Source organism: Camellia sinensis, chromosome 11, assembly GCF_055761805.1.
Source record: "Camellia sinensis isolate YWXY chromosome 11, ASM5576180v1, whole genome shotgun sequence".
In the NCBI taxonomy this organism is placed as follows: domain Eukaryota; kingdom Viridiplantae; phylum Streptophyta; class Magnoliopsida; order Ericales; family Theaceae; genus Camellia; species Camellia sinensis.
This window is the reverse complement of record NC_138971.1, coordinates 67,599,397-67,743,575: the sequence shown is the minus strand read 5'-3', so window position 1 is coordinate 67,743,575 and position 144,179 is coordinate 67,599,397. Positions and strand designations below refer to the sequence as shown.

General features: G+C 38.6%; 1 protein-coding gene, 2 long non-coding RNA genes and 1 pseudogene across 5 annotated transcripts; 2 read left to right on the top strand and 2 right to left on the bottom strand.

Moving 5' to 3' along the window:
• The first annotated feature begins 60,936 nt into the window (after window positions 1-60,936).
• LOC114311496 (uncharacterized) lies at window positions 60,937-65,029 on the top strand. The gene is made up of 5 exons (XM_028257646.2): window positions 60,937-61,146; window positions 61,447-61,613; window positions 61,988-62,069; window positions 62,239-62,355; window positions 64,723-65,029. The coding sequence occupies exons 2-5, from the start codon at window positions 61,495-61,497 to the stop codon at window positions 64,771-64,773; spliced, it is 369 nt and encodes a 122-aa protein (XP_028113447.1). The 5' UTR covers window positions 60,937-61,146; window positions 61,447-61,494; the 3' UTR covers window positions 64,774-65,029.
• Window positions 65,030-69,226: 4,197 nt separating this feature from the next.
• On the bottom strand, window positions 69,227-94,112 carry LOC114311493 (mitogen-activated protein kinase 9-like; annotated as a pseudogene). Its single transcript, XR_014343977.1, has 11 exons — window positions 93,556-94,112; window positions 89,413-89,821; window positions 89,196-89,323; window positions 88,960-89,019; window positions 85,495-85,644; window positions 85,195-85,350; window positions 84,795-84,932; window positions 84,629-84,702; window positions 70,006-70,107; window positions 69,641-69,891; window positions 69,227-69,573 (listed from the first exon to the last, which is right to left on the bottom strand). The product of XR_014343977.1 is annotated as a mitogen-activated protein kinase 9-like (transcript).
• Window positions 71,824-79,872, top strand: LOC145801995 (uncharacterized). The gene is made up of 2 exons (XR_014343978.1): window positions 71,824-76,486; window positions 77,625-79,872. It is a non-coding gene; the product is annotated as an uncharacterized LOC145801995 (long non-coding RNA).
• Window positions 94,113-124,687: 30,575 nt separating the features above from the next.
• Window positions 124,688-127,305, bottom strand: LOC114261256 (uncharacterized). 2 transcript variants are annotated; one of them, XR_014345266.1, is made up of 3 exons: window positions 127,054-127,300; window positions 125,761-125,796; window positions 124,688-124,930 (listed from the first exon to the last, which is right to left on the bottom strand). It is a non-coding gene; the product is annotated as an uncharacterized LOC114261256 (long non-coding RNA). The 2 variants fall into 2 exon arrangements; XR_003628881.2 differs by lacking the exon at window positions 125,761-125,796 and having other exon boundaries at window positions 127,054-127,305.
• Between the last annotated feature and the right edge of the window lie 16,874 nt (window positions 127,306-144,179).

Below are 144,179 nucleotides of genomic sequence, written 5' to 3'. Positions count from 1 at the left end.
AATAACTCCCCTCCACAAATATTGTTAAACCACCCAAAAACACCATTCTAACTAGAATTTCAAACTTTCAAATTGAGAATTGAGAAAACACTTCCATAAGCTTGAGGGTAATCGAAAGGAAGTTTGGAAATCAAATCCCTTCCTTAGAATGTAAATTTTGCAAACGTTTCTATTTCTTCTATTTCTTCCATTTTCTTTCTTGTATTGCTTTTCTTACTTCAATTTTATGTTATAAAGCTGTTGTAAGCTAATTGGAATTGGTTAGTTGAGCCACTTGCATATTTCCCATTTGTTTTTTTGGTCTCTGGAACAAAACAAGGTTTCTGCCTGGCGTTATTGACCGACCGGCCGATTTATTGGCTAGCCGGCCAATTAATTGGTCGGCCAGCCAGCCAGCCAGCCAGTTTCCTCCTTGACAGAACCTAACAGCCTCCGTTGATGAACATAACAATCTCTGATGGTCTCTGAGACTCCCTTGCAGCTTCTATTTTCATTGTTTTTATTTTAATTAGTGAGTGTTTGTGAGAATACATTTTGTCATAATATTTTTCCTCTTCTCCCAATTCGAATTTGTAATATTTCAAAGCGATGTAATAATTTCCTGCCCCACATCTTTCTATCTCGTTCTTTATTTTGCTTTCCCTATCTATAAATACATAGTATCTCATGCTTGTCATCACATCCATGCCTTTCATCCATGCTTTATGCCTTAAGATCTGGTTAAATTTGCATATGTGAATTTAATCAATTATTATGTGATTTTGTGTGCTACCTCATGTTCTTGAGATGATGCACACGTCATATATTAGAAGTCAGATCTGTAGTTGCATTTCATGAGTGAATTGTATTAGGATCTTGTATATAGTATTATGCATGTTTAACAATTTTGTTTTTGTGCCTATTTGTGGGACGCTAGTACATATATAAGTTTTTATACTTTAGCGTCCTGCCTATGTGTGATTTTCTTACTATGTCTAGCATCCTACCATGTAGCTATGTGCTTATTTGATATAACTCTATGCATGCCAGTGGGTTAGGGTTGTGTTATTTAATTTGGAACAAAATTGATTTTCAAGATTACACTATTCAAAATACATTCAAAACAATGAAATCAAATTGCTCCACATTAAATGACACAGTCTATATATGTTTTGCTTCACATAGTAATTGTAGGATTTATTAATAACTGAAATATGAACATATAAAGCTAATAAAATTCCTATCATGATTTACTAAAGTACAATCTTTTGATTGGGTGAGCAGAGGTTCTCAATTAATGACCTTCTCCTTTCATACCTAAGGTTCTGAGCCAAGCATCATTGGTTACAACGAATAGTGGCCTTGGCACGAGTCACAAGTTTCCTAATTCTCTCAAAATAAATATTAGGTGGCGACTCTGAGATCTGATGACACAGTTCATTTCTGGAAAATATTTTTGGAATAAAATGGATATTCCAAAAGTTGCCAAATCTAGATTGTCATCTATGTTTCACATTACACTCGTGAGACTGGATCGAAGATAATCGAGGGTCCAAACTGTTTAACGCGCACAGGTACCCCCTAGGGGGTGTTACAATTTCTAGCAACTCCGTTGGGGATAGTAGAATCCTTGACTCAAACTCCATGATAGGTTTTTTTATTTTTAATTATATGTTCATTACATTGCATACATTGGTGCACTTAAGTCCTGTGATCGTCACCTATTATCTTGGATGACTATTCGGCTTCTGGTAGATAGACGGACATGGGCTCCAATATGGTGGGAGCACAAGCATTGGAATGAAAAATACCACGTACCAGTTGATCATCGGGTTGGGCAGGTATATCGGTATCTTGTTGAGGTAACCTTTTCACCAAGACTAACCTAGTGGATATAGTAACCTCTAGTGACTTCCAAACTTAGGGCAGGATGCTAACCCACACTAGGATGAATGATGCGTGAAAATAGTGAAACCCTAGATCATTTCAAAGCAACAGGATAACCTTACCCCACATAGGAGGTTCTCTTTCATGCTATGTGCAATGTATGCGATCTAGGGTTCTCAAATCTAATCAATGGGTCAGGCATATCATTTTGATGGGTAGAGTTTAGTGTTCACAATAATCAATTCAGTCAAAGTGCTGCCGAAATTTTGGTTAGGGTTATTGTTTTGATTTTGCTAAGTTGTTATAGCACCATAGCTTTAGAAAAGTCTGATATCCTACAAAGTCTACCAGTGCAAACAAATAGAACTTGTGGGATATCTGACCATTTATGTAATTAAGGAGTGCCCATCTATTGATTGCACGAACTTTATTTTGAATGCGGTGGATGGCCCACACTTTAACTATCAATTTGAGAATGGTTTTATTCTGAGTTTTGAATTGAGTGTTGAGTCTAAGTTCGATTCCATAATTTTGTAGAGTTGGGATAAGGCTCAAGTCATTCTGGCATGTCTGAGTCTAGTGATTTTAGGCGTGATAACCCAGACACCACTATCCTATCTATGTTTGTCTTTCCATTCTTTCTTTTGAGTCTGTTTCGACCATTGAGCTAGCAGTTTTGATTCAAAATGCTATAAGTTTCACTTAATTCTCTGTGCCTGTAAACTTTTTTTTTCTCCAAAATTTTGATAAAAATAAAGAGGAAGGAATTCCTTGGGCTTTATAAAATTTGATCGACTGGAGGAAGGGAGGTGTGCTAATCCCTTGATGGATTAGATCATTTAAGTTAATGTGAGTATTGAGAAGGATTTTGCCTTGATCCAAAATGGTTCCACACTGTCTTCTGAAGAACACGAGTGGCTAGTCGTTTAATTAAGAGATTTCAAAAAATATTTTTGCGTGGTCCTAAGAAGACATGCCTAGAAATTAGAATTGATCTCGAGATTGCACAACATAGGATCACTCTCGACTTTGGGACCCGACTCCCCCTCACTTTCAAACCTCGATTTCGAATGTTTAATAATCAACTAGAGTGTGAGGCTTGCATAGCCGGATTGGAAGCACACCTTGAACTAGGGGCAATATGATCGGATATAATCGAAGAAGGCTTGTATAGCCTAATTAGAAGCAGTCCTTGAACTATCGGGCAAAAGGTCAGATGTGATCGAAGATTCAAACTGGATCGTTTCTCAAGCCAATGGATATCAGAAAGAGAGTCAAATCCTGAAATCTAAAAGAAGGAGATTTAGCGTTGAAGGAAAAATCTAACTCATATCCACAACTCTAGGGGCAAATTCAAACCCAATTAGCTGGGTGTCTACGTCTTCAAGTCTGTCTAGTCAAAAGGGCCAGCCATTCTCGTGGATTTAGATGGCCTAGAGTTCTCGTAACCAATCAATATGGACAAGCTAAAAAGTACTATCCTTGAGAGGCTTGGTGGGCTAAAAACCTAAAAGGGTGACCTAGGCAAAACTTAGAGCAGAAAAATTTTAAAAAAAAATAGAAAAAAAAAAAGGAAAAATGACAATATGAAGAAAAATGAAAACTGAAAAAAAATTGAAAAAGAAAATTGAAAAAATGAAAAAAAAAAAAAAAAAAAAAGCTTGCAAGGTTGAAAACCCGGAAAGCACGCCTTTGTCAAAAATTAGAGCACAAAAGGAGAGTGTTAATACTCGAGTGAGCCTTACCCGTGAACTGTGTAAGGCCTGATTCCTATACTTATTCAGCTCGGTTGTCCTATCCATGTTCCATTAATTCATCTCCGTTCAATTCGGTTGTCATATCTCTTTTTTACAGCAGATTCAACTGCAAGACAAATCAGGTTCAAATTTGAGATTGTGCATCTCAAAGGGTTGATTCCATGTTGGTCAGATAGTGGCCATTTGTGAAAATGGATTTTGAGGACTTTTTAGCGAAGTTGACTAATTTTCTTGAAAATTATTCCATTTTCCGAAAACTAGACCATTTCTTGGACCTAAAAAATGAAAATTTTCAGTGCTCACGACTTGACTTAAATGATTTCAAAACAGAGAGTGGAACAAGCATGTTAATCTAACTCTCATGTTGGTCAACATCTTTTTAGCAGGTAGTCAAAGCAATGAACTAGGAGTACAGTCAAGTCAGGTTTTCTGTCTTCTCCCCGTATTCTTGAAAGTCTCCATTGTCTACTCACTCACCAGAAAGTGCAAAATAGTTGTCTTTGGCACTATATCATGCTAGTGATATTCTAAACTGCACCTTCATTCATTGCGCTTGTGATGTTCTAAACTGCACCTACGATCGTCGCGCCCACAGTGTTCCTAATTGCGCTCGCGTTGAAGTTTTGTGTCTTTCATTCCGACAAGTGTCAATTCGTTTTTTTGTATTTCTTTTTCTTTCATTGAGTCATTTTTATTTTCGATCAATTTTTTAGCCAACCGACCAAATTTCCAGCTAGTTCATCAGTTGATTTAGCTAGGCGATTCATAAGCCCGTCATTTTTTCAACTAGTCAGACAACAAATCAACCGGCAGGTTAATCAATTCACTAGCAAGTCAATTTGTGAATCAAAAAAAAAAAAAATAATCCTGCAAAAGTTATGTAAGCTTAATGGTTTGTTTTTTAGAGTCTTGTTTTAAATGCCTTTCATTCCAACAAGTGTAAATAGGTGTGTTCGATTTGTTTTTTCTTTGTTGAGTCATTGTTTGATTTCTAGTCAGTTGAGGGTTCAATGTTCAATTCAAAATTGATTAAGATTCAACCATTCTCAAATTCAAGTCCAAAATAAAATGTTTTCAAGTTCAAATGTTGTTCCATTCACACCGTGATGTGCAAAAATAGAAACTCATTGTATTTAAAATTCAGGGTGAAGCCCCGATCAACATTACCAATCCGAAAATAAAAAGGGAGGAGAAATTTCAAAAACAAGGAAAATCTAAAGCATTGGTGCTCCTTCCTAAGCAAAAACAGAAAATGGGAAAAAAAATAAGAAAAAAATTGAAAACACAAAAAAACAGAGAGAGGGATCATTTTCTCAATTTCTGGTAGTAGCCCGGCATCGAAGACTACAAACCAGCTTCATTTGTAGACAGTTTCATTGCTCAACTCTACCATTAGTTGCCTCACTTCATCATCACTCTCGGGAAGCCTTTGAAGACTCTGCCTTGGCATTAGCAAAGCTTCCAAAAGATATTACTTACCATCGACCATCAAATGCGAAGTACGAAGGACCTTTGAATCGGGTCGTAGAGGTCGCCTGCCGTTTTAGTTCCTTGTTCTACTTCTTCAATGCACTAATCTCTGCTCAAGCATCCTTGTACATACTCTAGAGCAAAGAGAGTTGGGCGTTTAATCAGTGCACTTCACTTGTCCTGTTCTGCAGTCAGTGGGACAAACTGGAGACCGCAGTCACCGTCTTTACACAGGACTTCAAGGTAAAGTGGTTCACATCAATATTAGACTGCATCGCTATTGTTTGTTTGATTGACAGTGGAGGAAAATTGAGAACAGAGGTAGAGGTAGGGGCACTTTGCCGAGGCTTAGAGGAGCTGGCCTCAGCATTTTCAATTGGGGGAGTGTTAAGGTCAGGGAAGAGAGTGAGAGGACGACAAAAAGAAGCCATGTCATGGGGAGTATAACGCCAAGGGAAAATGTTGTAATGTAATGGCAGGGGGGTTTTGTAGCTTGTTGTTCTATGTCTCACGTGCTATGTTTACGAAGAAGAATGAAGGAAAAGAAGATGCCAAAAAAGAGCAGATTGTTGAGGCAATCTTTAATAAACGAGAGCATGCCCAACTGCTATTGGTCAGGCGCGCCGTAATTATTTAAATCGCGCGCTAGACACGGCACTTTACACAGATAAATGGGCAGAAAAGGAGACAAAAATAAAAGAGAGAGAGAGAGAGAGAGAGAGAGAGAGAGAAAGAGAGGTCTGTATATGTATTTGTATATATTTGTATGTATTCTGTATATTATATATATGTATTTGTACATCATATTTGTATATATATGTATATAATTTGTCTGTGTATCCGTATGTTTGTGTCCATATATGTGTATGTATATATTATCTCGGTATATATAGCTCGTATGTGTGTATGTATCTGTATATATGTATGTATCCATATATGTATATATTTTGTATATATGTATATGTATGTAATACGTATTTTATATTTTGTGTCCGTATATGCATGTATGGTATGTATAGAAAATTTTCAAAAAAACAAGAAAAAAAAATATTCAAAAAGAATTTGTCAAAAAATAAAAATAAAAAAAAAAGAAAAGGAAAAAATAAATTTGGGAAGAAAATCAAGCAACTCAAAAAGACAAAAAAACAAAAAAAAAACAAAGAAGAAAATTTTGAAAAAAAAATTTGTGTTCACTTGTAGTGCATCCCCTATTTTATATCATGGGGTCTAGGTCTATCTTGTTTGTTAAGACTCCTTTCTCCTTTACCCAGTTGAAAACCATTCCCTATTTCGTATTGCGGTACGGTCTAGGTCTCGCTTGTTGGTTAAAACTCATTTCTCTTCTACCCATTTGAAATCAATTGCATCAACATATCATTTGCATGGTTACAATTACCACTATTGTATCACTAGGCTACAATTCATTCCCATCAACATTTGATTACAACCTTTTTCATCAGCTGTTGCTGGCCCCTTTTTTGGGTTATAGGTTAAAACCACTCGTTTGTATTAGCCCTTTTCAGGATGAAGAAACTATCCCTTTCTTGGGTTGGCAGTCCAAACCACCTTTGATTAATACCTCACTTTTCTTGGGTTGTTAGTTGAGACTATCCATCGGTTAATACCTCCCATGTTTTGGGTTCTAGGTTAAAACTATTCATCGATTACATTTCGTTCTCTTATGTGAATGTGTTTGGGTTGTATCCCTTATTATGCTTCATATTACCTATTGCATTGCATTGTAGATCATGAACTTTCAAAACCTCTGGCCTTACGAAGCGAGCAAGTCCAGCTTTCAAATTATATTTCAATTGCATATCATTTGCATTCTATCCCTGAACTATTCTGGTTTGATTCTTTTCAAGGGGATACGTAGGCAAGCCTCGGGTTCAACCAACTTGCATTGCATTTTGTTTGTTTGCCCAAGTCTTACAGCCTTGTCAAAAGGGTCATCTTTGGGCTTTGACATTCACTCACATCAAGAAAATGACTTCGAGTTTTGTTAAAGAGGGGCAATACACCCCCATTTTGACCAACCCTAAGACTTGGGCGTTTTCTTTTGATTACCTAGTGATGAAAACCATAATGTGTTTCTTGTATAATTCTCAAAAAGAAATATGGAATTTGTACTTCGTTTCCAAACCCAACCTGTTTTGGCCAAATGCTTGAATCCCGTACAAATCTCTCTTTCGAAACTTTATATCCATGCTTTGTTCTGTATATTTTCGTAGTGTTCTAAAGCTCACTTTTAAACTTCAAAATGAAACTTTTTTTTTGAGGAAATTGAGCAAAGAACAGTGTGGAAATAGGAGGAAAGGACAAGAATTATTTTGAAAAATGTTGTTTCATGCAAAACAGTCAGGCCTTGGCCAATGTTTTTCTCGGCCGGCCGAGTGATTGGCCGGGCATCCAAGGTTTTGGCCAGCCAAACCAAGATTTTGGCTAGCCACCCAAGAAATTGGTCGGCTGGCTAATTTGCCTAGTAACAAGGCAGTTTCAGTAGAATTCTTGATGAAAACATGTGGCTCATGCCCATTTCAAATATTTCTTGTCAGATTCATGCATGAGAAACACACCCACACCCTCCATTATCCTCCATTAGCCCCTTTTGTCAAAAAAGAGATTGTCTTCTTCTCAAAAAGTGGCACCATTTTTAATCCTCCTTGTCACCCATGGTCTCCCGTCACCCACCTTCTCTCTCACCTCCTTGATTGACCATTCCATTCATAATCTATATGGAGAGATAGATAGGATCAAGATGAGAGAAAATAGAATTAAATTAAGAGAGAAAAATGTGAGTTGCAGAGAAAGAGAGAGAAAAAGCTACGTTTTTTAGCAAAAACCTCAAGCACACACTAATTCTCCACCTTTCAATTCAAACAAAGCCCATAAATTTGATATAGCAATAATCAAGTAGCCTTAATCCAAAAGAGAGTGAGTGTTCTTGAAAAGACAGAAAAACAGAGAGTTAGAATAACTCCCCCATAAACACTATTAAACCACCTAAAAACACCATTCTAACTAGAATTTCGAACTTTCAAATTGAGAATTAAGAACACACTTCCATAAGCTTGAGGGTAATTAAAAGGAAGTTTCGAAATCAAATCCTTTCCTTGGAAGGTAAATTTTGCACACTTTTTTATTTCTTGTATTTCTTTCATTTTCTTTCTTATATTGTTTTTCTTGCTTCAATTTTATGTTATAAACCTGTTGTAAGCTAATTGGAAATGGTTAGTTGAGCCACTTGCATATTTCCCATTTGTTTCTTCTTTTTTTTTGTTTTTAGAATAAAACAAAGTTTTGGCCTAACCTTATTGGCCGACCAACCAATTAATTGGCTGGCTAGCCATATTTTTGGCCAGCCAGCTCATTTTTTGGCCAACCAGCCATTTTTCTCTTGGATAGAACCTAATAGCCTCTGGTGATAAGCAAAATAGTCTTTGACGGTCTCCAGGACCTCCTTGCAGCTTCTGTTTTCATTATTTTTATTTTTATTTGTAAGTGTTTATGAGGATACATTCTGTTGTAATATTTTTCCTTTTCCCTCTATTCGAATTTGTAGTATTTCAAAGTGATATAATAATTCCCCACCCCGCTTCTTTTTATCTCGTTCTTTATTTTGCTCTGTCTATCTATAAATATGTTGTATCTCATGCTTGTCATCATATCCATGCCTTGTATCCATGCTTTATGTCTTAAGATCTGGTTAAATTTGCATCTGTGGATTTAATCGATTATTATGTGATTTTGTGCGCTACCTCATGTTCTTGAGATGATTCACATGTCATACATTAGAAGCTGGATCTATAGTTTCATTTCATGAGTGAATTGCATTAGGATCTTGTATATAGGATCATGCATGTTTACTAATTTTGTTTTTGTGCCTATTTGCGGGATGCCAATATGCAAGTTTTTGTGCTTTAGCATCTCGCATGTGTGTGATTTTCTTACTATGTTTAGCATCCTACTATGTGGCTATGTGCTTATTTGATATAACTCTATGCATGCTAGTGGGTGAAAGTTGGGGTATTTAATTTGGAATAAAATTGATTTTCATAAGTGCACTATTCAAAACACTTTCAAAACAATAAAATCAAATTATTCCAAATTGAACGACATAGTCTATATGTGTTTTGCTTCACATTGTAATTTTAAGATTGATTAATAATCGGAGTATGAACATATAAGGCTAATAAAATTCATAACATGGTTTAGTAAAGGCCGATCTTTTAATCGAGTGAGCAGGGGTGCTCAATTAATGACCTTTCCCCTTCATACCTAAGGTTCTGAGCCAAGCATCTTTGGTTACAATAAACAATGTCCTTGGTATGAGTCTTGGGCTTCCTAATTTTCTCAAAATAAATACAAGGTAGCGACTGTGAGATCTGATGACTTGGTCCATTTCTGAAATATGTTTTTGCAATAAAATGGGTTTTGTAAAAATTGTCAAATTTGAACTCTTATCTACATTTCACATTATATTTGTGACACTAGATCCAAGATAGTTGAGAGTCCAAACTATTTAACGCGCACGGGTATCCCTCGGGCAGTGTTACAGTTTTTGGCGACTCCACTGGGGATATTAGAAACCCTGAGTTAAACTCCATGATATGTTTTTTTATTTTCAACTATATGGTCATTACATTGCATACATTGGTGCGCCTAAGTTTCGTGCTTGTCACCTGCTATCCTGGACAGCTATTTGGGTTTGGGTGGATAGACAGACATGGGCTATAATATAGTGGGAGCACAAGCCTTGGAATGAGGAATACCACGTAACACTTGATCCACTAGGTTAGACAGGTATATCGGTATCCTGCTGAGGTACCCTTTTAACCAAGATTGACCTAGTGCACTCAATAAGCACAAGTGACTTCCAAACTTAGGGCAGGATGCCATCCCATGCTAGGATGAATGATGCCACCTGTGTGAATAGTTAAACCCTAGATCATTTCAAAGCTAGGACAGTATAGCGATCCGGAGTTAGACCCGACCCATTTGTTGCCTTTGAATTTGGAACCATATCCGTAGCGGTCGTCCTTTCCTCTTCTTTTGTTGGATGTTGGATTGAGGGTCGACATCATCCTTGGTGGTGTCAAAACTGTCTTCTTTCTTGTGTTTTGTTTTGCTTCTGGGGTCGACACTAACCTTGGTGGCGTCGACACCACCTTGTTGCTCTGCTCTTAGAGTGGCTACTAAAATTTGTGATTGACACCAGGCTTAGAGGTGTCAACACTTATCCTATTATTGGCCTCTGGGGTCGACACCAATCTTGATGGGGTAGACCCCTCCATCGTTACTTTGTCTTGGGTTACATACTGAAATATAGGGTCGACACCTCAAGTTCCTAGGGTCAACCCTCTCCTTCCTGTTTTGTTCTAGGTTGCATTCCGAAAAATAGGTTGACACCACTGTCTTCTAGGGTCGACCATCGTTTTCTGCAAAACACGTGTGTCTTAGCTTTTCTTCCTAAGGGTCAACACCACTGTTGTGAGGATCGATCCCTGTGAGTCTTTTTTCTAGATTTTGGTTCGGTTTTAGGCCCTATTTTTTGGGGGTTTGACTTATTCTTTCCCATGACTTTACGGCTATTATTCTACCCCTATAAATAAACCCCAAACACAATTGTCTCTCTCTCTCTCTCTCTCTTCTCTCTTTAGGCCGTAACTTATCTCCCTTCGCTCCAAACCCAACTTTTCTCACCTAGGTCTTCAGATTTACTCACCTAGAGGTACTTTCTCATATTGGTCCTTTGAAATAGAGTGTAGATCGCGTCAGGAGCTTTCTTTTGATCCAAGTGGTTCGTGATTTCATTGACTTTGAGTGTCTCCGAGTTCTTTTCTCCCACTTTCTAAGATTGAGGTAGGGATTCTCCGTACTCCTTTATGAGTTTTAACTTAGTTATTTAATTTTTTTTTATGAAACATCATTGCAAAAAAGTGGATTTTTGAGCAAATCTTGGGTGTTGGTTAGAAATCAAAGAGTAGGGTTTTCAAATGGCTTATTGGGAATGATTGTGGGTGGATATTTACTTACAAGATATGTTGAAATGATGGGTTTTACCTTGAAAAAAAAATGATTTAAAAAGGAAAGAGGGTTTTGCCCAACAAAAAAAAATAATAATAATAATCTTAAATGTTGATTTTGTAGTAATAAATGGAATGGATATTGAAATGGTGAAATTGAGTTGTTTTGGATGAGGATGCGGGAGTTAGATATGTATTATCACTCCCATCTTTGAATTTGGAAAGTTTATCTTTATTGAAATTATCTATTTGTTTAGAGATACTTGTTTTGAGCTATCGGTGGAGGATATCTATGATTGTTGTAGAAATTGCATGAGAACTAGGAGAATTAAAAACTAATTTCTCATCCATTTGCATAGAACATTGTTGTATATTTATTTCATTGGAAATATATCTTGTACTGAGAACAGAGGTGAATCTAGGAAGGAGTTGTTGTTACATCAAATACGTTGGCCTCCAGGGTGAAAGTTCTAAAAATCTCGCATATACATGGGTGCCAATCCTGTGGACAAAATATCCGTAAAATGGCAAAAGTAGTGCTTGTATAGCCTACATTTATATGGGTGCCGATTTACGTTTCCCGCAGATAAAATTTCCGTGAAATGTTATACTTGTTCTAGAGATTTCCAAAGATATGATTCACTGCCCAATTTTCCATTGGAAAGAGAATGTTTTATGAACTGTGATATAAACATGTCTTTGCAAGGTTAGAAAGAGACATAAAATGTTTTGTCACTAGCATTGCATATGCATCTCACCTTTATATCTTTGTTAACATTCATATGTTGTGTTGAATTATTTATACTGGGCTTTGGCTCACCCTATCTGAGAAAAATCATTTTTAGGTGTTGATGATATGCCTCCACCAATGCAATAGCTTGGGAGGACTTGGAAGCAAAGACTTTATTTTGTTTATTTTGTTGTATTTAATTGTACAAGCGTAGGGCTTTAACTATATTGGATATTAAATCCATTTTGTTATAACCAAGCACTGTCTTGGAGAACTGTAAGCCCTTAGGTTCTTATTTGTTTAATGTTCATTTTTATTATGTAACATATGCTATAGATTCAAGGATAGGCTTATGAATGTATACCTGCATATGTTACTCTTTTGTAAACTTAATTGGGAACTAATGGAAGATAATTACTTAATCATTGTTGTCATTTATCAACGTTGTGGATGGGTCAATGTATTTATTTCGGGGCGTTACAGACAGGATAACCCTAACCCCTATAGGGGTGTTTGTTTACTTTCCTGCTATGTGCAATGTATGGGATTTGGGGTTCTCCAATCTAATCAGTGGGTCGGGCATAACATTTTTAGGGGTAGAGTTTAGTGTGCATAATGATCAACTGAGTCGAAGTGCTGTCGAAATTCTGGTTGGGGGTATTGTTTTGTTTTTGCTAAGTTGTTGTAGCACCATAGCTTCAGAAAAGTCTAACATCCCACAAAGTTTACTAGTGTAAATAAATAGAACTTGTGGGATATCCGACCATATTTGTGATTGGAGAGTGGCCACCTGCTAATTGCATGAACTTTATTTTGAATGCGGTGGATGGCCCACACTTTAACTACCAACTTGAAAATGGTTTTATTCTGAGTTGTAAATTGGGTGCTGAGTCTAAGTTTGATTCCACCAAGTTTGTAGAGCTGGGATTAGGCTCGAGTCATTCTGGTATGTCTGAGTCTAGTGATTTTGGGGTTGATAACACAAACACAACTATCCTATAGGTGTCTGTCTTTTCATTTTTTCTTTCGAGTCTGTTTCGACCATTGAGTTAGAAGTTCTGAATGAAAATGCAATAAGTTTTACCTACTTCTATATGCTTGTAATCTTTTTTTTTTTCCAAAATTTTGATAAAAACAAAGAGAAGGAAATTCGTTGGGATTTGTAAAATTTGATCGAATGGGAGGAAAAGAAGTGTGCTAAGTCCTTGATAGATGAGGTCATTTCAGTTAATATGAGTATTGAGAAGGATCCTAACTCAATCCAGATTGGATCCACACTATCTTCAAAAGAACATGAGCGACTAGTTACTTTATTAAAAGATTTCAAAAAAATGTTTTTGCATGGTCCTACGAAGATATAATTGGAACAGCATAGGCTCACTCTTGACTTTGGGACCTAACCCCCCCTCACTTTCAAACCTTGATTCAGAATGTTCAATAATCAGCCAGAGTGTGAGGATTGCATAGCCAGATTGGAAGCAACCCTTGAACTAGGGGCAATAAGGTCGGTTGTGATCGAAGAAGGCTTGCATAGCCAGATTGGAAACAGCCCTCGAACTAGGAGCAAAAAGGTCGGATGCAATCAAAGATCAAACCCAGTCGTTTCTGAAGCCAGTGGGTACCAAAATGAAAGTCAAATCCCAGAATCTAAGAGAAGGAGATTTGGCGCTGAAGGACAAATCAAACTCCTATCTATGACCCTAGAGGTAAATTCAAACCCAATTAGCTGGGTCTCTATGTCTTCAAGTCTATCTGGTCAAAAAGGGCAGCCATTCTCATGGATTTAGATGGCCTAGAGTTCTCGCAACCAATCAATATGGACAAGCTAAAAAGCACTATCCTTGAGAGGCTCATTGGATTGAAAATCCGAAAGGGTGACCCAGGCAAAAGTTAAAGCAAAAAAACAAAAAAAAAAATAGAAAATAAAAAATGAAGAAAAATGAAAAATGAAAAATGAAAAAAAAAATAAAAAAAGGGAAATGAAAAAATAAATAAAAAAAGAAAAATAAAAAAAGCTTGCAAAGTTAAAAACCCTGAAAGGGCGGTTTTGGCAAAAATTAGAGCACAAAAGGAGAGTGTTAATACTTGAGTGAGCCTTACCCGTGAACTACGTAAGGCTATTTTTGGGATATGTAGGCAACTTCATCCTGAAGTTCGGCCCTAACCATTTTCAACTTAGTCCATGTTTGATTGCCCTATCCTTATTTAGCTCGGCTATTCTATCCATGTTCAATTGACTCATCTCCATTCAATTCGGTTATCTTATCTCTTTTTTACAGTAGATTTAGCTACAAGACAAATCAAGTTCGGATTTGAGATTGTGCATCTCCAAGGGTTGATTCCATGTTGGTCGGGTAGTGGCCGTTTGTAAAAACAAATTTTGAGGACTTTTTAGAGAAGTTGACTAATTTTCGGGAAAATTATCCCATTTTTCCAAAACTAGACCATTTCTTTGACCCAAAAAAGGAAAATTTTTAGTATTCATGACTTGACTTAAATGATTTCAAAACAAAGAGTGGAACGAGCATGTTAATCTAACTCTCATGTTGGTCAAAATCTTTTTAGCAGAAAACCAAAAAATAGTCAAAGTGATGAACTAAGGGCACAATCAAGTCAGGTTTTCTGTCTTCTCCCCGTATTTTCGAAAGTCTCCATTATCAACTCACTCGTTGGAAAGTGCATAATAGTTGTCTCTGACACTATATCATGCCAGCGATATTCTAAACTGTGCCCACATTCGTCGCGCTAGTGATGTTCTAAACTGCGTCTACGACCATCACGCCTACGGTGTTCCCAATTGCGCTTTGCGTTGAAGTTTTGTGTCTTTCATTCCGGCAAGTATCAATATGTTTTTTTGTATTTTTTTTCTTTCATTGAGTCATTTTTTATTTTCAGCCACTTGTTTAGCCAGCCAGCCAAATTTCTAGCTAGTTCATCAGTTCGTTTAGCTGGGTGATTTATAAATTAGTAAGCCATCATTTGTACAGCTAGTTGGACAACAAATCAGCCGCCCGATTAATCAATTAGCTTGCTGGTCAATTTTTGAACCAAAAAAAAAACTGTAGAAGTTGTGTAAGCTTAATGATTTGTTTTTTAGAGTCTTGTTATGAATGTCTGTCATTCCAGCAAGTGTAAATAGGTGTGTTCGATTTTTTCTTGCTTTGTTGAGTCATTATTTGATTTCTGGTCGGTTGAGAGCTCAATGTTCAATTCAAAATTCATTAATATTCAACCACGCTTGTAGATACCCTATTTTTGACCGCCCTTAAGACTTGGGCGCTACTGATGGTTTACTTGGTGATGAAAGATGTGCAGGGAAAAGGTTCGATTTCTTCGGCAAGAGGAGAGTCAAACCCTAACCTCACATCCCATTTTGGACCAAAGCTATTTTGGATCCCATTTTCGTTAAATGTTGCGCTTTTCGGTAAACTGAGCGAGGACAAAGTGGAAATGAATGAAAGAGAGATGAAATCTTGGAAAATCTTTCAAAACACCTTGTTCGAGGGTTTGGAGTTGAGGAAAACTGGAGAAGAGGGAAGAAACCCAGTTGGGGAAAGAGTTGGGCATGAACCGTTCAGAGAGAGTCGAGCGACCCTCGCTAAATCAGGCCTATCCACTTGCATACTTGGATTTAAGCTATGAGGCCACCAGAGTTGGAAAGAAGACTTCTGGGGCTTCATTTTACACTCAATAATCTCCTAAAACCGAGTCCAGATGGGGGAGATATGATTGGTTGAAGTTGCGCATCATTCCAATTGGACCAAAACTGTGCAGCCTTCACTAAAAGAGTCATATCTCTTAGCACACATGGAATTTTTATGTGAGGCTTCCATAATTGGAAATAAGACTTTCGGGGCTACATTTTAGGCTCAAGAATGACCTAAAAAGGAGTCCAGATGATGGAGTTAGGCTTGCTTCAAGTCAGGGACCAGGACTGATTTTTGCCGTCGGCCTCTATGGAAGTGCATCGGCCACAATTGGAGCTCATCGGCCATAGGTCGGCCAAAAGTGAACCTTATCGGCCACAAATGGTGGCCAGTCAGCACCAAAGATGGCCGTCTGGCCAGAAGTGTCCAAAACTCAAATTTTTTGCAGATATTTCTCCTCCAGCTGTTTCCAGCTTGCTCCAGCTGTCCCAAATCAGATATTTTCGACCCAAGTTGATATTTTGCTATATATGAGAGCCTTATGTCTCATATTCAAAGGGGTTAGAACTTCTTAAGCAAGTTTGAGAGCTTCTCTCACTAAACTCCCTCTCTCTCTGCAATTTTCAGAGGAACATCTTTGCGTCTCTCTCTTGCCATTTGGTGCATAGAAGTGCATAGAAGTAGAGCAATACTTCTAGTTGGCCTAGGCATCCTTCATCAAAGTTGGATATCTATGGGCTGAAGTCCCTTGGAGCTTATTTTTGGACTGTTAGAAGGTCATTTGAGCCAACAAAGAGGCCATTTTGCTGCTGTGCATCAAGAGGTATAACTCTCATCTTTTGTATTTGTTTTGCACACTTGCTTCATCATCTTTTTTCCATTGTTTTGGGGCTGTTTTGGGGGTGGTGTTGAACTACAAAAACCTCTATTTTTCCTCTATTTTTTAGTCCTAAAAGTGTTAGTTTGTGCCTTGTTTAGCTAGGGGGTGTTTCCTCCCTTTTGCTCCTTGGCTTGTATGGCCTTTTGAGCTAACTTTCAAGCTTTTCAAACAACTTCTTTTTTGCCCTAAAGCCATTGAATTCCAGAAGAATTTCAGTGGTAGAGAGCTTGTTTTGAGGCTCAAACTAGGAGGGGGTGGTCCCCCCTTCTCTTGTCTTGTTAGCATGTGTTGATGGCCAAACCAAATGAACATGTGTTCTTACTTCTTTGTGGCTTTGTTTAGGCTCATTTTTGTGACTTTTCAGACCTGCCATAACTCTTTTTTTGGCTGTCTTGGTTACCTCTTGCATGCTTCATGCACTTGTAGTGTAAATCCTCTTTACTAGCCTTGTTAACCTTACAAAGTAGCATGCTCTTGTGGCTTGAATTAGCTTAGTTCAAGCATGTTTTGGTGTTATTTTGGCATGTTATAACTCTGATTTTGATTGGTGGACTCACCTCTTGCATGCTTTATACACTTGTAGTGTAATCTTGCAATCTAGCCTAACATGCATCATGCTTTAGACTATCTTTCTAGCATGCTTTTGGCTCAACTCCAAGAAGCTTTTGGCCATGTTTTACCATGCTTAAGGTCTGATTTGTGTTGTTTTGGTTATACATGCATTGCTTTGTATAGCCATGGTTCATTCTAACTCATTAGCCTTGAGTTTCCAAGCCACTAGCATGCATGGCTTAGACTATTTGCATGATTTGGAATCATTTGTTATGGGATTTTAGTGCATGCTTCATGGTCATCCACTCACATTTTTCACTCTTTCAATGCTTTGAAGAGTTGGTTCTTTATGCCTTAAGAATGAGCCATTGCGTATGTCATTTTGCCTAAGCTTGTAAGCTGCCATATCAGTGTGTATTTGGTCTCATTTTGCCATGATATAACTCTGATTTTTTTTTTTTTTTTTTGTTGAAGTCATCTCATGCTTGGTTTTGATAGGTGTAGTGTAATACTCCTTATTAGCCTTACAAGTTCATGCTTCATGCCCTTCATGCTAGCATGTTTTAGCTTTGGTCCATGCATGTTTTAGTCTCATTTTTGACATGTTCTAGGACTGTTTTGGGTTGACTTGGCCATATGCTTCATGTTTTGCATAGTTGTAGTGCAATTGGCCTTGTTAGCTTTGAGTTTTGAGCACCATAGCATGCTTAATTTGTGACATGTATATGATTTGGCATCATTTACCATGACATTTCAGAGCATATAGACTTTCCATGCTCCCAGTTCTTTCATCCTTTGACTGCCTCTAAGGGTTATGCGTTGTTGCCTAGCTTATGGACCAATATGTGTGCATACATGTTTTGCCTTTTGGTGCCTTAGTTTTGGTGTTTAATGGCCAGTATTTTGGACATGATTGAGGTCTATCCATATCCGGTTTAAGTCCATCTAGCATGTTGTTGCATGCTTGTTGCATTGCATGACATTTGCATGCTTGAGTTGCATTGCATTTGGCATGCTTATGTTGAGTTGCATTGCATTTCCATGTTGTGTGCTTTGCATTGTGTTTGGATAGGGAGTTAGTCCAAACACGGGAAACAAAGGATGTTTCGTACTTAAAGTGATGAAACGTGCCTCATTTCTCGGTCGCCGACCCTCTTGATCATGCATGATAGAGGTTAAGGCATTTTTGTGTCTTTTATGCATTCATGTGATATTGATTTGTGCAACTCGGCCTCTTTGGCCATCATGCATTGAAATACGTGATTGATGGCTCAAGAGTCGAGCACTACACTCCTTTGAGCTTTAAACAGGATAAGGAGTGTGGTTGCACACACATTTTCTTGCAAATACACTGACATGCCTCTGTTAGTGCTCTGTTGCAGTAAAAGGAGAAGTTTGCAGGAAGAAGTGGCCGATCAGCTATCAAGTGTGCCGATCGGCTATCAATAATTGGCCAATAGCCTCAAAATTGGTCGATGACCATTATTCTTTGGCCGATGGCCATACCTTTTGGCCGACTACCCCTCAGATGGTTCCTAAGGTAGGTCAGAAGCATCACAGAAGTTGGCATAATTTTCAGAGGTGCAGAAGTGTGCAAACAGAGGCAACATGAGGCATGGTAACGGATTTCCGAGCGACGCGATCGAGCATGCATCTTCGAACTCTTAGAACTGAGCTGAGGCTTTGTAATTTGTAATTAGCTTTACTTGCTAGTTAGCTTTTGAATTTGTAATTAAACTGGATAATTTTTTAATTAGTTAACGTGTTGTAATAATTAGCTTAGTGTTAGTTAGTTATTCAATTTGATTATTTAATAATTAGTCTAATTAGATTATTAGATTAGTTAGAATAGCTTAGCATAGCTAGCTTAGCGTACTCATTCGGACCCTCCGTCGAGAGGGCCAATGCATGTCTTCCAACCCCTATTTCTTTCTCCCTTTTACTTAACCGCTTACGATAGTTAGTTTTAGGGCATATTTCGATTAGCATCCTTATGTTTCTCATGCGTGCATTCATTCATCTGTTTTGCATGCACCGGGCTCGGCGCATCATACAAACTGCATTGTATTTCAATACATTTACTTGAATACGTGTTCAATAGCATGTTATCAAGTTGCATTCACATGACATCTTAGAATAGCCGAGCCTATCTTAGTTGCATTTTTGCATGTGTTGCATTAGTCATCTTAACATGAACTAGGATCATGCATGATTTCTATCTAGTTCCTGTTTTGGCTCGGAGTACACTGTGAATGTTTACGCTTTAGTATACTGCACGAGATGTGTATGTTGCCATGTCTAGCATGCATGCCATGAGGCTAACTGCTTAAGTGATTAACTGCATGAATGCCTGTGGATGAAGGTTGGATTGCTTGAATTGAAACAATTCATCGAAATGCGAGTTTTAAGCCCACTTGAGAGTGGCAAATCATGTTTTCTAAGCCCACTAGAGGGTGGCAAAATCCACGACTTAGCCTACTTGCGAGTAGCAAACTTTAAACCATTTTCAAACAAGCAAGCATGAAATGTTTTGTTCCAACTTAGGCGATCCAGTCTATACTTGTATGCTGTGTGCATCGCATAGTAATTCTAGCTAATAATCGGAATAAGAACGCATGTGTCTTCAAAAAAAATATCATGTTAGTAAAGGTCGATCCTTTGATCGGGCAAGCGGGGGCGCTCATTGCATGACCTTCCCCTCTCGTACCCAAGTTCCCGAGCCGAGGCAACTTTGGTGATGACAGACACGTGGCCTTAGGCACAAGTCGGGGTTTCCTAAATTTTCCAAAATAAAACATTTAGGTTGCGACTCTGTATATGGAAAAGCAGTCCATGTTTGGCACTTCTTTATTAAAAATCAGTTTTCCAAAAACGATTTTCCGGATTTGGACTCTTTGGTGATTTATCAGTCTTACATTGCATTTTACGAGATTAAATTCAGAACCGTGACATGAATCCGAACTGTAGTAGCTAAGAACAAAACGATTGGCGCCCTCGCGCGCATGACACGAGTCCAAACTGTAGTAGCTAAGAACAAAATGATTCGCACCCTCGCGCGCGGATCGCCAGGAACTCAACTCTCCGCACACGAGGGAGCGAATCGTTTTGTTCTTAGCTACTACAGTTCGGACTCATGTCATGGTTCTGAATCTAATCTCGTAAAGTGCTATGCAAGACTAATAAATCACCAAAGAGTCCAAATCCGGCAAATCATTTTTGGAAAACTGATTTTTAATAAAAAAAAAGTGCCAAACATGAACTGTTTTGCTAGATACAGAGTCACCACCTAAATGTTTTATTTTAAGAAATTTAGGAAACCCTGACTCGTGCCTAAGGCCACGTGTCCGTCATCACCAAAGTTGCCTCGGCTCGGGAACTTGGGTACGAGAGGGGAAGGTCATGCAATGAGCACCCCCGCTCGCCCGATCAAAGGATCAGCCTTTACTAACATGATATTTTGTTTTTGAAGACACATGCGTTCTTATTCCAGTTATTAGCTAGAATTACTATGCGATGCACACATCATACAAGTATAGACTAGATCGCCTAAGTTGGAACAAAACATTTCATGCTTGCTTGTGTGAAAATGGTTTGAAGTTTGCTACTCGCAAGTAGGCTAAGTCGTGGATTTTGCCACTCTCAAGTGGGCTTAAAACTCGCATTTCGATGAATTGTTCCAATTCAAGCAATCCAACCTTCATCCACAGGCATTCATGCAGTTATATCAGTTAAGCAAATAACCTCATGGCAAGCATGCTAATCATGGCAACACTTACACGCATACAAGGATGCTAAAGCATAAACACTCACAGTGTACTCCGAGCCAAAGAAAGAAGCTAGCTAGTAATCAATGCATGATCCTAGCTATGTCAAGAATGCCTAATGCAACACATGCAAAAATGCAACTAAGATAGGCTCGGCTATTCTAGGATGTCATGTAAATGCAACAGTTGATACATGTATTCGAGCAGGAATTGAAATACAATGCAATTTATATGATGTACCGAGCCCAGTGCATGCAAGACAAATGAATGATGCAAACATGTAAGCATAAGGATGCTAATTAAAATATGTCCTAAAACTAACCACTGATAGCGGATAAGTAAAAGGGAGAAAGAAATGGGGGTTAGAAGACATGCATCACACACACGCACGCTTATTACAACAATGCGCCCTCTCGACGGAGGGTCCGAATAAGTATGCTAAGCTAGCTACGCTAAGCTATTCTAACTAATCTAATAATCTAATTAGACTAATTATTACATAATCAAATTGAATAACTAGCTAACACTAAGCTAATTATTACAACATGTTAACTAATTAACAAATTAGCTAGTTTAATTACAAATTCAAAAGCTAACAAACAAGTAAAGCTAATTACAAATTACAAAGCCTCAGCTCAGTTCTAAGAGTTTGAAGATGCATGCTCGATCGCCTCGCTCGGAAATCCATTACCATGCCTCATGTTGCCTCTGTTTGTGCACTTCTGCACCTCTGAAAATTATGCCAACTTCTATGATGCTTCTAACCTACCTTATGAACATACTGAGGGGTGGTCAGCCAAGAGGAATGGCCATCGGCCAAAGTTTATGTCTATCGGCCAATTTTGATAGCCGATCGGCAGCCTTTGATGGCCAGTCGGCCACTGATTCCTGCAATTTCTCCTTTTTGCTGCAACAGAGCACAAACAAGGACATGGCAGTGTATTTGCAAGGTATGTGTGCACAACCACCCTCCCTATCATTTCTCAAGCTCAAGGGAGTGTGGTACTCGACTCTTGAGCCATCAATCACGCATCTCAATGCATGATGGCCAAAGAGTCAAGCTTGCACAAACTCAATAAATGCATGACAAACAAGACACTTGGACCATCACCTTATCATGGATAATCAAAGGCAATGGAGACAAAGGGGATTGGCCCATTTTCATCACTTTAAGTATGAAATGGACCAATTCACTTTGTGTTCAACATAACGTCCGGTTGAACACAATGCAACGCACACATGCAACATGCTTATCTTGGCACATTTTACTTTATTGATTTTGTTTTCACATTTTAACATTACCAATCCATTCATTAATAACTTGTCCAAATATGAGAGTCCTCTAATGAGAGAGAGGTCTATCAAAGAGAATGGTTTAAGGCATGGGAGAGACCAATGCCTTTGACTAGGAGTAACCCTCTAAAGAGGGTTGAAGCCATTTAAGCATAGGCCTCAATCCCAAGCATTAAACACAACCTCAAGACTAACCAATCCTCAAAACAAATCAAAAATGAAGAAATGAGGAAGATGGCAGATTTTTTTGTGCTAAAATGGCATGATAAACAAGACTCTAACATGCAAACACTTCAAGTGCAACATGCTAGTAGGCTTAAACATTGAAACTAGTGAAGAACACAACACTAGAACCATGCAATACAAGGCTCAATGGACTAAACCAGCTTTGGACAAAGCTTAATCACATCAAAATAATGGCCTAAATATGCTGGAATTGAAGCTCAAAAGGCTAGACAAACATGCACACAAATTGGCTCACAAGCAAGATATAAGGCATAACTCCCAAAAGCACTTAAAGAGTGATTTAAGTGGAAGCATGGCAAAGATATAAGCTCTAAAATTTCATACCAAATGATGCCATATCATGCATACATAACAAATATAGCATGCTAGTGGTCTCAAAACTCAAGACTAGTCAAGGCATTTGCACTATAGCTATACAAAACATGAGTCATACGACTAAGGCAGCCCAAAACCGTCCTAAAGCATGTCGAAATAATGTTAAAACATGTATGGAGTAGAGCCAAAACATGCTAGAATTATAGGCAAAAATAGCAAGCATACAAAGCTAGTGAGCAAGGTTTACACTACAAGTGTAAGGAGCATGCAAGAGGTGACCAAACCAGGCCAAAACAGAGTTATGCCATGCTAAAATAAGCTAAGAATGAGCCAACCCATGCTAGAAAAACATGCTCAACAATTAGGCTAACAAGGCATGCAACCAAGAAGCAAGGACGGGAGGCCACCCCCTCCTATTTTGGGCCTCAAACTATGGTTTCCAACACTGAAATACCTCTGATTTTCAGTGGTGAAAAGGCCAAAAAATTGGGTTTGAAGGTGGTGAGAAGTTGCACAAAAGGCCTCACAAGCCAAGGAACAAAAAGAGAGAACAACCCCCAAACTCACCAAGCCTTAAACTACCATTTTTCACCTTTAAAACAAAGTTTTTGACAGTCCAAAACCAGCCTCAAAATAGTCCAAAACAATGGAAAAAGGAGGGTAAAGCAAATGTGCAAAAACAAGCTTGAAAATGAGAAATCCTTACCCTTGAAGCACCTTGAAGCACAGCAGCGAAACCAGCCAAAATTTGAGCCAAAATCAGCCTTTTGGAGCTCAAACAAAGTCCCAAGCTACCTCAACCCAAAGGTGATCAACTTTGTTTAAGGGTCTCTTTGCAAAAGTGTAGTAAATTCTCACTTCTAAGCCTAAAATAAGAGGAGAATGAGAGAGTTCTAGGGAGGGAGAGAGTTTTGCTCACAAAACTTCTAGAGAGAGAGGATTCTAGAGTGAGAAGCTCTCAAATTTCTAATCCTTTTTAGAAATGTTCTAACCCCTTGAGTATGAGATATAAGGCTCTCATATATAGCAAAATATCAAGTTTGGTCGAAATATCTGATTTGGGACAGGTGACACAAGCTAGAAACAGTTGGAGGTGAAATATCTGCCAATTCTGGGCTTTTTGGACATTTCTGGCTGATTGGCCAACATTTGTGGCCGATAAGGTTCACTTTTGGCCGACCTATGGCTGATGAGGTCCAATTGTGGCCGATGTACTTCCACAGAGGCCAATGGAAAAAATCAGTTCTGGTCCCTGAATTGAAGCAAGCCTAATTCCGTCATCTGGACTCCTTTTCAGGTCATTCTTGAGCCAAAATTGTAGCCTTGGAAGTCTTCTTTCCAAATTTGAAAGCCTCACCTAAAAATTCCAAGTGTGCTGAGAGATATCTCTCTTTAAGTGAAGACTGCTCAATTTCGGTCCAACCAGAATGATGCCCAACTTTAACCAATCATATCTCCCCCATCCGGACTCAGCTTTAGGAGCTTCTTAAGTGAAAAATGAACCCCCGGAAGTACGCTTTCCAACGGTGGTGGCCTCATATCTGAAATCTAAGTATTCAAAAGGATAGGCCTGATTTAGCGAGGGTTGCTCGACTTTCTCTTAACAATTCATGCACAACTCCTTCCCCAACAGGGTTTCTTCCCTCTCCTCTTATTTTCTTCAACTTCAAACCCCTAACCAAGGTGTTTTGAAAGATTTTTCAAAGATTTCACCTCTCTTTCATTCATTTCCACTTTGTCCTTGCCCGGTTTACCGAAAAGCGCATCATTTAACAAAATGCGAGCCTCAGAGCATCGTAGAAACTTTATTTCAAAAATATTTTGAAAGAGAGGGTTTTAAGGTCTAAAAACCATTCAAAATAGCTTTGGTCCAAAATGGGGTATGAGGTTGGGATTTGACTCCCCTCTTGCCGAAGAAATCGAACTTTTGCTCTGCACATCTCTCACCACCATGTAAACCATCAATAGCGCCCAAGTCTTAAGGGCGGTCAAAAATGGGGTGTCTACAATGCTCAGATTCAAGTTCAAAATAAAATGTTTTCAAGTTCAAATGTTGTGCCATTCACACCATGATGTGTAAAAATAGAAACTCATTGTATTTAAAATTCAGGGGAAAGACCCGATCACCATTACAAAACCAAGAAAAAAAAAATGCCAAGAAATTTTGAAAACAAGGAAAATATAAAGCATTGGTGCCCCTTCTTAAGCAAAAACAAAGAGTGGAAAAAAAAAAGAACAAAAAAAAATTGAAAATACAACAAAACAAAGGGAGGGATCATTTTCTCAATTTTCAACAGTAGCCCGGGGTCGAAGACTACAAACCGACTTCATTTGCAAGCAGCTTCATCACTCGGCTCTACCATTAGTTTCCTCACCTCATCATCACTCTCGGGAAGCCTTTGAAGACTCTACCTTGACATTAGCAGAGCTTCGGAAAGAAATTACTATTTGCTGGCCATCAAAGGCGGAGTACGAAGGACCTCCGAATCGAGCCATAGAGGTCGCCTGCCATTTTAGTTCCTTGTTCTGCTTCTTCAATGCACTAATCTCTACTCGAGCATCCTTGTACACAGTCTAGAGCAAAGAAAATTAGGCATTTAATTGGTGCACTTCACTTGTCCTGTTCTACAGTCGGTGGAACAAATTGTAGACCACATTCATCGCCTCTACACAGGACTTTAAGGTGAAGTGGTTGGCATTAATATCAGGCTGGACTGCCATTGTTTGTTCGATTAACAACGCAGGAAAATTGAGAACAGAGGCAGGGGCAGAGGCACTCTATCGATTAGAAGAGTTGGCCTCGACATTTTCAATCAGGGGAGTGTTAAGATCAGGGAAAAGAGTGAGGAGACGGCGAGAAGAAGCCATGTTAGGGGGAGTATAATGCCAAAGGGAAATGTTGCATAGTAATGGCAGGGGGATTTTTGCAGCTTGCTACTCTGTCTCTCACAGACTGTGTTTAAGAAAAAGAATGATGGAAAAGAGGAAGCCAAACAAGAGCAGATTGCCGAGGCAATCTTTACAAATGAGGGCCCATCCAACTACTGTAGGTCAGGCACACCGTGATTGTTGAAATCACACGCTAGACACAACGCTCAATGAAGATGAATGGGGCAGTGAATGAGACAAAAAGAAGGGAGAGAGAGAGAGGTCAATATATGTATTTGTCTATATTCTGTATATATATGTATACGTGTACCGTATTAGTATATATATGTGTATAATTTGTATATATTTTGTTCGTGTATCCATTTCCGTATGTTTGTGTCCATATACGTGTATGAATATATTATGTCCAGATATATAGCTCGTATGTGTATATGTAACTGTATATATGTATGTGTCCATATATGTATATATTTTGTATATTTGTATATGTATGTAACATGTATTTTGTATTTTTGTGTCCATTTATGTATATATGATATGTATAGAAAATCTTCAAAAAAAAACCAAAAAAAAATTCAAAAAGAATTTGTCAAAAAAAAAAGGAAAAAGAAAAAATTCAAAAGGAAATTTTGGAAGAAAATCAAGAAAATAAAAAAAAAAAAAAAAAAAAAAACTTGTGTTCACCTGTTGTGCATCTATTATATAGTTTTACATCAATTGTGTTATTGTTGTGCATTCATCATTGCATATTGTATGTCTCACATTGCCCTTCATGGTTTTGCATTCACTGTCACACTTGCACTGTCTATTGTATTTGTTCTGCATAGTTACAATCCATTCACATCACTTCAGTTGTTCTAATTTTTGGCTACAACTTTTGTCCTTTACTTGGTTGAAAACCTTTCCCTATTTCATATCATAGTACGGTCTAGGTGTTGCTTGTTGGTTAACACCCATCGTATTTCTTTTTTACCCAGTTGAAAACCATCTCCTATTTCGTACCGTGATACAGTCTAGGTCTCGCTTGTAGGTTAAGGCTCCTTTCTCCTTTACCCAGTTAAAAAACATTCCCTATTTCGTATTGCGGTACGATCTAAGTCTCGCTTGTTGGTTAAGACCCATTTCTCTTTTACCTGGTTGAAATTAATCACCTATTTCGCATTAAGGTACGGTCTAGGTCTCACTGTTTGATTAAAACCCTCTTTTCACCTCCCATATGAGTGTGTTTGGATTTTACCCCCCATTCAGATTTATAATATTTCAAAACGATGTAATAATTTCCACCCCGTTTCTTTCTATCCCGTTGTTTATTTTTCTCTCCCTATCTGTAAATATGTGGTATCTCATGCTTGTCATCAGATCCATGCCTTGCATCCATGCTTTATGCCTTAAGATCTAGTTAAATTTGAATTTGTGGATTTAATCGATTATTATGTGATTTTGTGCACTACCTCATGTTCTTGGGATGATTCACATGTCATATATTTGAAGTCGGATCTGTAGTTGCATTTCATGAGTGAATTGCATTAGGATCTTGTATATAGGATCATGCATGTTTACTAATTTTGTTTTTATGCCTATTTGCGGGACGCCAATAAATATGTAAGTTTTTGTGCTTTAGTATCCTGTCTATTTGTGATTTTCTTACTATGTTTAGCAGGCTACCATATGGCTATGTGTTTATTTGATATAACTATATGCATGCTGTAGACACTCCATTTTTGACCGACCTTAAGACTCAGACGTCATCGATTGAGCGCTCGATGATTGTGCATGTTTGTGCTCGTTTTGAGGTTCTAGAGCCTTCGGCTGAGCGCCTTGTCTCGGGACCTCTTAACTTTCTCCTCTTGGCTTGGTTTTTGGACCATGCCTTGTTGCCTTTGCCTAGAGGGAGACAGAGGCCTGTAGGCCACTTTTTGTAGTCATAGACTACCTTTCCCTCTCGTAGGCCACCTTTTGTGCCCGTAGACTAGTTTTCGGGGCTTCCGACTAAGTGCCTCGCCTTGCGGACTCTTGTCTTGCTTCCTTTTTAGTTTGTTTTTGAACCAAACCTTGTTATCCTTTGCCAGGAGGGTGGAACAGGGGTGTAGACCAGTTTTTCCCCCTGTAGACCACTTTTTGTCCCTGTAGACCACTTTTGGTGGTCAGCCAGCTAGAGTGGGTGGTCTGTGGACCACCTAAGGTGGTCGGCAACCTGATACCACCTTCTAATCTCTGTGCAGACCCTTCTTCTCCCTTGCCAACCAGTTTTTGTCCTTGTAGACCACTTTTTCTGGTTGGTCGACTAGAAGAGGTAGTCGGCCGACCACTTTAACTGGTCAACGGCCATCCTGCATTTTCTGCAGATATTTTTCTTGCTAGCTGTGCCAGCTATTGGGCACAGAAAGCATCCTCCATACACGTGTATGGAGGGATTGCACCAAGCTTCTAGTTTGTTCAACAAGCTTGAAGCTTTGAATTCTATAAGAGGGAGGCTCTCTCTCCATTTCCAGGGTTCAAAAAATTTGCATAGAGCTATACATCCCTCTCTCTCTATATCTGCACTTGTTTGTGCTCAAAAGTGTGTTTTCTCTTCACTTTGCACTACAACACCTAGTAGAGCACCATCACTTTGTTGCTAAGGTACTAGAGGACCTTGTTTGGACTCTCAAAGTTGGTTTTTTGGCTCAGAAGTGCTGGTTTTGCTGTGGTTCTTCAAGGGTGACTTGTTACCCCCTTTAAGCCTTGTTTTGCTTGAGTACTTAGCCACCTTTGCATGCTTCTTTTGGCTTAGCTTTCAACTGATAAAATCTTTTTTTTGAAGTGTTTGAAAAGGTTGTTTGAGGCCTTGTACGAGTTAGGGGTGTCTCTCACTCTTTTGTGCCTTATTTGCTTCGCTTAGTGCTATCTTTTAAAGCCTTTGAAACCATCTCTTTTTGGCCTTCCTACCACTAAATTTCAGGGGAATTTCAGTGGTGGAAATGTGGTTTTGAGGACCCAAGTGGGTGGGGGTTGTCCCCCCTCCTCTACTCTTGTTGGCTTGTGTTGATGACCCATCAAAAGAGCATGTATTTCTATCTTCTTGAGGCTTTTTTTGAGCACTTTTTTGTGAATTCTTAGACTTGTCTTGGTTACCTCTTGCATGCTTCTAGTACTTGTAGTGTAATCCTACTTGTAGCCTTGCAAAGTAGCATGTCTCTCTAGCTTGTTTTGGTCCTATCTCAGCATGTTTTTGGTGTAATTTTAGCATGCCTTAGCTCTGTTTTGGGTCAGTTTGATTGCCTCTTGCATGCTTCATACCCTTGTAGTGCAATCCCCCATATAGCCTTAACATGCATCATGCTTTGGACCATCATTTTAGCATGTGTTTTGGGTCCACTCCAGCTAGCTTTACTCATGTTTTTCCATGCTCAAGCTCTATTTTAAGTGTTTTTGGTTGTGCATGCCTTGCTTTGTATAGACATAATGCATTTTTGCTCACTAGCTTTGAGTTTCATAATCTCTAGCATGGATTACTTGAGTTGTTTGCATGCTTTGGCTTCATTTCTAACATGATTTCAGTGTGTGCAGTATAGTCATACTCCCTCATGTTTCACACATTCAATGCTTTTGAAGGGTTGTGCTTTATGCCTTAATCATGAGCCAATTTGTATGCTAGCTTGCCTAAGCCTTTGGGCTACCATCTCAGTGTGTTTTTGGTGTTATTTTACCATGTTACAACTCTAATTTTTGTTGGTAAAGTCATCTCATGCTTGGTTTTGGTAGGTGTAGTGTAATCCTCCTCATTGGCCTTGCATGCATCATGCTTTATGCCTCACATTCTAGCATGTGTTAGCTCTATTCCATGCATGTTTTGGCATTGTTTTGACCTGCCTTAGGACTATTTTGAGTCACCTTGGTCCTTTGGGACTTGCTTGATATGGCTATAGTGCAAGTACCTTTGCTAGCCTTAAGCTTTGAGCCTCCTAGCATGCCTTATTTGTGATATGTGCATGATTTGGCATCATTTGGAATGTAATTTCAGAGCTTATGTCTTTGCTATGCTCCCATGTTTATCACTCTTTCATTGCTCTTGAGGGTTATGCTTCATGCCTTGTTTGTGAGCCAATGTGTATGCATGCTTCTATATGCTTTTGGACTTCATTTTCAGCATGTTTTGGCCATTGTCTTGGCATGCATGAGGCTTGTTTGAGGTTGGTTTGGTCCATTGAGTATTACATTACATAGCCCTTGTGTTGTGTCCTTCAATGCTTAAAGACTCTAACTTGTCATGCTCATGTTGTTTGCATGTTGTTGCATTGCATTGTATTTGCATGTTGTCGCATTCCATTGTGTTCGCATGTTGTTGCATTGCATTGTGTTTGGAATGTTGTTGCATTGCATTGTGTTTGGATCGGATGTTGATCCAAATACGAGAAACGAGGGGGGTTTCATACTTGAAGTGATGAAACGCGCCTCATTTCTCGGTCGTCGACCCTCTTGATCATGTATGATAGAGGCGGAGGCTCTTATTTGTTATTCGTGCATTCCTTGATATTGACTTGTCCAAACTCGGCTTCTCGGCCATCGTGCATTGCGATGCTCAGTTGGTGACCCAAGAGTCGAGTGCCACACTCCCTTGAGCTTGAAAAATGATAGGGAGGATGGTTGTACACACATATCTTGCAAATACACTACTATGCCCCTTCTTGTTCTCTGTTGCAACAAAACTGGAGCCTGGCAGATTTTCTGGTCGGCAGACTAGTAAAGGTGGTCGGCCGACCACTTTTTCTGGTCTACAACCAGTTTTTCTGGTCTATAGGTGGTCTATGCCACCATTTTCTGGTCGGCAACCCACCAGGAGGTCCCCATGTTGGAGAAGAAGCATTCTGGAGGTTTGTGCAGTGTTCTGAGATCAAATGCAAACAGGGGCAATTGGGGGCATGGTAATGGATTTCCGAGCGAAGTCGACCGAGCATGCATCATTCATTATTCCGAGGCAGAGCTGTGGCAGCCTAATTTAGCCTCCTTTTCTTACTTAGTTGGTTTTGTAACTTAATTAATTTGATTAATTAGTTAAAGTGATGTAATAATTAGTTGTAGTTAGTTATTCAATTTGTGTTGTGTAATAATTAGTCTAATTAGATTATTAGATTAGTTTAGCTTAGAATAGCTTAGAATAGCTTAGCTTTCATTCGAACCCTCCTTCGAGAGGGCACATTGTTGTAATAAGTGTGCGTGCATGTGTGCATGTCTTCCAACCCCATTTCTTTCTCCCTTTTATTTACCCGCTTTCAGCGGTTAGTTTAGGGCATATTTCAATTAGCATACTTATGCTTGCATGTTTGCATTCATTCATTTGTCTTGCATGCACCAGGCTCGGCGCATCATTCAAACTGCATCGTATTTCAATACTTACTTGAATACGTGTTCCAAAGCATGTTATCAAGTGTTGCATTCATATGCCATCTTAGAATAGCCAAGCCTACTTAGTTGCATTTTGCATGTGTTGCATTAGGCATTGTTAACATAGCTAGGATCATGCATTGATTACTAACTAGCTTCTTTTTTTGCTCGGAGTACACTGTGAGTGTTTATGCTTTAGTATCCTTGCATGTGTGTAAGTGACTTCCATGATAGCATGCTTGCCATGAGACTATGTGCTTAAGTGATTAATTGCATGAATGCCTGTGAATGAAGGCTTCATTGCTTGAATTGGAACAATTCATCAAAATGTGCATTTTAAGCCCACTTGTTTGTGGCAAATCATGTTTTAAGCCCACTTAAGGGTGGCAAATCCGCGTCTTAGCCTACTTGCGAGTAGCAACTTCAAACCATTTTCAAAAAAACAAACATGAGATGTTTTGTTCCAATCCGCGTGATTGAGTCTATACTTGTATACTGTGCGCATCAGATAGTAAAGGTTAGCTAATAAACCGGAACAAGAACACATGTGTTTTCAAAAACAACATATGCCGATCCTTTGATCGGGCGAGCGGGGGTGCTCATTTCATGACCTCCCCCCTCGTACCCAAGTTCCCGAGCCGAGGCAACTTTGGTGATGACAAACACGTGGCCTTAGGCACAAGTCAGGGTTTTCTAAATTTCCCAAAATAAAACATTTAGGTGGCGATTCTGAAATCTGGCAAAGCAGTCCATGTTTGGCACTTCTTGATTAAAATCGATTGTCCAAAATAATTTGTCGGATTTGGACTCTTTGGTGATTTATCAGTCTTACATTGCACTTTGTGAGATTAGATTCAGAACCGTGACAGGAGTCCGAACTGTAGTAGCTAGAACTACAATTCGCGCCCTCGCATGCGGAGCGGAGTTCGGGCGGTCTACACATGCCAGTGGGTAAAGGTTGTGTTATTTAATTTGGAATAAAATTGATTTTCATGATTACACTATTGAAAACACTTTCAAAACAATGAAATCAAATTGTTCCAAATTGAACGACACAGTCTATATGTGTTTTGCTTTACATAGTAAATTTAGGATTTATTAATAATCGGAATATGAACATATAAAGTTAATAAAATTCATATCATGATTTAGTAAAGGCCAATCTTTTGATCGGGTGAGCGGAGGTGCTCAATTAATGACCTTCTCCCTTTGTACCTAAGGTTTTAATCCAAGCATTCTTTGTATGATGAACAGTGGCCTTGGTACAAGTCACGGGTTTCCTAATTCTTCCAAAATAAATATTATGTGGCAACTCTGAAATCTAATGACACAATCCATTTCTAGTAAATGTTTTTGCAATAAAATGGATTTTCTAAAAGTTGCCAAATTTGGACTCTCATTTATGTTTCACATTGCACCTGTGAGACTAGATCGAAGATAATTGAGGGTCTGAAATGTTTAATGCGTGTGGGTACCCCCCGGGTGGTGTTATAGGTAATATGGTTTTCCATACCAAATCAGCTTCATCAAAACTTTTATGATGTACCCTCTTATTGTAGCACTTTGTTGCCTTTTACTTTTGGATTAACATTTTGTGTAAGGCCAAAATTATGGCTTCATCGATGTCTTCTAATTCCATACACATGCTTTGATTATATTGATCTATAGCACAATGATCTTGTGATTTGAACCTCAGAGACTTAATGATGATCAACTGGAAGTACAACATCGTGTCCATATACAAAGGCAAATGGTATGACTCTAGTACTTTATCTTTCTGAAGTTCTAGAAGCCTAAAAACTTCTGAGAGTATATTATGCCTATTCTTGGGATTATCTTCAACAATTTTCTGAATCCCTTTTTTAATGGTTTTATTGGATGACTTTGTTTGTCCATTAGCCTAAGCATAATAAGGAGTGAATTTATCTATTTTTATGCCAAAATTCCCACCAAAAACTTTCACTAGACCACCTCGAATACTATTCCATTATCAATAGTGATAGTTTGGGGAATGTCAAACCTATGAATTAAATCTTTAATGAAGCTAATTACCTCACCTTGGTCTATAGATTTATAAGGTTTTGCATCAACTCACTTTGTAAAGTAATCTATGCCCACTAGAATGAAACAATGATGCTTCGAAGTTGGAAGGTGAACCTTTCTAATCATGTCCATCGCCCATCCCCTAAAGGGCCAAGGTTTGATTATTTAATGTAATTCATCTACTGGCACATGCCTAATCATTCCATGTTTTGGTATGCTTGACAACCCTTTTCATACTCAATATAGTCCTTAACCATACTTGGTCAACAATATAAATGTCTCCTCAATAACTATCTTATTTTAACCCTAGCTGATGAGCAATACAAATGCCCAGAGCCATGGTTGTTTTAGCCTCTTTGGGACCTAAACATTCTAATAAGAGCCCATCTGCTCCTCTCTTGTAAAGGTTGCCATTGTATAAAATATAATTTATATATTATGTAGCTAATTTATAATTTTAGCTTTCGCGTCTGGACTAGATAAATATTGAATAATTAGGTGTCTCCAATATTTTATGACATATCCAATGCATAAGCTTCCATTAATAATCCTCTTTCCTCTAAAGGTAGAAGTCTCTTCATAAAAAAAGCATGAGCTGAGTTTTCCTCATATTCACCGCTTCTCTTGTAATTCAAAGCTATTTGTGCTACTTCACTAGCCTGTTCATTTATAAATCTAGGGATATGTGATATTACCAAATCGTTGAGCTGAGAACTTAAATATAAATTAGCCACATAATATGGTAGCAAACCATGATTCTAGCACTAAAAATACCATTTAGCTAGTTTACCACCAACTGGGAATCCCCAAAAACTTCTACAACTTCTACCTTTAAACCTAACTGCAGTTCCTGTCCTATGATCAAGGCTTCATACACAATTTGGTTGTTAGAGCAATCTGGTTTATCATTTCTGAAACCATTTGCACACCAGTTGGAGATTAAATTACGATTCCTAGTCCAACCAAACCATTGACTTTCGAACCATCAAACCATAATTTCCAAGGCACAATATTGACCAGGTCTACATCATTTTGGTCTCCTTGCCCTTTCTTACATGGATGATTAACAAGGAAATATGCCAAAGCCTACCCCTTAACAGATTTCTAAGGAACATATTCGAGGCAAAATTCTGATAAAGCTAAAACCCATTTACCAATCCTACCACTCGAGATAGGTCTTGTCAATACGTACTTGATTAGATCAGTCGAAGTAATTACATGTACAATTCTAGGCAAAAGGTAATATCTTAATTTGATTGTAGCAAAATACAAGGTCAAAATAATTTCTCAATAGCTGAGTATTTACATTCACAATAATTTAAAAACCTACTATGGTAATAAATTGCTTACTACTTGCCTTTTTCATTGTCTTGAGCCAGTAAGACCCCAATGGACTCTTCTTTCGCTGCTATGTACAACTTCAACTACTTGTTTTCTCTTGGAAACATCAACACAGGGGGCTTAGCCAAATAGCTTTTAATAGCTTCAAATGCTACCTGATATTCTGCTTCCCACCTAAACTCTTATGGTCTGTAAACTTCAACAAAGAAGAAAAGACTTTGGTTTTACCAGCAGTATTATCAGTAAATCTTTTAAGGAAATTAACTTGCCTAAGAAATATTTGTAACTCTTTCTTACTGGTGGATGGTTTAGCTTCGATGATGGCTTTGGCCTTATTTCTGTCAATGTAGTTCCTCTTTTGTGGACCATATATCCCAGAAAATTATTAGTAGACACACCAACAACACATTTTAGAGGGTTGAGCTTAAGATTATAGTGTCTCATCCATATGAATGAAGCTTCCAAATAAGCCAAATGATCTTCGGAGGATTGAGACTTGACTATAATGTCATCAATATAACACTCTAGAAATCCCCAAATTAGATCATGAAAAATGGTATTCATGACTATTTGAAAGGTCGCCCCAGCATTCTTTAACCCAAAATTCATTTTCACCCATTCAAAGGTTCCCAAATTACCTGGGCACCTAAAAGTTTTCTTGTGAACATCTTCCTCAGCTATGCATATTTGATTATACCTAGAATGCCTCTCCATCATAGACAAAATGGCATGTCCTGCAAATATAACTATAAGTAGATCCACCACAGGCATTAGATATCAATCCTTGGGAGTTAACAAATTTAGATTTTGAAGGTCAATACTGACTCTCATTTTTTCATTCTTTTTAACAACTGGTACCACACTGGAAAGCCATTTAACATATCTGACCGTTCTAATGAGCCCAGCTTTTAATAATTTGAAAATTTCTTCCTTGACTTTAAGAGTTACCTCTGGACTCATCCTTCGAGGCTTTTCTTGTGTGGTTTGTAATTAGGCTTGATAAGAAGCCTATGTTCCACTGGCTACCTATCCAATCCCGGTAGCTCACTATAGTCCCAAGCAAAGCAGTGTTTATATTCTTTCAATAAAGCCAACAATCTAGCCTTAGAAATCAGATCCATCAAAGCACTAATGAAGTTTGGATTCGGAGCTACTTTTTCTCTCCAATTCACTTCTTCTAAAGGGTCTTAAACCTTAACTGTCAAGCTTTCTAGAACTTCAGACTCTTTTATTTCTTCAAAGGATTCCACTTCTTGTTGTTTCCCTTCACCAGAAAATTTCATCTTCATACGCAAAGTTTGCCCAGAAAATTTCATCTTTCTGAATTCTAGCTTCAATATCTTAAGCCAATAAGTTATTTGAAGCCAATAATAAGGCTTGTCGTATTGTTTTTAACTCAGAGCCAATCATTTGAGTCATCTTTGTTGCATACTGGCTCATCCAAACCATCTTGGATCCTCTATTGTAGATAAGCCACTTTTTCGTCTGTACCATGTTTCGGATCCTCACCCTGAGTTTTCAACACACTTAGAGGTATCACTCCATGTTCATACAGCTTTGCCTCTGTGAAAGCTGCATGAGCCATGAATGGTTAAGGGTCTGTTTGTATTTCCTCTGTTTCTCCATCTCCCAGGTCTATGATGATCTTCTAGTGCAATGATGATGGCACACAATTATTAGTATCTATCCAATCTCTTCTTAGCAAGGCATTATACTTGGCCTTGCTATCCACCACAAAGAAAACTGCAACATAGCTTCTAGACCCCACATTGAGCTTGACTGGTAGGATCCCTTGGCCTATTTGTTTGTCTCTTGTGAACCTGCTATGAAGGTGCTAGTTGGGATATGTTTTGGGTTTCTCAAACCCAACTTCTTCAGAGAGGCTTTGGGCAACAAGTTAACTATTGTCCCATTATCCACTAGCACCTTACTCATTAATACTCCATCAAATGGGCCTTAATGTACAAGGGATTAGCATGTTGAGTCATGCTTAAAGTTGGGTATTCAAAAGGATAGCAAGGCATAGCCTCCTAAACCTCCATCTCCACTGTTTCTTCGAAGTCTGTCTCCTCCACCATCTCAATCTCTAGGGTAGAAGCCTCATTATTGTAGACGCGTCCGTGGGCCTCATGCTACAGTTCGGACTCGATTTGTGTCACGGTTCTAAGTCTGAACCAAAGAGTCCAAATCCGGCAAATCGTTTTGAGAAAAAACAGATTTTTGAAAAAGTAGTACCAAACATGGACTGCTTTGCCAGATACAGAGTCGCCACCTAAATATTTTAAAATGGGGGAATTTAGGAAACCCTGACTCGGTGCCGAAGGCCACGTGTCCGTCATCACCGGAGTTGTCTCGGCTCGGGAGCTTGGGTACGATCGGGGAAGGTCAGCTATGAGCACCCCCTTTCGCCCGGTCCGAAGACCGGCCTCTACTAACCGTGATATCCTTTTTTGAAAACTTTACGTGTTCTTATTCCGATTATCAGCCTAGAATTACTATGTTATGCGCACAGCAAACAAGTATAGACTAGATTGCCTAATTTGGAAATAAACATTGCATATCCGTTCGGTTTGAAAATGCTTTGGAATTTGCTACTCGCAAGTAGGCTAAAATGCGGATTTCAACGAGTCTTTCCAACTCAAACAATCCAACCTTCACCCACAGGCATTCAAAACAGTTTAACACATAAGCATCTAGCCACATGTTAAGCATGCTGTCATGGCAACATTCACACTCATGCGATATGCTAAAGCGGAAATACTTACATAGTACTCCATGCCAAAACAAAGAACTTGTTAGCAAACATGCATGATCCAAGTCCATGTTAAAAATGGCTAATGCAACACATGCAAAGATGCAATCTAAACAGGCTCGGCTAACCCTAAAATGGCATATGAAATGCTACAGGTAACATGTATTCAATTTGGAATTGAAAAGTACGATGTAGTTTGTATGATGTACCGAGCCCGGTGCATGTCAACAAATGCATGAATGCACGCATGCATAGCATAAGGTATGCTAAAATAAATGTGCCCTAATCTACCATCATAAGCAGGTAAATAAAAGGGAAGAAAGAAGTGGAGGTTGGAAGACATGCACACCACGCACACACACTTATTACAGACACGCCCTCACTCGGAGGAACCAAATAAATATTACAAATTAATTAACTACGCAAGCTAATTAAATGTTACAAATTGCCTAATTTAATTAACAAATTAAAATAGACTAAGAAAAGCAGTAAACGCCTCGGGAAACGCGCCGCCATGCATAGGCTGCCTCTGTTTTCCTTCCTTCACTCCTCTGGAGGCTGTCAAAACCTCAGGACTGCATCCTTGGACAGAGGGGATCACCACCGGCTAGATGAAATTTCCACCGGTAGTGTTGTATGATCATCGGCACCAAATGAAGTTGTCGGCAGAGAAGTTGTTGCCGGCCGGCACCTTACACTGCCGGTAGGCAGAGTATTCCTGCAGAACCTGCAACCCACAGCAACAGAGGACAAGGCAAAGCATGGCAGCACATTTCAAGGCATATATGCACCAACCATGTCTCTTATCATTGTAATGACTCAAAGGGACATGTGCCTCGGTTCTCGGACCACCAATCACGCATTTCCATGCATGATGGCCCAAAGAAGCAAGTATGCAACTTTGATTTCAAATGCATGCAAACCAAATCAAACCAAACAAGGCCCAATTCCTATCATTAAGTCAAGGAACAAGGCATGCATGTAAGATGCAATGCAACCTAAGCATGCAAGCTAAGGATGCAACATGGCATGGTGACAAGCTTATGCAAGCATACAAGCATACATATGGCAATGTAAACTAATGTTAAGGTGGTCTTATACATGAATTAGGCAGCTCCAATAAGGCCCAAAACAGTGGCCATAATGCTAAGTGCATGGAGGCAAATGACATGCAAATATGCATAGATACATGGTCCAAGACTTAAGCGTAATGAAGCAACTTTTCGACGCATTTGAAAGGCACAAACATGGACAATTTTCATGCAACTTTCAGAGGCGATAGGTGATGCAAAACAGCCCCGAAACATAACGAAACAACACTCAACGCATGGAATGAATCCCGAAATGCAAAATTAGGCACATGAAATGGCTTACAGCTATACAAAGCATGCATAATATGGACATGGAGCATGAAGACAGAAGCAAGGCAGCCCTGAGATAAGCCTTTTTACAGTTTATGGCATGGCCAAACAGCAAGCAAAGATGGGGCTAAAATGGCATACAAAAACGGCCCTAAACATGCGATTATGAAGCAACTCACAGCTGCTAACTCCAAATAGGTTAGGGCCCTTCAACAACATTGAAGAGGGACCCAAAATATGCACATTTACAGAACTGTAAAAGCCCCAAAAACAAACATGGGTAGGGCTAAGCTCTTATGCAAGAAATGGGCCAAAAGGTGGCCAAAGAAGCAAGTACGCAAAACATTCATCAAACAGCCAAAGACCCTTAATAAAACATGACAAGGGGGTCAAAATATGGCTGTTTTTAGTTCGGACCAAAGTCCAAAAACAGCAACATCAGGGGCTGCCAAGGCATGCAAAAATGGGACCAAAAAGAGAATATAAAGGCAAGTATAACATGAAGGTCCGAAACAGTGTTGAGCCCTTCTTCGATGTTGAAGAAGGGCTCAAAATAAGCCTATATACAGTTTACTACATGCCCAAGAACAGATTACACATAGGCCAAAAATAACATGCAAGATTAGGGCCTAAAGGAGAGATAAAGAAGGAAGTGCTAGCTACTATCCTCAAACAGCAAGAGGTCCTCAATCAAACATGAAGAGGACCTCAAAATATGATGATTTGAAGTTTGGGTCAGAGCCCAAAGATGTAACCACAAGGGGTTAAGCTATAGGCCAAGAAAATGCACAAAAGAGGGAAAGTGGGACGCACCCTTGTAGAACCAATCTTTAGCAACCTTTGGACTGAGTTTGGGAGCTTTTAACCTCTGGAGGACAGCCTCAAGCTGCTGGAATGGGCGTTGGATGCCTTGTGCTATGAGTTGATGAAGAAATGGCCCAAGAACAAAGGTGTTTGATGGTTGAATGAGAGAGATATGGAGAGAGATGGAGGTTTGTATGTATGTATATCAGATATATGTGGTATATCTCTGGTTTTTCTTGCCTCAAGTCTCTAACCTCAACAAAGGAGGAGGAGAGGTGCTTATATAAGCAATGCTAAGCTTCTAAGACAAGCTTCAAAGGGGCCAAGGGGTTCAAGGGGGGTGCAAGGCTTCTAGAGGAAGCTAAAACAGCTGGCCAAGCTTCTCCAAGAAGCTTGGCCAAAAGGTTCAAGCTTCTAGAAGGTTAAGGGGTTCAAAGGCTCACAAGGTGCAAAACAAACACACATGCACGTGGGGGATCGATTCTGTGCATTCCAGCTGGCACAGCTGGAATCCACTCAATCTACAGAATACTCCGGAAGGTCGTCGGCTAGCAAAAATTGCCGGTCAGCAAAATAAAGTGCCGGTCGGCACAATAAATTGCCGGCCGGATAAATATAGTGCCGGTGGATGGTCGGTAAGGTCAAAAAACTGCCGATTGGTGTCCAAATTGAAGCCCCGGAAGTTAGCTTTCTAATGGCGCAAACCTTGCATCAAAATTCCTCCTGTGCAAAACGTTATGCCCTTTTCCGTGAAGCCGCGCAGATTCGATCCAACCGGGATGATGCCTGACTTCAACTAATCATATCTCCCCCACCCGGACTTGGCTCTGGGAGATTCTTGAGTGCAAAGTGAAGCCCCGGAAGTAAGCTTTCCGACGGTGGTGGCCCCATAGCTAAACTCCAAGTGTACGGATAGATAAGCCCGATTCAGCGAGGGCTGCTCGACTCGCTTCTACCCGGATTCATGCCGAACTTCTCCCAAACTAGTTTTCTCCTCTCCTTTCCTCTTTTCTTCAACTCCAAAAACCTAAACAAAGTGTTTTGAAAGATTTGCCTCTCTTCTAGCCGAAGAAACTGATTCTTTGCCCTTCACATCTCTCAACACTGAGCAAACCGTCAGTAGTGCCCAAGTCTTAAGGGCGGTCAAAAATGGGGTGTCTACAGTTGCCCCTCTTTGACAGAACTCGAAAGTCATAACAATGACGGGAGTGAATGTCAAAGCCCAGAGACGACCCATTTTTGACATGGCCGAAGACTTGGACAAACAAACAAAATACCGATAAATAAATGGTTGTGCCCACAGGCTGCCTACGTATCCCTTTGCAAGGAATCAAACCAGCGTAGTTCAGGGGCAGGATGCAAATGATATGCAGGAAGACTTTGATAATTGGACTTATACGCCACGCGAAGCCGGTTTTGAAAGTTGGACTTATACGCTACGCGAAGCCGATTTTGAAAGTTGGACTTATACGCTACGCGAAGCCGGTTTTGAAAGTTGGACTTATACGCTACGCGAAGCCGATTTTGAAAGTTGGACTTATACGCTACGCGAAGCCGGTTATCACTCATGATCATGTAAAGAGAGCTGTAATGAAGCAATTATGTGAAATAAATGCAACATTTTAAGCGAATGCTAGGCAAGCAAGTAAGCTCGAGCCAAACTACACCTCGTGCAGAAAGGATGTAAGAGAATTATGCAATTCTCACGAACATGTGCGTTAGATACACAAAAGTGAACAAAGTGTGATAGATACACTAAGTGGAGAGAGTGTGATGGACACACAAAGCGAACGTGTGTGATTGATACACTGAGCAAATATGTGATAGATACACTAAGCAACCGTGTGTGGTGGATGCACAAAGGGAGCGTGTGATGGATACACAAAGTGAACGTGTGATAGATACACAAAGTGAGCATAGTGTGATAGATACATAAAAGGTGAAGCGAGTGTGATGGATACACTATATGAAGCAAAGTGTGAGCGTGTGATAGATACACTAAGCGAGTATGGTGAGCATAGTGTGATAGATACACAAAGTGTGAACACAAAGTGTGATAGATGCACTAAGTGAACAAAGTATGATTGATATACTAAATGTGAACACCAAGTGTGATAGATGCATTTAATGAACAAGTATGATAGATATACTGAAAATGAACACGAAGTGTGATAGATGCACTTAGTGAGCAAGTATGATAGATATACTAAAAGGGAACACAAAGTGTGATAGATGCACTATGTGAACAGAGTGTGATTGATACACTAAAAGCGAACACAAAGTGTGATAGATGCACTATGTGAACAAAGTATGATTGATATACTGAAAATGGACACAAAGTGTGATAGATGCACTATGTGAACAGAGTGTGATTGATACACTAAAAGTGAACACGAAGTGTGATAGATGCACTTAGTGAACAAGTATGATAGATATACTGAAAGCGAACACGAAGTGTGATAGATGCACTTAGTGAGCAAGTATGATAGATATACTAAAAGGGAACACAAAGTGTGATAGATGCACTGTGTGAACAGAGTGTGATTGATACACTAAAAGCGAACACAAAGTGTGATAGATGCACTATGTGAACAAAGTATGATTGATATACTGAAAATGGACACAAAGTGTGATAGATGCACTATGTGAACAGAGTGTGATTGATACACTAAAAGTGAACACGAAGTGTGATAGATGCACAGTGTGAACGAAGTATGATTGATATACTGAAAATGAACACAAAGTGTGATAGATGCACTATGTGAACAGAGTGTGATTGATACACTAAAAGTGAACACAAAGTGTGATAGATGCACTTATGTGAACAGAGTATGATTGATATACTGAAAACGAACACAAAGTGTGATAGATGCACTATGTGAACAGAGTGTGATTGATACACTAAATGAGAATGTGGGTGATAGATACACAAAATGAAAGAAGTGTGATTGATACACTAAATGAAGAGAGTGTGATTGATACAATAAATGAGAATGTGGGTGATAGATACTCAAAGCGAGTGAAGTGTGATTGATACACTAAGGCAAATGAAGTGTGATTGATACACTATATGAATGAGAGCATAACTGAAGCGTGATTGATACACTAAGCGAATGAAGTGTGATTGATACACTAAAGCAAGTGTGTGTGATTGATACACAAAAGTGAATGACCTTAAAACGGAGCTTCTTCGAATGAACCATGCATACAATATCGTGCATGACTGAGGAAGAAACTTGATAGGTATAATGCATTACAATGCAAGTGACGTGGATGCATAACAATGTAAGTGGAAGAGTGCATAACCTTGAAGCAGGATTGATCTTGCGCTTGAGGTAGAGGTACACTCATATTTCGGAGCATTGACAAGGCCCTGAAGAGGTACGTCCGGAGTACAATCACGGAATTTTCTGAAGTTGACACAAACTCAGATACCTCGATTTTCGCTCTTTTGCTTTTGCTTTGCAGTCTGGAACCATCATAGCTTCAGATAGGTCCTGGTTTCACCGTTCACACTTATCGGGGGTGGACCCTGCAGTTTTATGAAAAAAAAAGAATCTTGTTTTGCACAAACGTGAAGGATGGCACAGCACTCTGAGCACAAAACGATTTATTTTTGAAATTGAGAGATGAGTTTTCGACCAGGTATTGAGCCTACGACTGAACACAGCGAGAAAGACTCAACAACGGAAAACAAAAGGTACACAACCTAAACACGTCGAGACACGCTCGGGACGACTCAAAGCAAGAATCGAGACAAACAAAACAAAAGACACGACACACAGATGTGCACAGGGAGCCTGTTTCACCGGGTATTATTCCCACCCTTTCTTATTTGTGATTCTCACATCACTCGGCTCTCAAGCTCGGTTTTTCTCTCAAAACCCTTTTCTCGCTTTTTCTCTCAGCGCACATCTCTCTATCCTTTAATCTCTCGTTTTTCATCCCTCCCCTGGGTGGTTGATGGACAAGCTGGAAATTGTGGGCTCTTGCCCCTGGTATTTTACCAGACTCTTGTTCACAACAGTAAGTTTCTCCCATAGAGGGGTTATGCTACAACTGGGTGTGTAGCAAATCTGCAGCTAACATCGGTTGATGATGCCCTGCTGGGGAGTTTGGACGTGGTTAGATCTGTCCAGATGAGGGAGTGGAACATCTCACCCCATTCCAGTTCGTGCTTCGCACTTGGCTTGATACCTCGTTGCTTGGAGGATGAGAGAGCTTTTAGCCCTTTGTTGTTGACTTCAGTTGTGCCCTTTTCTGGCAGGTAGAGTGCCCTTCTTGGCAAGTATGTTGAAAATGGGGAAAAGACAGGAAGCCTGACTCAACTGTGCCCCTAGTTCATCATTTTGACCATTTTTTGTTTTGGTTTTCTACTAAAACAATTTCGACCAATATGAGAGTTAGATTAACATACTTGTTCGATTTTTGATTTGAAATCATGCAAGTCAGGCTATGAGCACTGAAAATTTTCCTTTTTTGGGTCCAAGAAATGGTCCAGTTTTTGGAAAAGATGGAACAATTTTCGAGAAAAGTAGTCAGCTTCAGTAAAAATTCTCAAAAACTATTTTTGCAAACGGCCAATGCTTAACAAGCATGGAACCCACTCTTGAGACGCACAACCTCGAATTTGGAGGAAAATTGCGCCCTTGCTCGAAGAGAGCTACATGGCAACGAAAAGTTGCCCCTTGTTTGCACGGCACCGCAGCGCATTGAATGGCAACGGAAAGTTGCCCCTTGTCTGAATGGCACCGTAGCGCATTGTAATCAGTCCTCAGAGCGATGATTGCAACCGAGCTCTCGGATACAGAAAAGACAAAGATGACTAGAACCATCACATGGACACAAGTTGAATTTGAAGTATTTTAGGGCTGGACTTCAGAATGAAGTTGCCTACGTATCCCAAACATGGGAATCAAGCCTTACGTAGTTCGGGGTTAAGGTACACTCGGGTATTTAACCTCTCCTTTTTAGGCTCTAACTTTTGCCAAGGCGCCCGATGCGGGTTTTCGACCTTGCGAGCTTTGTTTTTCTTTTCTTTTCAATTCTTTTCATTTCTTTTCTTTTCATTGATTTTCTTTTTTTGTTCTTTTCTTTCTCTTTTTTTTCTTTTTTGTATTTTTCTCTTGCTCTAACTTTTGCCTGGGTCGCCCTTCCGGGTTTTCGGCCCAGCGAGCCTCTCAAAGGGTAAAAGTGTCGCAAATCCATGCCAAATGGTTTTAGGGTTTTGAAGCCATCCGTATCCAGGAGAGTGGCTGTTGATTTGCAAGAGGACTCATCTTCGGCTCTTCGAGCACGTCTGACATCTTTGCCCCTAGTTTGAGGGGGGGCTTCTGATCTAGCTTTACAAGCTTTCTTTGATCTGATCTTCTTGATCTGACTTTGGTGCCTCTTGTCCGAGGGCTGCTTCGAATCTGGCCACACAGGCCTCATATGGCGGTTGACCATTGAACATTCTGAATTTAAGTCCGAGGTTTGAAAACAAATGGACAGAATCTTGAGGCTGAGAGCGATCCTCGGCTGCACAATCTCAAGAGCGATTCCACACAAGTCTTCACAGGACTGCGCAAAACATTTTTCGAAAGTTTTTAAGAAAGCGACAAATCGCTCGCGCTGAAGACAGTGTGGGACCAATCTGGATCAAGCCAGGATCCTTCTCAGTATTAACAAACATGATCTCATTCATTAAGGGCTTAGCACGCCTCTCTTTCCCTCAGTTTGATCAAAATTTTGCAAATCCCGAGGAATTCCTTCCTTTTCATTTTTATCACCGCAGTGTTCAAAAAGGTTTTGAAAAGCTTAGGTCATTACAATGACTTCAAGGCACAGAAAAGGCACAGCTTCTAGTCAAATATTGCCATCTCGTTTAGAATTTCTGGCACAACTGGCACACGGCAGAAGCAAACACAAGAGTGTGAAAATCACTGATGTTCATTCAAATCTGTTGGCACAACTAGCTCCCTGGCAGAAACAGACTCAAAAGGACAAACACAAAGCAAAATAGTGATATCCGAAGTAACACCCCCGGAATCACCCGACTTCAACAAAACAGGACTGACTCGATACAACAAGACAGACCCGACTGACTCAGTATGAAAAGACTGACTCAATACAAATTGAGAAGACTGACCCAATACCCAAGTCAGAAAACACAACAACTAGCATTCGTAAAATGCTCGAAACAGTGCGTGCCAAACGCCACATCCGGAGTAAACTGAGCGCCGCCCACAGGTGGTTCATCCCCTGATCACATCACATTATCCCCCACAAGTTCACTGATCCAATAACGATAGACTTTTCTGAGTTGGTGCGACGATGACCTCATTGTCAATCAGATCTTGTATTTCGTGGCGAAGACGGAAACACCTATCAGTGACATGGCCAACTTGCTGATGAAAGGCACAGTACTTGGCCGGATCATGGGAGGAAGGAAGTCTATCTGGCAGTGATCGCGGCTCCAGGGGTTTCAGATCCCCCTCTTTAATCAGGACCCTCAAGGCCGCTGATAGAGACATGTACAGTGGTGCGAACACCCTCTGGCCTCGAGGTGGGTGTTTTGAGGTTTGTGGAGTTTTGCTGGATGCACCAGCAAAGGGATTAGCAGGCGTTGACTGGGTTTGCTGATCGTTTCCGAGCACGGGATTAGGGCTGAAGGGAACATTCCTGGTACAAAGGCCCTTCTCCCGGCTTGCCCCTTGATTCAGAGTGCTCTCATTCTGAGTGGCGAAAGTGTCATCCACAGTTTTTGTGACAACCGCAAGGACTTGCTCTTTGTTCAGTCCCTCAGCTTTCAAAGCCTCAATATCCCACTGAAGGTGTTCATGGGGACCAATGCCTGCTCCTACCTTGTTCTTACCAGTCGCTTCCACTTTGTCAAGAGATTGGCCTTCTTCCAATGCAACCCGTCCCAAAGTTGGGGAGCCTTTAGACATGAACTCCCTGGTACATGATGTGGTTGATGATGGAGCCAAAACCCCAAAGGCCAGATCTGCCACAGTTCTCTGAAGATCTTCGATCATCCTCATTAGTTCAAATGTAGTAGGCTCGCGAGCCTGGTATAGCTGGGAGGTCCAGACCGGGTGCGCAACAGGCAACCTGGGCGAATGTGGTGCACCACCATCGATCTCGCCCTGCAAACTGATTCCTTGACCTAATGTGGCTGTCATAACCACAGTCTCTTCTGAATTCTGCGCCATCATAAGTCCTGCCTCGGCAAAGGGGAGACACTGGCTATTCTGTATCAACTTTGCGACTCTCTGAACCTTGAAAGGAAAAACAGGTAGCATTTCAGCCCAAAACGGATCAAACACGGGTGTAGCCGAACAACTATACCCTACTGCTGATCACTGTTCCCAAAAATCACTGTTCCCAAAATACTGAATCTGATACCCGCAGATAACTGATTCTCAATTACTGATCCCCAACAATACTGATTCTGGTGCCCTCGGGCCTGATACTCAAATGTGCAAACTGGTATATGCATTCCTGTAGAGATACACTCTAAAAGCACATAGCAAGTAAGAGAGAGCCAAAACACCCCTATGTTGGGGTAGGGTTTCCCTGTCCTATTTTGTCAGGAGCTAGGGTTTCACTACGCACGCAGCGGTTTCAAACAACCTAACATCGGGTGAGCAACCTGTCCTAGTTTGGAATGGTCACTATGGATTTCGATATGCACTAGGTCGAATGGTCAAAAAGGGTGCCCCGGTAAACCGGGGTTTGTGTTCCCATGCTGTCAGAGCCCATAACCGGTCAGCCTTATGGTCATGCCTTGACAAGACAAGCCTCCAGCAAACCGTTCAGGAATGGCAGATGGCAAACACTGTGTTCCTAGGCGCACCAATGCACATGCAATGCAAAGAGACACATAAATGAAATCAAAATAGGATATCACGAGTTCGAGTCAAGCTCTCTAAAATCCCCAGCAGAGTCGCCAGAAACTGTAGACGCGCCCGTGGGCCTCATGCTACAGTTCGGACTCGATTTGTGTCACGGTTCTAAGTCTGAACCAAAGAGTCCAAATCCGGCAAATCGTTTTGAGAAAAAACAGATTTTTGAAAAAGTAGTACCAAACATGGACTGCTTTGCCAGATACAGAGTCGCCACCTAAATATTTTAAAATGGGGGAATTTAGGAAACCCTGACTCGGTGCCGAAGGCCACGTGTCCGTCATCACCGGAGTTGTCTCGGCTCGGGAGCTTGGGTACGATCGGGGAAGGTCAGCTATGAGCACCCCCTTTCGCCCGGTCCGAAGACCGGCCTCTACTAACCGTGATATCCTTTTTTGAAAACTTTACGTGTTCTTATTCCGATTATCAGCCTAGAATTACTATGTTATGCGCACAGCAAACAAGTATAGACTAGATTGCCTAATTTGGAAATAAACATTGCATATCCGTTCGGTTTGAAAATGCTTTGGAATTTGCTACTCGCAAGTAGGCTAAAATGCGGATTTCAACGAGTCTTTCCAACTCAAACAATCCAACCTTCACCCACAGGCATTCAAAACAGTTTAACACATAAGCATCTAGCCACATGTTAAGCATGCTGTCATGGCAACATTCACACTCATGCGATATGCTAAAGCGGAAATACTTACATAGTACTCCATGCCAAAACAAAGAACTTGTTAGCAAACATGCATGATCCAAGTCCATGTTAAAAATGGCTAATGCAACACATGCAAAGATGCAATCTAAACAGGCTCGGCTAACCCTAAAATGGCATATGAAATGCTACAGGTAACATGTATTCAATTTGGAATTGAAAAGTACGATGTAGTTTGTATGATGTACCGAGCCCGGTGCATGTCAACAAATGCATGAATGCACGCATGCATAGCATAAGGTATGCTAAAATAAATGTGCCCTAATCTACCATCATAAGCAGGTAAATAAAAGGGAAGAAAGAAGTGGAGGTTGGAAGACATGCACACCACGCACACACACTTATTACAGACACGCCCTCACTCGGAGGAACCAAATAAATATTACAAATTAATTAACTACGCAAGCTAATTAAATGTTACAAATTGCCTAATTTAATTAACAAATTAAAATAGACTAAGAAAAGCAGTAAACGCCTCGGGAAACGCGCCGCCATGCATAGGCTGCCTCTGTTTTCCTTCCTTCACTCCTCTGGAGGCTGTCAAAACCTCAGGACTGCATCCTTGGACAGAGGGGATCACCACCGGCTAGATGAAATTTCCACCGGTAGTGTTGTATGATCATCGGCACCAAATGAAGTTGTCGGCAGAGAAGTTGTTGCCGGCCGGCACCTTACACTGCCGGTAGGCAGAGTATTCCTGCAGAACCTGCAACCCACAGCAACAGAGGACAAGGCAAAGCATGGCAGCACATTTCAAGGCATATATGCACCAACCATGTCTCTTATCATTGTAATGACTCAAAGGGACATGTGCCTCGGTTCTCGGACCACCAATCACGCATTTCCATGCATGATGGCCCAAAGAAGCAAGTATGCAACTTTGATTTCAAATGCATGCAAACCAAATCAAACCAAACAAGGCCCAATTCCTATCATTAAGTCAAGGAACAAGGCATGCATGTAAGATGCAATGCAACCTAAGCATGCAAGCTAAGGATGCAACATGGCATGGTGACAAGCTTATGCAAGCATACAAGCATACATATGGCAATGTAAACTAATGTTAAGGTGGTCTTATACATGAATTAGGCAGCTCCAATAAGGCCCAAAACAGTGGCCATAATGCTAAGTGCATGGAGGCAAATGACATGCAAATATGCATAGATACATGGTCCAAGACTTAAGCGTAATGAAGCAACTTTTCGACGCATTTGAAAGGCACAAACATGGACAATTTTCATGCAACTTTCAGAGGCGATAGGTGATGCAAAACAGCCCCGAAACATAACGAAACAACACTCAACGCATGGAATGAATCCCGAAATGCAAAATTAGGCACATGAAATGGCTTACAGCTATACAAAGCATGCATAATATGGACATGGAGCATGAAGACAGAAGCAAGGCAGCCCTGAGATAAGCCTTTTTACAGTTTATGGCATGGCCAAACAGCAAGCAAAGATGGGGCTAAAATGGCATACAAAAACGGCCCTAAACATGCGATTATGAAGCAACTCACAGCTGCTAACTCCAAATAGGTTAGGGCCCTTCAACAACATTGAAGAGGGACCCAAAATATGCACATTTACAGAACTGTAAAAGCCCCAAAAACAAACATGGGTAGGGCTAAGCTCTTATGCAAGAAATGGGCCAAAAGGTGGCCAAAGAAGCAAGTACGCAAAACATTCATCAAACAGCCAAAGACCCTTAATAAAACATGACAAGGGGGTCAAAATATGGCTGTTTTTAGTTCGGACCAAAGTCCAAAAACAGCAACATCAGGGGCTGCCAAGGCATGCAAAAATGGGACCAAAAAGAGAATATAAAGGCAAGTATAACATGGAGATCCGAAACAGTGTTGAGCCCTTCTTCGATGTTGAAGAAGGGCTCAAAATAAGCCTATATACAGTTTACTACATGCCCAAGAACAGATTACACATAGGCCAAAAATAACATGCAAGATTAGGGCCTAAAGGAGAGATAAAGAAGGAAGTGCTAGCTACTATCCTCAAACAGCAAGAGGTCCTCAATCAAACATGAAGAGGACCTCAAAATATGATGATTTGAAGTTTGGGTCAGAGCCCAAAGATGTAACCACAAGGGGTTAAGCTATAGGCCAAGAAAATGCACAAAAGAGGGAAAGTGGGACTCACCCTTGTAGAACCAATCTTTAGCAACCTTTGGACTGAGTTTGGGAGCTTTTAACCTCTGGAGGACAGCCTCAAGCTGCTGGAATGGGCGTTGGATGCCTTGTGCTATGAGTTGATGAAGAAATGGCCCAAGAACAAAGGTGTTTGATGGTTGAATGAGAGAGATATGGAGAGAGATGGAGGTTTGTATGTATGTATATCAGATATATGTGGTATATCTCTGGTTTTTCTTGCCTCAAGTCTCTAACCTCAACAAAGGAGGAGGAGAGGTGCTTATATAAGCAATGCTAAGCTTCTAAGACAAGCTTCAAAGGGGCCAAGGGGTTCAAGGGGGGTGCAAGGCTTCTAGAGGAAGCTAAAACAGCTGGCCAAGCTTCTCCAAGAAGCTTGGCCAAAAGGTTCAAGCTTCTAGAAGGTTAAGGGGTTCAAAGGCTCACAAGGTGCAAAACAAACACACATGCACGTGGGGGATCGATTCTGTGCATTCCAGCTGGCACAGCTGGAATCCACTCAATCTACAGAATACTCCGGAAGGTCGTCGGCTAGCAAAAATTGCCGGTCAGCAAAATAAAGTGCCGGTCGGCACAATAAATTGCCGGCCGGATAAATATAGTGCCGATGGATGGCTGGTAAGGTCAAAAAACTGCCGATTGGTGTCTAAATTGAAGCCCCGGAAGTTAGCTTTCCAATGGCGCAAACCTTGCATCAAAATTCCTCCTGTGCAAAAAGTTATGCCCTTTTCCGTGAAGCCGCGCAGATTCGATCCAACCGGGATGATGCCCGACTTCAACTGATCATATCTCCCCCACCCGGACTTGGCTCTGGGAGATTCTTGAGTGCAAAGTGAAGCCCCGGAAGTAAGCTTTCCGACGGTGGTGGCCCCATAGCTAAACTCCAAGTGTACGGATAGATAAGCCCGATTCAGCGAGGGCTGCTCGACTCGCTTCTACCCGGATTCATGCCGAACTTCTCCCAAACTAGTTTTCTCCTCTCCTTTCCTCTTTTCTTCAACTCCAAAAACCTAAACAAAGTGTTTTGAAAGATTTGCCTCTCTTCTAGCCGAAGAAACTGATTCTTTGCCCTGCACATCTCTCAACACTGAGCAAACCGTCAGTAGTGCCCAAGTCTTAAGGGCGGTCAAAAATGGGGTGTCTACAATTATCCTATTCGACCCATTCTTCAATGGACAGGCTTCTCCTTTGCTTAGGATCTGCCTTAAACCTACGAGGCAGAACATACACCATATTTATGTTAACAATAGGTAATGAGCTAAATTGGATCTAGACTAGCTCGCTTTGTGCCTCTGACCCCTTCGATGGTTTTGAACTGTTTTTAGATTTTTGGTCTCCCTTATCCATGGCAAAAACCAAAATTTAAATCTACGGGTTTGGTCTGTTCAGCCATCATAGCTTCGAACAAACCATTTTCCATTTCCTTTAAGCCATCTGGCTGGCTTTCTGGATCTTCAAACTCAGATTCACTTTCCATCAAGACGTTAGACAAGCCTACTAGACTGGCATTTTCCTTAGTTGTTAATTTAGCATTAATTCAAACCAATTATTCTCTCTTTTCTTGAGCACGATTGTATCTCACATACTCTTTCTCAACCCCTTTATCTCTACCCTTACCCTCTTTTGGGATTATTTTAATAGAGTCTTGGAGATCCTTCTGGTACCTAGTGAATTTCCTTTGGATCTTTCTTTTTTGTAATTTGGAGAGAATGGGCACCAAATCTAGCTGCCTACTCTTTGGATCCTTTAACATGAACCACTAGTTAGGCACTACAAGAGGTGGCTTAACCATTTTCAATTTCTAATCCTATTCAGTGTATTTGGTTTGAGTTTTCTGAATTAAGTTTTTTGAAAATTGAGTTTTTTGGTTTTCGTATTCTTTTGTTGTTAGTGAATATTTTTTAAATTTTAAACATTTTTTTTACTTTTTTAGATGCACCTTAGTTAGATGTATCTAAAAAGTAAAAAATTTCTGAAAAAGTATTTTAAAAAATTAATAAATACATAGAAATACAAAAAATGTACTGAATTCTTGTATTTTTTTTTTTGTATTTTTGGTATTTAGTGAATTTTTAAAAGATGTTTTTTACAATTTTTTAATTTTTAGGTGTATTTATGTTAGGTGTGTCTAAAAAGTAAAAAAAAAAATTGCTTAAAATATTAAAAAAAATTAGTAAAAACAAAAAAACACGAAAAATAAGAAAGTAAAATTTTCTGAAAAGTGTTTTCTGAAAAATGAAAACAAGCAAGCTGATTGAGGTTTAGTCTGACTTACCTTAAGCCTAGTTTGCAAAACAAACCAATCAGAGACTCTTCGTACCCAGGAATACACCTGCATTTTGCCTATGTAAGGAGTGCTTGGCCTCGAAGGTCCAACTTCTAGACTTCTCTCAAGTTTTCTCTCCTTATAAGATTGGTAGAAGGAATCCGTTCTTGAATTCCCATGGGTTCTACCACTAAATGTTCCTCTCATTCCTCTTCATCTGCTCATTATCCTTTGAGAAGGAGCCAGTGGTTCATATGGGGCATATGTTTGGTGCAGCCTGCTTCTAGGTCTCCTAGTTACAAAGCCCGGAGTATGGTCTCTAAGACTGACCTTCTCAGGTGTTCTTTTGACCCACTTGTATCCTTTCCTGCACCTGGGCAAACCCTTTAAACAACCGAAGTCTCCACAGTACATACGTTCACTGAGTGATTAGTCTATTTTTGGCCATGGGCAGAGCCAGTTTCTTCAATCTTCTGAGATTAGTTCATTTCTTTCGAAGTAAGTTCTTGCCTCATTTCATTCATCTGGACATCTAAAACATCCAATTCTCTGAGATTCAAGCCTCTTTCCAAAGTTTAAATAATTGAGTCTGGAACTCCAACATTGGCTTCCATTTCATTTACCTCTGGAAAAGGATCTTTATCAATTCCCATTGCCTTGTCAGCCTTGGTTAGAAACTGAAGCCTACCCTTCTTGATCTGCTCCTAAATCCAGTCTAAAATAATAATGCATTTTTTAATAGAATAAGACCAAGTATTATGCCATTTACAGTATATTTTACCAGTTAACTCATTCGAAGTTGGCATAACCACTCCTTTAGGAAGCTTTAGAAACTGTGCTACCAGTAAATTATCAAATATTTTATCAACTTTAGAAATATCAAAAGAGTTTTTTTCGATGAAATTCTTTCTTTTTAAACTAATGAACTATTGTAGTTTCTTTCTTAAATAAGGCATCACATATGTATGGTTCTTTGTCTACAATTTCAGCAACATCTGTTTCCATGTCAAGGTCCCTATAATAGGTCCTATATGGTGAATTGTTTCTATTATGTTCTTCTTCTAGTAACGACTCATACCTAGACACTTTATAAGTCAAATCGGCTAAGTCTCTAAAATTCGTTGCATCAAACTCCTTTCGAAGCCTAAGCTCTAAGCCATTTTGAGCCAATCTAACAAATTCAGGCTCTAGAAGAACCACTCAACACTTACTTTTGGCCCTCTTCAATGTGGCTATAAATTGAGTGGTCTTTTCTTCTGGTTGTTGGCTAAACCTTGCTAAGTCAACCATTGTGACTTTTGGCTCAATTTGGAAGAATTGTGCATGAAACATTTCCTCCATTTGTGGCCAAGTTTGAACCATACCAAGTAATAGATTGACATACCAAGCAAATGCTAGGCCAGTCATTGAACTAGGGAACAATCGAAGCTTCATATAATCATGATTCGTGTATTCCCGACACTGCCCTGTGAACTTAGCAATATGTTCTATGGTTAATTGGTTTCCATCTTCCCTAAACACGATAAAATATGGGACCTTATATCTCCTTGGAAACTCATGTAGCCTATCTACGCAACTAGGCTATGGCTTTCTATAAACTGGTGTTTGCACCCCCCGAACCATAAGACCACACACTTCTTGCACCATGTTAAGCAATTGGTCCCTAGGAATAACATTAGGGACACCTTGTGGGGCTTGATGTGGTACATATCCTTGATGGATTTGTTGTCTATGGGCTTAAGGCTGCACATTTGGTATGGCTTGCACAAAGGATGCATCCATTCAATCCAAAGGATTTATTATAGGATTTGGTGTCTGCTCATATCCTATGATGTCTTCTTCCCTAAGGTAACACATAAGGCTCTACATACACAGCCTGTGTTTCTTGAGTATTAGACACTCTTCAGTAATGCCCTGGACCAATTAGAGGTGCAGGGCTAACCGGTTTGTAGAATGATTGTGCGTTTCTTGCTCTGTTTTCGCCACTATTCTGAGTGCTACTAGGAACTGCTCTAGACTGGGTTGACATTTGAACAAGACTCCTATTACTTAAAATATGACCTATATTTTGACTCATATTTTTCAACATATTATCAATTCCTTGAACAAGTGAATCACTAAATGAATATGACCAATTTTTTAGCTTTGTTGCCATTATTTGACTTATTATGGACATCATTCCACTCAATTGTTCATTTGACAAGCTAAAAGTGTATATTGGTGGTTCACTCCTGCTCCGTCTACTCTGACCAAGTGTTTGGCCTCGAGAGGGTGCATGCTCATAAGTTTGGCCTTAAATTGCCAATATGTTAAGTAGACATATCCATTCTCGGGTGAGGATCTTCTTCTCCTTGTTGATGGCCATCTAAAGGTCAGCCAAAAGTAAAAAAAGGGGTCAGTTATGGCTTCTATTTGAAGGAAAAAAAAAAAAAAAAACCCTCTTCTTGTATTTCAATATCTTCGTCATCTAGATGTTCTTCACCTTGGCGCCATGTTCGAACTATATTTTCAACACAAAATTGGTCCCACTAGGCGTGCCAAAAAATATATGTTGGCTGTTAGAAATGTAATTCAAGCGTGCCAACAAGGATCTGAAAAGTCCTTACAGATAATAAAATGGCAATTTTTATCAAATGATTGTGTTAAGGTTCTCTTAGTCTTAATGAAGGGGATTTTACTGTGATGTGTTGAAATACGAATGAGAGGGAGGGACTAGGCGGAAATTGCAATTGATTAATTGAATAAATAATTACAAAATCTTACCTTTAGTAATGGCAACTTCGAAGCTTTAAACCAACCAAGTTCTAGAATTACAAGGCTAATCTACTCCTACGAAATGTAAGTGTAGTGCATAAAAGTAAAGTGTAGAAATTTAAAGATAAATGTAATTGACTAAGAAGTAGAGTCTAGATTTGGTCAGAGATCTCTTCAATCTTTGCTTTTATCCATTTATAGACTTCTCTTGGCGTCTTTGAAGCAGTTAGACTGTTGTCTTTCACCATGATCTCCTTCATTCTCGCTACTTCTTAGGATCATGATCTTCCTTTCGTGCATGTGTAACTACTAGTAACTGCTTCTTGTTAACTCCTTCTTCACGTGCCTCTCACATGTTGTTCATTATATTTGTCGGTTGAAGACTTGCATTCGCAGCTCACGTGGGCACCTTCAAAGGTAAGACTCTTCAGTATCTGAATACCCTTTGCTTGCCATATGTCATCTTCGCACTGGATGGTTTAAATGTAAGGCCAACAATCTCCAACTTAATATCACCACACTAATAATCTTTTCACTCAATCTCACAATACTATTAACCCCTCCATCTTATAGAGCTAAACAAACGTGACCTTAAGGTTTTTAAGAGTAAGTTCACTAATTGTAATTCTCAATGTTGGAGAATTTTAATAAAAATAAAATTATACATTAAATATATTCAATTAGAAGTTATTACAAATTAATATTTTACATAAATAGTATCAATTATATGATTTAATTCTTTATTGCTACAAAATTAATTTAGTTTTAAATGTTTCTTTTATAATCAACCATTATACAAATTTAAGTGGTTTTTTATTTAGCTCTCTAAAAAATATTTTTTATTAGTTTAAGGACATCTAGTATATGTTTGTTAGTTTAACGACGCTAAGTTTTGTGAACAAAACTATCCTTAGTCTAGTTTCATTATTCTACCATCTCCAACCGATATTGCATGCTACTGATACTACTATTTTCGGTTGCCACCTCCGATTGCCGATGATTACCTTCAGTCGCTAGCGATAATTTTTGCGTGACCATCGCCAGGCCATTTTTCAATAACTCTCAAAAGAAGTGAAATTTCACTAACGTAGAGCAATAAAATTCTCTGGTCACTCTTCAATTACTTTACTAAGTTAGTCAAATTTATTTATTTTCAAAACATAAAAATTTTAAATTAATAGCTAAAAGTGCAATAAAATTTCACTTACTAAAAGAGGTGACAAAAGTAACAGTACAGTAGAATACGATTAAATTTTAATCAAAAAAATTATTGTAAGTGATATTTCGTTGTGCGTTGTTACTATAATTTTGCATTGACAATTTCTCACGATGAAATTTCATGAAGTCGATTTTTTTTTGTCATGATGAAATTTCACTGTCCAACAATGAAATTGAACTATTTTGAACAAAAAGTTAAAAAAAAAAAAAGAATATATATATATATAGAGAGAGAGAGAGAATAGAAATCAAACTGTGCAACAAGTTGTACTATTATTAGTTTTTACGCTAATAAACTAAGTAGAGTCAATGACAATGAGGTAATGGAGGTACGAACGATGGTTACGAACAATGACTCGGTTTAGATCAAGACTATAGTTGCGAATGGTGATGACTCTTTTTAGATTTGGATGGTAGTTGTGAACGACAATAATAACGACTGCAGTGATTGCAAATCTAGAAAAAGTGACGATGAGAAGGTGCAATTGAGGCATCGACGAATGTATGATGTTGAAGCATCGGTGCTTGAGAGAGAGACGTAAAAGGAGAAAAATATGGAATTGTTGTAAGACTTTTAGGGTTTTAGGATATTTTTGACCATTTCGCTCAAAAATTTTTCCTATCCTTTAAAATTTTAAAAACTTAGGGACCTTAACTAGCATGCAAACTTTTAATGTTCTCAATCTCTTACAGAAATGTGTAAAGGGATCTATTCCTAATTTTTCCTAGTTTAATTTACAAAATGAATAAATATTTATTGAGAGTTAATTCTTTTTATTAGAGAGGCTCCTTTATAAACTTATCTTCCACGAACTACATGAAACAAGTGTTTTTTGGTAAGAATAAAATAAGGAGACTTGAGATTTTAAAAAAACAAAAAATAAAAAACTCTTTCTATATTTGTATATATATTCTTGATTTTGTAAACAACTTTGATTCATAACTTGTCCATATCCTCTTGGTACACATAAACACTAGACAAGAAAAGTTGAGTGCTTGGGTTGTATCTTAGAGTCGTTGCATTCTAGTTGTGCCTCAACATGAAGAGAAACAACAATTTTAAAACAATCACTACATGCCTCTCAATTTCACAGGTCAATTATTCCTTACTTTCTATTTTTTATTTTGCATCAAAATTTTGTATGTTATTGTGTGGAGAAAAACTTACCACACTCCGCAATGATGTTGAATTGCTTGGACCGTGAAGGTTGGTTTGTTTGAAACATATACACATACACACACAAAAGAAAGGACTTAGCCAATATAAAAATAAGCACAAAAAAGTATAAGTTATTGTGTACCTCGTTGGGTTGGATTGCCTTGCTTATATAAGCTTAATTTCTTATTGTTTTAGGCAGTTTAGAAATTTTTGCCACTCATTAATGTTTCGTTTCGTATGGAATCGTGTCTTACGTCTATAAATTTCTAGAATTAGATAATTCCACGTTTAATGGAATGTGGGTTGATCTATTTTTAAAATATTTGTGTAACCTAAACAATTTCTTTTTTTTTTTTTTTTTTCTTTGCAAAAAACAAGAAACTTAATTCTTATTTATGTAATAGAAAATAAAAAGAGTAAAAGTTAGCCTATTAGATGTAATGAATGAGTTTAGAGTCTTATCTATTGTGCAACACACTTTCTCTTCCCTTAAGGCATTTCAAATTTTCACATTTTTTCATCAAATTTAAATTTAATAAAATAAATGTTCAAAAATTATCTTCAATTCTTTCATCGATTTATCAAAGCAATGAAGAAATTTTTTTTTTTCATCAAATTAAAAATTTATCAAATCTTCAATCAAGTTTGAATCTGATGTATGTTTTAAAATAAAGCATTGGTTATGATTTTTTTTTTTGTCAAATTTAATAACTAAATAAATAAATAAGGGATTGGGATAAGAGAAAAAAATTAATAAAATATTTCATATCAAATCAATTTTTTATTTGAATTCAAAATCAAATTAAATATAAAAAAAATATTCATAAAAGGTTAAAAATTCTCCTACACCTCTCATCTCACACAGGGTAAAAAGGGGCAATATCATCTAAAATTCTTTAAAAAATTAATAAGGACAAATTACCTACAAGCCCTTTTTGAAAAGTGTATGTTCTATTTAATTTCAAAACTTTTTGGATACACTCAAAAGTCTTGTGCGCATTTTTCTTCTCCTCTTTCTTTGCACCTTACTTCTTCTTTTTATCTCTCTTTCTCTGATATCCGATGACAACTACGATCACGTCTTCCTTCTTTTCTTTCTCTTTCAAATCTACAGTCACCAGCGACCATTGATTGGGGTTCACCGGCAACCACTGGGCACCGACTCTTTACTTCGCGTTCACCGATAACAAAGGAGATGAGTTTCCAATGACGAAGATGAGTAGATCTACTCAAATCTGATGTAGATTTACATCAGATCTGAATAGATTTACATCAGATCCGGCTAAATTTAAACCAAAACTAGTTGTTAGAGTATAAGCCTCTCTCTATATTTGTCTCTTTCCTTTGATCCTTCAGTTTTCTTACTTTTTCTATAATACACTTCTATTTTCTTGTTTTAACAGAGAAAATTTTCAAATTTTGAAAAAGTTATTTTCGAGTTTTAGTTACAAGTGATGAAAATTGTAAAATTTTACAGTTTTAGTTTTTTAAGTGCTGAAATGAATCCCACTTTCAAATTATAAAATTTTACATTTTCATGACATTTTTTAGAACTGTAAAATTTTACAATTTTGTAACATTATTTAGAACTGTAAAATTTTGCAGTTTCATAACATGTTTTCAGTTTGATTAATAAGGATAAATACTTACTAGAATCATGCTCTGAAACTGTAATATTTTACAGTTTCAAAGTTTACTTTTCAGTTTGATCAATATTGAAAATTATTTGCTTAAACCCCATAAAAATTGAAAATAACATGTTTTTTTTCCCATTATTGTTGTTTGTTGTTGTTACGCTTTTTTCTTCTTTTAGTTTATCAATATTTAGTACATTTTGATATGTTTTTTTCGCTCTAATTTCTCCATTTATTCTTTTTTTTTTTGTAATATTCTGAACATTCTGGTGAGTCTCTGGCGATGTTCTTGACATCCAGCTAACGTTCTAGACATTCTGATGACTTTCGCTAACATTCAAAACACTCCAACGATACTGCGGCGACTTCCCAATGATGTTAAACATTCTGACGAGTTTTAGGTAACCGTCTAATAGGAGTCCAGCAGTGATGGAATGTATTAGCGTCTTTAAATTATTATTTTTTTTTAAAAAAAAAGGATTTTTTGATAACAATTAAAAATTTATAAAACTAATTGGTGCAAGTATTTTGTTTTAAAACTAAATGAGTTTTGAACTTTATGTATGACACATACTGCTAAGTTCCCAAAATAATAATAAAAATAAAATGGGATAATTATAAATAAAAAATATATAGCAAAATAAAAAAAAAATAAAAAAAAAAATAAAAAAAACTCAAGATTTGAGTCTTATAACAAAATAAGTCTTGAATTTTTTATTTTATCAATTTAAATATCAATTTTTTGATTCGTTTTCAATGTAAACCATTTGCTTATTTTTTATAAGTAAAATTGACAAAAAAATATACTTTAGTCATTAAACCCAATGAAAATGAGCATTTTTGACATTTTTCATATACTTGATATTGAATTTAATGACTAATTTTTTTTTGTTAATTTTACTTAACGTTAAAGTTGAATAATGGTTTAGATTGAAAATATATCAAAATATTAGAATTTAAATTGATAAAATTAAATATTAAAAATTGAAAAATCTAAAAACCCCAAGATATTGATTTGTGCTGTTGTTTTAATTTTAAATAACGAATGACAATCGCAATCAAACAATCAAAGACAAACCGACACAACGATTTAACATAGAAAAATCATAATTAGAGCGCCTTCAATTGCGATAAAAAAATCACAACCAAAGCCACAAAACAATCCACTAAAAGATAAAAAAGAATTACACAAGTGTACTCTCAATTACCTAGCGAATCTACACCCGAATTGAACCGACCCTTATGCACTTCTTCCACCACCGTCTTTACCTCGGAATTGTCTTGCCCAATGTTGAATCTATAATGCTGATGTCGAACCCATGATGATGAGCCACCACGGAATCTACCAAAGCTTCAGGCCCAAATTCTCGGAATCCAACGAAATACAACTCTCACTTTTGTGAATAAACGAAAACAAATCCTTGATGATGTTGATATGAAGTTCACGGATTCATTGATCACTCTTAAATCATCAAGGAAACACTCATAAAGCACCTTCCAATGTAAAACACTTTGTTTTTTTCTTCCTTTTTACTGGACGGCTCAAACCTTAAAAACAGCAAACTGCACACTTTATGGTAAATTGAATCACAAAGACCGCTCAAGCGGTGTGAGAAAAAACGGTACAAAATATATAGGTTAACCGCTCAAGCGACCACTTCATCACTCAAGCAAACTCATTAAAACGCATGTCCATCGCTCGAGCCAAGACTCCACCGCTCGAGCGCATATAAGATGCTTTCAAAAGTTTGGACGCTCTGCAAAAGTACTGGATGATCATTTTCTTCGCTTGAGCGCACAAATAACCGCTCAAGCGGCCAAATAGCTCAACTCCAGTACATAGTCAGTGAAGTGACAAACATAAAAAAATCAGGATCACAAACTCATCTGCATAAGCACAATTCAAGTTAGATTCGTATTTAAATACTCATAATCTCACTGAAATAAAAGAACAAATAAAATTACAACTGAAATGAGTTTTGTCAAACGAGATTAATTTTTTTTTAATTGAGACTCAAATCTTGAAGTTTTATTTATTTTTATTTTTTTTAATTTTCCCTAATAAAAGATAAAGATAGTCGAAATTTGTGGCTAAGTACGTCGTTTTATTATTTCAAGTTTCAAACCACCAGCCATTGAAGTTTGGATGATTATTTTGTCCTTCCCAACTGAAACCCATTGACAGACCTTCTTCTTCTTCCTCTCCATGGCAAGAGGAGGCCAAACTTAATTGAGATTTTTCCCACTGTAAGCTCTCGCTCTCTCTCTCTCTCTCTCTACATACAATATACTTATGTCTCTCACATGTATATATATACAATGTGTATATTTGTTTCAACATTTGTATATGTATGTTTATACAATTGTAAAATCGAAACAACTTTCTATACTTTGCAAAGAATAAATATATATATATATATATTGAAAAAAAAAAACAACTGTGGCAATTTTTGTTTTTCTTGGAAGGCAGGTGTTAGTAGTTAATGAAACTTAATGCACACAAGGTGTTTGGTTTAATGTCTAAACGAGTTTGTATTTGTTTCTCAGGAATATATATATATATATATATATATGTACTTGTTGTGATAATCAATCATGAATCTCTATGATGGGTGCAAGGAGATACTGAAGATCCAAAAGTTTAGGAGAATTGTATCCTATGCTGGGTTTTATTGCTTTGTCACCGTCTTAAGCTATGCTTACAACAGTAATACGTAAGTGGAATCCTTATATCTGGAAGTTATTTACCAAACCTGACTTCTTTCAATCAATTATTTCCCAAATGCATGTTGTTTTCAACATATTTTTCCCAAATCGAAGTTGTCGTGTCATGGAGTTATGTTTTCAAAACATGAAAACACAACTTCGGGCTTGAAGCAAAGTCTTGTTTTCGCAACACGGAATCAATTAAATTAAATTATTTTACAACTCCCTAAAGTTGTGTTTTCACAACTTCACAAAATAACGTGGGTTAAGAAAATAATTCAAAATGCTTGAGTTTGGGAAATATGTTATCAAAACATGTGAGTTTGATACAAAGAAGTCCATGTTTGGGTTTTAATCATTTCTATTTAATTGGGTTCTGCAGGACTAGAGCTGGGTTCTCTAGAGATGACCAATTCTATGCATCTTACCCAGCTGGAACTGAGCTCCTAACTGACTCTGCTAAGGTCAGCTATACACATTTTGTATATAGGTTACATGTTTTTTCTTGATCTTCTTTTGTGTTGTGTTTGAATCCCAGATTTGTGGAACAAAAAGAAATGGGAATTTCTCTTCCCATTTCTTTTCCTTGCACAAATTCCTCCACAAATCTATGATCTTTTTATTTGTCACTAGTTATATAAAGCTGCACTTGGCAATTGCTTTGAAGAGGAAGAATGGGGACCTGTTCAATGGTGCATCATGGCTAAACACTTCGAACGCCAAGGAAAATCACCATATGCATATCATGCAGTAAGTTCAATGAAAGTAATTATTGGTTACTATTCCCTCCAATCTTGCCAGATGTATTTTATAATTTATATGCTTTTACTTGCAAAAGTCATAGCATGTGAATTTATACAAAAACTGAGTGGTTTCATTGTGTTCTGCATTTACATGATCTAAGATTTCCTGTTATAACCAAGTCTGAGAAATGAGACATAGTATCACATTTACGTTGTGTTTGGATCATGGATTTGGATAGGGATTTGGATAGGAAACGAAAACGGAAACGAGAAAAAATTTAGCTTATATTGGCATTTGCCTTACCTTTTCCCTTTCCCTTTCCCTTGGTAGTATAAACAAGTCTAAGAAATGAGACATAGTATCACATTTACACCGTGTTTGGATCAACACAGCCTTAGTAGTATAAAACAGTTCCATTGGAATCCTAAGGTGACGGTAACTTATCAGTCTTTTGATTACTCCCATTTCTATAATGACCCTATTCTGGACAATCAATGCACACTATTGGGTGCCAGAGTGGATGTAATTGAACTGCTTAACTTCTGCTGGTAATTCGAAGAGGCTAAAATATATGAATTCTTAGGTAAGAAAGGGGTTAATTTTTATGAGTGATATCTGGTTGACACTAAAAAAAGTAATCCTTTTAATAAGAAGACGCAGAAAGTGCCTATGTAAAAATAAATTTGTCTTCAATGCATCATAGTTTGTATTGTAGTTCTAAAACTATACCTAGTTGTTTGTTGTAAGATTCTGTTTGTGGCCTTTAAAAGTGCAGTACTTTAGTTTTTGGCATATTATTGGGCAATAGAACTATGGATATTTATAAAATGGTGGGAGTACTTAGTTGCACAAAGTGGGGGCAGGGGAGCAGAGACACATAGGAGAGTCAAAAGTTGGGAGCATCTAGCGGAGCATTTTATGTATTTCATATATAAATTTATTGTCAGAAATATTTTGTTACTTAATTGAAATATTTATGTTAAATGTCTACATTATACTTGCACTTAAATTGTTAAACATAATTATAGTAAATTTCTCGTTACAAAAATAACAATTCATTATCAAAAGCATATATTTTTACTCCTCAATCCTCATGAATCCAAATTGAAAGTTTGTCAAAAAATGCTCATCCTTTTAATTCCTAAGGAAAAAGTCAAAATTTAGGATAAATATATGTTCTCTATAGATTTCCTTGTGCCTTGGTAGCTTTTCTTTTTTTTCTTGGGAATTCATATGTTTGAGTAGTGCCATCCCAATTGGTACCGCAATTCTATCTCAATGGGAATGAGGTTACTGACAAGATTTAACTTTTAATTGTAGAATCGCAGTTCTAGAGTAGAAACGTCATTCCTAAAAGGAGTTTCGTGCAACTAAGGGTCGTCCCCCAATGGATAGGCTTAAAAAAAAACAATAGTTGTTTTAGGATGCTTAAATCTCTGAGAATCACCAATTTTTGGAAGGAAGTAGATTATGTCACCCTGAATGCAAGTTCCTCCGGCCAATTATAAGTTTCCAGGTTGAAAGCATTTGATTACGGAGTTTTTTTTCTTGAGATGCAACATTGGATTTTCGGAGCAAGTTCTTGTGTTTCTGATCCTATGTTTAACTTGAGTAATTTGCCTGAAATTCTGAATTCCTAAAATAGTGGCCATAAATTGGATAGTTCAGAGAGGAAAGCACGACATGACTGAAAATTTTCTCAACCTGCCATGTCAAAATTTGAGCTTGAAGGAAATATGGGGATTGGAAAGATGTATGTTCAGTATTATTGTCGTACAAAATGAATGTTAGTCATTCATCAAACACTGTAAGCATCATGTCTTTATATGTTGAAGTCTGTATATATGTCATATGATCGTTATACTCAAATCGAATTGTTTACCATTAGAAAAACTTCGTTGTGAAAATTGAAATCCTTTCAGGCGAACTTTAGTAATTCTCTATTTTAAGAGGTAGTCTCTCTCTCTCTCTCTCTCTCTCACACACACACACACACACACACACACACACATATAAATGAACAACTGCCACCTTCACCTTCCCTAAGGAAAGCATTGAAAAGCTAATTTGGATCATGGTGGGAGACACAGAAACTCAGCAGCCTAACTTCAGAGCAGAACATAATCCTTTCAATCAAATATGAGGATTGATCTAAACATTGACCATATGGTTACTGAATTGGCTCTTGTGCCAATTTACATAGTTTATACCAGTGATATTAAATCATCCATGCGGTTCACATATTATGAAAAAAATCACAAAATCAATTGGTAGTAATTTACTGTAAATATGCTCAGAACTCAGATTTGTACAGAATAAAAGGTTTACAGTGCTTAACCTTTTTCTTTCTTTTTTCCCCTTCCCGTGCTGCAGCAATACATGGCGCACCTTGCCTCTCTTGGGCAAGTTGATGGAAGTGGCTAGTGGAAGTATACGATACAATTCCCTCACAAGAAGTCTCACCCGTATTTGTCGTGAGTCGTGGCAATTGGAAGTTATTAATGCCTAAAGCGAAAGCATTTATCAGGGCATGGTCTTGTAATGCTAACATTTTCTGAAGGACTTCTTTTCTTGATATCTAGAAGTTGCATTAAACCACATTTGTTCATCTAGCTCGAATGGCATTCTTTGAAAGTCCTTTTGGTGACAATGTTAAGCTGCATTTTTTCATTGCTTGCAACTACTTCTCAGAAAATCATTTTTAAACTCTTTCAATTAAAACCTAAATTTAAAGTGTCTTAGAAGTGAATAGGAAGGGAATGTAGCACTTTGAATTGGTTTTTCTTGTAGGCAGATTTTTTATTTATTTATTTATTTTTATTTTTTTTATGCAGAGGTTTCATCCGATAAAAGGTTGATATATCTTTACAAAAGCAAAATATGAGAAGTTGTAGCTTTATTATTTTATTTTGGGTGAATTTCACTTTACTCTCTTAAGATTTACTTCATGTGCAGTTTCTGTCCTTATAATTTGAAAATAAACACATAATCGCCTATAATTCTTTATAATTTAGAAATAAACACATAACCTCCTATGATTTGTGTACAAAAGTACATCATGAGATATTCCATCCAAATTGATAATAAGTGTGAAACTGTATCTGGATATAAGAGAGTTATATACTAATAACTCGATATCATTAGATACATTGCACGTGGCATTTTGAGTCCCAATAAAATGATGAAAACGGTAGTGGTCTATATAATGATTTTGGAAAATTTTATTCATGCAAAAAATTCATATAAAAAATTTTACAATAATGATGTGACAATATCATTATTATAAATAAATAAATATATATATATATATATATATATTTATTTAAGTGAATGATCCATAATGAGTTATATCATTATGTATAAAAATTATGTATGAATTTTTTGTTTTTATAGTATTACTCAATGATTTTACTTATTTATAAGGGTTTTTGGAGATAAGCTCCTCTCAATACTTTCATCTCTTCATATCTCTCTCGTAGGCCCCAATTCAGATTCGCACCAATAATCCAAACCGTCTATCTTATAAGTTTCGTAATAAAGGTCATCTATGTAAAAAATAAGTTTTATTGAAAAATTATAAATACAGGAACAAAAAATATTTCATTTTATAAAATGAATATTTTAAGTTCACAATCACATTTGTCATCCATATTATCAAAGAAAATGCAATTTTTTCTTAATTTTATAGGGTATGTTTGGTTTGGATTTGTAGAGTGATTTTTTCTAAAAAATTTGTTTGATTTGTAAATTTTTCAAAATAATTTCGAAAATCATTCTCTCTTACCTATCAAACAATTACTTTTTCTCTCTCCTCTCTCATTCTCAATCACTTTTTCTTTCACACACATCTACTCAATTATAACAAAATATCAAATCATTCTATAACTCCAAACTCCAAAACTACTTTCAAAATACACAACCAAACAAACTAAAAAAAATTCTAAACTCTCTCCTTAAAATTTTTAAAAACTACTCTCCCAATTTTTAAACTCTCTATCATTTTTCGATGAAACTCATTTTTTTGATAATTTTTATTACAAAACTTACAAGATAGACGGTTTGGATCATCGGTACGGATTTGAATTGGAGTCTATAATGGTATGGAGAGATAAAGATATGAAGGAAAATTTATCCCAAGTCTTTTTGCTTAGTTGGTTAACGGTATAAATGATGTATTTTAATTTATAAATCACATAGAATTGTGTATTTATTTCTAAATATTAGGGGGAAAGGTGCACAAGGAGTAACAAGTAGTTGAAATTTGCCCATCTATTTTTATAGTTGGATAAATTATACTTTGTTCATTTTATGTTGGTCTTTTTCTTACTTTAGCCTTTAAATTTTATTTTCTTTTCTTTTTTATATTTTGACCTTCCATGTTTCAAGTTTTTCACTTTACTCCTAGAGATAACTTTTGTTCCAAAATTAAACAAAAAAAAAGTTACAATAATTGTTATATAACATAAAAAATATATTATTGTATTAGATTTTAAGTTTATGTCGGAGGTATGAATTATATATAATAAAATATTTTTATACCACGTAATTGTTAATATATTATTTTTTGTCTAATTTTAAACAGAAATTAACTTCAAGAGTAAAATGAAAAGAAAAAAAAATTAAAATATAAAAGGTCAAAGTGAAAAAAAAAAATTAAAAACTAAAATAAAAAAGTGGCGGACAAACCTAAAAAGGGTAAAGTGTAATTTACCTTTCTAATCTTTTGGTAAAAGGAAAGGGCAAAAAAAGTATGAAGTAACTCCACCGCTAGTGTGGATGTAAACTTTGTTAATTATCTCTACAGAAGTTAAGATGGTATTTCATTTTTTGTGACGCGTTTTGTATCGCCACTTGCGAGGATATTCATAAGAAATAATCATTAATAAAAGGGTAAATTACAAATATATCCTATGAGGTTTGCTTAAAATACGAATTGTCTCTTGTGATTTAAAAAATTATAAATATTTTTCTGTCAGAATTTTTTATTTAACAAAATTAATTAAGAAAATGAAATTTCTAACTGTTCACTTATACAATAATAAAATTATCTGAATTATTAATTGAAACAAAATTTTAACATTATTAAAATTTGTTAATTAACTTGATAATTTAATAATAAAAAAACTTATTTGTAATGAAATTAAAAACCTTGAGGATATAATATAATTTCTAGAATCACATAGGGTAATTTGTAATTTAAGTAAATTTCGAAAGATGTGTTTGTAATTATCCTCAATAAAATAATAACGACAAATAATAAGGAACCAATGATAATAAAGACAAATAATAATAAATAAAAAAAAAAAAAAAAAAAAAAGATATGATAAGATAATATACAACAGTCCTAATTTTTCAAAGAGGAAAGTAATTTTTATATTGGTAAATGCTAAAGCAATTACCAACAGTTCTAATTTTTATACAACAGTTCTAATTTTTCAAAGAGGAAAGTAATTTTTATATTGGTAAATGCTAAAGTAATTTTACAACAGTTCTCGCATATTGATAATTTTTACAAATGGTTTAACACGAAGTATGTTTTGACAAAATTTGGAATTGGGAAAATTAGTGGGAGGTGGCCGAGAAAATTATCAATATGCGAGAATATTTTGGAAGTGCAACCCAGAAAAGAGTTGCACCCCCATAATTTTATGTACATTTTTTGTCAAATAAATTCAATTGTAATTCTTCCTACTGTATCAATGCATTGTTTGAAGAGAAAATTACAAATCAGTGTTAATTTGAAAAAATAATTACTAATTCACGAAAAAATTTAAAATTTTAATTATTAAATATTTTATAAAATTTATCACTGATTTGTAATTATCTTTTATAAATACTATCGAAGTGATATTTCCCCTTGCTCTAATGGACCTACCAAATCTAACTTACCCACAGTATAAAACCTTTTTTTTTTTTTTTTTTTCCCTAAAAAAAAAAAAAAAAAAAAAAAAACCTTTTTTTGCCCTTTTGGGTCTCAAACATGGTTTTAATTTGTTTTGCTATTTTAATCATTATGTATTACCGAGGTTGAAGGGCATCAAAGCGAAGGATTTTCTCCGACCTAAAAATTATATAAAGTTTTACAAACTTACATAAATAATCTCATGAAAATCCATAAATCAAACACAAATTCATGTAAATCTTTAGTTTTCACAAACTCACGCAAATTTATATTTCACTTACCCATTTTTGTAAGATCATTTATGTAAATTCATAAAAATTTACGTAATTTTATGGTAGACTTGCATACGATATGCATTGCATACTGGAACATTCCCCTCCTTCCAAATAAAACTATAAATTGTTCATATACCAACTTTTCAACAAAATCTATAGTTTGGAAATCAACTTCTAAGCCAAACTAATATTAGATTTTCATTCAAAATTTGATTTCTAAACTATGTAGTTTTACTCAAAAGTTGATATCCAAACTAAAAAAATATATGAAATGAATCTGTGGAAATAAAAATTTCTCCCAAACAAAAATTGCAATGATAAAAACCATCGCACTCAATACTTGTTCCAACTTAATAAAAATAATAATAATAAATAAAGGTCAGATGCAACATTCTTCCCCTATCAAATGATGCAGCCAGCAGCCAGTGCTATGATCTACTAGTTCTCTATATGGTTGGCTTACATGATGTCACCAATCAATACCAAGCCCTCAAGTTCCAAATAGGTAGGTGTGGAATTCACGTCGACTCTAACCTGCCGAGACATGATCCCACCCACCTCCATTCAAAACTTGTTTGTGACTGTAGCACCAAATAGCTTACTTCAGATGTACAATACAAAGAATGCTCGACTTTCATTTTATGCCCCAAAATATCATGATATCCAACAGAGATACAGAACAGAAGTAATGACGACAAACTAAAATAAACCTCTTGCTTCATCATGATTCATTGTGAAACTGTTGCATAAAAGCACTAGGAAGTCAACAGATCTAAGGACTTGAAACCAAATCATAATAGTAGCTACAAATTCAGTATGAAACAAAAATGTAAATGTTGAAACACAGAATTAATACAACAATGTCTACACTACATATCCAATTTTTCCTATATAATAATAATAATAATAATAAAAGACAAAGAAGAAGAAAAAAAAGTTGCAGCCATCCATAGTTCACCCAACTGTAGTATACTATAGAGTATGCAATGCTGCCCAGTTCTCTGACTATCCACTTACCACGTTTCCATTTTGCTCTGTAACTGTTTCCTGCAGTACATTACAGACGTAGATAAGAATGAAAGTGTTTCAGTTCTCTAAATCACTAATTACTTACCTCAAAGTCTCTCCCTTTTAAGCCGACACATTTGGAAGCACTAATGCTAGAACAGGTCACGACCACTATAATTTTGTTTTTTAGGGCCATTCTGCATAGCTACTACAGCCTTTTCAGCATTTTCAGGTTTGTTGCTCCTCCGTGATCTTGTGGGGCTTTGAAAGGATGTACGAGCAATATAGTCTGTAGCACGCTTTCCAAACTCGCTGTCTTCATCAGAAGACTCATCTTTGGGTGCACAGACCCGCTCTCTGTTGAAAAAAAAAAAAAAAAAAAAAACATTAATAGGTATTAAAAAAAACACTTGATAACAAAATAGTATCATCAGTCTGAAGAGTGCTGACATATTTTGTGTAACACTATACCTAGGCAAAGAGGTATATTGTCTTCGAAGAGGAGTGCTTCTTTCTCCTTTACCATAGTGCTCCTCGAGATTGGTAAATTGTTGCTTAAATCGATCAATTCCACTGAAATGGCATTAGAGTTAGAGTTTCTTCCATCACAATCCGATATGCATGTACAAAAGAAATTAACTGTTGCTCAGGTGGATAAAAACTAAAACGCTGATTGTAGTGAAAGAAACAGCAGGTTTTTACCAGAAGCGAGTAATTTTCAAACAATTTTTCCAAACCCAAGTAGTTTTCAACGCATTTCTCAAATCTAGGTACTGCGTGAAATCACAAACCTGGGTTGAAATCGCATTATCGACCTACAATTTCATCTAGAGTGAACATCTCACCGATTTGATACTTCAATGAAGTCTTAGGTTTAACTTCCAATGTTCTGTTTAGTGAAATCACAAGTTGAAATTGCAATTTTTATTTTTCATTTTTTTGTTCCAGCAACTTGTGATTTTGTCTTGGTGAACTAACATTTAAATCTTAATGCAGGCAAGGCATATCTCGTTGAATCAGTTTTTTTCGCCACATTGCGTATAACGGGAATCGAACCCCCTCTGCAGCTGGCGGGCGGGCAGATTGAGAATGTCCTACTTCGATCCAGCAACTTGTTAGGAGTAGGTTTTAGCTTCATCCCCGTATTTTTTCGCATACATGGGTTCGGTCCTCCAAGGCCTGTTAGAGCTCTCTTCAACCTGCTCATGGCTAGATCGATCGGTTTCAGGTCAAATAGGAAGAACTAGAAGCCTTGTCCCCCCTCAACTATAAAAAAGATACAAATACCATGGACTCTGGCATAAGGGCCTTCGTCCCCGTGCAATTCAGCTCTTCTGTAGCGGTAAGGAACCAACACTAGATTCTGGCTCTGAGGCGGAATTGGCATCGTGCTGCCATCATTACAGGGAAGGAAAGGACCTCGGTCGGTTCCAAGTGCCATCTGCTTAATGGGAAAAATCCGCTGAGACAAAAGCATTAGCAGAGGCAGAATCAGCTGCATCAGCAAGCGAATGCCTTTCTTAGAATGGTTCGGAAACCCAGTGAGAATCACCTTCTTACCCCGAATCCTAAGATCCAGGGAGGTTGGCTAGAAAGAGAATTTCCAAATCTAAAGAAGAGGCTGAAGCATAACAAAGGCTGAGAAAGCCAATAGCGGGACTTTTAAGCCACATCACGCTTTTCCAGGTACCGATCAAAAACTGTTTGTTTTTCGTTAAGAGACTTTTTTTTTCCGATTCAAACTTCAATCTTGAAAAAACCATTGTTCAACTCTTTGACAACATGAAAAAACCAATAGCTCTGCCTTCCCTCTCTATCTATCTAAGGGATGGAAGGGCAGAGTCACATGTTTAAGATATGCTTTCACAAAGTAGAGTGTTCGGGAATTTTATTTAAAAACTACCTGGGTTTGGTAAAAAAATAGATATAACTTATAAACAAACCCAAGAAACATGCAACTTCATGACATGGAAGCAGAACTGTAAAAGCTAATGACCACTGTCCTAGTTGTGCGCACACAAGCAACCACATCTGATGCAGAGTACAAGAAGCTCAAAGAATGCTAAATTCAGAGAAGTGATGATACTTGGACATTGGCAGGATTTCATAGATAAACTGATAAATATCTTCTATAATTATGTTTCTAGTATTCTTAGAATCTTAATTTGTTATTATTTTTATGTTTTTTAGGATTTTAAAGGTTAGGGTATTTTGGTAATTTTATATTTACTGACATGGGTTACATGGGTTGCCCATGGGTTGTCTTGTGGGTCAAGTTATTTAATTGAGTTTTATTTATGTTTCTTTTTTGGTCTAAATTAGTTTTGGAAGTCTAAGATATTATAGTAGTTTCCTTTTTTTATTCTAGTTGGTTTACAAAGTCTCTAAAGTTTATATAAAACCATGTAATGCCTCTAATTCAATAGAGTTGATAGTTTATAAAAAGTGAGAACTTTGAAACTTCTTTAGGGTTTGTGTGATGCAACCCAACCCTAGACGTGATGCCTAAGGAATTCTAGGAGTGATTCCTAGTTTTCTTCATTTTTCTCTTTTCCTGTTGCCTCTATTCACAGATTACTACTTCCAGCCCATAGACAGTCTTTCTTCTGTCACAAATTCTTGTTTCCTTACGCCCAAACCATTCATAACCAAACCCTAACCACCCCTAGCTTTATTTCACTAAACATAACCCTAAGTTAGCTTAAAATTTGCTTCAAACCTGTGTGTACGGCATCAGTTTGGTATCAAAGCTGAAGGTTTCGCCATGATATTTTCACATTGTGGGAGATCCAAACAAGTGGATTGACTTGAGAAGAAGGTAAAACGCTTCTTAGAGAAAATATTCATCCGAAGGATCTTCAAGATGCTTTCTTGATCAATTGTATGCTCTTAAGCAAGGTGATATATGTGATTGATTATGCAAGAAAATACAAGGAATTATTTATCAAATCTTGAGTGGTAGAAAGTGAATGGATGATTATTACTCATTTCAAAAGTGGGTTGAGATCTATAATTAAAGAAGAGATGTCTCGTGCATATTTGGAGGATCTCGAAGATGTTATTGAAACGGCTATGCAATTTGAGTTTTCATAAAATTTAGGGAGAAATCTATAGTTTTGAAGCCTACTACAAAAGGAGGATTGCTATAGCAACCACAAAATTGTGTAAGACATGCATCACAAGTAGCACCAATATAAAAAAATTATTGTCAAAGATGCGCAACTGAAGTCAAAAGCAAAAGAAAACAATTAGATTTTGCCCAAAACGAAAGATGACCAGATTTTGAAGGATAACAAGACACTTATTGATGATCCAAAAGCACCTCAAGAATATCTAGTTATTACTCAAGTAAAGGCTAGAATCCAAAGCGAGGAATTAGATGCTATGGAAGCTGTAGGGACTGAAGAATTGACACAACCAGCTGCTAGTGCTGAGCAAAATATGGCTTTACAAGTCACCAATTTGCTGCCTAAATTCTCTCCAATAGAACCAAACAAGAATAAAATGCATGGAATGAATTTTGCAGTCCAAGATTTGGATTAATTCAAGAATGTTTCAATTCATTCTATTGATTTTGTCATTCCCTACATATTTAGTATCATGAAGGACAAGATCAATTTCTCAAAATTTTTGTTCCTATCTCCAACAAATAAAAGGTGGCAACAACTTAAAGATTTTAACATGAAGCTATGGATGCAATTTCAAAACTTGTGGATGCTTATACTTCAACACTTCAAAATTTGAGGTTGAGTTTTTTCCAACCAAGGGAGAATGATGCAGAGTATAAGAAGCTCAAAGAAGGCTAAATTCAGAGAAGTGATGATATTTGGACATTGGCATGATTTCATAGAGAAACTGATAGAAATCTTCTATAATTATATTTCTAGTATTATTAGAATCTTATTTTATTATTGTTTTATGTTTTCTAGGATTTTTTAAGTTAGGGGTATTTTGATAATTTTATATTTACTAACATGGGTTATATGGGTCCCCCATGGGTTGTCTTGTGGGTCAAGTTATTTAATCGAGTTTTATTTATGTTTTTTTTTTTAATCTTAAATTAGTTTTGGAAGTCTAAAATATTATAGTAGTTTCCTTTTTTGATTCCAGTTGGTTTATGAAGTCTCTAAAGTCTATATAAAGCCATGTAATGCCTCTAATTTAATAGAGTTAATATTTTATAAAAAAGTTGAGCGCTTTGAGGCTTCTTTAGGGTTTGTGTGATGCAACCCAACCTTAAGTGTGATGCCTAAGGGATTCTAGGAGTGATTCCTAGTTTTCTTCATTTTTTTCTCTTTTCCTATTGCCTCTGTTCACAAATTACTACTTCCAGCCCATTGACGGTCTTTCTTCTGTCACAAATTCTTGTTTCCTTAAGCCCAAACCATTCATAACCAAACCCTAACCACCCCTAGCTGTATTTCACTAAACATAACCCTAAGTTAGCTTAAAACTTGCTTCAAACCTGCGTGTGCTGCATCAACATCATTTGAACTACAGGCTGAAAGGGAAGAAGATTTTTTTTTTTTTTTCAGGTCTCAAACTTGGTTTTAATCTATTTTTCCTCCTGTAGCAACAAGAACAGTGCCATTTAAAGACAACTACTCAGTGTGTTTGAATCATGAATGGATTACCCAGGTTTAATAGAATCAATCAAGTAACAAATAATGCATGACATGTGTAATATATCTTTTACATAGAAAAAAACTAGTGGTAGCATACAAAATTTTGAATTGAAATACAATTTTTAGTATATACATTATAATTTATAAACCATCTAGTTTCATCTTGTAATCTACAAGAGAACTACATTGGTGTTATATTCTCCTAGGGCAAGATAATCGTCTCTGCACAAGATAGTGTAAAAAAAAATCGCAGTACAGAATTTTCTACATTTTTTGCCTAGCTATATAAAGTTGGTTAGTGGATAGTAATAGGTGGGCAGCGGTTTATTCGAACCGTTCAAACCGCCTAACCCACCCAACCTACATATAAATGGGCGGTTTCGCAAACATAATGCAGGCGGATGCGGTTTGAAATATGACAAATTTGCGGGTCACAAGTTAAACCTGCAACCCGCAAAAACCACCCGCACTTTAATTATTATTATTATTATTATTATTATTTTCATATACCAACTTTGTAACTTTAACATGAGCCCCATTATGTTCTCTATGACACTAGCATCCTTATTTTTAAGTATTTCTCAACTTTCTTAATGTCGTAGAATTATCAAGTCCTAAACTTGGTTTCTTATATGATTTCCATTGATGACTCATCCACTTTTTCCTAATAAAATTTTCCTTCTAGTGGTCGATGGAGTTTCTATTTTGATTATTGATTACTGAATTGGCAATTCTAATTGAGTACAGCCTTTAATGCATTGATATATATTTTTTAATGCATTGATATATATTTTTTTCATGGCAAAAATGCTAGTGTAGGGTCTCTTTGTTTTTGGTACTTTCATTTAATGCATTGACATTCAATTTTTATTTGTAAACTCATCAAAAAAATTGTTGTCAAATGATCACAAATATATAAAATGAATCTGATGCCTAAATTCGATGGGAAAAAAAAAAACTCAAAAATTAATTTTTAAAGAAAAAAGTGTAAACCGCAAACCGCCCGCAACCGCCCGCACATTTGCAAACCCTATCCGCACAAACCGCAAACCGCACTGCGGGCGGTTGCGGGTTGACTTTTTCAAAAACCGCATAGATGCGGGGGTCAAAACTAAACCGCAAACTACACAAAACCAATCTGCGAGCACCCCAGTATTGTCAAATTTCAACCATAATCAGTAAACACTCATAGCTATTTGTAACTGAAAATTCTTAATAAACATTAACATCTAGATAAGAAGCAATATGGTATCTTAGGAGAAAGAACTCCATGAGAATTCCTCAGAATTTTTTACTTCACTTTTCATTAACTGGAAGCAATAATTCTGGGAGTAGTTATATAATGTTTTTAGGGTTGATTACAGGGACCTCCACTGAGATTTCTAATGATTACAAAGACCTCCCTTGAGGTTCTAGAAATTACACCGACCTCCCTTGTCAGAATTGTCTATTAACAGCCACAGATGGAATAAGTGATTTTACATTTTCACCCTTGTACATGTAGCCAAGCAACCCCAATTCAAATCTCATCCCATTACTTATTTTTGCAACTAAGCATACCCTTTTCCCCTTCCTCTCTCTCTCTCTCTCTCTCTCTCTCTCTCTCTAAAACCACCCTTGACATAAAGACAGCCAATGATGCCTGATCAGCTCCCATAACCACACCACCAACCCCACAGATCACAGCCCTACTAATGGAAAACAGGGAGGAAAGGGGAGTGAGGGAAACTAAAGTGGCAAAGACCCAGACTATGCAGATGCCATGGTGGGTGATCTTCAGACAGTGTTGGCAGAGAGAACAATGGCGATGAAGAAGCAACCTAGTGGATGGATGGTGTGCCTGGTAACAACACCACCTACCCCCTTCGACAGCCAACACCTTTTCCTGTTGGAGTCAAAATCCGACCCAAAACCCAACAGATCTGCAACCCATGTGATGGACTTGCAATGAGTAGATTTGCAGGTAAATGTGGATTTGAGGCGGCAGTGGTGGGTTATAGGCACACATATATTTTATGTTGTGCATACAGATAAAATGTATTTTAATTGACTAAATCTGCGCACACAAACATAATGACCAGTTCTGCGGTGATCAGTTTGCTGGATTTAGCAAATGGATTGGCGTGTCTTGGTAAAATGTATATTGTGTATATATGTAATCTTAAATTGCAAACTCCACTTTGTCTAGTTGCTTTAATTGGAATCAATGGAAAATGGAATGATTGTTTCCACGATTATAGTGGGGGTTATTTGGTGGACATGGCTGCGAAGGGGTTTGGTGATAGGTGAGAATTGAGTGGCAGTGGATGATAGGTGTGGCGGAGGAGGTTGTAAACTATGAAGCATGGACACGCCAAAATGGAAGCCGTGGCGGTGTCGGATACGGGGACACGCCGGGGACACGGGGACACGCCGGGGACACGTACGGGACACGGCATCTGGCGTGTCCCCTTAATTTAATTAATTTTTTTTGCGAGGGACACGGCGGAGACACGGCAGAGACGCGTGTCCAAATCTGGACACGCCATGGGACACGGGAGAAGAGTAAATGAAAGAGAAAGTGAGTACAAACCTGGTCGGCGACTTCTCAGCCTTCGATCTCGAGCCAATCGACCTCCATCCAGTCCATTTCGACGATCCAGTGCACTTCAACTCAGAGCTTCTCTCTCGCCTTCGGCTTCGCATTTGCAGAGCTCTCTTTCTCTCGCCTTCTCTCTCTCTCCCTCCCTTGCGATCGCGATCGCTTCTGTCTCCCTCTCTCTCGCTGATCGCGATCGCGCAATCGCTGGGCTCCTTCTCTCTCGCTGATCACGATCGGTGGTCTGGTCCCCCTCTCTCTCGCTTTTGTTTCTGTCTCCCTCTCTCTTCTGTCTCCCCCGTCTTTATCCATATAGTAGTATAATATATGTATAATAACTATTATTATATTATAATAACAATAACTATTATTATTATTATATATTATAACTAATAACTATTATAATTATTATATTATAATAACAATAACTATTATAATAACTATTATTATTATTATATATTATAACTAATAACTATTATAATTATATATTATATAATAGTTATTATATAACATAAATATACTTAGAAGATAATATATAATACAATGGTTATATATTATATAATAGTTATTATATAACATAAATATACTTATAAGATAATATATAATACATATTATAAAATAATATATACTTATTAATAAATAAATAAAATAAATAAATAAATACATATGTAAAATAAAATAAAAAAATTAATTAGAACACATTATTTAAAAAATATAATAAATAAATAAAATAATTAATGTGCATTAAAATAAAAATAATTATAAAAAAATTAAAAAATTTGCCGTGTCCCCTGCCGTGTCCGTGTCCCCATTTTTTAGAAATTGCCGTGTCCCGTATCCGTGTCCGTGTCCGTATGCGTGTCCGTATCCGTGTCCGTGCTTCATAGGTTGTAAAGAGTGGTTATGGTGGTGGTTAGCCGGTGGCAATCAGTAATGGAGAGAATAAAAAGTGGAAAGAGACAGAAGGGAGGGGAAAGAGATGAAGAGGCGTTTGGTTGTGGAGAGGTGGAGGGCGTGTTTGGTTGTGAAGGTGTGTTTAATTACAATAACTAATAGATAGGATAGGAGTGCTTGGTTAAGGGTAGTCTTGGAATTTAAATACTAAAAAATGCTGACATCACAATTTTCTGTTAATTATCTAACAGGGACATAGTGGAAGGGAGGTCTATGTATATTGTTAGGTTAAGTAAGGGAGGTCAGTGTAATTTCAAAAACCTCAAGGGAGGTCTTTGTAATTAATCCATGTTTTTATGACCCTTAAGTTGAGGTGTACAATAGCAATAAACACACTACATGCATGAGATTTGGTCTCTTTCTGAGAACAAGAAAACACATGGTGGCGCCAGCTATGTTCATTGCAAGATAGCAGCTGCAAATGAGAACTTCCCAAGCATATATAAGAATGAATAAGAATGTGTATAAAATGTATGGCAGGGAGTCACATATGAGAATTTTGAATGCATTCCAGACAAGTGGAATATGAATGATTTAAGAACAATAATTATAGGGTTAATTACACAGACCTCTCCTGACATATCTGACAATTACATAGACCTTCTGATTTCTGAAATTGCATTGCCCTCCGTCAGAGTTGTCAATAGACTGTAAGTTACGAAAATTATAAGTTCACTATTTTTCCCTCCTACAAAATTTTAATTTCCATTATTTCTTTATTAATTTTCCTATCATCCAAAATACCCAACCAATCTTAACTTGTACCTATCATTCCCTATCCCATTATCCAAACAAACTAAACCACCTCCAGCCCCCATTCCCCTCCTCCATCCCAATGCCTCCTCCACCCCCCACGTTCACTTGGCCCATCACCAGCCACTTCACCGCACCTCCTCCATTCACCGCCCAACACCATTCTCAGCACCATCTCACACACCTATTTTCTGGATAATTGATCATCAGAGGGAGGTTCAGAGGGCAGAGGGCAGCAGGAGATGACGATGGTGACATTGTTTGGTTGTTGGACGACCCGTCATTTGTAAACTGTAAAATCTAGCACACCCCCCACCTCCTAGGCCGTTTTCTCAGCCACCAACAAAAAATAATTTGTTGCAACTACTCAACAATTAAATCCCCCCAAATTACATTCAAATATATATACACATACATGCATATCCCATGGTGACGAAGAAAAAGTGGCGGCTAGAGAGAGGATGAGGAAGATGGATGGGGTGTTTGGCTTCAGCAATGGCGGCCATTGTTCTAGAATGAAATCCATTGATGTTTAGTTCATCAGTTGGACGCTGTATATATATTCATAACCTACGTTACACGGACTCGGCTATAGGTATCGGGTGTGGGTGCGGGTGCGGGTGCGTATGTAGGGGTCGGACACTTAAAAATTAAAAATTGAGAATACGTGGATATGGATCCAAATTTGGATACGGGTACGGGGAAACGTTAAATAGTTAATTTTTTTAAATATATGTATTATATAAAGATGAGTTAAATAGTTATTTTTTAAATATATTTATTATTTTTTATCTTATGTATTATTTTTATTGATAATATTTTTAATTTATTTTTTTACTTTTAATTGACATATATATATTATAAATAAAAAATATATAATAAATAATGAATAACAAATTATGTTAAAATAAATAAATAAATAATGTAATTTATAGATTTTATTAGATTTTTTATTTTTTTTATTATATATGATTTAATTAGATATTATTATATAACAAATTATATGATTTATTATTATACGGTAAACAAGAGACGAGAAGAGAGAGAGAAGAAAGAAATAGATCGAAAACAGGAAGGGAGAGAGAGATAGAATTTATCAATAACAACAGAGAGAACAGATCGGGGAGAGAGAGAAGAAGAAGAGGAGATGGATCGACTGCGAGAGAGAAGGGGAGATCGACAGAGAAGATCGATTGAAAGACGAGATCGAAGAATCGATTGGCGCGAGACAGAGATGAGGTCGATCGAGAGATGAGATCAAGAGTGAAGCATCGATTGGGGTGAGATCGAAGCCTATGACTAGAGAGAAGTCGGCGACCAGGTTCTTGCTCTCTCCTCTTTCCATTCTTCTGTACTTAGGGCTATTTCGTTGCTTCTATATTTAGGGCAAAACATAGCCGTATCCATTTGTAATGAGCCGTATCCCAGTCGTATCCCGCACCCGTACCCGTGTCGTGTCGTGTCGACACGGGTACCTCTGAAATTTCAAAGAGTCCGTGTAACATAGTTCATAACTATATATTATGTGGCACTAAATAAAAATAATAGTATATATATATATATAAGTATTTATTAATGGCAAGAATAGAGACATGAATAGTATATATATATAGTATAATATTAAGTATGAATCCTACTTTGAATTGATTAAATACTAAGTCATTCCCCTTAAGTGACGCGTTGCGCTTGCCTCTGGGAGTTTCGAAAAGTGAGCAAGGGGCGCCACATCAACGCCTGGGTGCAGTGAAAAATGGGTAAAGGTTTCTGCATTTTTCTGGACAAGTGTGAATAAAGAAGCTAGTCCAAGACTGTTTAGGGTAGCCACATGGAATGTAGGAACTTTAACTGATAAGACTATGAAATTGGTAGTTGTCATGATTAGGAAGAGAGTTAGTATAGCTTGCGTACAAGAAACTAAATGAACAACTGAGAAAGTTAGGAAAATAGAGGATACCGGTTTTAAACTATATTATAGTAGCAAGAATAGACACAGAAATGATAGGAATAATAGTTGTCAAGGGCCTTGTAGAAAATATAATTGCGATCATTAGGAAAGGTGATAGCATTATATTAGTTAAACTAATTATTGGAGAAAATATCGTGAACGTTATTAGTGCATCCGCCCTCCAAGTAGGATTAGATGATCAGACTAAAAAGAGATTTTTTGGACCAAATGAATGAGGGATTACAAGAGATATCCGTAGGAGAGGACCTAATTATAGGTGGTAATTTGAGCAGTCCTGTAGGAATAGATAAACTAGGATATGAGAGGGTACATGGTGGGTATGATTTTGGTGATAAAAATGAAGCTAGACAAAGTATTTTAGATTTTGTGTTGGCTTCTGACCTGGTGGTAGCCAATACTATAAGAAGAGAGAAGAGCATTTGATAACCTTTAAGAGTGGGTCAATTAAGAGTCAAATAGATTACTTTCTAGTAAGAAAACTGAACCATCTAAAATGTAGCGACTGTAAGGTAATTCCTGAAGAGAGTCTGACGTCTCAACATAGGATTTTGGTACTAAATTTATACCTTAAAGGTCAATACCAAGCCAGGAAGGATAGTGGGCATCATACAACGAGATGGCGGGATCTAAAAGGGTATAAACTAGAAATATTTAACAATAGAATGGGTAAAGAAGGTACTTGGGACATGGAAGATGATGCTAACACTATGTGAAACTCGATGACCAATTATATGAGGAGAATCTCAAGAGAAGTTCTTGGAGAGTCGAAATGAAAGGGATTCAACTCTAGGGAAACTTGGTGGTGGAGGGAGGAGGTTTAAGCAGTAGTAAAGGTGAAAAAAAAGTGCTTTAAAATTGGCAAAATAATCAGTGTGTTTGGTTTGAGTTTTTTGAATTAAGTTTTTTGAAAACTAAGTTTTTTAGTTTTCGTGTTTTTTTTGTTTTTAGTGAATATTTTTTAAATTTTAAACATTTTTTTACTTTTTAGATGCACCTTACTTAGATGTATCTAAAAAGTAAAAATTTGTGAAAAAATATTGTAAAAAATTAATAAATACATAAAAATACAAAAAATGTACTGAATTCTCGTATTTTTTTTGTATTTTGGGTATTTAGTGAATTTTTAAAAGGTTTTCTTTACAAATTTTTTACTTTTTAGATACATCTAAGTTAGGTATGCCTAAAAATTAAAAAAAAATTGCTTAAAATATTAAAAAAAATCAGTAAAAACAAAAAAACACAGAAAATAAGAAAGTAAAATTTTCTGAAAAGTGTTTTTTGAAAAGTGAAATCAAGCATAGTGAATAGAACTGAGAAAAACCGTAAGAGCTACAGAGTGGCTAATAAGGAGGATAAAAAAGTAGTGAGAGAGACTCAGTTGAAAGCCTCAAATGACCTATACACTAAACTAGATAGTAAGGAGGAAGAGAAGAGGATATACAAACTTACTAAGATAAGAGAGAGGAAAACAAGACTTTAATCAGGTTAAGTGCATCAAGAGTGAGGACTCTAAGATATTAGTGAAGGATAAAGAGATAAATGACAGGTGAAAGAACTATTTTGAGAAATTGTTAAATGAGGAACATGGAGGTAGGTGAAAAGGGAGGAAGTAGACAGTAATAAAGAAAACCAAGACTACAGATTCTATCGTACGATTAGGAACTTTGAAGTAGAGATTGTACTTAAGAAAATGAAATTGAATAAGGCTTTAGGACCTGATGATATTCTTATTGAAACTTGGAAATGTTTATGTAAGAAGGAGGTGGCTTGATTGACTAGGTTATTTAGCAAGATTTTGTTAACTAGGAAAATAGTGAAGGAAGAGTATCTTAGTGCCAATCTATAAGAATAAAGGAGATGTCCAGAACTACAACAACTATAGAGGAATTAAGCTAATGTGTCATATAATGAAAGTATGGAAGAGAGTGATAGAATGTCGATTGCGAGATATAACAGAGGTGTCAGAATATCAATTTTTGTTTATGCCTAGTAAGTCAATTTCAGGAGAGTAATAGAAAAGTATAGAGAAAAGAAAAGAGACATTCATATTGTTTTTATCGATCTTGAGAAAGCATGTAATAGAGTGCCTCGAGATATAATTTGGTAGATGTTAGAGAAGAAATGGGTGATAAAAAGTTACATTGATGTGATTATGGATATGTATGAATGTGTGGTGACCACTATTAGATTGCCGGCGGGAGAAACAAGTGAATTTCTAATTACTGTAGAGTTACACCTAGGATCAACCTTAAATGCTTACCTTTCTGCTTTAGTTATAGATGAGTTGACGAGAAATATTCAGAGTGGTGTGCCATGGTGGATGCTTTTTGCAGATGATATCGTATTAGTGGATGAGACTAGAGAAGGAGTTAACACTAAGTTGGAAACTTGGAGAGAAACACTTAAATCTAAAGGATTTAGGATAAGCAGAACTAAAACAGAGTACATGGACTGTAATTTTAGTAACAGTAACAATGGAAGCAAAGAAGAAGTGAAGATTGAGGACCAGGCATTACCTAAGAGTGAACATTTTCATTATTTAGGACCGATTATCACAATGGCTGGGGAGATTAGAGCGGATGTGGTCTACAGAATTAAGGCGGGGTGACTTAAGTGAAGGAGTACGTTTGGGGTACTACGTGATAAACGAGTATCCTCTAGACAACAAGGGAAGTTCTATAGAATGACTATTAGAATAACGATATTGTATGGGACAGAATGTTGGGCAACTAGGAAACAACATGTAGATAAGATAAGTGTTGCTGAGATGAGGATACTTAGGTGGAATTGTGGCAAGACTAAAAAAGACAGTTAGAAATGAGTATATTCGAGAATGGGTTAGAGTAATACCGATAAAAGATAAGTTGAGGGAGAATAGATTGAGATGGTTTGGTCATATACAACGGAGACCAACAGAGACAATAGTGAAGAGATGCAATACAGTGACGGTAAATGGAAGTGTTAGGGAAAGGAGCAGACCTAGATTGACGTGGGCTAGTGTAGTAAATAGATATATATAAATCTCCTTAATTTGACTAACAATATAGCCTTAGATAGAGTTGAATAGAGAACAATGATTCATATAGCCGACCTCACTTGATGGGACTTAAGACTTGGTTTGGTTTGGTTTGGTTTGGTTTATTAATATACTTATATGGACACTGTATTTATACTCCTATATATAAATATAAGTGTATATAAGTATTTATTAGTATATACAAATATACATGTATATGGGGCCCTATTGGTGGTATTCTACGAAGCATGGGTATTCCAAAAGAAAAATGATTGAAAACCCTAATAACCCCCCCCCCCCCCCCCCAATTGCACCCACAATGATGTGGAATGATAGGTATCAACTTATGATTTGTCATGTACTTAATTATGTGGGCCAATTTTTAGAAGCTAGTGTATCCGTGTCATGTTCGTGTCGGACACCGACACTCTTCTGACACTTCCCGACATATGTTCGACACTAGTCAAAACTTGCCCTATTTTTTAAATTTATTTTTAGACCCAGACACTCTTCGGACACTTGAACGGTCCACATGTCTATCACTTAAAACACACATGAAACTAATTATACATTTAAACAAAATAACTTAAGATACAATGATAAAAAAATAAAATAAAAAATACAAATAAAAAAAAACAATGTATATATAAAACTATATATTTTGTGTGTGTCTCCCACTTGTCATGTCCTATATTATTTTCAAATTGTCATGTTACGTTTCTATGTCCGTACTTATTAGATTATGTCATTTTCTAGTATAAATTATAAAAACTTTTTTTTTTTATGGACATACCGAACTACACCTGCACCGTACTTTTTTTTTGGTTTTGTCATATAGGGATACTAATAACATATGAGTACCCACGCCGCACCCGTGCTTCTTTGGTGGTCATTTATGGAGGAGAGGCAAGGAAGGAGGTGAGGGGAGAGAAGATGGGGTTGTTTGGTTATAGCATATATTGAGGTGGCTTGTTTGTTTGTAAATATATATTAAACTGGGATGTTTAGATGTTAGGAAATATGGGTAATTTTGGTATTTAATTATTAAAATACACTGACTCAAGCAATTTTCGTTACCAACCCTAACAGCTAGATAACGAAAGGGAGGACAATGTAATTTCATAAACCAGAAGGAAGGTCCCTGTAATCGCTAGATACCTCAAGGGAGGTCCATGTAATTAACCCATAATTATATTCCAAACCTTGGATACATGAAGCTAGTTCGATCTACACCATCAAGGTACTCCTGCAGCATCTGTGGATGATATTCCAGAATCTGTTTGGTTCAAATGAAAATAGACCATAAGCTATGGCTGACAAAAAGGATAACACCACAAAAGCAAGGAGGATCATTCATTATTTTCATACCTCTCTATATATTAGCTCTCTTACATCGTCTTTTGTCAGCTTCCTCCTTTCAAACTCAAATTCAAGTTTTGAAATAGGTTGTGCAGATGGTTCATCTTCCACATTTGCCAAACTACTGAAGTATGGATCCGCCAAGGCCTGTAAAGAGAAGAAAACCAGTCATAGAAATATTTAAAGGGCAATAACAGAACAGTGCTTGTCAGAAAAAAATAATTACAAAAAAGTGATAAAGATTATAAATATTAATAATTAAAATCATAAACTTTTTCATTAATGTGTAATAATTTTTTAAACATTACCATTGAATGGTAATTTCCCCATTTTTAAAATTAAAGCTCAAGAGATTTCACCAAAATCAAAAAGATTGTGGTGCTGTATAATAGGTTTTACTGAATCTTACCTCTTCAGCAGATGAACGATCTCTGGGATCAAATGCAAGCAAACGCTCGAGTAAACTAAGAGCCAATGGATCTGCATTAGGGAATTTCTGTGAGAAAGGAACTGGTGGCTTCTTCCTCATGCTATTCAAATATCTTCTAGCCTTTTCATTCCGAATCTGTATATTTGTAAAGAACCAAATTATGAGAAACTAAGAGCACAGAAAAGCTAGAGAATATGCAGAATGCCGAAATTTGGTGCTTAAACATTATGAAAAGTCAAATTTTAGTGTCAAGACAAATGATGGAAAGAGAGAACAAACCCTTGCAATGGATTCACTAGAGGGAGTGCCAAGCAGATCAGTTATGATATCCAATTGGTGCACCACATTCTTTCCAGGAAACAATGGTTTCCCCGTAAGCATTTCTGCAAATATACATCCTATGCTCCAAATATCAACAGCAGGGGTGTACTAGAAACATGTGAAGTTCCAAAAAATCCATTAGTAGAATATTTAAGGATTATGATCCATGAATTTAATATTTAACCTTAAGAATTTAAATTATAAACTACCGGCAGCACAAAAACTAGATGCAGCTTGGATAATGTTGAGACACAAAAGCAAGGATATTATTATATCAATCTATACGCACAGCCAAAGCTATAATAAGGCACAAACCAAGGACAAGATAATCACTGAAATGATTTTCCCTGATCACATTGATACGTAAGAATCACCATTTAATGCAGCTTTAAAATTGTAATTGACTTCAATAAATTTTGTTCAATAAATTTATCATAGGCGAAATAGATAAAAGTATTATTCAATATAAAATAAATTTATCATAGGAGAAATACATATCAGTTAATATTCAATATAATTAAGTAAAAAAGTAATGAAATCTTGTACAACTAGAAGATTTGACATTCAAAACATGTATAGATAAGATTTTTACTTAAGTTCTATGTAACTAGAAAATAAAAAGAGAAAATAGCATTATATACAAAACTTAGAATAAATAAAAATAAAAAAATTAATTGAAAAATAGAAGCATAGAAGTTGTAATGGCCGTAACAGTGCTGTAGCAGCAATGTAACAGCCATTATGGCCTTACCATAATGGTTGCGGCCGTTACGGTTGTGAATTTCTATCATACCGCTATAGCGGCCGTAATAAGTGACGGCAACCACCATAACCATTATGTAAGGTTGCGGCCACATTTTAAAATCTTAAGTACATCTAAAAAGCCAATAAAAGAAATTCCAACCTCATCCCTTAAACTTAATTTGCTTATCCTAAAAGAAAACTTCAAACCTATGAAGCATGGGTACTTCGAAAAACATGTCGTACCCGTACCGGATACTTACCGCCGTATGGTACTTCATATGGTACTTCTACATATGTATTGGGTACACAAAACCCATATCCAAAAATTTTCTTCTTAAATTTTTGACATACCCAGACGTACCTAATATATACCCAAGCCATACCATACCTCAGTTGAAACAATATATTCTTCTACTACAGAGGTAAAATTCATTTCACTAGACTTCTTTTTATTTTTAGTTTTGTGCTTAGCATGATTTTAAAATTAAGCTATAATTTGCAAGTTATGTAATATATAGCCATTTAATTTTGATTTATACTTTTAACTTTGGCATTAAATGTTTATTGTAAGTTGGATCTTAACAAATTAAACCACGTAATCAATTTTTGCATTACTCTAAATTAGAAATAAATATTTTTTTACAAACATACCAAGCCGTACCCGCACCCGTATCCTTATCCTACTTTTTTTGGATTTTACTGTATCGACATACATATGTTGTATCATACCCGTACTCGTGCTTCATAGCTTCAAACCCATTCCCGACGAAGATTTCAAAAACTTCAACTTTACATTCAGGAATTTACCTCTTCCACATTTTTCTATTCATTTCTTGCCAAAGACCTCTCTCTCTCTCTCTCTCTCTCTCTCTCTCTCTCTCTCTCAAGGCGCGCGCACACACACACACACAAAAGATGAATTCCAGCCCTAAGCCATCTAATGGGAAACAAATCAAATAATGGTCGAGAAATGCATAAATAGAGAAAAAGAAATCCGATGCACCCCCCTCCATCCTAAGATGAATATACAAATAGCCCGTCATGTCCACAATCATCAATTCCCAAGACAACTTCACCATTAAAGTGTTTGGAAAGAAAACATGACACAATCAAATACTGGTCACGAAAACTTCAGGTTAACAAAACATTATAATGCTTCTCACACACCAGTGATACAATAATATTCATCAGCCACACTTTCAGAGAGAATATTCCAATTGCACATATAAAAATAAAACCTCTAATTTTAGATTCAGCTCCTCTCTGCAACATAAGAGCTATCAAGAATTGTGGTACTAATTAATCATTGCTTGAAATCATTTCTCACAACAAATAGGGCGTAGAACTACGTTGGACTAATACAACCAAGAGGACTAAGAGCTAATCATGAGCCAGATACCAAATATCTGCATTCAATTCCCGTGGTAAGGTGATCACTGATTGATCAGAAGTCCAAGAAAGTATGTTTTACATGGAAGGCTTGAGATGAACCAACACTTGGGCAACTGTCTCAAGACAGCACTGTGGAGCAGCTATGGTAAGAAATTTGAAGTCAAAATAATGTCAGGAACATTCCACAGTAAAGTTCAAGAATCATCGAACTAGGGGGCAAAGAACACTAAACTTTGGGGTGGTTGAAATTGTATTGCTATTGTTTGATAATTTATAATAATTTTGAGAGCTATAGAACAGAACTCACGAATTCTTCACAATATTCATTCAGCAATTCAAAATACTTCCATAATGGCATCTATTCCATGAAATGCATTTATATATTTTACATCACATCAACAACAGTTGTTAATTCTTCCCAAATCAGTTTTAGAAAGCTAATATGATTCTATCCACAACCAAAAGATGTACCAAGTTCAGAACATGCTCTAATTGTATCGGTTGCTCTGAGTGTGGCTCAGACAACCAGCCACTGGACCAGAGAATAAACTGAGGCAAAAACAAAATAGGTTCTGTTCAACTCTGCTGGAATAGTTTTAACAAAAACAAGCACACCTGCAGGACACAGGGTTCGAACAAACCTTTATGCAATGGCTCAGATTATTGAAGCCAGATTGTGTAACCTAATAAAAACAGAAGTAACTATGTTACTTGTGTTGAGAATATATCATAAATAATAAAGTGGGTGGTCAACAATCTAATATGGAGTCCCAGTTGGGTGCTAGGTGGTCTCTAGTGGGTCAAGTCTTCGCCCAAAGTCTAATCTCTCGCCTCTCATCTCTCTGTGACCTCCACATGCTATCTGGCCTGCATATGTGGGGAGTGTTCAACAGTGGCCCTTGGCACTCAACAGATTAATGGGTTGCCCAACCACTGCAACATAGAGCAGTGCAGATTGCATTCAAAGGAGGAATGATATGTCAAAATCAAGCATGTGGTTGCCTTAATTGGTTGACTACGTGAGAAAATCGAAGACACCTAACAATAGAGACATACATTAACAGAGAGGGGAATGGAAAAAAGAAAAAGGAAAGTTGTTAATATTTAGAGTAAAGAATGTCAGTAGACTATGAAACAAACATACAAACACTGAATTAAGAACGCATATAACCAAGTGTAATATCAAGACTTAACTCGTAAAATATATCACAAAGAAGACTAAGAATAAAGGTCAATGTCAGGTGACAGAAACACAGGCAGGCCTGAATGTACATGAGACATACTTACTTTGGAGAAAAAGGAACCACAAAGTTCAGGAGCACGATACCATCGAGTTGCCACATAATCCTTGAAGTCAGATAAAACCAGAAAAATTAGTAAGTCGTTAAATATGTAAACTTAATAAAGTTGCGCAACTCAACAACATATTGAGGCAAAAAACTGATGTAATTCAAATTTCAAAGACTAAAACTGTTACAATAGCATCAACCCTCATAATTTTTTAGCACAAGAAAGAGACATACGGTCCAAAATATAGTTGATGGAGCATCGCTAAACGAAACACGAGCAAGCCCAAAATCACAAATCTTCAATTTGCAGTCTGCATTTGCCAAGATATTTTTTGGCTTTAAATCTCGATGGAAAACATTTGCTGCAAGAATCAGAAAAGAGTAATATATTTCATCAAGTTTATAAATGCCCACGGATGTGATATAAAATCACAATAGAGAAAAAGTTAACCTGTATGTATATACTTCAGAGCCCGAAGAAGCTGGTGTAAGAAGAACTGAAAATGTTCAGGTGTAAGATCATCATTTGCTTTGATTACCTCATCAAGGTCAGATTCCATCAACTCAAAAACAACATATATATCTTTAAATTCTCTCCGGGATGGAGGAAGCATTATATGCTTTATTTCTACAATATCTGGATGTCGAAGCAGTCGCAGGAGCTTGATTTCTCTAAGAATGCGAATGGCATCAGAAACATGTTCAAAAACATTGTTCATTTTTTTTATAGCTACCCTTTCTCCAGTATGAGTATCAACTGCAGCTGCAACAACGCCGTAACTCCCCTTGCCAACAAACTCTTGGATTTCGTACTGGCTTGCCTCACCATATTCAGTGAAGAATTCTTTGTCAAGCATACTCTGAGTTGGACCAAATTATTATCAGTAACATTAAACACACACACACACACACAGAGAAGCTACAAGCATTAGAAATTGTGCAAAATTGCATAGATGAACTATTTATTCCATTAAGTTTTGTCTTCGCAAGGAAATGGCCACCCCTAGGGATTCCATCTCCAATTTTCGGACTTCTAGTTATATCAAGGGTGACAGTGGATAAGAAACAAAAAATTAATATACACCCTAAATTGCACTGAAAATCTTTTCTTTTCTTTTTTTCACGGTCAAAAGCTTCTCAGTGAACCAGGCAGTAATATTGATGCTATAGGCCTAATAATATCAATGAAAATTATAAAATAATAATAATGAAAACAATAGTTATATGACAATGCAGAAGCCAGTTACATTTGTAAGAGAAGATGGTTACTTCATTAAATGTTTTAAGTGAAATTATTTAACTTCAGTTTACTGATTATGGTGAAAAAAACCACATAGTGGGGTTTCTTCTTATGATTTTACACTTGATTAGGAATACACAAAATGAAAATAGTTAATCCATTCTTAGAATGACTTGAGAATGTAGTATTGAAGACAAGACAATTGCATACCCCGCTAGCCCAAATATCCATCACTCAACTGATTTTCCTAGAAATGTGCAAACCAAAACCAACCTGAAATGTACAATGTCTTTGCATAACCATTAAATTCTCCGAACATTTTTTCTTCTTCCCAACACAATCAAGAGGGTTTCAGCTTGCTGATGTAGCAAAAATTGACGCGTACCATGTAATGTGATATTAACAGGATATGACTCTTAAAATCCTGATGTAGATCTCACTCAGACATCAAAGAAGACTCAAACATGAATATATCTGCAAAATTGTCCCAATTGATTCACTCTAAAGGTCCCATCCTAAGCAGTTGAGCTCCCATGGCTAGAATGACATAAATCATTTTTCCATTCATCTCACTGAAGTTACCCAGGATGAGGCCGGTCCAAACTTAAAAATTAAGAATAACACTTTCATATAACATGGGCACTGGAAAGAAGAATCATGGGAATGGTTTTTAAATGAAGATGATTGGGCTTCACAAGTAAGGTTTCTTCAAGCAAACTTCTTGCAGAAGAGGAACGAACACGAAGGTAGAAATAGTCAACCTGGCAAAAACGTAATGCACAAAATTGAGCTCAAATTGCTAAAATGCCATTATTTTGCTAAAACAATCCCTTGAGTGGTGAAAATATATTGTCCTGCAAATCCATGTAGTGCCCCAACTAGTGTTGTATTGGTTGAAACAATGGGGTCCACTGCTTTTGTATTGGCTTTCAGGAAACGAAGGAACAAGTGGCAATAATTATGAGTGGTGTGAAGCATTGCTCCAAGACCACCAAATAACCTCTCCTTAAGTGGAGTTATTTAAAAAGTGCAGGGGTCAAGAGTCACTTCCATTTTTTAATTAACAATAATATAAAGAACCTCATTAATCATAGTCATCAGTATTCATGAGAAGATGGCAATAGTGGTGATGTTTACATGCAAAATCTAGAAGAGGACAAAGAAACAATAATTGACTAGCCTAACAGCACTTCAAATTGTCCAGTATCATTAAACAGAACATATTCAATAAAATGGTTTTGAAGATTGAAAGAACAACTGCAGTAATTATATATAACCATCAGTAAAAGACTCTTAATTCCATCAGTTAGCATGCTTGTACAGTACATCAATTTTCAAATAAGAAGCATGCTGTACAGAAAAAATGGACGACCAAAAGAACAAATTTATACAAGCAAGTGGATATGAACTTGAACAAACAGTGTCCTTGAAATAGCGATGGGCTTTCTCATGTTTTCCAAGGAACCTTAACGATGTGTTTGGTTGGAGGATTTGAAGAGGGATTTGGAAAGGAAAAGGGAAAAGTTAGGTGAAATGTAAATAAATATTTCACCTAATTTCACACACTTTTTCCCTTTCCCTTTTCAAATCCCTCCTCAAATCCTCAAACCAAACACAGCATCACTGTTGATGATTGCTTAGGCTATGTTTGCTGGATTTGATGAAGGAAATGGAAAGGGAAAGGGAAATAGAAAGAAAAGGAGAAAGAATTGATAAGATTTGAATTTCAAGCTATGTTTGGTTGAGTAGAGAATTAGAGAAAGAAAAGAGCCTGAGCCTCAGTGAACCCAAAAGACAAAAAGTGAAATTGCATTTCCCTCACTTTCTTTTCCCATGTGAAATTATATATATGCATTAGTAAAAGACTCTTAATTCCATCAGTTAGCATGCTTGTACAGTTCATCAATTTTCAAATAAGAAGCATGTCATACAGAAAAATGGATGACCAAAAGAACAACTCTATGCAAGCAAGTGGATATGAACTTGAACAAACAGCGTCCTTGAAATAGCGATAGGCTTTCTCATGTTTTCCAAGGAACCTCAACTGTTGATGATCACTTAGGTTGTGTTTGGTTGGAGGATTTGATGAAGGAAATGGAAAGGGAAAGAGAAAGGGAAATAAAAGAAAAGGAGAAACAATTGATAAGATTCGAATTCCAAGCTGTGTTTGGTTGTGTAGAGAATTAGAGAAAGAAAAAAGCAGAGCCTAAAGTGAACACAAAAGACAAAAAGTGAAATTGCATTTCCCCCTCGCTTTCTTTTCCCTTATGTTTTCCACTATAACCAAACAAAAAGTAGGATTGCATTTCCTTTTCCTTTTCCATTTCTCTTATCAAATCATCCAATCAAACACAGCCTTAATGGCCATACGTAAAAGTTCTACAGGTCAAAAGAACACCAATGAAATCAAAAGGCAAAATAAGAAATCATCATGTATAAGCCACAAAAGGGGAAATGCATACTAATATTTTTGAAGAAACTACAACTTACTAATCAACAACAGAACCAAGTAGTAACAATCTGACAAGGGTAGAGGAAACATTTACTTATAAAAACAAAAAGGATTTAAGGGGAAAAAAAAAACCCACCAACAAATTCAACTAGAAATCATATGATTAATTAGGTTTTAAACTATATCTCGAGAACCTAGTGGAATGAGATCCTATATCGCTAAACCTTCCGGTCCCGGACCCCGTCCCAAACCCCTTGCAACCATTGGATCATGTGTTTGAGATTGCAGCATCTTGAGATTTTAAATGATCCAAATGTTGTGAGTATTTTGGGACAGAGAGATTTGGGACAAAGGATCCTTGGCGGAATCTAGCAAGGGCTTGATCAAATGATGAATAGAAATTTAAGATCCATAGTAGTTATTATAAATGGGTCAAAGAGACACATACACAGCCGATCATCAGTTATTAAAATAAATAAAAAAATTGATGGAAGATTAATTTCATTAGGAAAGTGAATAAATTATCATAGCATAGAATTGAAAAAATGAATTAAGTGAGAAACAAATAAATAACATCAAATCACAAAGAGACCTTGTTGCTCCGCTAAATTGCTCGGGGCACATACACACCCAAGCGCTTTTGGAGATGTGCAGAGCAAAGCAAGAACAATTTATGAATTCATTCAAAGTACAACTTTGAACTCGCACATATATCTATATATATACCGGCAAATTTGAAACTGTCAACAAAATGGGGTTTTTTTTTTTTTTTTTTTTTGACTGACAGGTGGGAAAAGAAAAATGTGAAAAGAAATGTAAGCCAATGATCCAAGTTCTATATGCAATATCTTGAAGTTGAAGTAAAAGACGAAAAGATTGAAAACAGACCTCAAAATGCGTACCTTATCTTATCACCAACGCCGACACTAGAGAGAGAGAGAGAGAGAGAGAGAGAGAGAATGGAAGGAATGTGAAGTAACTGACTTTTTTTGATTATTATTATTGGTACAAAGGAGGCTGAGTAGTAGTGGAGGTGGTGAGTCAGAGATGGGTTGGATGATATTGAATTGAAGTGGATCTGTGATCTTCAAGACCTACTGAACTGTATCTGTGATCTTCAAGTCCTACTGAACTGAGTGGAGAAGAAGAAGAAGAAGAAGAAGAAGAAGAATCGCTGTATGTTGATTTCATTGTCGGTGTGAGAAGCAGACGAAGAAGACAAAGACCTCTCGCTTTGCATTGCACGCTGTCGGGAACGGGTTCGATGTGAGCAGTGAGTAGAGAGGTAAAATAATGGTAATGGTCCACCAATATTGGAATGATGGGAGGATGAATAGTTAGGTGAGCGTGAAATAAGTCATTCAAAAAAGAATAAATGATAGTATATAAATAAATGATAGTATATAAATGGGCAGTATCTCCCTCAAATTCTCAATAATCCATTCCCAATAATCTTCTCTTGGATCTTGGAAAATTGAGTCTTATTTATAGGTTTTTTTTGGTATCAAGAGAACATTAAGTGGTCAAATACAGAGAAGACATATGACTCTAAGGATCACATGAAATATTTTGCCTTAAGCCACCTAAAGGTGCCACGTGTCACTCTGCATATATTATGTACTATCTGTTTAGCACAGATACTTCAGCAAATGCACTTACAACATGAGTGTTTGGCACTGCAACTATTTTTTGAGCCTCAATAAATGCACTTGTGGCAATAGTGTTCGTCGCTGCACTTGCCTTCTCAGTTCAAATCTCAACAAGTGCACTTACAGTGGTAAACCTTCCTACTACACTTACCTTCTCAGTTCTATTTAGTAAGTACATGCATTCTCAAGACTTCATAGCCTGCTATCAGTCATGTTTTCGTGTTCACCTCAGCGAAGCCTCCACTCTTAGCCACTCAACCACAAACTCCTCACTTTTCAGGGCGAAGGCCATAACCAAGCCTGCTATCAGTTATGATGTGCCTTATTACCAAGTCCAACCGAGCTTCATTAGTCCTGCCTATGCGACTAAGACAGGTCATTGACCTGGGTAATGGAAAGGGAGTCCCTTACACTCGGACTACCCTGCTTCCATCTTCACGGGATCATCGCGGTATACTATTATCTCTGGGCCTGCTATCAGCTCCAATCACTAAGCCTTGGGGTCTACTATCAACGCTAAGCATTAGCCTCAACTTGTGGAGGAGATTGCGGTATACTATTATCTCTGGGCCTGCTATCAGCTCCAATCACTAAGCCTTGGGGTCTACTATCAACGCCAAGCATTAGTCTCGACTTGTGGAGGGGAAGTTTCTCCCAAAGGCTGCCATCACCTTGGCGGGATGTTCCCTCCGCAAGTTAGTTGCAGCGGTTGTAGTTGCTGCGGCAGTCATTTCCCGCGGCAAGTTCAAATGGCAATCCCAACAATATTAGGGATGACGGCGTCGACAAAATACCTCAGCAACTTAACCGTTGCAAGTGTTGCCTCTACAACTTAGTTGCTCCGATTTTCTCTTTCCCTCAGCAATTTCAAATGGCGGCGGAACTGACAATACTGAGAATGGCGACGCTGAAGCAAAGTGCCTTAGCAACTTGACCACTACAAGTAATACCTCTACAACTTCACTTTAACAGTTTTCCTCGTGGAGTCTGTTCGGATTTTTAGCAGGTCAAACGTACTCCGTCCCACTATTGGGCCACTTCCCTTGGACTTTAGCCCATGCTCCTTTAGTCATTCTTGGTCGCCTAAAAAAGGCGACCTCAGCACTTAAGCCCAATTTTCTTTGAGAGGTAAAATGAAGGAAATTATTAGTGAGGGGACTGCTAGTAAGGAGATCAGGAAAAATTATGTTTGTTTGATAACCAATGGACTAGTAATATTTCATGTTTGTTTTGAGAGATAATGATGGAATTAACCATGTGAAATTCCACAAATACCCTTTTTGCATTATTATCAAATTTGGACTTATACCAACTAAAGAACAAATAAATTTTTACTCAATGTTATTCTTATTCTTTTTTTATTTTTTTAAAATATTAAAGAATCCAACTATCAAAATTTTTTTAGTCAATGTTATTTATTTATTTTTAATTTTAATGAATCCAACTATCAATAAATTTTTTGTCAATGTTATTCTCTCTTATTTTTTTTTTATTTTTTTTTTGTAAATATTAAAGAATCCAACTATCAATACGTTTTTAGTCAATGTTATTCTCTCTTCTTTTTTTCTTTTTCTTTTTCCTTTTTTTTTTGTAAATATCAAAAAATCCACCTATCAAAAAAAAATTTATTCAATTATTTGTGTTTAATAATTACATGAGCCATATTATGAGCATCATTCCAAGTATTAGAACCCTTGTTCCTAAGTCATATTTTTCATAAATAGTCCCAAAAAATCTAATAACCTTTTTTTGGGTAAATAAGTCATAAATTAAAAGACAAAATATATAACGATTACAAGGGGTATACCCTAGGAAACTAGCCATAATACAAACCACAGCCATCAAACCAAACCAAAAAAAAAAAAAACACTCACTATGGCAACCCAACCTGTTCAAGCGCCACATAACAAAATTGTTACCCAAAAGCAACCTAAGAGAGAGTGAATTAGATTTCTACAAATTAAAATAAATAATTCCCAATAAAAATTACAAGCTAATACAACAATTAGAACGATAGAAAAATCAGATAATTATCATACAGAGTGGTTGTCCGAGATGAACTTTCAAAATTAGTCGTTGTAGAACTAATTCATACAGAGTAATCATCCGCCCGGATGTCTGGCCGATCGTCTGCCCGGACGACCACCGTGACCAAAAAATCTATCTCTGCTTGGGCAAAAACCTGTCCAGCCGGCCAATATATTTGCCGGCTGACCAAAAGACCTATATGGCCAGCCAATATATCTGTCAAGCGGCCGAAAGACTTGCACGGCCGGCCCAAAGCCTCTGCAGCCTGCCCAACTTTTTTCTGGCAATTCTGGAGCTATTTTCCTACTGTTTTAGGCCTGTTTTGGTCCTGGAATATATCTGTTTAACATCATTTGAGCCTCCAAAGAGATAGATTAAATTGATATGGATAAAACATAATATATTGATCAATTTAATTTATCAAGAACAAAATCAAAACATAATCAAATGGACAAAATCTTGTTTCTAACAACCTGTTTATTATAATTTGTCTAACTATTATAAATTTTGGGTATCATCCCCACAAATACAACATAAAAGGGCAAGTCTACATATCCATGATTTCCATACAAAATTATACACCATGAAGGTGCATTCATGATAATACCTAAGCTATAATATTTATACATCACATAATATATTACCGAAGTTATGTAGCAAACAAAAAGACCATCATACAATAGATGCCAGATTCAAATATGACATTTCAATAGCAAAGAAATCCACTCCATCTTGTTATTCTCATTTAAACTGAAGAATAAGTCAACTTTGTCTTCATCTTTCACTATCATAGATGCTGCCATCAACCTTCAGGTATTACTCATTGGCAACTTCAAAAATTCTGCATTAACCAACCTCCTTTGTTGGGATATGTCATGTAAATATCTTATCCTATGAGCAATCTCCACCATCGTGGTATTAATATTCTTAATGAATAATCCAAGATTTTTTGCCATCTCTGATAGTTCAATGGGAATCCCCTCAGCAAGTCGAGCCAGCACGGTTGGAAACATTAGACATTGAGTAGTTTGTATCACCCATGTTCATACTAAATTTTTCAACAGGAGACTATTCTCATTCTTCTGTAGTTGCATTTGTATCCTCCTTTTCCATGGCTGTAACTACATCAGTAGGATCCTCAGCCAGTTCACCAGTCGCCCTATCCTTTCTGTGGAAACTGAATAATTTCAATTAGGAAGAGACCGACTTTGATCGACATTTGGCTAAAGTAATTCGGCCTTGACCAGGAACAAAGCCATGTAAAGAGCCGAGCAGGGCTCAACATGCAATAAGAAAGTCGAATAGGTAACCACGCAGGAGATCAAGAGTGGGCCTGACCTACATAGCTAGAGGTAATATAAAAAAAGAGGAATGCCAACTAAAGCAAGTATGTGAAAATAGACAAAATAACTTGAGACAGAAGTAAACTTGAGAGATTATTAACTTGTCCGTCGGAGTGCTAATTCCGGTAACCCCGACTGGAGTGTTCATTCATTTTTTAGGTAGCAATCAGAGGATCAAGGACATCTGGTTGGATCTTAGAGTATTTCCAAACCACTTCTCCACAATTGGTGTTGTCTGTGGGATCCATGACGGACGTAACAGATGATCCTCCGGTAGTTGTTGACGACGTTACACCAAGAGATGACATCACTCCAAGAAACATGCTTGGACCGGAGAATATCCCCACGCGACGGGCCTTGAATTTCGACTCAATAGCTCAGACCTCACTCTCAACTTCGGTGCAAGAGACTATGCAGACAATCATGGACCAAGCAAAGCGCAATGAACATCGTCTAGAAGATATGATGGCTGAAAACGAACGGCTACGCTAGGAATTAGCCCTGGAGTTAGCCAAATCCCAGTAGGCCACATACCATGATTGGGGTCGATCCTTAGAAAAGAAAGATGATCGACGACGTCGACTTCGGAAACATGATAATGGCAGTGATTCTGACTCACCATCTCAAACCCAAAAACATTGGACGAGTTGATGTATCTAGTTCATTCGAAGGAAGTTCGTACGTACAGTATAAACGAGGGGAAACAAGTGATGATTCGAATGAAGAAAACAAGCATGACCCTTTCGTGCGACGCATCGCAAGGGCTGTGCTGCCCAAGAAGTTCAAAGCATCGTCGTTCACCCTATATGACGGAAAATCAGATTCCACTGACCATATTCATCATTATAAGCAGGCGATGACGTTGCATGTTGATAATGAAGCCCTCATATGTCGAATGTTTCCAGGTAGCCTGGGACCTTTGGCCGTCAAATGGTACTATAAATTGGAGCTGGCGTCAATAAGAAGCTTTCATCAACTCCAAAAATCCTTCATGGCAAGATTTATAACCAACGAAGTTTAGCCGAAGCAGGCCGACTCTCTTTGGGCCATGCAAATTAAACCAGAAGAGACTCTCCGTGAGTATTCGGCGCGTTATTGGGAATGTTTCAACTTAGTGGATAATGCCTGCAATGATTCCATGGCCATTACCACCTTTAAGATGGGATTACATCCTGATAGCCCCCTACGCAGCTCATTGACCAGAAGGCTCCGCAAAACAGTTTGGGCGGTGATGAAAAAAATCAAAGAATATTGTAAGGTGAAAGATGATGCCCTGCGGGTCAAGGCCGGGTAGAAAAGTTGCTAAATCGGCTCCGTCTGATCCAGTTCAGCCGATAAGCGTCGTGCCATCAAGGAGCCCCGAACCTCGGACTCGGGCTAAATGAGACAAGAGGCGTGACATGCGCCGTTCAAGCGATCAGTGTTCGCACTGATCAAACGAACAGTATCAAGTGGATAGCAGGTGCACAAGATGTCGGATAAACGGTACAAATATCACAAGGACCATGGCCATGACACCAACAGTTGTTATGCATTGAAGGACCACCTGGATGAGTTGGTACAAGATGGTCGACTGGCACAACATGTCCGAAAGAACAATCCATCAAACACGGTAGCCCTACGGCCGGATTCACCTCCACTTGGTGTAATTCACATGTATACAGCCTGCCGTCGTCAGTCGAGGTACATACAATTCAATTGCAACCAAGTCTTCATAAGCCAATCACACCAGCCAAATGGCCCCATGAAATTGGGAGGATTAGCTTCGATGACACCGACTTAGTTGGAGTAACTCTCCTCCACACCGATCCCCTCGTTGTCGAGCTACGAGTGAATAGATTCATAGTCGAACGTGTCCTCATCGATCAAGGAAGCACTTCAAAAATAATGTATTACAAGACGTTTGTTAAACTCGGCTTCACTGACTCGGATTTGTTGCCAGCCGATTACCCATTATTCGGCTTCAACGCTAATCCCGAGTATTCCTTGGGTAAGATCACATTACCAGTTTAGTCGGGCACCAGATCAGTAGATGTGGAATTTCTGGTTGTCAAACTTTCGTCACCATACAATCTCATCTTGAGAAGAACTTGGTTGCATACTATGCAAGCTGTGTCGAGCACCTACCATCAATTACTCTGCTTTCCAACTGAGTATGGCATTGAATAAATTTGGGGTTCTCAGAAATTGGCACAGACATGCTACCTTGTTGTTATTGCAAAGAGGTCAAAGGAACTAGAAGTGAATTCGATTGAAGTACCGGATCGGAGAGAGCCTCGAGGACATTGGGAAAATCCCCAGCGAAAAGGCAACTGAAGACCTAGATTGAATCGAAATTAATGGGAGTCCTAACAAGTTCTTCATGATTGGCACTTCCTTGAACGAAGTTGACAAACGCGAGCTTGTATCCTTCTTACTCGGCAACCTCGACGTGTTTGCGTGGACACCATACGAGATGCCGAGGGTGGATCCATTTGTGGCCCAGCACCACTTAAACGTTGATCCAAAATGTAAGCCAATCATTCAGAAAAGTCGGTGGTCAGCCGCAGAGCATGCTTTGGCCGTTATTGAAGAAGTTGACTGATTGCTTGAGGCCGGGGCAATTCACAAAGTAACCTATCCTACATGGTTGTCCAATACTGTGGTTTTAAAGAAGAAGAATGGATCCTGGCGCGTTTGTGTGGATTTCATGGACTTGAACAAAGCTTGTCTCAAGGATTGTTTTCCCCTCCCCAGAATCGACCAACTCGTAGATGCAACGGCACATCATTAACGCATGAGCTTCTTGGATGCCTACAGAGGATATCACCAAATTGCCTTGCATCTAGAGGATAAAAAAAAAACCGTACTCCTCACCCCAAGAGGAACTTATTGCTACAAGGTCATACCTTTCGGGCTAAAGAATGGGGGGGGGCAACCATGTTCAAGGAACAGCTCGGCCGAACCATGGAAGTATATATCAACAACATGGTGGTGAAATCCAAGGAAAAACACTCCCATCTAGCCGATTTGGCAGAGACATTCGGCATTCTACCAAAATACAGCATGAAACTCAACACTTCAAAATGTGCATTTGGCATCGGATCCAGCAAATTTCTCGGCTACATTGTCAACCACCGCGAAATAGAGGCCAACCCAAGGCAGATCACAACAATTCTAGAGCTTGGCTCTCCTCGGTCGGTCAAAGAAGTTCAGAAGCTGATGAGAATGGCCACTGCACTCAACAGGTTTATTAGCCGTTTCACAGATCGCTGCCGATAATTCTTTCACACACTTCGATAGGGCAAAGCTTTTGAATTGACCCCCAAGTGCCAGGCCGATCTGGACGGCTTGAAAACTTACCTTCGATCAGTACCACTCTTGGCAACCTCCTCGGCAGGCAATCCGCTCATTTTGTATTTGGCAGTATCCGACCGGGCGATCAGCGCCGTACTCTTAAAGGAAGAACTTGGAGAGCAACGACAGTTTACTATGTAAGCAAGGCAATGGTTGACGTCGAAACACGTTATCTACCACTGGAAAAACTCATCCTTGCTCTCATAATGGCTGCAAGAAAACGGATGCATTACATTCAGGGGCATACCATAGGGGTACTAACAGACTATCCTCTCCGATCAGCGCTTCGTAACGCAAAAGCATCAGGGCGAGTTTCGAAATGGGCTTTGGAACTCGGCCAATATGATATCCAATTTTTGCCTAGGACTGCCATCAAAGGACAAATACTTGCCGACTTTGTAGCTGAATTCACGAGTGTCATGCCGACTTCAAGTCTGATCAAGTACAACCTAAACCCAACTAGCGCATGTTGGAGACATTTGGCAGATATACTATGATGGGTCATCCAACCAACGTAGCAGTGGGGCAGGCGTAGTAATCATGACCCCCGAAGGGGCAATAATCAAGTAGGCGGTCAAACTGGGCTTTGATGCATCAAATAATGAGGCCGAATACGAAGCATTGCTAACCGGCCATCGCTACGCACTTCACCTTGGTGCGTGGCGGTTGCTTGTTTTCTGTGACTCGAAACTAGTCATCAACCAGTTGAAAGGGGAGTATGCAACTAAAAATAATCGCATGGCAGCCTACATGAAAACGGCGAATTCCTTACTCACGAAATTTGACCACCACGAATTGAATCAAATAACCCGGGATCAGAACACGCATACGAATGCCCTTACTTGCCTAGCCTCCGCCATTAACTTAGAATTCAAACGAACAATCGAAGTAGGATTCATCCCAGAGCCGAGCATCACTTCTTCTGAACCAATTCAAGTTAACATCGTTGAACCAAGACCAAGTTGGATGGACCCTATCGCTACATTCCTTTCCTCAGAACAACTAACAACGGATAAGAAAGAAGCTTATAAACTGCGAAATAAAGCCCTGCGATACTACTTGGATCCTCAGGGAAAGTTTTACAAAAATCTCTTTCTAAGCCGCACTTGGAATGTGTTCACCCAGATAAAGTTGAGGAATTATTGGCTAAAGTTCATGAAGGTAGTTGTGGTACCCATTCTGGAGGACGTTCATTAGCCCACCGAGCCATAACACAGGGATATTATTGGCCGACCATGCAAACGGATGCCGAGAATTATGTCAAGAAGTGCGAACAATGCTAGAAGTTTTCCCCTTTAACTCATCTGCCTGCCGAGGAGTTAAACTCTATCACTAGTCCTTGGCCATTCACTCAATGGGGACTTGATATCGTCGGACCATTACCGCGAGCTCCAGGGAACAAGTGATGGGAACACAAACCTCGGTTTTTACCGGGGCACCTTTTTTGACCATTCGACCTAGTGCATATCGGAATCCATAGTGACTATTCCAAACTAGGACAGGTTGCTTACCCGATTATAGGTTGTTTGAAACCGCTGCATGCGTAGTGAAACCCTAGCTCCTGACAAAATAGGACAGGGAAACCCAACATAGGGGTGTTTTTGGTTCTCACTTGTTTGCTATGTGCATTTAGAGTGTGTCTCTACATGAATGCATATATTAGTTTGCAAGTCTGGGTATCAGGCCTGCCGGCATTGGTATCAGTGTTTTGAGAATCAGTTATATCTGCAGGTATCAGATTCAATTTTGGGACAGAATTCAGTGGAGAGCACAGTCATTCAGCTTTGCTCATATCTGTTCTGGTGAAATTGGGCTGAGATGTTGCTTGTTTTCTCTTTTGCTAGGGGTAGTCTTGGGAACCATAGCTTCAAAAGGCTTCGATATCCCCCGGGTACATTGGACTTGTGCTAATAGACTTTGTCAGGTCAGAGATTCAGTTCAAGGGCAATCAGTGTTCCTTTGCCAGAGGTAGGGTAAAAAGGCTAGTCAGGCACAGATCATCAGTTCAACAGTCTTCGGATCAGTGATCATTATCCACCTCACCTGTGCGCAGTTGGGCTGAGATATTTGTTTCCACCTTAGAAAGGGGATACACACTTATTCAGTTAGATCAGCAGTTTTCAGTTAGCATGGAAGAGATGATGCGTCAGCTCCAAGAAAGTATGAAAACCATGCAGCAGGACGCTGTTCGTCAAGCAGAATTTGCCAAACAACAGGCCGAGGTCATAGCTCAACAGGCAGAGTTAATTGCCAGGCTACAACTGCAAACCGGAGCATCCGCTTCACCCCAAGCTTCTCCCCCACCAAGAGTGCCAATACTCGGGAAGACAGCTAATGTCCAGGAAGATACGGGCATTCCAACAGGGCCGGCTCTGCCTCCAATCCTACCCTAGCTATCCAAAGCACAGACCAACCTGCCGGATTCTCCTTTTGAGTTCGAGGTGAACCCCACGGCACTAAAAGTAAGCAAGCTTGAAAAGTTATTCAAGAAATCTCAAGGTGTGAAGTCCATTCCAGACATAGAGGATGGATACACCGATTTGGCGGTGACATTACCGAACCGGTTCAAGATGCCACATATCGATCGTTTCGATGGTTCGGGAGACCCAATGGTGCACCTCCACCTATTTTCTGATATCCTGAGGCCAATGGGTTTGACCACAGCCCAAAAGCTGTCACTATTCGGTCGAACCATGTTTGGGATAGCCGCAATCTGGTATGCGAAATTGGAGGAATCTGTGAAACAGAACTGGAAAGAGCTGGCTGAGGCCTTTATTGCTCAATACTCCTGCAATACACAGATCGAGGTCACACCTCGTGATCTCGAAGTCACCCGCCAAGAGCTAAAGGAGAGTTTCTCAGAGTTCATGGTGAGATGGAGAGCAAAGGCCTCAACGATGACTACAAGGCCTTCCGACAAAGATCAGATCAGGATGATTGTTCAGAATCTTCATGGCAAGCTGTTGCAAAAGATGGTCGTCCTACCATTGTTTACCTTTCTAGCCCTTCATGAAATGGGGGTTCAAATCGAGGATGCCATCAGACAAGGAATCTTTGTGGAAGATGATGAGCCTTTGCGGAAGAATGTTGTTCGCAGTTCCAATGCTACTACTGATGGTAGCACAATTGCAAAATGCTCAGAAGTAGACTCTATCACCACTTCACTCAATGGCCAAAAACCCGCCACTTCAAATCGGCCCCAAGCCCGAAAGTTCAATCCTCTTTACATGAGTCTCTCTCAAGCTTTGAAAAAGCTGCGAGAAGAAGGGCACCTAGAACTCCTAGAACCCCAACTCCTTCCAAATCCTCTTCCACCAAGATATGACCCAGCTAAATACTACGCCTATCATCAACAACACGGTCATGATACGAACCGTTGCATCCGCCTCTATCATAAGATTCAGGATCTTATTGACGAAGAGACCCTAGCTCCACCCAAAGGACCTCAGGTTAGTACTGACTGTTACCTCCCCACCTCAACCTCATCCATATACTACCATCCACCTTCGACCCCAGCATATACATCACCCCAGCCCATCTACCCAAGCCTGAGGTGTTCATTCCGGAAAGCATGGACTTATGCAAGATGGGTGCACCTGAACTCCAATCATCTCAAACCCGTGAACCCACTACTTCTGAGTTGATGAGAATGATTAAAGATCTTCAAAGAACTGTGACAAATCTGGCCTCCGGGACATTGGCTCCATCATCGGCCACATCACATGCTAGGAGTTTCACGACAAAAGGCTCCCCAAGCTTGGGACAGGTTGTATTGGAAGAAGGCCAATCCCTTGGCAAAGTGGAGGCCAGTGGTAAGAACAAGGTAGGGGCAGGCATTGATCCCCATGAACACCTTTTGTGGGCTGTGGAGGCTTTGAAAGCGGAAGGGCTAAACAAACAGCAAGTGCTCGCAATTGTTGCAAAGATTGTAGAGGATACTTTCGTCACTCAGAATGAGAGCAGTTCGAAGCAAGGGGAAAACTAGGAGAAGGGTCGTCGTACCAGAAATGATCTTTTGAGCTCTAATCCTACACTCGGAAGAGATCGGCAAACCAGGCCAACACCTGCCAATCCCTTTGTTGGTGCGTCCAGAGAAAATCCAGAAACTTTGAAGTGCCAACCCCGAGGTCAGAGGGTCTTCCATGCCCTCTATATGCCTTTTTCCAAAGCTCTCCAAATTCTTGTTGGACAAGGCCATCTCAAACCCCTTGAGCCTCGGCCTCTCCCGAATCCTCATCCGGCTACGCATGATGCTGCCCAGTACTGTGCCTTCCATCAACAAACCGGTCATGGCACCGACAATTGCTTTCGTCTTCGCCACGAAGTGCAAGATTTGATTGACAACGGGGTCATTGTCGCGCCAAGCTCGGCAAAGTCTATTGGCACTGGATCGGTGAACTTGGGGGATAATGTGACCATGTGATCGGGGAATGAACCAGTTGCGGGTGGCATTTACTGTAGACGTGGGAATGGCACACACTGTTTTGAGCAATATGCAAATACTAGTTTTTGTACTTTCTAACTTGGGTATTGGGTCAGTTTTGTTGTTTTGTATATAGTCAGTCTTTTTGTACTGAGTCAGTCAGGTCTATCTTGTTGTATCGAGCAAGTCCTGTTGCGTTGAAGTCGGGTGATTCCAGGGGTGTTACCTCGGACATCACTATCTTGTTTTGTGTTTGCTTTTTTGCTTTCTTTTGAGTCAGTTTCTGCCTTGGAGCCAGTTATGCCAACAGATCTGAATGAAACAACAGTGATTTTCACACTCTTGTGTTTGCTTCTGCCTTGCGCCAGTTGTGCTAGAAGTTTGAATGAAATGATGGTGCATTTTACCTGCTCTTTTGTGCCTTTAAGTCATTGTATTGACCTAAGTTTTTCAAAACTTTTCGAACAATGTGTTGAAAACAAAGAGGAAGGAATTCCTCGGGATTTGCAAAATTTGATCAAGTGAGAGAAAGAGAGGCATGCTAATCCCTTAATGAATGAGATCATGTTTGTTAATGTGAGTACTGAGAAGGATCCTGGCTTGATCCAGATTGTTTCTGCATTGTCTTCGACGCGAGCGATTAGTCGCTTTCTTAAAAGATTTGAAAAAATATTTTGCGTGGTTCTACGAAGACTTGTGTGGAATCACTCTTGAGATTGTGCAGCTTAGGATCGCTCTCAGCCTCAAGACTCAACCCCTTTGTTTCCAAACCTTGAACCTTAATTCAGAATGTTCAAATGGTCAACCACAATGTAAGGCCCGTGTAGCCGGATCAGAAGCAGCCCATGAACTAGGGGCGAGAATATCAGATGTGATCAAAGGAAGCTTGTGAAGCTAGATCAAAATCAGCCCTTGAACTAGGGGCAAAAATGTCAGATGCGCTCGAAGAGTCAAAGATGAGTCTTTTCTGCAAACCAGGGAAGACTGGCAAGAATGCCAAATCTTGGAAGGGAGGAAAGAAGAAAGTATTGCTAAAGGATAACCAAGTTCCTATCCACAACACTAGGGGCAAATTCAGCCCCCCATTGGATGGACTCCTGCATCGTAAGCGAACAACAACCATTCTCCTAGATTTAGATGACTTCAGGATCTCAAAACCATTTGACATGGACAAAGCTACACTTTTACCCTTGAGAGGCTCACTGGGCCGAAAACCCGGAAGGGCGACCCAGGCAAAAGTTAGAGCAAGAAAAAGAAGAAAAAGAACAAAAAAAAAAAAGAAAAATGCAAAGAATGAAAAAAAGAAAAGAAGAAAAATGAAGAAAATGAAAAGAAAAGATGAAAAAGAAAAAAGAAGAAAAGAATTGAAAAGAAAAGAAGAACAAAGCTTGCAAGGTTGAAAACCCAGAAAGGGCGGCCTTGGCAAAAGTTAGAGCGCAAAAGGAGAGGTTAATACCCGAGTGTACCTTACCCCAAACTACGTAAGGCTTGATTCCCATGTTTGGGATACGTAGGCAACTTCATTCTGAAGTCCAGCTGTAAAACACTTCAAATTCAACTATCCTGTCCATGAGATTGAACGGGTCATCTTTGTCATCGCTGTATCTGAGTGTTCGTTGGTGATCGTCACTTTGAGAACTAGTTACAGTGTGCTACGGTGCTATTCAAACAAGGGGCAACTTTCGGTTGCCATACATTGTGCTACGGTCAAACAAGGGGCAATTTTCCATTGCCATATAGTGCTTGGATCTGAGGTTGTGCATCTCAAGAATAAGCTCCGTGTTCGTTGAGCAGTGGCCATTTGCAAAAATAGTTTTCGAGAATTTTTAATGAAGTTGACTAATTTTCTCGAAAATTATTCCATTTTTCAAAAAACTGGACCATATCTAGGACCTAAAAAGGAAAATTTTCAATGCTCAAAGCCTAACTTGCATGATTTTAAATCAGAAAATCGAACAAGCATGTTAATCTAACTCTTATGTTGGTCAAAATTGTTTTAGTAGAAAGTCAAAAACAAAAAAATGGTCAAAATGATGAACTAGGGCCACAGTTGAGCCAGGTTTTCTATCTTTTCCCCATTGCCAACATACTCGCCAAGAAGGACACTCATACCTGCCGGAAAAGGGTACCACTGAAGCTAACCACAAAAGGGCAGAAAGCTCTCACATCCTCTAAGCAGCGAGGTATCGAGCCAAGTGCGAAGCACGAACTGGAATGGATCAAGATATTTCACTCCCTTATCTGGATAGATCTGATCACGTCCAAACTCCCTAGCAGAGCATCGTCAACCGATGTCAGCTGCAGATTTGTTACACACCCAGTTGTAGCGCAACCCCACTGTGGAAGAAATTCACTGTTGTGAACAAGAACAAGAATATGGTGGAATACCAGGGGCAAGAGCCCATAACTTCTTGCTTATCCATCAACCACCCAGGGGAGGGATAAAAAATGAGAGATTGAAGAATAGAGAGATGTGCGCTGAGAGAAAAAGTGAGAAAAAGGGCTTTTTCAGAAAAACAGAGCTTGAGGGCCGAGTGATGTGAGAATCACAAGTGAGAAAGGGTGGGAAACAATACCTGGGGAAACTGGCTCCTCGTGCACCGAGAGGTCTCTTGCCTTTATAGCACAGCTGAGTGTTGTGTTTGTGTGTTTTTGTTTGTTTCGATTCTTGTTTTGAGTCATTTGAGTGTCAATAGATGTGTTTAGGTTGTTTTACCTTGTTTTCCCTTTGTTGAGTTGTGTTTTGGTTGTTCTACCTTTTTGTTTTCCGTTGTTGAGTCGTTTTGGCTGTGGTCAGTTATAGGCTCAATACCCGGTTGAGAACCCTTTTCTCATCTCGCTTTCAAAAAAATTATTTTGTGCTCAGAGTGCCGTGCAATTCTCCACATTTGTGCAAAACAGAATTTGTTCTTTCATAAAACCGCAGGGTTCAACCCAAGTCATATGCGAACAATAAAAACCAGGATCCATCTAAAGCTATGAAAGTTCCGGGCTGCAAAATAAAAGAAAAGAGGGAAAATTTGGAGCGCCTGAGCTTGTTTTAACTTCTGCAAGTTCTGTCACTACATCCCATATGTTCGGAATGAGCTGTGTACCGAATAAACTAAGTAGTGTGTTATGAGCTGTGTGTTCAGAATGAGCAGTGTGTTGTTACGAGCCGTGTGTTCAAAATGACCAGAATACTGTGTTATGAGCTGTATGTTCAAAAGAAACAGAGTACAGTGTTACGGGCTGTGTGTTCAGAATGAGCAGTGTGCTGTATGAGCTGTGTGTTCAAAGTGAACAGAATACTGTGTTGATTGTTTCAAAGCCAGAATGGCAGTCAGATGTGCTCTTCCTGAGTACTATTCCCTGTCGGAGGCATCTTGGCCGTGTTTGCAATGAGTTCTTAGGGAAAGTTATGAATATGATCAGGACGAAAAACGACATTTGTGGTTTCTACATGCAGATGTTGCTCCTTATCAGCATTTTAGAACCTTTATACTGTGAGTTGAAGGTAAGTATTCGAAGAATACAAGAAGAGATCCCCGTCAGAGTAAAGCGGTTTACCGCCACTCACTCCATGAGGTGCTTCCTAAAGTGCCGCTTTGTCTGTTTATTGCATTCTCTAAACATCATGCTCTACATTGCTTGTAACATGTACTGTATCATCGCACTTATTGCGTTTATTTGCATCTTGTGTATCTTGTATCATTTATCCTTTTATGTCGAGCTGCGTTTAGGATCGTTGTCCTCTAGGACTTTCTTAGGTTGCGTTGTAGACGCGCTGGGCGGTTTGTTTTGGACCTCCTCTCACGATTTCAGCGTGGTTTGAGTGTCCCGTTCCTTACGCGATTTCAGTGTGTTTGGAATTTATCTCAAGTTGCGTTGTAGACGCGCTGGGCGGGTTGTTGGACCTCCTCTCACGATTTCAGTGTGGTTTGAGTGTCCCGTTCCTTACGCGATTTCAGCGTGTTTGGAATTTATCTCAGGACGCGTGATGCGCGGGCCTGGGCGGGTTTTATCTCAGGTTGCGTTGTAGACGCGCTAGGCAGGTTGTTGGACCTCCTCTCACGATTTCAGCGTGGTTTGAGTGTCCGTTCCTTACGCGATTTCAGCGTATTTGGAATTTATCTCAGGACGCCTGATGTGCGGGCCTGGGCGGGTTTTATTTCAAGTTGCGTTGTAGACGCGCTGGGCGGGTTGTGTTGGACCTCCTCTCACGATTTCAGCGTAGTTTGAGTGTCCCTTTCCTCACACGATTTCAGCGTGTTTGGAATTTATCCCAGGTTGTGTCGTGTACGCGCTTGGGCGTTTTGTTTTCGGACCTCCTCTCACGATTTTAGTATGGTTTGAGTGTCCCTTTCTTCACACGATTTCAGCGTGTTTGGAATTTATCTCAGGTTGCGTTGTGTACGCACCTAGGCGGTTTGTTTTCGGATCTCCTCTCACAATTTCAGTGTGGTTTGAGTGTCCCTTTCCTCACACAATTTTAGCGTGTTTGGAATTTATCTCAAGTTGCGTCGTGTACGCACCTAGGCGGTTTGTTTTCGGACCTCCTCTCACGATCTCAACGTGGTTTGAGTGTCCCTTTCCTCACACGATTTCAGCGTGTTTGGAATTTATCTCAGGTTGCGTCGTGTATGCACCTGGGCAGTTTGTTTTCGGACCTCCTCTCACGATTTTAGCATGGTTTGAGTGTCCCTTTCCTCACACGATTTCAGTGTGTTTGGAATTTATCCCAGGTTGCATCGTGTATGCACTTGGGCGTTTTGTTTTCAGGCCTCTTCTCACGATTTCAGCGTGGTTTGAGTGTTTCTTTCCTCACACGATTTCAGCGTGTTTGGAATTTATCCTAGGTTACGTCGTGTATGCACTTGGGCGTTTTGTTTTCAGGCCTCTTCTCACGATTTCAGTGTGGTTTGAGTTTTCCTTTTCTCACACGATTTCAGTGTGTTTGGAATTTATCACAGGTTACGTCGTGTACGCGCTTAGGCGTTTTGTTTTCGGCCTCTTTTCACGATTTCAGCGTGGTTAGAGTGTCCCATTCCTCACACGATTTCAGCGTGTTTGGAATTTATCTCCGGTTCCGTAGAACGCGCTCTTGATTGGTTTTCTTTGTTCTTCCTCCTCTAACGATTCCAGCGTGGTTGGAGTGCGTTACCCCATTTGCATCTATTGCTCTATCTGTTACATCCATTGCATCATATCTATTTTATTCTAGTCTAGGAGACCTTAAATCCTCTAAAGGTGCAATTCCTTTGGTGTTTGTCGTGCCCGAACGACTTCCAGTGGTCTGGTATAGCCACCTGCCTGTGTTTGCAGTGAGTTCCTAGGAGACCAACTGAGACGGTGGAAACTTGAGTTCGAATGGCTCATGCCTAAAACACAAAGGTTCGGGATTTCCGAGACTAAAGTCTGGTTTAAATACCCAGGGGTATATCCTCGGCTTGAAATCTATATGGCAGCCCCATAGATTGAGATAGCATGTGTATGCGCCTCAATTCTGGATACTAAACCAACCTAGTTTGTCACCCTGTTGGAGAATAGGGAAAGCTGCAACCATAGTCAGGGAGAAAAGTAGTACCTGCGGTTCAACCGAGAAGAAGGGGAAGGTCCCCAACAGCATGAGGTAGGTCATTACCGATTGCCCCTGTAAGGTACCTTCACTTCTTAGCTATTACATTGTATAAGTCCAATTATCAAACCGGCTTCGCGCAGCGTATAAGTTCAATTATCAAACTGGCTTCACGTAGCGTATAAGTTCAATTATCAAATTGGCTTCGCGTAGCGTATAAGTCCAATTATCAAAATCTTCCTGCATAACATTTTACATTTTGCCCCTGCCTGCGGGCACATCTCTTTGTTTATCTCGCCTGTTTGTCTAAGTCTTCGGCCTTATAAAAAATGGGTCATCTCTAGGCTTTGACATTCACTCCTGTCACTTATGACTTTCGAGTTCTGTCAAAGAGGGGCAACTGTAGACACCCCATTCTTGACCGATCTTAAGACTCAGACGTCATCGATTGAGCGCTCGGTGATGGTGCATGTTGTGTTCGTTCTGAGGTTTCGGAGTTTCGGCTGAGAGCCGTACCCCCGGACCTCGGGACCCTTTTGTGCTTTGCCTCGGTTTGTGAACTAGGTCTTGTTTTCTCTTCCCGAAGGGAGGGAGAGGTCTTGTAGACCATCTCTCAGTGGCCGTAGGCTACTTTTCGTGGTCGCAGGCCACTGTTCCCGTTTGGAGACTAGTTTCTGATTTTTGGAGCCGTCGGCCGTGCGCCTCGATTCGGGATTGCTTAACTTTCTCCGCTTGGCACGGTTTTGGCACAAACCTTGTTTCCTCTCTCTAGAGGGACACTGTGGCCCGGGAGACCACCTTCGTGGTCGCACGCCACTTTCGATGCTTAACAGTCAATTTTTGGGGCGCTCGGCTGCGCGTTTTGGCCCCCGAACCCTCGTTTTGCATCCGTCTTGGTTCATTTTTGGCATGGACCCTATTTTTATTGTTTGGAAGGTGGTACAAGGGTAGGAGATCACCTTTTCTCGTTGGAGACCACCTTTCTCTTCGTCGGCCGATTTTCTTGACAGGAAGCTGGTCTCCTTGGTTTTTGGGCCACAATTGCTAGTCTCCCACCACACCACTAGCTTGCATTCAGTTGGGAGACCACCAAATGGGGCTGCCGACCACTTTTTGTTGAGTTGACCCTTTTGAACTGGCTGGCCGACCACCTAAAGTGGCTGGCCGACCACCTGAACTGGTCGGTCTACTCCCCAGTTCTGTCTCAGTGAGTTGATTCCAGCTATGCCAGTTGGGAGGCACAGACTGCATCCTCCACACACGTGCATGGAGGATCTTTGGCCTTGGTTTGTAGCTTCTTTGAGAAGCTTTTGCCTTGTATCTCTATAAGAGAGGCCCTCCTCTTCCTTGCTAAAGGTTTAGAACTTCTTGGAAGGTAAAACATATATCTCCCTCTATATCTCTTCATTTTGGCTTCAAAAGTGCTTGATTCTTGACCCTTTTACACTACACCTCATAGCCATACACTTCCACCATTGCTTTGAGGTCCTTGGAGGTCATTTTTAGAGGTTAAAGGTTTGGTTTTAGGTCACATAGTTGGCTGTCTTGCTGAGCTTCAAGGGTAACTCACATTTCCCTCTTTTAGGCTTTATTTGGCCTCATCTTTTAGCTATACTTGCAAGCATATTTGAGCTTTGGTATAAACTGAAAAAAGTCTTATTTTGAGGCCCTTAACATGTTTGTTTAAGATCATTTTTCTGTTGGGGTTCATCTACCCCCTTGCATGCTTCATTTTACCTTGTTTTGAGCCATGCCTTAGAGCATTTGTGTTGGCCTTTGTTTGGCCTTTTAGCCACTGAAATCTAGTAGATTTTCAGTGGCTAGCATGCTATTTTGAGTGCCAAAATCAGAAAAGGGTGACCCTCTCTCTCCTTGTTTTGTTTTCTAGCATTTTTGGCCTTACTAAGGAGCCCTTATTTGCATGCTTCCAAGCCATGTTTCAAGCCATTTTTGATGAGTTTTAGGACCTGTATAGGCTCTGTCCAGAGCTTGTTTTTCCATATTGGATGTCTATCTTGCATGTGTAGAATAACCCTCTTCATACCATATCAAAGGAGCATCTCATTCTTGCATTCATTAACCATGTTTTAGTGGGTTTTTGGGCTTTATTTGGCATTTCATACCTCTGACTTTTGCTGGTTTAGTGGCCTCTTGATTTCCTCACATGCTTGTAGTGCAAATCCTCTTTACTAGCTTACATTGCATGCTATTTTGGCCTTTGATTCTAGCACTTTTTGGCCATGCCTTATACTGATTTTGTGCATGTTTTGGACTGCCTTAGCTCTATTTTTGGGCCTCATGGTCGAATGATGTTTGCTATGCATGGTTGTAGTTCAATACCCTTGCCTAGCTTTGAGTTTTGAAGCCTATTGCATGCGTATTTTGAGGTGTTTCCATGTTTTGGCATCATTGTGAATCATATTTCAGAGCTTATATGTATGCCATATTCCCATATTTTCCACTCTTTAAATGTGTTTGAGAGTTATGCATGAATACCTCATTTTTGGACCATTGCATGAGCTGCATTTCCATGCTTTGCGAGCCATCATTTTAGTCCATATTTGCTACTATTTTGGCCTGCATAGGGACTGTTTGGGGGCTGGTTTGGCCATTTGAGTATTGCTTTGCATGCCTATAGTGTAATCCACTTCACTAGTTTCGGTATTTGGGCCATCTAGCGTGCATTGTGTGAGGTGTTTGCATGATTGGGGACCATCTTGCATGTCATTTTAGAGCTGGAAAATATGCGATTGTATGCCATATTTCATGCTTACCGTGCTTTGGTGGAGCTGCACTTTGTGCCTTAGGTTTGGTCCCTTGCATTTGTGCATGTTTGCATGTGTGTTGTTACTTCATTTTCATCATGTATGGCCACTGATTTGAGTGTGGCTGAGGCCCATTCATTTTAGTTTAAGTCCATCTTGCATTATGTATGCCATATCCATGTTGTCGCATGCTTGATCGTCGCATTGTGTATGCCTTGTTCATGTCTTCGTGCATGTCCATCTTCGTATGTGCATTGCGTATGCCATATAGTTCATGTGCATTGAGTATGCCATTCTTAGTTCATAGTATTGTGTATGCTAGTTGCATGTTGGTATATCATCCCTCGCATGCTAGCATGATTAGGTTGCATTGCGTTTAGGGTTGCATACTAGTCGTATTGTGTATGCCATGTATATTGCATTGTGTTTGGAATAGGGTTTAGCCCAAACACGGGAAACGAGGGACGTTTCGTACTCCAAGTGACGAAACGTGCCTCGATTCTCGATCGCCGACACTCCAGATTAACCATGATAGAGTTTAGGCCTTGTTGTGTTTATATATGCATTCATTTTACATCGAGTCGTGCAATCCGACTCCTCGGCCATCATGCATTGAGATGCGTGATTAGTGGCACGAGGATTGAGGACTATACTCCCTGGAGCTTGTGCAATGATGGGGGGAGTGGTCATGCGCACATATGTTGAAAATACTTTGCCATGCCCCTTTCTCGCTCTCTGTTGCAGCAAACCGGAAACCAGCAGCAAAAACTGGTCAGCAGCCTTCTGGAGCTTTGTACAGTGTTCTGGGACCAGTTGCAAACAGAGGGAAATCGGGGCATCGCGATGGATTTCCCGACAAGGCAACTTGAGCATGCATGCATCCCTATCATTCGGAATAGAGCCGAGGTAGTCCATTTTGTTTAATTTGCATGCTAGTTTCCCTACTTACTTAGTTAATTCGTTAATTAATTAATGTTGTGTAATAATTAGTTTAATTAGCTTAGATTAGCTAGTTTATTTTGTACTATTCATTTGGACCCTCCGAGGAGGGCAATGTTGTGTGATGCATGAGTGACAACCCTCACTACTGATTAGTGCTAATCTATGATTAGGCATGTTAACTGATTGACTGACTGAATTACTAAACTGATTGATTGTCTGTATCTGTTTAAGTGCATTTCTATCTGTTCGACTGTCAACTTATCTGTTCATGTTTTATGTTTTAAACTGCAAATTGAAGGCCTTATCGGCGGCCGAACCAGAAATTGATTAGCGTTATGTGCTAATTAGAATTTATGGGATTTTATGGTATATTTACTTGAAATGTGATTTGGTATGATTAAATTAGATTAAATAGCATTGAAGCACAAAAGTCCAAGTATTTACCATAATGCCATGTTAGTGGACCACTTAGGCAACACATATTGAAGCCCTATTACATTCAAACAAAACGTTTGTTCAGCCATTCTTGAGCCCTCAACCGACTAAGAGAGAGAGTGTGTGAGATAATTGACTTGTTCTTGAGAGTTTTAGCCTGGAATTTGAAGAATCATAGAAGAGATTGCCTACTTGAGCTTCTAGTCTTATAATTGGAGACTTAAGGTAGGGAGTTCTTCTTTTTAATTGTGTATTTGAGTTGATTCTTGCATGGTTCATGAGCCTCTAGTGATTTAAGTCTAGAATTGGTCCTAATATGTTGAATTGAAGCTTAATCCATGCATGCATGTACATGTTCTAGCATATTGAGGTTGTTTTCATGGAAATTGTTACATGAATGTTCATATTATGGTTCTAGTACAAGAATTCATCATGTTTTTGGAAGTTTAGACTCATTTGAGCTTGCTTTGAAGCTTTAAAGTTGATTTAATTCTTACATGTTGTGTTTTACATCATGTTTATGGAATTTGTTTGAATTGTGTTTAATTGAACTACCTTTGGGCTTTGATTTCGCAAATTAATCTTTGAAACATGTTATATTATGAGTTTTGAAGTGTTTTCCAGAAAATTAGCCCAAAAGGATCGAATTTGGTGTTTTGAAAATTGTTTTTGAGCTTGAGATTCAAATCTGGAAATTCCAGATTTTGGACTCACGCTCGAGCGGAGTGACTGGCGCTCGAGCGTGAAATTCGTGCATCCAGCACTTTACACAGTTTTACAGTCTGCTCGAGCGAGGTATTGGACACTCGAGCGAGGACTTGTGTCACACGCTCGAGCGGGTATCGAGAGCCCAATTGAGCGTGATTTTCACACATCCAGTACTTTTGGCATGTTTTACAGTTCGCTCGAGCGGGGTAACTCGTGCTCGAGCGGAGTATTTTGTTTGCCTGTACGCTCGAGCGGGACCCCTGTTTTCTGAAAATTTCTCAAGTGTTTTAAAAGGGCATCTTTGCATCCTCATATCATCCTAGGCATTCTTAGGCCTAGTTTAAGACATCTTAATGAGGATATTGATGTAGGACCACACCGAGTCGAGTTAGGGATTAAGTTATTTTTCCCAACTGTGTAGCTTAGTGTGTGTTCATTCTGTAATTGTGTAGGGTTGGCTTTCGGAAACGCACTTTAGCTGCTTATAGCCCAGAACTCTGTGAGTGACAATGTTGTAAAGATATGTTCGAAAATGAATATTTTCTTAATGATCAACTGAACTGTTTTCTGAACTGTTTACTGTTAACTGAATGAAGGTTTGTCCTCTATTCTGAACTGTATTGTGGCATCTTTAGCAACTACTGTTACTGTTACTGCTACTGTTACAGAGATCTCTGTCAGTTCCTATCTTGGAACTTCTGTTTACTGTTACGATGGCCATCATTGACTGTTCGGTCTTTTAAGACCTACTGTTTACTGTACTGTTCTGCTAGTGGATGTATCACATATGACTGTTATGACTGAATAACTGATATACTGATTCAATGAACTGTTTTCGTTACTGTAAGGACATTCATTCTTAATCTCTTTACACATTATGTTATTCACTGGGCTTTAGCTCACTGTTTATATATATATATGTAGGTGTACAGGCACCAGACCGGAGCTAGGAGCGTGGGTTAGACTCCCTTTTGTCAAAGCCAACCACTGTGCCTCATTACGAGGTTCCGAGCCTGTCAAGCTAGGGCTTTTGGGGTGTTTTAAGTTTTCCCCCTTTTGTTTATGTTCTGTATAGACTGAATGGTGTTGTACTGTACTGTTCTAATAGGGATTAAGTCCCTGTCCTGAATGATTGTATATATTGTACATACTGTTTTGGTACTGATTGTATATATATATATATAAAAAGTCTTTTTGCATACAGACTGTCACAGCTCATTGGACATCTTTTAATTACTGTTTTGGCTTCCGCCAGCCCCTGTACTCTGTATTACTGTATTACTGTTAAGCAGGCCTTCCGTAATCTCAGATTACTGGCCGATTATGGTGCTAAACCCATAGGGGTGGGTTTGGGCTGTGACAGAGTGGTATCAAAGCGTTATTAAATCACGAGTTATACCACACACACGTGTTCAAATGAGCTATAGGATGTCCTAGAAAAGTGATTAGGGCATTACATGAGCATGATAAGTGTGTGTGGCTAAGTCATGAATATAACTGTTAATGTGATAATCTGTCTAAGTATGCAACTGCCTATGTTTATAATTGTTATAACTGCCTATAGTGAGATGGACAACGCAAGAAATGTTGATGAAACTGAATCCTCTGAGGCAAGAATAGCAAGGTTGGAGAGAATGGTGGAACTACTAACTGAAAGACTAGGGCAACAACAGAACCAACAGCCCCCACCTCCTCCAGTACAACCAGAGCCACTTATGAATGATGATATCATAGCTCTGACACAGAAATTTAGTAAGATGAAACCGCCATCCTTTCAGGGAGGCCTCGAACCGCTAAAAGCTGAAGCTTGGGTTCTTGAAACTGAAAAGTTATTTGAAGTTTTTCCATGTTCTGAAGCACACAAAGTGCATACTTATGCTCGCATGTTTGCATCCAGTTATCTGTCTTGCATGCACCGGGCTCGGCGCATCATACTAATTGCATTATATTTTAATTCCGAGTTGAATACGTGTATCAGTTGTTGCATTTCATATGCCATTTTAGAATAGCTGAGCCTATCTTAGTTACATTTTTGCATGTGTTGCATTAGGCATTTCAACATAGTTAGGATTCATGCATGATTTCTAATTAGCTTCTTTCTTTGGCTTGGAGTACTCGGTAAGTATTTATGCTTTAGCATCCTTGCATGCGTGTGAGTGACTGCCATGATAGCATGCTTACCATGAGGCTATTTGCTTATGTGATATAACTGTCTGAATGCCTGTGGGTGAAGGTTAGGTTATTTGAATTGAAACAATTCACCAATTGAGAGTTTTAAGCCCACTTGAGAGTGGCAAATCACCATATTTTTCTAAGCCCACTTGAGGGTGGCAAAATCCACATTTTAGCTTACTTTCGAGTAGCAAACCGCTTTCAAAAACAAACATGAGATGTTTTGTTCCAACTTAGGTGATCCAGTCTATACTTGTATGCTGTGCGCATCACATAGTAATTCTAGGCTAATAAACTGGAATAAGAACGCATGTGTTTTCAAAAACAAGATATCATGTTTAGTAGTGACCAATCTTTAATCAGGCGAGCGGGGGTGCTCATTGCATGACCTTCCCCAATCGTACCCAAGTTCCCGAGCCGAGGCAACTTTGGTGATGACGGACACGTGGCCTTAGGCACGAGTCAGGGTTTCCTAAATTCCCCCAAAATAAAATATTTAGGTGGCGACTCTGTATCTGGCAAAGCAGTCCATGTTTGGCACTTCTTTCTAAAAATCAGTTTTTCAAAACGATTTGCTAGATTTGGACCATTTGGTGATTTATCAATCTTGTATTGCACTCTGCGAGATCAGATTAAGAACCGTGACATTGAGTCCGAACTGTAGTGAGCCCAATGAACAAAACATGATTTTTTCCGGGACGTTCGGGCGCGTCTACACTGTGCTCTACCCAATCCATGAACTATGCATATTCGGCAGTTATGTTCGTTGATTAGCTGGGGTACGGGCAGATTTATTAATCTATTCAGCCTATGAACTACGCATATTCGACGATTATGTTCAAAGCATTTTTTATATTCAACCATTATGTTGAAGTTGCAAACTGCATATAGCATAGGCAAATACGTGATTATTCGGCATATAATGTTATAGTCGTATACTTAATTCGGCAGATTATGTTATGGCCAAAGGTTACAAGGATAAATTTAGTATGGCTATCCATCAATCTAAATCAGCAAATTCAAAATAAAGACAAAAAGGGCAATTTTCATTAATAAACTGAATACACAAGACGAACAGTCACTTTACACATGAAAACTGCCCTACGAAAAACTTAGAAACAAAATGAATAAAAACCTACAAACACTACATACAAAAAACGCCTAACATAAAGCAAAGGCTTTAAACAAATTCTATTTTATTCTTCAGGGTTCGATTCCAACGGGTCAACATCCAGCTGCTGGTATGGAATCGGTTGCCCCAGTGTCACGTTGGTTGTGCCAAGGCTTTAAGCCAGCCATGTTTAAAGCCCCAGTTTTCAAACTTGGGCACCTCTTTGACATACTTTTCCATGGCGGCGTTCTCTCCGACCTCGAACGTCTTGGAAACCTCAGATTCGATGATTTCTTTTGCCCTTTTCAACTCCTTCAAGTCGGCTTTCAGCTTGGCGATTGCCTCTTTGGCCAATTTGAGCACATCATAGCTCATATTTGCCCTTTCCTCAGTGGCGGCTCTGAGTAGGTCGGCACTTTTGGCCTTCTTTTCCTCAACATTGGCCCTAGCTCACTCCTCTTCTGCCTTCCTAGCCTCGGAGTCAACTCTCAAGGATGCCACTGCCAATTAAGCCAGAGCCTCATTGGCTTTCCCTTTTTCGTTTTCAACTTCGACTTTGAGTAAGCTGATTTGTTCAACGGCGTCATAATGACGGCGGCCGATTTCTGCGATTCTGTCCGCCGCTTGAAACACAAACATGGGAAAGTTAATCGACATACAAAGTTATAAAGTATAAAATTTTCCAATTACGTACCAATATCGTCGACTGAGCAGCCAACGCTATCAAAATCACGTCCGGTTCCACGCAGAACGTAGCCCTATCTATCAACAAGGAGATTAACGAGGCCACACTTAGAGCCACGGCAGGGTCCTTCAAAACTGACACGTCGGCAGAAACTGGCGTGTTCTTGATCCTAGGATGGATAATAAACGGCGCCACCAAGTCCTGGGACTCTTCTATGCGAGGCCGTTTATCGATTAAATCTCCAGAAGAGTCGACCTCGATCTCAGTGGGGTGTTTCTCCCCCATTTGTTCGGTAATATGGTCGTCTGATTGATCCATGATCGAGTCAGCAAGATGTTGTATAATGACTGAATCGGCCACAACAGTCTCTTGCTCAACTTCCTCAATAGGAGCAGGTGGTGGGGGTTCAGATCTCGCAATTTCGGCCCTCCTTCGGGCTACTATCTTCTCGGCGTTCTTCTTTCTCGCCATATGTGCGAGCGATTCACCAGCCATATTTTTAGGATATGTACCGGGTAGATCCCCTAGATTGGTGAAAATGTCGTCTTCTAGAGATGAATCAATCCGGCCGGAGGTGGACGGGAGGTCGACGCCAACTTCTTCAAAAGCCAAATTAAGAGCTGCGTCGACTTCCTTTTCCAAATGACCCTCAGATCCGTCCGAGTTGGACTGAGTTGGTTGTATGTCGACTTGATCGTCGACTTCACCGCTTTGTTTCGAATCTGAACCCTCAAGGCCGATTACCCTAAGGCTCTTATAGTTTGGGAAGATAAGAGCCATAAAATGTTCTTCCTCTCTTGGAACCAAGATATGATCTGCAACCGAGAAAGTTGAATATGTTGGATCATATCGCAGCAACACGTGGGCGGCCCGCCCTTGCTTCTGAAGATTTGGACAGCCAAAGAATTTGAGCACCTTTTGACTTACTCAAGCACGGTATTTTCAGCCGAAGTGAGTGTCTTCTTCATATCGTCGCCTGCATAGATGAAATGATAAGTACACAAAATAGAAGCCGAATAAGCATATAAAAAATGCACGAAGAAATGGGACTATACGGCCACCTGGTTCACCTTTTTGTCTAGGCACGGGATCCAGGCGATCTTTGCCTTCGCCGAATTCCCAGTTGCCTCGGACAACGACCATGACATTATCGACACGCTTACAAGAGCTGGCAAGCATAGTCACCAAATGGTGATCAATGTCCTTGGTCCTGAGAAAGTAGTGTCCTTGCCGACCAGAGGACTTCGCCAAGGCATAACAATGCCGAATAGCAGGAATGCCTAGATTAATCCTAAGATGACGATTTAAACCCATTATGATTTGCTAAAAATTTACATTTGACAGAGAAGGGATTAGACCCCAATAACGAAGAACGACCTTCAAAAGCCGATGAAGAGGGAAACGGACTTCGCCCTCAGTGATTGATAGAAGAGGAAAAATGATCGTACTTGTATCAGCCCTCTCCATATCAACTACGATGTCTGTTACGAGTGACAGATAGACGTCATCCAAAATCGAGAAATGGAGTCGAAATGCGGAGATACGGTCCGCAGAAGGGAGGTTTTCTAGGTGTTTCGCCATTTAAACCGGAATAGAAAACATGCTAACTAAAAAAAAAAGGACAAGAAAAATGGGAGCTGGAAAGAGGATGAAATACAAGGAAGAGAGGAACTTACAGTTTAGAGAGAGGAACACAATGGGTAGCAAGCAGAAGTCGCAGAGGTCTTGGAAGAGAGATACTGTGAATGAGCCAAAAACTTTGCGCATTCAAAAAACATTCGAAAAGACAGCGCGGTTATGTATCGCATTAAATGAGCAACGTGTACGAAGAGACGGGAAGTTGTAATCATTTCTAAAATCGTGTTCATTCTGACACTTCGGTGTTGGAAGTAGTGCGAGTGCCATATATTTTGACTCTTTACACGTAAAACTGAACATGCCGACTAAATGGTATTAGACGGATATTCAGGGGGAAATTGTGGGAGCCAAATAATTTCAATTAGGAAGAGGCCGACTTTGATCGACATTCGGCTAATGTAATTCGGCCTTAACCAAGGACAAAGCCGTGTAAAGAGCTGAGTAGGGCTCAACATTCAGGCCGAATAAGTAACCACGTGGGAGATCGAAAGTGGGCCTGACCCACAGACCCAGAGGTAATATAAAAAGGAAGGAATGCCAACTAAAGCAAGTATGTGAGAATAGACAAAATAACTTGAGACAGAAGTACATTTGAGCGGATATTAACTTGTCCGTCGGAGTGCTAATTCTGGCAACCCTGACCGGAGTGTTCATCCCTTTTTCAGGTAGCAATCAAAGGATCAAAGACGTCTGGTTGGATCCTGAAGTATTTCCAAACCACTTCTCCACACTTCCTAAATAGAATAAGCCAATCTTCATACATAGTTCACCCATACGTCGTCACTATCAACTAGCACCGTCTTTTGTTCATCATCCCAACCAAAACCACTTATCTTTAACACATCTTGAAGAGTGTTATATTGCTTCCTCCACAACTTAATCTTTGAGTCGATGTGAGGAGTAGCTCGAAGATCAGTTCCAGGAAATGCACTTAAGATCTTCTTCTCACATTCATTATAGAAGCCTACCCTAAACTAATTATTATCAAGCTTCCACCTAGAATTACTTGCGGTTACATCCTTCATGGTTGTAATTAGGAAGAATTCCTTACGGTTATTCCAAAACCTTCGAGGTTTCCCCTTCTTACGAGAACTAGTGGTACCTTTGTCATCCATACCTATATATATATATATATATATATCATATGTTTAAATCATAACACACGTGTCAATCATAAATAACAAATCAACTTATATAATGTTTGTTACAAATACTACACAAAAACTAAACAAATATGGTTTGAATTACATGTCATAATAAACTCTCACTATTTCATACAACACTAATTTATTGACCTCTACTTGCTTGCCAGTCATTAAACATTTGGGTTGCTAAGGCTGTTCTCCATTCACTTCATTGATAAGATGCTTCAACAATATTAATCATTTCATCTCCTAATTCAGTAGTTGGAGGAGAAGGATTCATTTCCTCATTCTCATCATCATCAAGATCCATAGGCATTTCATGTTGTATGTGATTGTGGAGACTATGCAGTGATAATACGAAATTGAGTCTTGAGTGGAAAGTAAAAATAAGACCTCGATATTGCCCACCTCATTTTAAGTAGCCCAAAACACCTCTCAATGACGTTGTGAGCAGAAGAGTGCCTCATGTTAAAAAACTCTTGTGGAGTTGTTGGGGCACACCCTTCTCTCTATGTAGAAAGATGGTAACGCTGTCCTTTATATGGTGTAAGAAAACCCTCCTCATTTGTGTAACCCGTATGTACGAGATAGTAGTGGCCTGTAATTATGTAAGATGGTTTGACTATGTATGTAAGAAAATAATTGTTTAATATAGATATAGTGTACTTATATATATAACAATATATAATTATCATACTAGTAAGCACTTTCAACCCATTGGGTCTACTGACAGTATCTCTAAGTACCCTAGAGTCAAAAGTAGATCCTTCTCATCCAGGCAAGACATATATGAATTGCATGTCTTGGAAGCACACACCCAATACATTTGTCGCAATTTCTTCCATTCTCGTTCTATACCTTGGTTTGTCTATTGCAGGGGCAAGAACCTTAACATAGGTTCCATCTAAAGTACCAAGACAATTATGAAAATAAAACAATATTATTAAATTAATATAGGCAATACAAAAATATAATATGATAATTAAGCCAAGTTGTAAATATATTGTACCTGAATACAACTCCACATATCATCTGTACAATTAGCAATTATTGGTTCAGGCTTCTTAAGAAGGAGACCATGGAGGCGCAACATAGCCTTGAGAACATTATTGAAATGCTTACTAACTGTTTGACCACTCCGCATGAAATTAAATTTAATTTTGCGGTTCTTAATATGATGTGCAAGCACATTCAAAAACATTGCTACTTAGCCTCTAAGACAACATACTTTGAATCAAATAATCCAACGTTTCGCACCAACCCACATAAAAGCATAAAAGTACGCCTATTCATCCGAAGTTGGTCATGACAATTTATGTCACTATCGTTGACCAATCTATTCAAATGGTCAATTTGTTTTCCGTAGGGGTGAGGTGATCTAGGTAGTTGCAACCTAATTTCTTTCTTCTTGAATGCAACATGTAAAATCACTATATACATAGCATATGCATAATTAATGGATGAAACAACATGTTGGAGGGCTACAAATTCCTGTATGAGGTCCTTTCACCCTTTCTTAGTGGCATAATTATAAACCATCTACAAAAAATGAATAAACAATAAGCGGCTAAAGTCAGCACAAAAAGTAAAACAAATAATAGATAACAAAAAGTGTTTAATATGATAAAACAGAGTGTAACGACCAAAAAACCATAGCATGGTGAGTTTGAAGTACAGTCAAATAGCAAATTCAAGAAAGATAAAATTTAATCACCTTCATTTGTACACAATTTCTACAGCCTTTCTTAGTTCACATGAACATAGCTTAAAAAAAACATCATGGTAGTACACACATATTCTATGACTTGACAAGCCACCAAGATTAAAATAAAAAGACAAGCAAAAAAGAAGAGTAATAACAAAAAAATTCAACCTACTTAAGACTAACATTTGAAACTAATAGGATGAATGAGTCTCTTACTCAACACTTGACTGGTTATGTTACGACCCAAACCCTCCCCTATAGATTTAGTGTCGTAACTGGCCAGTAATCCTAGATTACCTTCGGCCTCAAAGACAAAATTTCAAAATATTTAAATCATATCAGGGCCCAAAGCAAAAGCAAAACAAAATAACAATGTCCATTGAGCTTGTGCATACATGATAACTAAAATAATTAAAAAATTAAAACACAATAATAATTTATATACATATACAAATCTTATATATCTCATACACATATACATTGAAGACTCAACAAAATACAAAGCTTTGGCAAAGTTAAGGGCTGATTTTCATGGCTCTACTCGAGCCTAACTTGCTCGATTCCGAAAGCTCTTCAAAAGGCTGACACGGGTAGACTCTGAAACTTTCTCTATCCTTGTTGCTCAATTTGCTCACCTACATATACATATAAATAGTGAGCTAAAGCCCAATGAGTAATAACAGAATAAAAAGGTTAAATGAATGAAATTCGACGATAATACGAAAACCTGCCTTACAATTTCGAAACGAATCTTAACTCATTTTCAAAGTAAGGCATTTGTCATATTATATCAAAATTTATAACAAAACATTTTCCATATCAAATCATATATTTCAATTTCCGAATCAATCCATTTCAATAGGCAAAACAGTTTGATTAGCCATCATATCAATCCGTTATAATGACAAAAACCATTGTTCGATAGCATTTTCAATGCAATTTCGATTTCAATTCAATTCTCAATGATCCATGTTATCTTAATAGCAATACTCATTCAATGACAATTTACGTGGTACATCCAATAGTGTAACAATGTATCAATAACAATGGGACGGCAATAGGTCAATCAATGGGACCACAATTGGTCAATCAATATATCATATCCAATGTGACCATTAAGGTCTAACAGCAGAGATCTCTGTGTTTCAATTATCCAATGGGCCACGGTATAGTTTTCCTCGGGCGAGGGCCAATGGGCCATGGCATTAATTTGCCCCAAGCAAGGGTCAGTGGGCCATTGTATTAATCTCCCCCAGGCAAGGGTCAATGGGCCATGGTATTAATCTCCTCCAAGCAAGGCTCTCACTAAAGGATGCCACGATTACAAATTCAAATGGAACTTCATTCATTAAGGTTAAGTATTACTTCAATAAATTATTCAATCATTCATATATCGATTTCGAGGACAATAACAGTTTCGAAAATAAATATAATTTGAACATATCTTTATAAAGTTACTACTCACAGTGGGTTAAGTCGATATAAGGCCTCGGACGTTCACCTATACAAATCACATAACAAAGATACAATAGAAGCACCATTTAATATTCATTTCATTTTAATTCAACTCTCTTTATGTGTTTTTACCTTATTTCATGACTATATGAGTCCAATTGGTGCCTAAGAATACTTAGAATGTCATGAGCATGCAAATAGGGGCTTAGAAAAGTTAATCCAGAATTATTGAAAATAGGGTCTTCGCTTGAGCGCACCTTTGGTCGCTTGAGCGGTCTGCAAAGCTCTGAAAAACACTGTATGGCCTCACTGTTCGCTCGAGTGGTGACTTTACCGCTCGAGCGGTCAGCAAATTTTCTGTGCTTTCGAAACCAACAAAATAATTTCTAAACACATTCTCAAAACTTAGACTCTAGCATGAACCAATTTAAACATGTAATTTTATTAATAAAGATGAACCCTTGACTAATTTTTCAATTTCTAATACAAAAATCTCTTTGATCATAATAATTTCATGAATATAATAATTTCAACATTTTTCTTCTTTTGTGTTATAAAACATCAAATTAGAACAATAAAACTCTTTAAAAGAAATATTTGCATATGTGAAACTCAAATCAAAATCAAACTAATTTTTGATTCTCAAGTATAAATTGTAATTTATTCCCAAATTTTTTCAAATTTAGATTTAATTCATTTTCTTTATATCAAACCCACAAATTTTAAAATATGAATTAAACTTTCAAAACTCTTGAAAATTTCATGATGCATGTAAAAATAGAATCCAAATCACCATTAATAACGAAAATCAAACTTAAATAATGAATTACAAAATCATTTTTTTTCAACTTAACTCAATTTTTAACCAAAAACTTAATTTATGATCATAGATGTTTCAAAATGTGTTTAAATAGAATAAAACTTTTAAATTAAATTATATGAATGGATTAAAAATCAAAATCAAACAAATTCCAAATTTCTCATAAACTTGATTTTTCTAAAGATTTTCCTTTTTCTCTTCAAAATATGAAATTGAATTAATTCAAAATTTTCAAAACCCATATTGCATGATGTGTGTGTAATTAGAGTATTAATTTGTTCATGCATGTAACAATGAGGCTCATTTTCATGCAAGATCACAACATTAAACCCAAAATAATTAATTTTCATAACCATGAACTTAACTTGATCCCTTCATCTTTGTTTTCCAATTTCTTTCAATTTATATGTGATTGAACCCAAACTCATCTTTAATTTCAAGTGCAACACAAGGATTCTACGAAATCAAGCGCAAATTTCATACCTTATACTTAATTTCAACATTTTTGGTTGATTTTCCTCTGCTTCTCTTTTCTTTTCTTCATTTCTTTCTTTAATCCATAGCTTTTGCCTTGAGCTCTTCTTCATTTCCAGCAATGTGCTGACTTGAACTCTTCTCTCTCTCTCTCTCTCGCTCTCGGTTTCTCCTTCTTTCCTTCGACTCCTTCCAGCACACTTACATCCTCTTCATTTTAATTTCCTTCATTCTTCTTTTCTTTTCTTTTTATTTTATTTTACTTAGTGGGACACTTGTTCTTGTTATATGAACCCAAATGAGTCTCGCTTAGACTCTTCAACACATACACACACATATCTGATTTCTCTGCACACCCACCTGATTTCTCTGCACACCCACTGTTGACTTTAACACAAATATGCTAAACACATAAGCAAGGCTTCAGCTCCTCTTTATTTTATCAATTGATCAATATAAAATACGTTGGCACACAACTTCGCAATTTATCATGTGCGTAGGACTAATTTAACTCTCAATTACATAATTAGTTTAATTAAACACCACTTAATTTTAATAAATCTCGATTAGTGCATAATTTAATTAATCGTAACTAATCACAAGTTCTACATAATTTAATTAATCTAATTTGACCTTCATTAAGGCCCAATCAATCATAATTAAATTTATCAATCTGAATCAGATTTTTAATCAAATCCTCAAAAGGCTCCAAATATTAAATTAGACTCATTTCCATCATCAATTTTGATTTCTTACACCAGTAAGGCATTCAATTTTAGATTAAACTCAAAATCTCCGTCAATAAATTACATATTGAATTGAACAACTCATAAATAAATTTAATTCATAATAATCTTAATTCTCAATCTTCATAACTTAATCAACTCCAATTCGAACCCAATTAATAAAACATCAATTTTACTAAATTGAATCGTATATTTAATTAAACTCTCATATGGTCCGATACTTGAAATTAAAATAATTAAATTCGTCAATTTCACCTTCTTGAACCACTTAAGATTTTAATTTCTAATTCCAAAATAGCTCTTTTATAAAAATTACATACGAATCAACACCAATATTGTTCATCAATTCCGCAATTAAATTAAAATAATAATTAATTAAAATTCAAGTTACTTTGATTAATTAAATATAAAATATTATATGTGGCGGGGACGTCACAGTTTATTTTGTCAAAATTTGATTATTATCCAGTAGTTGCAACAAATCACTATAATGAAAGGAGTATTCTCTCTGATAAGAAATTTATGCTGTGGACATTGTGGAAGGTCTAACCATGTCAATTTCAATCCCCTAAGCAGAGTCCAACAAAGGTACATGCTTAAGTTTTACTTAACTTTTGCAAAATTTTATGGGTTCACCCAGAGACCCCCACTTGAAATTCACATAATAATTTTAAAAAATAAAATAAAATTATAGGGAAAAAAATGAATTGCAAACACATGGACAAAAAAGAAACCAAAAAGAAAAAAGTTATGAAAAAGGGAAAGAAAAATGAGAAGAGAAAATAAACAAGAAAGGAAGAAACAAAGAACAAACTTACATAGGAATAGTAAAAGGAGGGTTTAATAGAATTGGGTTGTTTTTGTTAGGATCAAAGACACCCAGAGAATTATCTCACACACACAGAGAACACAATATTTACGTGGTTCGGCCCAATGCCTACATCCACGGACAGAAATGAGAATTATCACTAAAATGGAGCAAAAATACAATTACAGAGGAGGAGATGAAACTCACTCAACTCACAGCTCTCACTCTCCAATTTCTGATGATTCAAACCTCTCCTCACTCATCTCAATTTATAACCAAGAGAGGAGGAGTAGGTGAAGTGCTAGCCATAATTGGCCAAGGTAGTGCCACCCTCACTATCTTCCTTTAGTAAGTTGGTGTAGCCCTCCACCACCTTCTTTTACAACATGGTGCTACCTACACTATGTGAATGGTGGGCTCATTACCATGTGGGTAGTGGATGGAGCCAACAATTCTCCCCCTCCACGCCCACATGGACAACTGACTTCTCAGCTTGGACTGCTAAGACACAGCTCCCCCTGATTAGATGCCCTGTACCCCCTGCTCGGGATACCCTTGCATTACCGTGCAACTCCTTGCATGATGAACACGGGAGCAACTAGAAAACTTCAGAGTGTGACACATCAACATCCTCAATTTTCCTTGCTCGGAGCTTATTTCTGAACAACCAGCCTTTGCTTTCTGCAGTTTAGAACAACTTCCCAGCGATCTCATACGCCCGTTGTCTGTGCTGCAATCCCTGATGTTCGGTTCAGTCTCACTTGTACGTCCGTACTGATGTTTGACAGTTAGCCCTTCTGCCAAGACAACTTCCATCGGTCTGTACAAGTTATCACTATGCAACTCCGTGCATAGTGCTCGCACCCCCTTATTGGAGTGCATTGCAACGCTCACTTTGCGACTCGAGATTGCATCCCTCCTTTCCATGCATCTTTTGAGAGGTTGCAAAATGTCTCTAACACGGAAGCAAAAGAAACTCTCTTCTTCACCGGCATAGTCTCTACAGACTTGGTTTCTTTGCTCTGAACTTTCTTCAAGATTGGCTTCACTGGCTCAGCTCTGTGCACCTTTGAACTGCCTCCTTGCGTTCCCGTGCACCGTTTTCGCCATTCCTGATGAAAGCCTTGCTCAATCATACGCTTTGGTTGCGTATGTTCTCTCTTTGTACCCTTCGACTGGCATTTGACAACACTCATCTTTGTCAAAACTTCTCCTTCCAGTCTGTACAATTTGTTGCACAATTTGCCTTGCAACAATTCTTTATCACCTCTGCGTACATGAAGAACCCCGCCACTAGATGAGAAACAATTTCCTTTTAGATCTAGCATACTCAGGGAGATTAGATTCCTCCGTACTCCTGGCACATGTTGGACCTCAGATAAAATTACTTTTCTTCCATCCTTAGTAAGGAATCGCACTGTCCCTATGCCGACAACTCTGTTCACTGTGTTGTTGGCCATCCGGATAATGCTACCGCTGACTCTTCGGTAAGTGGAGAAAAGCTTCCTATCCGCACATATGTGGAACGTACACCCTGAATCCAAAATCCAGCCGGGTGTTTCCAACTCTGACGAGATTGTAAGCATCACCTCTTCATCGTCAGAGGAATGCACTGCAACTGCTGTAGTTGAGGGACCTCCGTGTCCCTTAGCCTTCTCTTTGGCTTGTCTGTCCGCCTTCTTCTCTGGGCAATCTCTTATTACGTGATCCTCTTGATCACAGTAAAAACACCTCCTCGTGTTGTCCTGTCTGGACTGTGAACGCCTTCTGCTTTTACTTCTTCCTCTACCTCTGCCCCTTTCTCTATCTCTGCCTCTACTTTCTGTGACAAGGGCATGTGACTGCTCTCCTTCCATCTCTTTCTTCCTTGCCTCCTCGTTGAATAAGGCGTCTGTGACCATCCCCATGGTCAGCTTCCCTTCGGGTGCAGAATTACTGAGAGAAACCACCAACGTCTCCCAGCTGTCTGGTAAGGAACTGAGTAATAATAATGCTTGCATCTCATCCTCCAACTCCATTTTGATTGATGCAAGCTGGTTCACAAGGCTGTGGAATTCACTGGTGTGTTCAGCAACAGACACACCATTCTTCAGCTTCAGGTTTATAAGCCTTCTCATTATCAAGGCTTTGTTCCGTGCGGTCTTGGACTGGTACATGCCCTCCAATTTCATCCATAGGGCATAGGCGTCTGTCTCTTGGGCAACATGGTGGAACACACTGTGGTCAATCCACTGTCTGATTTGACCGACAGTCTTCCGGTTGGTTTTTATCCAGTCCCCATCCTTGTCTCCATCTGGTTTGACCCCCTTTAGCGCTATAGGGTCAAACAAATCTCTACAATACAGGACGTCCTCCATCCGCGGCTTCCATATCGCATAATTAGAAGCGTTCAACCGTATCATCGGCCCTGAAACTGATGTGGATTCCTCCATCATCTAGAAAGTAATCTCTGTTTGAAAAACAGGCTTTGCTGTGAAGTCCGGACGGCTAAAATTAGCCGGAAAAGCACTTCGGATTGCCAAAATAAAAACTGCAAATTTTTGAAAGCTTATTTGAAAAGTTTGACCGTACGGATGTGTCCGAAATATTCCAAATAGTTGGAAAGCACTATTGGATCACCCAAATCGGACCTCAAATGGCTTAGATATAGCCAAAACAATTTTAACGGTTCAGATCGGCAGAATCTGGTGCGCCTGCGAAGCACCAGATTACTCCTTCGGTTATGCTGACGTCAGGCTGACGTCATCGGCTCAGTCAGCGGCTCGGTCAGCGGCTCTGGCTCGGTCAACGCGGCTCCTGCTCGAGTGGCTTGGTGCGCGCGCGTGCGGCGCGTGTCGCGCATCAACTCACGCGTCGTCTACCTTCGTCCGCGCGTGTAGAGCGTGTCTGAGACTAGGACCACGCGCCGGGAGCCTGCATGGCGCGTGTAGGCGTGTGACGCGACTGGGATTCACTCGCCAACTTCCAGAGGCGCGTGAGGGCGCGTCCGGCCTCCGTTGGGTGTCTGCTTTATATTTCTGGACTCCTCTCGTCGAGTCCTTGCTCCTGGTATGCTCAAAATCTGATTTCGAGCAATACGATTTCTGGGCAGTTTCGGAACAACACTCTGTTTTTCCGCAAAACGTACAACACCGGCTCTGATACCACTTGTTAGGATCAAAGACACCCAGAGAATTATCTCACACACACAGAGAACACAATATTTACGTGGTTCGGCCCAATGCCTACATCCGCGGACAGAAATGAGAATTATCACTAAAATGGAGCAAAAATACAATTACAGAGGAGGAGATGAAACTCACTCAACTCACAGCTCTCACTCTCCAATTTCTGATGATTCAAACCTCTCCTCACTCATCTCAATTTATAACCAAGAGAGGAGGAGTAGGTGAAGTGCTAGCCATAATTGGCCAAGGTAGTGCCACCCTCACTATCTTCCTTTAGTGAGTTGGTGTAGCCCTCCACCACCTTCTTTTACAACATGGTGCTACCTACACTATGTGAATGGTGGGCTCATTACCATGTGGGTAGTGGATGGAGCCAACAGTTTTAAGCTATTCAGTAGGTCAGTGTTGTGGAATGGGTAAGAATCAATACCTTTGAAACCTTTGTTTGGACCTCGTATTGCTAAATATGCTTATGACTCTTTCTTACTCAAGTAGCTGCCCTAACAACTACCCAAATCATTGATTGATTGAATTTTCCATCTAAATATCTATGAACATGAAAAATCCTACTTCAAACATAAGTTGCTGATAATAACTATACCTTCCAGTTGTTGAAAATTCTTTAACTTCAGTTGCATCAAGAAGTTATTCTTATTCTTGGTTTTAAATCTGAAGAAAATTGCAACAGTAGACAGGAAAGAATTTGACAAGGAGGTGAATTGAGCTAGATTTTTCATAACATCTATTGAGGGGCATTATGCAACAACAAAAGCAACTGTAGGGTTGCCCTTGTAACATATGTTATAAATAATGCAATACAAAGAGGGGAAAAGAAAAGAAAAGAAAACAAAACACAAATGATCTCTCTTCCATTCCATAATAACAAAAATGGTCAAAACAGAGCATCATTTCTACTTTATCTTTTTCATTTTTTTTTGTTTTTGTTTTCACAACATATCCCAGCCATAGAAGAAGAATAAGAAGAAGAAGAAGAAGAAGAAGAAGAAGAAAATAATGATAAAGAACAAATATGAACAAAGAAGAGTTGGCGTGGGATATGTTATCAATAAAATCTTGTAATCAAAAAAAAAAATTTGAATAAATTGATAACTTGATTCAAGAAAATGTTTCATCTTGCTTTAAACCCCAAAAAAGATGGATCAAATCAAAGATGATAAACCCAAAAGCAATGGGAAAAAAAAAAAACCCATTTACAAATCATAAACCATAGAAAAACAAGAGAAATTTTGGGGTAGAAAAACTCACAGATCAAAACCCATTCACAAATACAAAAAACATTCCAAATAAATTGATAGCTTACTTAACAAAAAAAAAAAAATTACCGATGCAGCAGATGCTCAGCTGAATCTATGAAGATCGATAATTTGAAGATGAGAGAGAGCTTTACTATTTGAGCTTCTCTTCAGATCGAAAATCCGAAGAAGAGAGAGCTTCTCTTTGCCTTTCCTTCTTGCTGCTACTATTTCTGCTTCTGCTTCCGCTTCCAAGGATGAGATTGGGCAACGATGGGTAAACAAGTAAATCACTCCCCTAATACCAAACGGACTAATTTTCAATACCAAGTGTTGGGGCAGACTATGAATCCCAATATGCAAGGCCCAACTTAAGCCCTCCGGCTTATGAATCCTTTCCCCAAATATGCAAACAAACAGAACATTACATGGGTCCCACCTCTATCTTAATCACATCCCTCCCTCTATACCCCAAAACAAATGGGGCCTTAGGCCTATACTTAATTTGGACCTTAATTTTTGACCCTCTACATTTGCCCCTTGTGCCCGTGGGGGACACGCGTCTTGTTTCCCATGCGTGCATGATGTCAATAAGTAACCCTAGGATTGCGTCGGTTGGGTCAAAAGTTGCGTTGGCTCTCTGTAGGGTCATAATGACTTTGAAAAAGTGTGTTTAAATGGTGAGTCATAATGGTCTTAGGGAGGCGCGTTGGCACCCTTTCTTTGATTTCTTTATAAATAGGACCCCTTAGGTCCACTAGTCCCCCACTTCCACCAAATCCTATCTTCTTGTCTTCTTTTCTCTCTAGTCTTCCTCTTCCAAAGTCTTCTTCTCCTTTCTTTATTCTTCCTCATGGCCACTACCAAATTCTTAGCCGACAAGCCTGTCTCACCCAATGCTAAATGGGGAAGGGCCCCATACTTTGAGGGGCTCGCAGACCCATTTTGGAAGGTTATTGACTCCTTTATTCTTGATGCTCCTTCTCTAGAGGAACCTCTGCTCCCTTTTGACGAGGCTTCTTTAGACGATGCTGACATAGTCAACCCCGCCTCGGTATTCCGATTCCGGATTGAGCGTGGTGATTTCCCCTATTCATACATCTATTACCATACTCATTCAAGCCCTCTAACCAATTGGTTCTTTTGGATCGACGACGTCATTGCAAACGACGACTTTGAGCAGCGTTTGAGGGATACTCATCTCTTCAAAGCTATGTTGATTTTGAGGAAGCTATCTATGTGTATGGTGCAGACTAACACAGACGTGATCGTTTCTCGTTGGAGCCGCAACACCTATAGTTTTGTTCTTGCTTGGGAAGAGGTAACCCTAACTCTTGAGGATGTTGTTGTTCTGTTACGTTTGAGCACTCGTGGAAACCACCCTTTCGACCCTACATCCCTAACTGCTGCGGATCAAACTGTCGTTGCCACTCTTCAAGGTGCTTTCCAAGAAGCATAGAAATATGGCTCTTGGTATGATCCCAGGACTGGAGAGTTGCTTCAAGAGAGGCCAAAGAGAGACAAGACAACATACCTTTCTTGGTTGAAACACTTTTTCAAGGATATGCAACCAGTCGTGGGCGACATCATAGAGGACAACCGCAACTCCATAGTTGACCCGGGTTACTGTGGCAACTTGTACCTGGCTAGATTTGTTAGTTGTTTCATCTCTTTTTTCGTTCTTCCCAGCAACCCTGCTGAGAGTATCAACCCATTGGTGTTCCCTCTTACCGTTAAACTCTATAGCGGCAATCAAATTCCTTTGGCTCCCTTTTTCTTGGGGAATTTGTACTTCCATCTCGACCTCATGCACTCAGACATGGAGAGGTCCATGGACCAATATGACGTATGGAACTTTGTGCACACCCAATTCCTGACTACCTTATTTTATGAGCGGTTCCCTGTTATGGGTCCTGTTTCCAAGGAGTATGAGCCTTTCTTTACTGAAGGAGTTCTTGATGCAGAGGGTCATCCTATCCTAGATGCGAAGGGATGAGCCGTTACAAGGCAAGTACGCAACTCTCTCTCTCGCATCTCCAAGCGGTCTGGTGTTAGCACTAATAGGCCCTTTGTGGATTATATTGATCGTGTGGAGGACCATGTATTCCGCCCTTTCACCCAGACCTTTGCAGGCATTTCTATTGTTCTGTTCTACTTCTCGGAGGTTCATTATGTCGACTTTTCTCTTGACAATATTCAAGTCAACTCTCTCCTTGTGGCCATCATGATCTGCCCTAAATACTTGCCAGTATGGAATAAAGAGGGTATGTTCGGTGTTGTCTATCGACCAGACAGGGTCTTTAGGAAATTCAGCATGGACCAAGGTATCCCACATGCTCCTCCACTCCAGACAGACTTCCATTAGAGTTTCCAACAGTTCATTCGCGATTATACTGCCTTGCTCGTAGAGGGTTTAGGTCTCATGGAGTTGCATTCACTTAGGAGAGAAGGTGCCTTCACCCCCAGCAGCAGACTATCTTGACATCGTAACCTCAATTGTTTTTTCAACTTTTGTAATAGTGATCCAGTTGTCCCTGGAATGGAACCCATTCCATAACCTGACTTATCTCTTCGTCTCCCTTCTAGTTGCGGGAAACGGAGTAGCCTATTTTGCCATTTCAAACTTTTGTCTTTGCTTGTCGTAGAGGAGCCTCATCAATCTGGGGCGGTGTCTATCCAACCTCTGCAAGTCTCTCTTCCCTCTATTGGTACCACAGTGCGTATGACTCGCTCTCAGCTAAGGGCAACCCAAAAGGCAGTGGTATCAGTTGTTGAGGCTTGTGCCTCGCCAACTAGGAAAAGACTTCGGAAGGTACCAACACTTAGAACACATTCTTCGTTCTTCTATGCTTCCTTGGGTTTTTCATCTTTGTTCTAATAGCTACATTGTCTTCTTTTTTTAAGGGCCTATTGGTCGCAGAACGTAATGCTGTTTCGGCTATACCACCTTCGGGCCTCGGAGGTCCTTCAACTGCTATTGGACTCTCTTCAGATTCAGACGATGATGAAAACCTTCTTATCGCTTCAAGGGTTAACAGAATTAGAACTCGTAAACTAATACTTCCAGATGCTGAGGAAGAACCAGTTGCTGAGGCTGAAGACATGAAAGAAGTGTGACGACCTTGACCTCCGTACTATTATAGTATAATGTTCCAATAAGCTTAATTTCATGATTGTGTGTTTAATTATGTATTACATGCTTAGTTTTGTAGTTATCTGTTATTACAAAAAATATCTATTCACTTATCGACTTAGAATCAGAAATTGAAAATCCAAATGGCTTTAGAAACCAAAATTGACTAGCCCAATAGGCTAATTAGAATATTTAGAATTTTATAACAACTTTTGGCAAAATTTGATTCGGACCAAAATAATTAGAATAAACTGATTGAACTTAGTTAGAATTAAGCCTAATTTATTAACCTTAATCAACTTTGATTAAGATAAGCTAATTACTTTCTATATAAGCCTAATACACATTTTGACTCACATATACAAACACATGGGCTGAGATTTTTGGAGAGAATGAAGGATAACTCAACATTTAGAGAGAGAACAAGGGAGTATTGTTGAGAATTTATGGAAGATTTGGAGATTGGAGCCATAATACACTTGAATTCACACATTAGGTAGACGTCCGAGACCTAGCGACAACATAACCCACTATGAGTGATAACTTTATAAAGATATGTTCATGTAATATTTATTTTTAAAATTGTTATTACTCCCGAAATCGATATGTGGTTGATGGACTAGTTTATTAAAATGTTACTTTTTATCGATGAATGAAATTACTTTTGAAACTGTATTGTGGCGGCCATTGATTATAGGCCCTTGCCTGGGGAAAACAATACCAAGGCTATTGGATTGATTGAAACACAGAGATCTTTAGTGTTAGACCCATCGAGGTCCATTAGATTATTGATTAACCCATCGTGGTCCATGGGATTATTGATTGGCCCATCATGGTCCATTGGTTTGACCCTTCGTGGTCCATAGGTTTGACCCTTCGTGGTCTATTGGATTATTGATTGACCCATCGTGGTCTATGGGATTATTGATTGGCCCATCATGATCCATTGGTTTGACCCTTTGTGGTCCATAGGTTTGACCCATCATGGTCTATTGGATTATTGATTGACCCATCATGGTTCATTGGATTATTAACTGACCTATCATGGTCCATTGGCTTGACCTTCATGGTCCATTGTTATTGGAATATTATCGCTTCATGGATGTGCCACTTAATTTACTATTGACAAATATCGATGATAAAATTTATTGATTAATGAGAATTGATTATTGAGAACTGATTTGGCAATGTTATCAAACTTCATTCATATAACCTCTTTATTCTGTTATTTATTGCTTACTGGGCCCTAGCTCACTATTTATTTATATATATGTAGGTGTGCAAGCTGAACATCAGAGCTAAGAAAGCCTCGAGTCTACCTGAGTCAGCCTTTTAAGGGGCTTCCAAGTGAAGTAAACTAGGCTCAAGTGGAGTCATGCTAGTCGAGCCCCTTTTTGCTTGTTAAATGGTTTTGTATTTTGTGTATATGTTGGGGTTTAGTATAACTATAAGATATGAATATTTGTATAATTGTGATGAATGTACTTATGGAACTAATCTTTGCTTAGTATACGAAGTTCTTTTCATATACGTACAGCTTAATGGATACATTATATGTTATATTATACTTCTGCTAAGCCCCATACCTTATATTAATGGATTATTTGAAAAAGGAGGTCGTAGGTAATCTATGATTACTAGCTGGTCATGACGCTAAACCTATAGGGGTTGGTTTGGTTCGTGACAAGAAGGTTATGAAATCTCTCATACTGAAAGTGGACAAGTCCCCCCAATTGTGGAAGTTACGGAGGGTGATATGATTATTGAGGGCATTGAGGCTCTAAACCCTATTGATCACATTCATTCTGACCATTCCTCCATTGGTGGGGAAGATTTCGTTCCTGAAACTCCGGGAGAAAAACGTGGAGCAAGAGAGCCACTTGAAGTTGAGCTGTTCCCAATGGAAACTAGATCTGGGAATTCTTCTCAATCCACTGAGTCTCCTCTAGTTCAGCAAACCATAACTTCCAGTATCCAGTTGTTGAGGGAGGTGAAGAAGTAGTGGTTGCTCCTAATGTGGGCCCCTAAAATTTGACCCAACTTGCAGAGGCAGCTGCCCACCTGGCCACTCCTGGTGCTACTACTGCCGCTGGTATTTCTAACCCAATTGCCTTAGCAACTTCTGAGCAACTTGTTGATCTGTATCCCACTCACTTTCCTGAGGTGCCAACTAATCTTGGGGAATCATAAGACTTTTATACAGAGATGGACACCATCACTATGCCAGATTTGAATGTTAGGGACTACCACATAGATGATCTTTTTTTCAGAGCGGTAGGGCAATGCAGGCAGTTTTAGTCTATCCCACCAGATCAGTTCACCTGGCCACCTCCCAACATCTACTTACTCCAACATTGCTGGGTAGTCATCTTCAGGAGAGGTACGTCACCCTCAGACTTTTGGTCACTCTGCAAGTCTCCCTTCTGTAATTCAAACTAGCAGTGGTATGAGAGAGTCTTCATAGCCTTCAGCGAGAGTTTCTTTTCTAAGCTATTAGGTCTCTGCTAAAGCTGCTCTCATTCTTGTCCGCGTCCAGACATTGCACCCTAGCACCTTTACTGCTTTTTATGTTCTAGGGCGGATAGTGCAAACAGTGTTGTTGGAGTCCTTTGCCAATTTCATTCGTGACCTCGCCGTGAAGAAGGTTTTGACAACTTTCGGCAAGTTTGTAAAGAGTGTTAAGGCAAAATCCCAGTGGTTTTGATAGGAATGGTTTGGACTTGTCATGGATGAGGGCTAGGCTCCAAGTAGTTGATGGTTTTCTCAAGCACATGGATAATGTGGCCATGATTGCCTTCTTGGAAGAGACAATCACAAACTGTGAGGGTACTTTAGAGCAGCACTGTTAGAACCTGGCTCGGTTCAAGGAAAAAGACTCTACTCTTGTTGTCTAGCTACCTCAGGATGTGACTTTGATGGACTCCCTGATGAAGGGTCTAATTTGATGTATTGTGACCTTGTTATATATATATATATATATATATTTTTTTTTTTTGCACTCTTGCTATCTTTTTCTTTCTTCTCTTTTCCTTTGAATATTGTAATCATACTTTGGGAAACTTGGATTTCTATGAGAAGTAAAGATATTGAGTAGTTGAATTTTGCTTCATTGTCTTCCTTTCATTGTCTTTACATAACTTCTCAAGACAATTAGTACTTTTGCCATGAACATAATTTCACTGTAACTAAGTGTTTACAAGAGTAACAAGTTTACTAAGTGTGTGACATTTTCTTTACACGTTGCTTCGAAAATATTAACAAGAGAAACTTACAACTCCTTTCTTAACAAAAGAAAAAATTAAGGAAAATATTCATTTCCATACTTAGCGTTGATAGGGTCAGTTCTGAACCCGTCATCTATTCTTATCAACTTGTAATACCCACTGCTGTTTGCCTCAACAACTTGGGGATTGGTTGCCCCCGCATAATTACGTCCATCGTTTTCCATACCAAGTCCCCCTCTTTAAACTCCTCGTGCTGAACAGACTGATTGTAGGCGCTAGCTATGGACTGATGATACTTTTCCATTGCCCAAGAGGCCCGATCTCTTCTTTTCTTAGCTGTCTCAGTGTCGTTTCTTCTGTTGTCTGGAACTAAGTGTGCCAACATAGCTATTCTTGCTGAGGGTACTGCTAACTCAACTACTAACATAACTTCAGACCCGCACACTAGGGAAAATGGGGTTGCTTGGGTCGGCTTCCTTTTTGACGTTTTGTACGCTCAGAGTGCTACGGGGAGTTGTTTTGACCACGTGCCCCCTACTTCGTCCATCATTTTACTCAGTATTCGAATGAGGGTTTTGTTGGTTGCCTTAGCTTGTCCATTCCCTTGAGGATAGTATGAAGTAGACTTGTGGTGCTTGATTTGGTAGTCGTCCAGCAACCTTCCTACATGGCGATTTATGAAGGGAGTTTCATTGTCAAACAACATTAACTTGGGTATGCCAAACCTACAGATGATGCTTTCCCTAACGAAGTTAGTCACTCCAGTTCCGTTTACTTTTCTCATTGGTATGACCTCTACCCACTCGGTGCTAACTTCAGTTGCTGCAATCCATCTATGGCCTTTGGATTGCTACGCTATAAGGCCTACCAAATCAAATGCCCAAGTATGAAACAGGTAGGGTGTCTTGATGTTGTGCAACTCAACCGCCAGTGCATGTATCAAGTTCCCAAACTTCTGACAGGACTGGCATCTTCTTACAAAGTTTTTATCATCGTCCTCTATTGTCGGCCAATAGTAGCCAAGATGGATAACGTGTCCGTATAATCGTTGCCGTCTTTGATGCTCTACCTTCTGGGCTTTCCTTAAAACTTCGTTTGCCTCATCTTTTGATAAACACGCCAAAAGTGCCCCTTCAAAGCTTCTTCGATATAGTTTGCTTTGGTCAAGAAAGAAGCGGAGGGCCCGCTTCTTACCTTTGACTGCATTAACTTTATTATAAAGCAGTGTGTCGTTTCCAAGATAGTCGATATATGGATGTCTTCATTCTTCACTGCTTAAGAAATGGGCTTTCTCTTCTTTAGGATGGGATTGACATTTTGCACATTGCCTCTATAACTCAATACTTTCCTTTTCCATCTCTGGCCAGTAATACCCTTGTCTCTTCATCCGTCGGTATAGACTGATATCTCCATCTTCGTAAGACTTAGCATGGATCTGCTTAAGTTTGTAAGTTGTTGCTTGTTTACTGACACACCTTGCTAACAAGTTGTTGGGACCACAGAAGTATAACTTTCCTCTGAGGAGCAGGAATGATGCAACTTCTGCTGGTCTGATTGTTCCTTAGCCTGTTTTCAGCTGTTGGATTATATCTGTTTTCCATTCCTTAGCATTTTGCTCTGTAGGTCCTTTGACTAACACTGCTAGTGTTGTTCTTTTCTCGATGATGATGGCTATACTATCATCTGGTATGTCCACCTTTGCCCCCAGTGTAGCCAGGGCATCGAGGAAACAGTTGTGTGTGCGAGGAGTGTGCTAAATTTGGACATCATCAAACTAAGTGAGCAACTTTTAAACTATGGTGCGGAATGGGCCTAAAAGGGGTTCCTTCAAGGTGAAATCACCCAGTGTTTGCTTGATAACTAACTTGGAGTCATCCCAAACTTTCAACTTGTAGAGACCTTTCTTTTAGGCAGCAATCAAACCCAGTATCAACGCCCTATATTCAGCCTGGTTGTTTGAACATTCAAAGTTGAGCTTATATGATAAATGGAACTTCTCCCCCTCTTGACTGGTTAGTTTTATGCCAGTTCCACCTTTTCCAGCCCCAGAGGCTCTATTAAATTTTAAATCCTAATAAGTCTCAATCGCAGTTGCTGAGACATGGACCTCACTACGTAGAGATACCTCTGCAGGTTCATGTTCACCAGATGGGAATTGTGTTAGCAAGTTGCAAGTGCTTGGCTCTTAATAGCCTTGGGGGTAATGCAAGTGATGTCATATTCTGCTAGAGCCAAAGTCATCTTGTCATTCTTCCAGTCAGAGCGGGCTTGCTTAGTAAGTAGCGAACTAGATCACTCTTGGTCACAACCTAGATCGGGTGTGCCAAAAAATAATGGCGTAACTTCTGCGTTGTGAAGATTAAGGCCAAACAATGCCTCTTAATTGGGGTATACCATGATTCGGCACCATTGATTTTGCGGTTGATGTAAGAGACTGGCTTCTCAATGCCATCTATGTCTTGGACAAGTAAAGCTCCAATAGACCGAGGTGCAGAGGTAAGGTACAGTAGCTGAGGCTTTTCAGGTTGTAGGGTAATCATTGTAAGTTGCAAGGTAAGTGTTTTCTTCACCATATCAAATGTCGGTTGGTGCTCTTGTAACCATTCAAACTTGTGATTCCCTTTCAGCAGTGTCCCAAAGGAAAATATTATCTCAGCAAGGGCTGGGATGAAGCTCTTGAGGTATGACACTTTGCTTAGGAACTTCTTCAAGGCTTTTTGAGAGTGTGGTGGTGGCATCTCCATGATTGACTTGATTTTATCTCCATCTACCTCAATCCCGTGTTGGTGTACCAGGAAGCCAAGGAAATTTTCCGCGATAACTCTAAAGGCACACTTGAAAGAGTTCATCTTTAAGTAGAATTTTTTACTACGGTGAAAAACTTTTTCCAAGTCGCGAAGGTGCCAGTTTGCTTCAGTAGACTTTACCACCAGATCATCCACCTACACTTCTACATCGTGATGTAACATATCATGGAACACTGCAGTCATAGCCCGTTGATAGGTTGTCCCCACATTTTTCAAATCGAAGAGCATCACAGTATAGAAAAAATTTTCCAAGGACGTTCTGAAAGTTGTATTTTCTACATCTTCTGGTGCCATTTTTATCTGGTTATAACCACTGAACCCGTCCATGAAGGAGAACATTTGATGGCCTGCAATAGAGTTGACAAGTGTGTCGACATGGAGCAATGGAAACTCATCTTTCGGGTAGGCCTTGTTCAGGTCGTGAAAGTCTACGCAGACCCTGATCTCTTCTTTACAGGCACAATATTTGCTAGCCAAGTTAGGTACTGTATAGTTTCAATGAACTTGGCCCTTTGTACCTTTTCTACCTCCTCCTTAATCTTTGCCTTAAGGTCAGGATAGTACTTTTGGGCGTGTTGCTTTATCAGTTTAGAATTGGAAAAAGTGTCAAGGTGATGGGTGAAGGCCAAGCATCTCGTCATATGCCCAAGCAAAAACGTCATTGTACCGCTTCAATAGTGTTATCAATTTTGCCTTAGCTGCTGGAGCCATTATATCACTAATAAACACAAGCTTGCTCTACCCTAGTAAGTCGCTGGGGTTTACCTTAGCAAATACTTCCTGCTGCGGTTTGGACATATATTGCATGTACTTGGGGGCAGGTTCAGGCGTCTCCACCAACCCTTCTTGGGACTCGTCGCCATCACACTTGTTGGTCTCGAGGCCATCCTCCCAGGTGTAGCCCGACTTTTCGTGCTCCTTTCGAAAGACGAATAGCCCTACAGTCCAGACTCCACTTGTGGTTCCGAATCTGATTTCACAAGTGCAATGTGAAATAATGAAAACACAAAAAGAGTCTAAATCCGGCAATTCTTTTTGGAAAATCAATGTTTGAATCAAATGCCAAAAAAAATGGGCTGCTTTGCCAGATTATAGAGTCGCCACCTAAATATTTTCAGGAAACTTAGAAAACCCGAGACTCGTGCCAAAGGCCATTAGTCCGTCATCACCAAAGTATCTCGGCTCGGGAACTTAGGTACGAGAGGGGAAGGTCATCAATTGAGCACCCCTCTCGCCCGATCAAAGATTGGCCTCTACTAATCATGATGTGTTTCTTATTTACATTATATGCTCTTGTTCGGATTTATTAGCTATTTTACTATGTGATGCGCACACAAAGTATAGACTAGTTTGCAAGAATTAGAACACTTGATCTCATGTTTTGTTTTGAAATTGTTTTGTGAATTTGCCATTTGAAAAAGTGGGCTTAAAATGGACATTTAATCGAACCATCCCAGTTCAAACAACTAGCTTTCATTCACAGGCATTCAAACAATTACATCATCTAAGCAATTAGCCTCATGGTATTCATGTTTTAGATATGGCAACAAATATCCGATGTAAGATGCTAAGACATAAAAGCTCACATCGTACTCTGAACCAAAACAAAGCAAAATAATTAGTAAAATATGTATGTTCCTAATTTTTGCAATATGCCTAATGCAACACATGCATTATGTATTTTTATAGGCTCAGCTATGAGCATGGCATATGATTTCATTCAAGACATGCGAGAGAGCACGTATTCAAGTAAATGAATTTGAACATTTGATATTGGGTTAGCATGATGAGCCGAACCTTGGATGCATGCAAGACAATGGATGCAAATCATAAGAATGCTAATGAAACGTGATGCCCTATACTAACCATCATAAGCAAGTAAGTAAAAGGGAGAAAGACGTGGGGTTGTAAGGCATACCACTTATTACAACATTGCCCTCGTACAAGAGGGTGCAAATCAAAGTCCAAAAAGTCTGAATTTAACTAATTATTACAAA

What these genes read in the sequence shown, in the direction of transcription:
- LOC114311496 (XM_028257646.2), top strand. Translation starts at nt 61,495, where the DNA reads ATGAATCTCTATGATGGGTGCAAGGAGATACTGAAGATCCAAAAGTTT. An exon ending in TCCTAACTGACTCTGCTAAG is followed by an intron (nt 62,070 to 62,238) that starts GTCAGCTATACA and finishes ATTTGTCACTAG; the next exon opens with TTATATAAAGCTGCACTTGG. An exon ending in CACCATATGCATATCATGCA is followed by an intron (nt 62,356 to 64,722) that starts GTAAGTTCAATG and finishes CCCGTGCTGCAG; the next exon opens with CAATACATGGCGCACCTTGC.